This window comes from Pseudochaenichthys georgianus, chromosome 14, assembly GCF_902827115.2.
Source record: "Pseudochaenichthys georgianus chromosome 14, fPseGeo1.2, whole genome shotgun sequence".
Taxonomy (NCBI): domain Eukaryota; kingdom Metazoa; phylum Chordata; class Actinopteri; order Perciformes; family Channichthyidae; genus Pseudochaenichthys; species Pseudochaenichthys georgianus.
This window is the reverse complement of record NC_047516.1, coordinates 13,901,461-14,045,639: the sequence shown is the minus strand read 5'-3', so window position 1 is coordinate 14,045,639 and position 144,179 is coordinate 13,901,461. Positions and strand designations below refer to the sequence as shown.

At 40.7% G+C, this 144,179-nt stretch overlaps 5 protein-coding genes across 11 annotated transcripts; 3 read left to right on the top strand and 2 right to left on the bottom strand.

Annotated features, from left to right (window-relative positions):
* The first annotated feature begins 29,187 nt into the window (after positions 1–29,187).
* On the top strand, positions 29,188–56,356 carry rad50 (RAD50 homolog, double strand break repair protein). 3 transcript variants are annotated; one of them, XM_034099548.2, is made up of 29 exons: positions 29,237–29,281; positions 29,359–29,371; positions 29,866–30,003; positions 30,108–30,191; positions 30,958–31,109; positions 31,223–31,408; positions 33,511–33,715; positions 34,176–34,304; positions 35,841–36,006; positions 36,242–36,300; positions 36,640–36,774; positions 36,931–37,137; positions 37,273–37,455; positions 37,625–37,782; positions 37,883–38,058; positions 39,834–40,071; positions 41,645–41,834; positions 42,076–42,202; positions 42,708–42,901; positions 43,266–43,376; positions 43,468–43,560; positions 43,814–43,927; positions 44,033–44,160; positions 44,316–44,417; positions 46,062–46,184; positions 50,882–50,967; positions 51,266–51,408; positions 52,267–52,400; positions 56,113–56,356. In XM_034099548.2, exons 3-29 carry the CDS (start codon positions 29,875–29,877, stop codon positions 56,297–56,299), a joined length of 3,939 nt encoding a protein of 1,312 aa, XP_033955439.1. In that variant the 5' UTR covers positions 29,237–29,281; positions 29,359–29,371; positions 29,866–29,874; the 3' UTR covers positions 56,300–56,356. The 3 variants fall into 3 exon arrangements, with proteins under 3 accessions (XP_033955438.1, XP_033955439.1, XP_033955440.1); XM_034099547.2 differs by lacking the exon at positions 29,359–29,371 and having other exon boundaries at positions 29,188–29,281; XM_034099549.2 differs by lacking the exon at positions 29,237–29,281 and having other exon boundaries at positions 29,291–29,371; positions 52,267–52,410; positions 56,113–56,204.
* Positions 56,357–70,178: 13,822 nt separating this feature from the next.
* pou4f3 (POU class 4 homeobox 3) lies at positions 70,179–71,610 on the bottom strand. The gene is made up of 2 exons (XM_034099829.1): positions 71,491–71,610; positions 70,179–71,120 (listed from the first exon to the last, which is right to left on the bottom strand). Exons 1-2 carry the CDS (start codon positions 71,608–71,610, stop codon positions 70,179–70,181), a joined length of 1,062 nt encoding a protein of 353 aa, XP_033955720.1.
* An 8,557-nt stretch (positions 71,611–80,167) lies between these two features.
* rbm27 (RNA binding motif protein 27) lies at positions 80,168–102,567 on the bottom strand. Of its 3 annotated transcripts, none has more exons than XM_034098892.1 (21): positions 102,380–102,567; positions 101,007–101,125; positions 99,017–99,144; positions 98,692–98,759; positions 95,331–95,542; positions 94,612–94,926; positions 93,709–93,939; positions 92,890–93,069; positions 91,928–92,074; positions 91,647–91,800; positions 89,700–89,853; positions 89,351–89,584; positions 88,872–89,009; positions 88,136–88,261; positions 87,965–88,039; positions 87,687–87,863; positions 87,428–87,532; positions 85,852–86,079; positions 85,653–85,736; positions 85,412–85,531; positions 80,168–82,835 (listed from the first exon to the last, which is right to left on the bottom strand). In XM_034098892.1, the coding sequence occupies exons 1-21, from the start codon at positions 102,436–102,438 to the stop codon at positions 82,740–82,742; spliced, it is 3,150 nt and encodes a 1,049-aa protein (XP_033954783.1). In that variant the 5' UTR covers positions 102,439–102,567; the 3' UTR covers positions 80,168–82,739. The 3 variants fall into 3 exon arrangements, with proteins under 3 accessions (XP_033954783.1, XP_033954784.1, XP_033954785.1); XM_034098893.1 differs by having other exon boundaries at positions 87,735–87,863; XM_034098894.1 differs by lacking the exon at positions 92,890–93,069.
* Positions 102,568–102,825: 258 nt separating this feature from the next.
* Positions 102,826–126,150, top strand: LOC117458413 (leucine--tRNA ligase, cytoplasmic-like). Its single transcript, XM_034098864.1, has 32 exons — positions 102,826–102,939; positions 103,284–103,405; positions 103,804–103,891; positions 104,042–104,122; positions 104,450–104,587; positions 104,705–104,866; positions 105,154–105,266; positions 105,907–105,970; positions 106,341–106,429; positions 106,597–106,822; positions 107,042–107,129; positions 107,925–108,001; positions 108,301–108,354; positions 108,475–108,615; positions 109,225–109,302; positions 109,520–109,605; positions 109,820–109,885; positions 110,064–110,146; positions 111,671–111,809; positions 112,397–112,609; positions 113,199–113,256; positions 113,669–113,732; positions 115,042–115,225; positions 116,068–116,158; positions 116,397–116,537; positions 117,287–117,427; positions 119,006–119,116; positions 119,334–119,444; positions 122,316–122,420; positions 123,143–123,238; positions 123,621–123,753; positions 125,015–126,150. Exons 1-32 carry the CDS (start codon positions 102,934–102,936, stop codon positions 125,218–125,220), a joined length of 3,555 nt encoding a protein of 1,184 aa, XP_033954755.1. The 5' UTR covers positions 102,826–102,933; the 3' UTR covers positions 125,221–126,150.
* A 7,228-nt stretch (positions 126,151–133,378) lies between these two features.
* On the top strand, positions 133,379–137,081 carry plac8l1 (PLAC8 like 1). 3 transcript variants are annotated; one of them, XR_004553454.1, is made up of 6 exons: positions 133,379–133,454; positions 133,869–134,065; positions 134,568–134,800; positions 135,270–135,406; positions 136,289–136,473; positions 136,642–137,081. XR_004553454.1 is itself a non-coding variant. In XM_034099498.1 (5 exons), the coding sequence occupies exons 2-5, from the start codon at positions 134,040–134,042 to the stop codon at positions 136,418–136,420; spliced, it is 528 nt and encodes a 175-aa protein (XP_033955389.1). In that variant the 5' UTR covers positions 133,379–133,454; positions 133,869–134,039; the 3' UTR covers positions 136,421–137,081. The 3 variants fall into 3 exon arrangements, 2 of the variants coding, with proteins under 2 accessions (XP_033955389.1, XP_033955390.1); XM_034099498.1 differs by having other exon boundaries at positions 136,289–137,081; XM_034099499.2 differs by having other exon boundaries at positions 133,399–133,454; positions 133,799–134,065; positions 136,289–137,081.
* Positions 137,082–144,179: the final 7,098 nt, after the last annotated feature.

The following is a 144,179-nucleotide window of genomic DNA, read 5'->3' as shown; positions in this document are numbered from 1 at the left end:
CAACATTTTTTAGAACATTAAGAAAAAAAATGTAAGTAACCTTTCATCAATCATTAATAATTAACATTAATATAACGTCATATTGATGATGTATTCACTAAATTTATGATTAATTTAACTTATTTTCTTCCAAAAGTTAATTATCCAAAGCATCGAACACCCCCCTCTATTTACATGTAATGGTTTGGTCCTGCCTCCAAACGCTGTGCAGCACCGGCACTTTCTAGCAGAGAGACTAGTGGGACCATGTGAGGAGGGATGCTAGTACTTATGTGTGTACGATGTCTCAACGACTAACAAAGTCAGGCTTTCAAGAAAGAAAAGAAAGAAGAGAAAGACAAGCGAGAGGGACTAAAGGGCGACAGTATGTCACCCAGTTTTTCCAAAGAAAAGGTGGGTGTGGTCCATGAGTGGTGGAAATTAGTCTGTTAGCTAAGCGTAGTCCATTGTAAATAATAATTGTAATGTTTTGCTGACATTAAAGGTGGGGTAGGTAAGTTTGAGAAACCGGCTCGAGATACACTTTTTGTTATATTCCATGGAATGCTCTTAACATCCCGATAGCAATGAATATCTTAAGTGCTTTGACAAAAAATCCATTAAAAAAAAAATCATCTGTGGAAGCCGTGGCGCTGTAAAAATGTTACTTAAAAGGCATGTACACCATAAAAGATGACTATTGAGGTCTATTGTCAGGAATGTTAGTGTTATATAAAATAGTGAATTCTGTAGAAGTTGTCAATACTTCTTAATACATGCATGTGTGTATGTACAAGGAATACACAATGCATAGGCAAGTGGTGGCTTTATTTATGACCACAGCATGTACAGTGAACATGTACGTTGCATGCCGACTAACAACTGAATGCCTATTACCTTAACACGTCACCGTGTGGCGCACCAGCTACGGTGGCCTGCAAAGGACAAACTTAATCATATGAGAATGATCTACATCCCTTCTCTTTAGCTGATGTTTCTATCTGAAAGTAAATAACATTTAAGGCAGATGATATTGAACATTCCTTTAGCATTTGGTGACACAAACAATACACCATTACTAAATACCTTACCAGGTAACAGGAAAAGGAAATGACTAAACATATCACTTTAACAAGATTGTCCAACAGTGTTACTGCACATATTTAGGGTTTGGTTTGCATGTGCGACCTGATCGTGTTATGTATGGTGTGTCACTGTTGTTGCAAGGGAAATGTGATGTGTGTCTTGGTAGTGTTGACAGCTTCATAGTATGTTGAATACTTAAAACGAAAGTTAGTTATAATACAATATAATCAATCATATTCTTGTATGAACCCATAATGAAAATACTTCTTGATGGTTGATGAATATGTATGTATGCTTACAATTTGAGTTGTTGCTGTTTGATAACTTTGCGTTTTGAAAAGAGGATGTTGAGATCTCCATAACAGGTTGAATACTTAAAACGAATGTTAGTTATAATCAAATATAATCCATTATATTCTTATATAACTCTAAAGAAAATGTTTCATATGTTATGTTTTTCTATATTTACAGTATAAACCAAGTGGTTTGTTAAATGGAATGTAAGACTTATAATGATTTATGGGTGTCACTGATAAGAGAGTAGGCAGTTTCTTCCCTCTCCTCTCACAGCAGGGAGGGGGGCTCCGGACTTAAGCAGAAACACATTGAGGCCTCAAAAAGGTGGTTATGTCATAGTCATAGAATATGTCTAGTCATGTTTTGTTTTACACAAACTTGGGAAGGTGTGTCTTATGCCAGAGCCAATAGAATATGTTGGTTGGGTATAGAGGAGGTGTTTGTGGGTTTCCTATCCGGTTTTTTGAGCATATAAAGACTGGCTTTTTTGGATTTTCGGGGGGGAGAGAGGGGGAAACCCCTGGTATACTCTCTCCCGGTAAGCTCTGTCCTTCAGAGCTGGGTTAATAGCTCTCGGTAAGGTTCTCTCAAACTTGGTAAATATCTCTTGAATTTCTTGGTTGGAATGCTGAGTGAATTGCTTTGAATGAGGGAATTTCTTTGAATGCTTAATGGAATGATTTTATGGAAGATGCGTTTGTGAGTATTAGTACCTACCTACGTGAGGAACTGCCTCCGAAAAACTTTGGGAAGATGCGTTTGTGAGTATTAGTACCTACCTACGTGAGGAACTGCCTCCGAAAAACTGTGGGAAGATGCGTTTGTGAGTGTTTGTGAGTATTAGTACCTACCTACGTGAGGAAATGTTAGTCCCCGCCATCTGTGACGGAAAATAAAAAGGTATGGAATCGATGTGAATCGATTTCGTGAATGAAAGGCTGAATGTGCTTTTTATTATCACCGGTCTTTTTATGAGGAAATGCCTCTAAATTCTATCGGGAGATTTTAAATGTCACAACTGAATTGGGCAGTTGAAATGAAACATTTTGGTAATAAATGTAAGACTGTGAATTAAAGTTTCATATTTGAACATGATCATAGCATCATTTTTTTTTGTTTAGTATGATTATAATGTTGTAAAGAGAGAAGGTAAAAACCCTGTATTAGTTTGGACCTATTTTTCTTCAAATAAACTGATCCCACCTTTTGGACTGGGACAATTTAAAGGACATCTGTGCTCTCCTCTCCTGCTTCAAAGGTAAGACTGCACCCTGCCACACACACGTTTAGGTAGGAACACACCCCATTTACTGATACCAAAATCCTTCGGGATCGCTTAAACAGATTAAAAAGAGTTGTCTGAATAGAAACAGCAGTTAATTGAACCTGGTTCTTCGGGGAGTTAATAGAGGTGAGATCTTGCTGACGTTTGGTGGATCTGAGCCAAGCAGTAAACTTACATAGACTCAGTAACTTCGGTCAGGTCAATTAGTGAGGTCAGAGTAATTTACCGGAATAAATTATCATGACCTCACCTATACTCTAAACATGGCGCCCAACGTGGGGCTCTGTGAAAAGTAATACTTTTACAGAGTCAAAATACAAGAACCAAAACGACCTAGTGAAAAAAGTCGATGAGTACAAATCAGCGAAATACAGGCTGAAAGTCTTGTTAAAATACCTACCCGAATCCTAGAATATATATTTTAACTTAAAGTGTAGTAATTTAAGTTGATACTATTGCACCGGACTGAGGGTTATATTATATCGGATATTGCTGTCTGTTAAAGAAGCTAAAGTAGGTTCTTCTTCCCCTAGCCAAATTGAGAAGCCCCTGTGGTCCCTTTAATCACAGGTTTGGTGGCTAGTGAAGTCAGCCGTAGGAGCACTGCTCAGTATCTGTCCAAATTGCTTTGAAACTTATAGGTAGGACTTGTCAAAGAGCTGCGTTTTGAACTTTTGCGTTAAAACATAACGTGGGGATGAGTTAATAGGAGATTTAATAAAGATAAACATAGGTCTAAAGGTACCTATGCTGTTGAAACAGCTCGAAGCTCGATACATAACACTCTTAACTGAGGTGTCCGCATGCACTAGCTGAATCCAGAAGGGAACCTAGAACCAAGTGACGGTATAGTCGGACTGATCCTCTGGCGTGAGTAATAGCCTAGAAACTTGCATGTGTATAAAAGAGTGAACTAAAACCCTTGAATAAAATAAAAAATAAAATAAAAAGAATGGCTGATGAGGTTAAAACGCAATTTAATGACTCAGAGCCAACCACACAGGGAGGGATACACAGAAGCAACATCCGGAGCTTCTGCTCGCCCTGGTCCGCTTAGCCCAGACCCATGGGCGTACCGCGACCTAAATACTTTCCTGTCAGACTACCGTTTGGACAGAGAGCCACAAACAGGTGGTATAATGTCTGAGACCCTACCTCCACCCTACAGGGATAAAAGCTAGAACATGTCATTTATGAGTATCTACTAATCCTAGAAGAAAATACATTGTTAGACATGATATTCAGGGGAAAGGAATGTTGGAAATAATAAATATCAATTATTGAAAATCTTAAACTAGTCAACAAACCATGTTAGTGAACCCTGCTAATAGGAAGCTAAAACATGCAGGAGGAATAGCAGCAGCTCTGGCAAAGAGAATAGGTCCTAGCACAGAGTGATAATATGATAAGGACTATTAAACTGTCAGAAGGCAAGGTGGTGATCAGATGACCCACAAATACTGGTTGTTTTGCATGTACTTTGAAGAGAAAACCTAAGTGGGAACTATCAGCAGATATCAAACCCCAACAATATCTTCAAAACTAATATGAGGAAGTTTTTTTTGCGAAGCTAAAGCTCAAATACTTTACCAAAATCAACTAAACTATTTTGCTCAATGAAGGAGCTTGCACTTTTGGAGAAAAAAAAAATCTCCCCCTTTCTCTGCTCCCGAGGTGCTGCAGAAAAACCCAACACACAGGGTCAGAGACAGGGTCAGAAAATCTGAGCAGACCACGGAGCGACCCATTAAAACTTTTTATGGCCTCAGCACAGAGAGGAAGATGGAGATAAGAAACTCTCCCAAAGCACACCCCCACCCTCACCCAGCACAAGGGAAATAGTGTTCCTCTCACCAAAGAACAAATCACCTCTTAACCAAGTCAGATCTAAAATAGACATAGTTCCAGTTGTTAAGAAAAGAGGGAGATTCAAACAATTATCTTAACACCAGAACAAAAATATCAATATAAAAAAACTGAGAGAATAAGAATGGAAAATGGCAGAGGATGATGTCTGATCCAGATGTGGAGTTTAGGACCACAGGTAGTAAGCCACACAGGGACACATTGAAACCCTTAAAGAAAAACCGCTGCTCCAAAGATAGCACTGTTTACAGGGGGGAGTTTGCGAAAAGGTGAAAAGGTGACCAAGCAGCCACTTGGGCCTTTATAATGAAAACTAATTCAGGTGAAGTACTTTGCAAGCAAAAGGGTGCAATACCAGGTACAGCACAAACTGCTGAGGCAAAGGCCATTTGTTGAGGGACTTCTTGTTGCTAAACAACGTAAAATAACACACATCCGTATTGTTACTGATTATTGTTACAAAGCAGGTAAAGAAGAGCTTAATAACTGGGAACAAAGGCAGTTCAATGTGAAAGGTGAAGCGCTTACACATGCCCTTCAAGTGAGGGTCTTATTGCAGAGTTAAGAGCAGGCATGTACCTGGAGTGGAATCATGTCCGTAGCCATACAGATAAGATCGAATTTGACTATCAGGGTAATAGAGAAGTTTTACCTTGCTTAAAGCCGGGGAAGAGTTAACCACCTGACTGCCATATTCCCTAGAATATGGAAAAAGGGTGGAAACATTCACGTACCCCCTGAAGAAGCTCCTCAGGTTGTGCGTGAACTACACAGCAGTTTAGGCCATGTGGGGCCTATTTCGGATGAGAAAATATTGTCTCCACAATAAAATCCTCATACCGAAACCTCATACACTTACAACACACGGTCAACATGTCTTCAATGTGTAGAGGTGGATGGGTTCAAGAAAATTCATCCTGAGCATCTTAAAATAATAGAGGAAGAACCACTAATCAGTTTTAGGGCTGACATAGCAGGTCCTTTTCTGACCCGCACTCCCAGTAGGAACAAGTATTTCCTTGTGACCTTTGATAATGGAGGGAGTCATAAACATGTCTATCCTCTGACCAGAGCAACTGGAACACAGTGTCTGCTAAACTGGCAGAGCATATCAGTAATTTTTCCAAAACTAAGAGAATAAGAATGGATAATGCGACTCACTTTAAAAATGAGAAAGTTTTGTCACTCTTGCAAGATAATGGAATCACACCTATCTGGTCGTTACCATATAAGTCTCAAACCAATGGGGTAGCAGAAAGAGGTGTTAGAGCAGCCACAGAGTGGAGTATACAAACTGTAAAACAAATTGGGACATTCCAATCAATTTGACAAGGCTGAATATATTCCTATATGTATGGAAAAGCTACCTAGGGCAAAGGTCAGGTCATATCTAACTATCACACCTTTTCCGTTTAAGTTCAGAAATCGTGTATGGGTGACCAGAAAGGGGCGAAGTCCAGAGAAGGGTTAGCTTAAAACTAAATCAGAAGGTTTGGATACAGTGAAGTCAGTCTCTGGGAACGTAGTTTCACTCCAGAAGAGAGGACCGGTTCACCCGAGCTAACTGAGTTTAGAAACCAGATAGGAATATGACTGCGGCCTACCCATCCACTGTTGATGCTATCAGTCTCACATCACATGACATGTTTTGCACACACCCGTGGCAGTTAATGTGCTTTCTTCCACAGGAGAGGATGGCTTTTTGTGGGATCTTCCCGCAAGAATTTAGAATTTGTCTTGGGAAATTCGGTACCAAGGGATATTTTATAGAGCAAAAGAGGGAATTTAAGTCTGAGTAACAAGTAATAGCTCAAATGCAAAGGATTTAGCAGTAGAACTGTTAGAATCTTTAGTATTATGCAAAGAAAGATGGCAAGACGAAACTCTGTCTATTAGCATATGGATCATTGGAGCTTGAATGGAGAATACCTCAGTATCAAAGAGGAAATGGGAAATAACCTTTGTATTATTTTTCTCATTGTTTTTTAATTTTACACTATTAGTTTTCTTTTCAGTTATTTTAATTGTTATATGCCTACACCCTACAACAGTATTCATTTAAATTAGATTTTTTTTAGCACATCTTCCTCCTTCTTTTTTGCTGGTTTTCACACAGCATGGAGGTGCAGGGCTGTCAGGTCGTTAAACTGATAAGAGTAAATTATGGCCCAGTGCTTGAGAAAACCCTTGGGGAAGTTTTTAAACTGAAAACAACTTTTTATGAATCAGAGAAATGATTTAAACTTGATTTTAGCTATATTGTTGAGATTAATACCTCAGCAATCTACCAAGAGGATTTGAACCTCCCTAGCGGGGAAACTATGCCTCAAGTGAAGCCAAGTCCTGGACCCAGGAAACCTGTGCAGCATGGAGCCAGCGGCTGAGTCACCTGTACCCCTGCCAGTGGAGGATGATGTTTCTTCCAGCTCTGAGGGACAGGTTGCATCTCTACCCGCTGAGCCACTCTGATCGCAGTGGATTTCCCAAAAAAGGACGACGACTACCTGATAACTGCAAGGTCAGATATCAGACGCCAGGTAGCAGCAGCCCTACCTACCCCTGACACTGGTCCACTTCACCATCTCCAACGACTTCGTGCTGGTCAAGGACTTCCGGAGAAAGAGCTGGAAATCCAACCGTTGGCAAGTGCCCTACCAGATGCTCCTCGTCACCCAGACAGCGGTCAAGGTCACCGAGAGAGCTACGTGGGTCCACGTCAGCCACTGCAAGGTCGTAGTCACAGGCCGGGAGAGACGGTAGAAACAGACGACAACAAGTGACGTGCCAAGTCACCACCAGCACCACACTCATACTGCACACACAGGATGCCATGAGCGAGTGCCAGCTAAGCTGTTTCATATGCCTCTGGTTTCTCGTTTGTGCTATCATTGTGTGGGGCCTCATTGACCTTGTCACAAAGTCATGAGCGATTATTGATGAGGTCTAAAAAATCCATAATAACTGTCGGCCGAGTTATCTGGCTTTCGTTTGGAGGTGTCATCCAGGGAGGAACCTCAACCCCTCCATGGTCAGGGTCAAGGATTTACATCAGATAGCAACATGGATTTAGGAGTCTACACTGGAACAACAGATACTGTAGGCCCCCCGCTCCTGCAAGTGCCAGGCCGAGTGGGGGTGCGTACAAATCTATGATCATCATGACTCTTTTTACTCGGGTGCCTGACCTGTGATGACGAGAACATTACAGTGAGGTACTATGTTTTCGGCGTTCTCCACACCAGGTTCATCAAAAGGTCGTCCTGATTACACATGCTGAAGAACTTTTCATGATATTGATGCTTGAAGTTTTACGTATGTAATATGTATGTGTTTTTACGATTTTATCTGTTGCTGTTTGATAACTTTGCGTTTTAAAAAGAGGCTGTTGAGAGCTTCATAGAATGAAGTAAATACTTAAAACGACAGTTAATTATAAATCATATATGATCAATCATATTCTTGTATGAACCCATAATGAGAATGCTTCTTGATGGTTTTTGAATATGTAGGTATGCTTACAATTTTAGTTGTTGCTGTTTGATAACTTTGCGTTTTAAAAAGAGGGTGTTGACAGCTTCATAGTATGTTGAATACTTAAAACGAAAGTTAGTTATAATACAATATAATCAATCATATTCTTGTATGAACCCATAATGAAAATACTTCTTGATGGTTGATGAATATGTATGTATGCTTACAATTTTAGTTGTTGCTGTTTGATAACTTTGCGTTTTGAAAAGAGGATGTTGAGATCTCCATAACAGGTTGAATACTTAAAACGAAAGTTAGTTATAATGAAATATAATCAAATATAATCCATTATATTCTTATATAACTCTAAAGAAAATGTTTCATATGTTATGTTTTTCTATATTTACAGTATAAACCAAGTGGTTTGTTAAATGGAGTGTAAGACTTAGGCTGCGGCCCCACGAGGACGAATTTGGTCGTTTGCGTTACTGTTTAGTGTCATATAGACCGTTCGGCCACACGAGGACGACCGAATATGGCACTAAATGACTGAGGAAACGACAACGGGTCCCAAGGTGGATAGAAATGCATACGCCACTCTCTGGGGGGTCAAACAGCTCCGTGTGTGCGCCCTATACGGACATTTTCAGATCACTGATAGTGATTGCGCAATAGCCCCGCCTCTCCCCACCTCTTCTGCTCACCTCCGCTTACCCCGCGCCAGTGCTGAAGTGTTTCGCCACCAACAACAACAACAATGGCGGATCGCAGAGTTGCTATCGTGCTCCGGACGCTATTGACCATGCTACAGTTGTTTGTGCAACATCTACAGCAATAATGATGAGGCAATAGCCCCGCCTCTCCCCACCTCTGCTGCTCACCCCCACGTCAAAGTAAACTGCATCCTGAATTCAGATTATTTATCTTTCTCTCGCGAGTGAAGTCTAATCTGACAGGACGGAGACACGCAGCTCTGCCCACCTACAGCTCCTCCCGCTGCAGCAAAACACACACTTCAAGTCAGATCATCACCCTTAGCTATTTTAATTACCTCTCAAACTCCCTAAACTAGTTATAAATATGTTTATTTTTTACTGTCGGCCGGGTCACTCATTACTGGATCAGCTGCTGCATGAGACAGACACTGACGCTGTCCGACGAGAAGGAGGAAAAAGAGAGGCTCCGTGTATTTTATCATTATATTATATAGAGTCGTTATTCATTTGTTTTAAAGCTCAATAAATAACAAAGAAGACCTTTGACCGGCACTTTTATAATTTTGTCCGGAAGATTTCAACTTTAATACACGCTGACTGGTGAAAAACTCTGCCCGGTTCCCTCGGCCCCCACCGCGGAGAATAAACAGAAGGGCAACCATGACAACCATGCTTCTTCGCTGCTTTTGTGGAGGAAGTTACAGCGCCACATAGAGGCTCCTGCATATGTACTGCAGCTTCTCCAGCGGTTGGAGCTAAACGGAGCGGTCTCGTGTGGGCAGACACTATCCGGATAATTATTGCATGTGGACGGAAGCCGTTTGCGATTGCGTTTGCGTTAATCCTATGCGTTTAGCCGTTTTCGTCCTCGTGGGGCCGCAGCCTTATAATGATGTATGGGTGTCACTGATAAGAGAGTAGGCAGTTTCTTCCCTCTCCTCTCACAGCAGGGAGGGGGGCTCCGGACTTAAGCAGAAACACATTGAGGCCTCAAAAAGGTGGTTATGTCATAGTCATAGAATATGTCTAGTCATGTTTTGTTTTACACAAACTTGGGAAGGTGTGTCTTATGCCAGAGCCAATAGAATATGTTGGTTGGGTATAGAGGAGGTGTTTGTGGGTTTTCTATCCGGTTTTTTGAGCATATAAAGACTGGCTTTTTTGGATTTTCGGGGGGGAGAGAGGGGGAAACCCCTGGTATACTCTCTCCCGGTAAGCTCTGTTCTTCAGAGCTGGGTTAATAGCTCTCGGTAAGGTTCTCTCAAACTTGGTAAATATCTCTTGAATTTCTTGGTTGGAATGCTGAGTGAATTGCTTTGAATGAGGGAATTTCTTTGAATGCTGAATGCAATGATTTTATGGAAGATGCGTTTGTGAGTATTAGTACCTACCTACGTGAGGAACTGCCTCCGAAAAACTGTGGGAAGATGCGTTTGTGAGTATTAGTACCTACCTACGTGAGGAACTGCCTCCGAAAAACTGTGGGAAGATGCGTTTGTGAGTATTAGTACCTACCTACGTGAGGAACTGCCTCCGAAAAACTGTGGGATTTTGAATGTTAGTCCCCGCCATCTGTGACGGAAAATAAAAAGGTATGGAATCGATGTGAATCGATTTCGTGAATGAAAGGTTGAATGTGCTTTTTATTATCACCGGTCTTTTTATGAGGAAATGCCTCTAAATTCTATCGGGAGATTTTAAATGTCACAACTGAATTGGGCAGTTGAAGTGAAACATTTTGGTAATAAATGTAAGACTGTGAATTAAAGTTTCATATTTGAACATGATCACAGCATCATTTTTTTTTGTTTAGTATGATTATAATGTTGTAAAGAGAGAAGGTAAAAACCCTGTATTAGTTTGGACCTATTTTTCTTCAAATAAACTGATCCCACCTTTTGGACTGGGACAATTTAAAGGACATCTGTGCTCTCCTCTCCTGCTTCAAAGGTAAGACTGCACCCTGCCACACACACGTTTAGGTAGGAACACACCCCATTTACTGATACCAAAATCCTTCGGGATCGCTTAAACAGATTAAAAAGAGTTGTCTGAATAGAAACAGCAGTTAATTGAACCTGGTTCTTCGGGGAGTTAATAGAGGTGAGATCTTGCTGACGTTTGGTGGATCTGAGCCAAGCAGTAAACTTACATAGACTCAGTAACTTCGGTCAGGTCAATTAGTGAGGTCAGAGTAATTTACCGGAATAAATTATCAGGACCTCACCTATACTCTAAACAGTAGTGAAGGGGAACTGTTCTGTGTCAGCCTGCTGTTTCTCTCAGGTGTTTGTGGTGTGTGGGGTACATAGTCCATCATAGAGGGGTCGGTGTTGTGAGGGTCGAAATCTTGAGGCTGCTGTTGCTGGGGCGACGGCTCGGGAACAGGAATGATGTGACGATGATTCCGTCTGTATGAAGTCCTGTTGGCTTGGATTATGTAAGAGCATGGTTTCTCTCTCACTTCCTTGACAACGCCAAGCCGATCGTATCCTTTTGGGGTCTGCATGCTGATCACTTGTCCCTCTGCCAGGGGTTTCAGAGGAGAACTTGAGATGTCATAGTGGCGCTTTAGGATGAGCCGCTTGTTGAGGAGTTGTGTTCTGATTAGTTGTGCATCTTTTGGGTTTGGCTGTAACAGTTTGGTGCTCACAGGGATGGCTGCACGTGTTTGTCGCAACATCAGGCGTTCAGCAGGAGAGCCTAACGTCAGATCACGGGGAATGTTTCTGAGATTTACCAGGTTGAGGAAGACATCTGTGCCATCTCTGTGTGAACATTCCATCAACTGTTTTGCACTGCGAACTGCTCTCTCTGCTAGTCCGTTTGACTGTGGGTATTCAGGACTGCTGGTGATGTAAACAAAGTCCCACTGTTTTGCAAAGTCCTTGAAATGCTGACTGGCGTACTGTCCAGCATTATCAGAGATGAGTGTGTGTGGTGTGCCGAAAACAGAGAAATGTCTCTTCAATTTAGTTATCACAGTTGATGAGGTCACATCGCGGAGAAGGTTGATCTCAAACCAGCCAGAGTATGAGTCAACCAGCACCTGATACCGTTTTCCATGCCACTCGAAGATGTCTGTTGCCACTGTGGACCATGGGAGATCTGGCACAAGATGAAGCTGGAGGGACTCATTTTGATGATGGGATCTGGTGCTGTTGCACACTGCACATGAAAGCAACTCCTCAGTGATGTCTCTAGACATTTCTGGCCAAAAGATGATGCTTCTTGCTCTGCGTTTGGTTGCTTCAATGCCGGGGTGTCCTCTATGCACTATTTTGATGTACTCTCTGTGCAGGGACTGAGGAATGACAATTTTGTGGCCTTTCATGACAATTCCCTCTTCTACTGTCATTTCATCTCTGTAGGGAAAGAAGAGACGGACAGCAGGTTGGAGCTGATTCTGTCAGATGGGCCATCCTCTATTAATGACTGCACTGAGGGCTTGCAGATCTTCGTCCTCTGCTGTGTGCTTTCTGAGTTCTTCCAGGCGGGCTGTGGAGATGTAGCTCACAGACATAACTTCATAAGCATCATTTTCAGCAGGGCTTGTGTGGTTGGGGCACGTGAAAGAGTGTCTGCTACATACATATACTTGCCCTTTTTGTACACCAAACTGATGTCGTAGCTCTGCAGCCGGAGCAACATTCTCTGCAGACGGGCAGGGGCTGTGTGGATGGGCTTCTTTAAGATAGTCACTAAAGGTTGGTGGTCAGTCTCCACCACTACAGGCTTTCCATACACATAGACTTTGAATTTTGTACAGGCAAACACGACAGCTAGCAATTCTTTTTCAATTTCTGCATACCTCGTCTCTGTGTCAGTGAGGGTGCGTGATGCAAACGCTACTGGCCTGCCATCTTGCATGCACGCTGCTCCAAGTCCGTAGCATGACGCATCACAGGTGAGCATGACTGGTCTTTTGACATCATAGTATGACAGAACAGGTGGACTTGATAAGCATGATCTAAGAAGGTCAAATGCATCCTGATGCTGCTGGAACCAACACCATGAGTTTTCTCAGTGGTGCTGCGATGTCGCTGAAGTTCGGGATGAACTTGCCGAGGTAGTTAACCATACCGAGGAAACGCTGTAGTGAGACAACGTCTGTGGGGACTAGCATGTTAGTGATTGCATCTGTCTTAGAATGGTCTGCCTTTAGGCCTTCACTTGTGAAAATATAACCTACATATCCTACATGATCCAGGCGAAACTTGCACTTGGCTGGATTCAGCTTCAGGTTGACTTCTCTCACTCATTCCAGCACCTTCTTGAGGTTGGCATCATGCTCAGCAACTCCGCGGCCACCAATGATGATGTCGTCAACGATGACAGAACATGGGTAACCTGCAAACAGCTGTTCCATCGAGCGTTGAAATACCTCACTAGCAGAGCTAATGCCGAAGGGCATCCGTAGGAATCTGTACCGCCCAAATGGAGTACTGAAGGTTGTCAACATGGAGGATTTCTTGTCGAGACGTATCTGCCAGAAAGAGCTTTTAGCATCTAGTACAGAAAACACTTTTGCTCCTGATGAGAATGATCTACAAATTCTACTGCAGTAGAATGTTGCATGTCTGCACAGTGTTATATGTTCACCCCTCAGCAGGGTGGGATTTTCACGGCGGCCATGACGGCCATGGCCGTCGTAGCCCCTCGGTCTGGCCGTTATGCCCCACAAATAATTGTACATCCTACGGCCACCATGGCCTTTGGGCCCCTCGCACTGTTAAAAGTTGCTTTAAAAGCGTCAGAACGGTGGTTTCTGAACTGCATTATGCTGCGTTCACAACGGACGAGATGCGAATACTCGCATTGCTCTAACCGCTGGAGTTTCACGCGGCTGTCAGCTGTGTTTACTCCTGTCATTCAAACGGGACGCGCTGGAGAGGGGGCGGGGCGTATCTCCATGTAAATACTCTGGTGGAAACCAACTACGACCAAATTAACCTATTTTATCGTGATTTCATTGTAATACATGTTTCAAAATGATGCCGAAGTAACTAAATACTGATAACGGTTAGTAAAAACCATGCTTCAATGCTTTGACAAGTGTGCAGACAAGACGGCATGCGAAAACATTTTAAAATGCGTGTTTTGTGAATGGAGATTGGATCGATCAGGCTAAACTAACATTGTAGCTGCTCCGTCCAAACTCACAACAACGTCCTAAAGACAGAATTAAAGCAGCGACCGTATTCGTCATGACACAGTCTGTGGTTTGTACATCTTTAACTTTTGTCCAGTTTCTGAACAGATATGAGGAGCTGTGAGGAGTTGATTAAAGAGACACACGCACGCACGCACACGCACGCACACACACGCACGCACGCACACACACACACACACACACTTTTGCATTTCAAAGTATTGCTTGTTCATACAGTTGGATGTTGGAGCTTCACTGTACACTGTGTTATGGAAATCTAGGACCCAACACGGCTGGAGAGTACAAGTCAAAGTGATCAAAACAAATAAATGGTGAATCGAGCAGAGCTGTCTTTTGGGTTATTTATTTGAAGCTTCAAATACATGATACAGATATAATATAGACACAGGTCTGACAGAGTATAGGATAGTCTGCCAGAGTGTGCGTAGTACAATGAAAAAGCAAAGGTTATATAGGAAATGAGTGGGAACGTGAGAAATCTGTCTTCACACAGTCACATTGTTATTAGACATCTGGCCTTGAGCGGGAAATAGCATAACGGTTCTCAGAGTGTGAGTCTCCCAGTAGCCAAAACAGCTCTGTGGCCTTGAAGAAGAAGAAGAAGAAGAAGAAAGAAAACAGCACATGACATTTATGAGAAGCATTTGGTTTAAGCATATAAGGATATAAATAAAAATGTCCACTACAACTGCTGAATGGTGTATGTGCAGAGTTTGACCCTTGAAGGCTGTTTCTTCTGCTCTGAAATGGAATATATTTGTTACATATTAATATAATTTTTGATTTTTTTTTTCGGATTTGTGAATGGGAGTAGTAGTAGGTGGAAAACATACCAAACACTAATTATTCAAAGTAAAGTATTTCATTTTATATACGGTAATACTAAGGAGGCATAGGCCTATATGATGATACGATTATTGATATTAAAAAAGTGATTTGTTTTTTGTCATTAGAAAGTTATTTATTTGTAAGCTCCAAATCCTAATTTTTCCCTCAATGGCCTTTGTGCCCTGGCATGTGGCCTTTCCGCCCTGAAAAAATGTGTGACACCAAAGGCCAAATGGCCTTGCCCCTAAAATGACGAAAATCCAAGCCTGCCGCTCAGTATCAGTAAATATTGTGCAGTTAGTATTGGACTATAAGATAGATGCAAGCCTGTACAGGTAGTTATTTCAAGCATAAATGAGTCGGTTGGGTTCTGGAGCTGTGGTTACAGCATTATGGGGCCCAATGTGATATATTTTCATGTGGCCCAAAATCCCTGGCGGCGCCCCTGCATGGACATCATTTTTCATGAAAAACGTAGGAAGATTTCAGCAATCAAATTTAACAAAATGCCTCTTGAGGGCATGAAGTGATAAAAACGTTCAACATGTCTCCATTAAGGCCCATTGTAAATTCAGCCTGATCTTTCCTCACAGCAGCAGCTGCACACTTTTAGTAAATCTGCCAAAAAGGCCACATTATTGACCCGAAAGTGCACAAAAAGCAGACTCCGAAGCTCCTCACGGTCCTGAGATGCCTCACACGTTGACATTTTACCGAAAGCTGCTACGGTTCTTCAAGAAAACGTTCAAATGTAAGAGGTTTATCTCTCATTCAGATCAATGGAAAGGCTCTCCTCTCACAGATCACTGCACATCACCATGGAAATCTTTGATCTCTGCACACAGGTGTTTGATAACGTCGTCACCATGGACACCTTTGATCTCTGGGCTCACACACAGGTGTTATGATTAGGTGTTATGATTAGGTGCTCAGCACAGAAACAAACAATGACAAACAGACTCTCTCAGCCTAATCTGTTCTGTCTGATGGAGACTTCATACTGACTTAAACATGTTCCACATATTTATACATTATTGGTGACGTTTGGTTTTAGTTCAAACGTTTGCAGTTAAAATATTCTGCTGCTTTTCAAAGCGTTTTTACTTTCTTTTCTTGTTAATACACATTCATTCACTACTACTTACATTTAATATCTAACTCCAGCCTACTTTCAGCTACAGAAACCATTCAACTATTAAATTATTCAGCTACTTCAGGACATTGAGGCTATACATTTTGTTGTTTATACCTTTTATAAACCTTTTCTTTTAAATATTAAGCTTATTCACTATTTTTCCTACTCTTCCAGTTTAACATTCACTTTCAAGTTTTCAACAAAGTCATTGCAATGCATTTGAGCTGTAATAATTTTTGATTCAAATCATTTAACTTATCTTAATTTCTCCGCTAAGTTCAGCGACACACTTACTTGGTTTTTGTAGCTAAAAGCAGCTACAGAGACCATTCAGCTAATAAAATATTCAGCTTTTTCTGCATTTTTAGCTAAATTCAGCAACAAATGTACACAGTTTACAGCATTCGCACGCATTTTCAGCAGGAAATGCATTTTCTAGTTTAATCAGTGATCCTTTGCCGCATATATAATATATTCCAATATATTAAAGGGTTTAGTGTAGCCAAAGGGTACAAATTGTATCAACAGAGTTTATGTTTTGGTCAAATATTTTAAAATCCTCAATCAGGACACTACTGTAGCGAGTTTTGGATTTGATTATGGATTACTTTACACAGGCATATTGAAGTCTTTATAAATCCATTTGACAATGCACTGAAATACATGAAGTCCAGCAGATACCTGAAAAACTGTAAACCAGTGAGATACTTTGTACAAAATTGTACTATTGTGAAATGTTTTACAAAACGAAGATAAGAAGGGCTTCTTGTATGTACTGATGCTGAAGAATGTAATTGAAAGTAAAAGTCTCCAGAGTAGATTCATTGAAAGCAGATTACATTTATTTGCCATCTTACTTTCCCTCCCTCCTTCCGACCTTTTTCTTTGTGGCCGTGGTGTGGTTGCTCACTGTTGTGCCACCGATGCTGTGTATCTCCTGACACAACTACGCCTCAGCAGAGGGAGGTTCATTTATCTCCCATTACCAGGTCCGGCACATGCTCCCCACATGAAAAAGGCCTTTTGTGCATGCTGAACATAAAACCGGGTCACTTTAAATATCCTTAGATACCCCTGTGCTCAGACAGAATACATACACTTTGTGTTTTGGTGTTTAGTGTGCAGCAATTTAATAACGTTTACTTTCCTTCTAGCAGCTACTTCTGTCATCTCCAAATATTCTGTTATTAGAGATAACGTGGGGGAAGTTATCTATAACCCCACTGCACAGTGGTGCTTTTGGTGTCTCTGTTCAACACATCCTCACTCCCAGGTCGGCCTATGTTGACGTTATGTCAAGTCCCCTGTGTCAGCTTTTTCCAACGCAAGGGGGGGGGCCTTAGCGTCCATTTTCAACGCAAGGGGGGGGCCCTTAGCGTCCATTTTCAGCTTTCCGGGATGTCCATGCTTCTATGGATGCTCATGGAAGCACGGCATTCGTTTGTGTCGGCTGCCCTTAAAGGCAATGTGAGCGTCCATTCTCATTGGATAACGGAGAATTGTACACCCGGAAGTAAGTATTCCCCTTACTGTCGATTTATTTTACAGTGATATCTGCACTACTAAAAAACACCAGATTATCCTTGTTAATTACACAACATTGATTGGTTTAAATTGTGTGCAATGCTTTTGTATTTTTCCCCTTCGATTCGGAGAAACAAATATTTTTTCGGAGTAAAGGATGGCAGCTGGTCTTATGTTTGTGACCCCTGTTGTTAATTGATAACATTACATTACATTAATTGATAAGCCTGAAACATGCACTTGTCAAGGTTCAGAGGCACATTTTGCAAATATGGCAGTAGCCATCGATCAGCTTAAGATAAGATATACTTTATTGATCCCAAGTTGGAACATTTGCGTTACATCAGCATGTGTAACAGTTAAATATGCAGTGGTGTTTATTTGTAAATCATTTAGTATAATCACACAAATTCTGTGTTTTATATTCAACAATTCTGTGTTCTTTATTTATTGATTGTTGAAATGAAATATGCTGACATTGTAGATGAAATATCTACATACATACCTCTTGGATACAAACAGAAATTGACTAGATTGGAGATCACTATGATTCCCCATGTGTCCTTGTTCTTGTGTAGAATGAATATCACAGGAACTCAATAATGAATATGCTAATTATTAGATTACACACAAATGTTTAATAGGTAAATGATAAGGTGATGACATTATGCATGTAGATGTTTGTAAACTAGAATGTGACTGGTTGGCTTGGGCCTACTATCGCTTGGCGGCTATTGTAGTGTTGATACGGTCTTTTAGAATATTTGATTGGTACTACAATCTGGTTTACAGGTAGATTGACTAATACATTATGTACTATCAAGTTAATAGAAAAATAACACACCGAACTGTAGAGGGTGACACGCATTCAAGACACTTCATCAGATTAAACTTCATCTGCAGCAGTAATGAGGCATTGGATGAGTGGTGAAGTGTCCTCAACTCAACAGCTACTACCCAGTGCCTCAAATCTAATAATATATCACATATAGACATGTGGTCTTGGCAGAAAAGCAGGTACTTTGAGTCTTTATGGTTAGAGTTAGTTAGTTAGTTAGTTAGTTAGTTAGTTAGTTAGTTAGTTAGTTAGTTAGTTAGTTAGTTAGTTAGTTATTTAGTTAGTTAGTTAGTTAGTTAGTTAGTTAGTTAGTGTTGGAGTAGATATCTCTGCTCCGCGCCGATCCTATATGAGTTTGCTTTAAAAGAAAGAAAACTCAAAACAACCAGGACGAGGGTTAAACAATAATCTGTTTTAATAATAAACGGTAATAATACAATACACTTCTCAAAGGGGTCAGGCCTCCCCCTGCTCTGGTCCTAATGCCGGGAGAACTTATCATCTTGACGGCAGCAGGAAAGAGAGCGAACCCAAGGCCGAACACGCTTACATACAAGAATAAAACAGGAGGGGTTGGGTCAGCTGGTCATCTTTTCAGGTCATCTCATTGGGAGATGCAAAAGATGCTGTGTCGCAGCGAATCAGCGCGTGCCAGCAGAGGACCCGCAAAAACAAGAGTCTTTTACCATTTAAGGTAAAACAGACGCATTGGGTGTACTTTCACACACCCACACATTTTGCAGAGACTTCCCTCTCTGTGGCCCCCCTCTCCCCTTAGTTCAATGTACACACAGTTTCACATACTTTTGTTATAGTTGACTAATACAAACAATATATATAATATACTACTTTAATATCAATAATAACGAGGAAAACATTACCTCTGCTCTCAAGCAGTAAAATAGTAGAATATCAGCTTCTATAGAGAACGCACACTCATTTTTCCTTAGGTTGTGTCACGCATCCTCATTTCCCCTTAGGTTATGTCACGCACACTCATTTTCCTTCTTTTACCATTTAAGGTAACACAAACACATTGGGTGTCTTGCACGGACCCTACATAACATATACAGAGACAACCCTGTCTCCTAAAAATTACGTTCCCACAGAACTAAACTGCATTCTCAATTACGTTTAGCTAGAAACGTATTTTCTCCTACGTTACGTTCGTTATGAACGTATCTCAAATACGTTTATTTTCTACATATCTTCTAGAAGCATATTTTCTCCCATGTTACATTTTGTTATGAACGTATCTTCCATCCATCCATCTTCCATCCATCTTCTCCCGCTTATCCGTGGTCGGGTCGCGGGGGTAGCAGTTCCAGCAGAGAGCCCCAAACTTTCTTTTCCCTGGCGACATCAACCAGCTCTGACTGGGGGATCCCAAGGCGCTCCCAGGCCAGCGAAGAGATATAATCCCTCCACCTGGTCCTAGGTCTACCCCTTGGTCTCTTCCCAGCTGGACGTGCCTGGAACACCTCCCTAGGGAGGCGCCCAGGTGCCCGAACCACCTCAACTGGCTACTTTCGACGCGAAGGAGGAGCGGCTCAACTCCGAGTCCCTCCCTAATGACCGAACTTCTCACCTTATCCCTAAGGGAGACACCAGCCACCCTGCGGAGAAAACCCATCTTGGCCGCTTGTATCCGCGATCTCGTTCTTTCGGTCATGACCCATCCTTATCTTAAATACGTTTATTTTCTACATATCTTCGAGAAGCATATTTTCTCCCACGTTACGTTTGTTATGAACGTATCTTAAATACGTTTATTTTCTACATATCTTTGCCATTTATTGTCTTGCTTATAATAATGATAATAGTCATTTATAAATATCATTTTAGAGCACACATTTGAAATCAGTAGGCGAGGCTGTAATTTCTCCAGCTGTTACTCTCATGAGCGAGGCAGACAATAATAGTTTTAACATGCCAAAAAGCTGCTGTGTTTTTTATTGCACCTCAAACATTAAAACAAATCCAGAGTTACGTGTTTCTGTACTTCCTCTAAGAAGAAAGGACAGTAACAGAAGATCTCTGTGGCTTCAGGCTTGATCGCCGTTCAAATGACAGCGTTGGTTTCCCCAAAAGTGGGCGGGGCTGTAAAGTGACGTAGATTTTACTCTCATCTATTATTCAAAACCATTCTATTTATTCTAACGTAAATTACATGCCAGTGTTTTATGTTTTTATTTTAAATCGTATAATGTCGGACTTTTTTTCCCGTCTGTGAGGAAAAGAAATGGGGCTTAGAGCCTCAAAATACTGAAATCTGTATTTTTGAAAATCTTTTTTTCCTTATTTACTTAACAATAACACACAATTATCCTTGTTTTTATTTATTCGTTTAATTCTATAATCTTGGGCTTTTTAGCCGTAAATAAAGTCACCGGAAACAGACGTAGGCCTATAAGGGACATTTTGAGGATACACACAAACCCACTGAACAGGTTACCCAAGATCCTCAGCTTGATGCTCGTTGATTGGATGTTTAGCCGCAATGCATGTTGGGATATGATGTTAATGCGATATGATATTCGAAAAAAAAGAAAAAAATAATAATACTTTATTCCGAGTGTTCTTGCTTTTCTCTTTGGAAGTCATCACATAACGGCATTGTAATACACAGTTCGGCTGCATTACATATTACACATCTGCTGTAGTTCTTTATTTATAGAACCCTGATGAGAAGACTTCTGGACAAACAGGAGAACTGCCGCCAAAACTGAATATGTGACGTGAATCATAAATATATCAACAATTAAACAACACCTTGCATTTCTTTTCACAAAATACGTCTCCTTGCAGTATCAACACTAATTCGGCTGTCTTTTATATTTGATCCAATTGGTAGATAGGTTACATTTACACCATAACGGTGCACAACTGATAGAAAAGGACTGATTTTCTTTGAATATAAGAATGTAAATACTGAGTTGAGAGAATAGTCAGAGAATTTGGGTGATGGGAGACACATCTATGGAATCACAATTTCAATAGCTTACCATTAAATGACGGATATGCCTTTCTGTCTGTGATGTTTTACAAATCAGATATTAATGTGTAGAAGTAAAGCATGAGAAATAGTATAGCAATATCCTGTAAAATTATGTAAAAACATGAATAAAACTACACATCTTCAGATGTTATACATACATAAGTGTCCTAATACAAAGTTATTATTAGTATGCTGTGTGTACCTTGTGTGCACCGCCTAGTGGTTAAAGCACGTTATTGAATTATTTTTGTTGAATAATGTTATTTTTGTTGAATAATGTTATTTGATGAAAAAAATATAAAGAGTACATACTTTCATAGGGGGAAAGTAGAAGGTCTGTGATAGAAATATAGAATATAAAAAATCAAGAAGATACTGTAAGTGATCTCTACAATAAAACAGTTTAGTGCACGATGTACAAAGATATTAATAGGAGGATGTGCAAAACAGACAAACTAATTAACCTCTATTTAAACATTAAATAATACTTTAGGTTAAGGTCTTCTTTCAAATAAGAGAAAAGCTTTGGGGTTATCTATCTACAGATAAATATTAAGCCTGAGAAAGTACTTAACGTCTAATGTATTGCTTTCCTGCAATGTTAACTATGTTGAAGCACTTATTTTGACTGATATTATACACATTAATTATACTCGTATGTAGATAGTATGAGAAATGTGCAGAATTTGACAGTTTAATGGTGGAGGTACACACACATATTGATAGATGTCTTATAATGAACTATTAGTAGAGAATAACGAGTAATTAATATACATTATAGAGATCTGCAGATAAATGTTTAGTCTTCTCAAGCACCAACTATCAAATATCTCGCCTGATTGTTGGCACTTGACAATCACCTTTCCCTGAATTTTACTCAGGTGTAACTAAAGTCTGCTTTAAAGGTTGTTTATATTTCACATCATTAATCAGAATCTGCAGAGTTACTAAAGTAAATGTAGTGGAGTAAAAATACCAGGTTAACCTCTGAATTGTAGTGGAGTAGAATATATATTAATGCTGCCCATTATGGATACAAGCGATTTTCACCCATGTAGTAATGACATGTTTTAAATGTGTACACACCAATGTGTTTCCTATCGCCTAAAGCTCCAGGGCTGTACACAGTTTAATACTGTCAACTTCTAATTTTTGGAAAAACGAAAACGTCTTTTAAAACTACAATTCCCAGTAGAGACGTGCCATAGAGAACATGTTGCGAAACACGCCAGCATGTGTAGTTCTCGGGGGGCCTTCGAGTCCAGTTTTGAATAGTCTGCCGTGGTTTCGTTCTATTTCAAAGAGCTCGGCGTAACCTTGGCGCACTGCCACTCCAACATCCAATCACAGAGCTTGAAGATTAATCACGGGGTTTGTCAACGGGACTGTAGTCTCAAACGATAGCTGGGGATTATGGGTAGTGTAGTGTCTTCGGCCATCCTAAACTGAAATGTTTTTCGGATATCATATCGCATTAACAATACCACATCTGGCGTCACAGAGATCTTCTGTTACTGTCCTTTCTTCTTTGAGGAAGTACAGAAACACGTAACTGGATTTGTTTTAATGTTTGAGGTGCAATAAACGACAGAGCAGCTTTTTGGCATGTTAAAACTATTATTTTCTGCCTCGCTCATGAGAGTAACAGCTGGCAAAATTACAGCCTCGCCTACTGATTTCAAATGTGTGCTCTAAAATGATATTTATAAATGACTATTATCATTATTATAAGCAAGACAATAAATAGCAAAGATATGTAGAAAATAAACGTATTTAAGATACGTTCATAACAAACGTAACGTGGGAGAAAATATGTTTCTAGAAGATATGCAGAAAATAAACGTATTTGAGATACGTTCATAACGAACGTAACGTGGGAGAAAATACGTTTCTTGCTAAACGTAATTGAGAATGCAGTTTAGTTCTGTGGGAACGTAATTTTTAGGAGACAGGGTTGACAGAGAACGCACACTCATTTCAGAGATCTGAGCTATCTTCAAATAAGGGCATTCTCCTGCTCACATTTTACTCTAAATAATGGTTTTACTCCTCATATTTCCAACTCCCTATTATTATTGATACAAAGTAATTAAACACACACATATATTTTAGACATGTATGTTCTAGCTACTTGGCATTCTGTGTTTAGATAAGAATATGTCCTCTCCCCACATCCCCAGTCTCCTGTCATGCCAACCTGCTCATTATTTCACATACGTAATTTAAACACATTTAAGCCAACTACTGCACAAAGTTGTGGCAATTTAGTACTCACAACATGAAAGAATGAAACAGAAAGAAATCAATAAAAACACAAGCACCAGTATAATTGAGCAGTTATTACACAGACCATGGCTTACTGCAACACACACACCCTTCTCTCTGCTGCCTATAGCATATGTCTATATAAGGGTATTTCCTCTCTGTCCCTTTCTCCTGACAGGGAAGTTTTAACTTCTCATCTCTCCAGCTTTTTGTTCATATAAACTGCTACTATTAAATACAAAGTAATTAAGTACACACATGAATATATAAAAACACACTTCTTATATATCAGGAGACATTACAATGAATATACCAAAAATTACACTGTATTAAACTTCCTGCTATAATATGTTAATTTAATTATCTTCATTAGTTAGTTAGCTGAATGTGTAATGTGCATCTATTCACACTACTCTTAATCACAAAGGCCTACATGTTTGTATTCTACGTATTAATCTAGCCAGCTAGGTAAGTTAAGCATAAAGACCAGATGCCTGAGGAAAAAGCTTCCCGGCTATATATAACATGTTCATTAGTGAGGAGATTTTCACACCTTTGGATAGAGCCAGACTGTTATTGCTTCCAATTTGTTATGTTAAGGTAAGCCAACTGTCTGCACGGTCAAGGTTTATATTTAGTATGCACACATGTGGCATGGAGCATCTTATCCTTTGGCAGTAAAGCAAATAAGCGTAATTCCCAAAATGTCAAACCATTTTTAGAGAGTAAAATAGTGTCTCACCTGACACAAACCCACACAACAGATATTGGCTTGTGTATCCAACAGCTAATGTTTTTCTAAATGAATTCGGAATAACATTTGAGAGTTAATGCATGCAAAGCAAACAAGAGTGACAGAAAAGAAAATAGCTTTGGCACCAGGGTCATACTCAAAACCTGCTGCATGATCACAAAATGGCTCAGTAAAAGAAAATTGTAACAGAAATGTCCTAAGCACAGCTGCAGATAATATGATGAATAATGGGTCCATGTGATTCAGGTGTGCCTAAACACTGACAATAGTTGGTTATCAAGCAAATATTGGTAATTGGATCCCCTGAATCAAATATATCCCTCATTAATTATATTGCTTGCAGCTGCCTTTTATTTTAGTGCATGTGGCTTTTGGATTGCATTGTTATATGTTGTTATCTAGCACACAGCCACTTACACAGAGAGAAGAATACAAACAGACTGGCAGATGGATAATGCAGAGAGGACACTTCAGTGACCTCATTACCGACATTGACATGCAGGATTCGTTCATTATTTCCATTGACCTCTTTAACCATTTCACTTGCTTATATATCCATCAAACTGTCTTTCTCTTCACCTTCCCATGATAATTGCATGGTTACAAAACAATAGCGTCACCTTCTGCTTAATTAGAAAGTCACCAGGAGTGGAATCACACCCAAGGGCATGGAAGCAAGAGTGCAAGCTTTGCTATCTGATAAGCCGTTGCCAAAGCCACACTCGAAGGCAAGGTCCTGCAGCTACCGAGATATATTAAACGAGAGATAATCTTGAAGATGGGGACAGCAGCACACAGTTTCCGACGAACCTTGCTCAAAAAGTATCCACAGTGTTTGTCTCTTCCTGAAAAGACAAAAAGTGTGTTTGGCTTCTTTCTCACCAATAACGTTACATTACCATTATAACATTATCCAGCGTGATCTACTGTCCCAGCAAGCCATTCTAGATGTTTCCTGTCATTATCTTACATAATATGAAATACTGTCATCTGTCATGTCCTCGATTGCCTTTATGACCCAAAATGTGAGAAAAAATATGTGGCCCTGCATGACGACAAAGAGCAGAGTCTTTATTGAAGAGAAAACTGAAAGTGGCTAAAAATACTGCCTGCTATAAGCCAAGGGAGTATTTCTGGTCATATTAGCTGATGGGAGTAAAGTGGGGTCAAAGTAAGTCTACAGAGGAGGGAAAGCTGAAACAGAAACTATATATCAGAGCATCTAAGATGTATCCTCTTAGTATATGGTTATTTTAGTTTCAAAACATACAAATATTTGATCCTTTTAGTATTATTATACCTTTTAGTATTATTATACATATTTTCCCTCCAAAATGAATGAGACAGCTTCCTTTACTTCAAAGTCAAAACACATTTTGACAAATCCTCACTGAGAGGTGCTGTGCAAGATTAGTCTATGCACAAGAGTTTTAAAATCAAATAGGAAAAAAAGACATGTCAGTCTTACAAAGCCCTGAGCACAAGTCAAATAGATGAAAATGTCACTGACAGGGTAAAATCACAGAGCCACACCAAAAAAAACAGATTTCCTCATGAAAGCACTAGAATGTAGTGTAGATATCCTAAACCAAATATCTATGCACATGTTTAACAGTTATTGCACCAGTGAGGTAACATTGAAACGCAGCAATGCTTTTTTGTTTTGTTTCAGTGTTGTTAAATATGTTTTGCCTTATTGTTCTATGACATGGATGTAAAACGAAACAGTAGACAAAGCAGAGCTGAGGTTTACAAGAGAGAACAAGTCACTGTTCTTTGGATGCTGAGGAGATGAGGGAAATGTTGCTTTTCTGAACTCAATCTGTCTCTATTTTTGGCTTTGAACCATTTTAAGGCCACTGTCCAATATGGGCACTCCTCAGAGCACTCAGTGGGGAGAAACTAAGTTCAGGAATTTGCTGAATCAGAAAAGATTGTTTTGAAAAAGAGTTGCTTGTGAAAAAAGAATTACTTAAATCAATCAGCTTGTCTTGCTCTTCGATTCAGATGTTTTTCAATCCATGTTCCAATTCCCATCAAAACAGTCCTTCAGGATTTGATAGAATATTGGTTTTATGAAAGGAGTTTATGAAAAGTAATTCTGTCAGTCCTGTCTCGTCAGTAAGACATTTCATTTCTTTTTAAGAAGTAAAATAGAGCTTTTTCTAACATCCACTTTCTCTGCTGTTATTTTGTGTTATTCTATTTATATTGCTTCCCATCTTACTTTCCCCCTTGGTCTTTTGACCCTCTTATCTTTTCTCTCCTCCAATCCGTATTTCAATGATAAGAAGGAGAGAAGCAGCTGGTTCCTTATTCATCCATGAGATGATCAAAACCGCTGCGTAAGCCAATTCCATTAGCCATTTAGACAGGGAGGGTGACCGAAGGCATGTGGAATTAGGCTTTCACACTCAAACACGTAAACATAATAACACACGTACACATATACCTCCAGTGGTTCAACACATGACACAGGGTCATGGCATTTTCATGTAGGGACAGGATGAAAATAGAAAGAGGGCCATGAGCTGGACAGACTGAGGCACAATGAGTCAGTGGGCTGATAAGACTGAATCAGTGTGTGTGTGTGTGTGTGTGTGTGTGTGTGTGTGTGTGTGTGTGTGTGTGTGTGTGTGTGTGTGTGTGTGTGTGTGTGTGTGTGTGTGTGTGTGTGTGTGTGTGTGTGTGTGTGTGTGTGTGTGTGTGTGTGTGTGTGTGTGTGTGTGTGTGTGTGTGTGTGTGTGTGTGTGTGTGTGTGTGTGTGTGTTTGTGTGTGTGTGTGTGTGTGTGTGTGTGTGTGTGTGTTCTTTCAAGGAGGAAAGAACAGAGATGAAGTCAGAGAGAGGTTTTTAGGGGGTTAGCTGCAGGTGGTGTTCACCAGTCCTGCAGGTCCCTGTGGACGTCCACAAACTGTTCTTCATATACCCCAAACACAGGCTCAAAATAACTCATGCCCCTGTATCCCAATTAGATTTAACCTCTCAGTTTCTAAGCCGTATTCTTTCACAGCATATGTTTTTGATCAGTGTAGCTTGAGTACTGGATTGTGTTAGAAAGCCTCAGGGAAAATGTTTGTTTGAATAGGGATTTTTCCTTTTCTTTGTTTATTATTTCAAGAAAATGTATTACAGTTTTACATTTACGTTTGCCTTTTGTTGCCATTTATAATGAAAATTATTCAAATGTCTGATCAAGTAAACACAATAGGCATCTAAATCGTATCTAACTGGATTCAAATCAATGAGATGCTACAATGGCCAACAGCCTTACACGAACTGTCACAGCAATACTTAAAGCCATATGATTATACGTTTCTGGCTCGCAAAATGAGGAGAGGAGTTGACAGAGGAGAAAGACTTCAGTGTGTGATCTGTGAGACTTGGCAGCAATGGCTTTTCCACAAGGGAAACACTGTCCTCTTGTGGTAAATGTACTGAGATGCAAGATTATCAGGAATATGTACACAAATAGGTCCACTTGAGAGATAACAAATGAATACAGGGAAGACTGGTCATGATCAGTTTTTGAATATGCTAATTTATCCTTACTGTAGCAATTGACAAATGAAGGGGCACGTACGAACACACGCCACCACTATCAATTGTATGCAGTTAAACAACAAGCGTCCAAAGGCAAAACAAGTTTAAACAGTTTTGTAATCCTGACTTTCATATTGCAACCAAATCTTGGTGAAACAAACCAACGCTTTCTTTCAAACACTCTCCATAACTCAGGCAGGGATCAAACCTGCAATTTAAATGTATTCAACAGCAGGTGTCCTTCTCATGCCAACCAGCACAAATAACCAGAGGGAAAGAATAATTTTCTTCAACAAGCCATTTAGGACAGAGAGTGAATTACATGCTGTATGAGAAACCAATGTGATTTTGGAACATTGAACAATGTAAATCTATTCTAGTAGACCTCAACAATGGAATTATGATCAGTAGAAATGGCCATGTCATGGGACCTTTAAACCATCCAGTTAAATACATGACACAACTCTTAATATGACAGGTAGGTAAACTCAGTTCTAAAAACAACAAAAAAAACTATTGTTTCTTAGGATTTTTAAAGAAACCCTTAAGAGATAACCAATCCAAACTTTTTTTAATATTTTGTAATGCATCTATCCATTAAATAATGTTAAACCTGCTTGGAAGCTAAACAAATGTGGAGCAACCTTTATAAACAGTCTTTGGGAGCAACCACTTGAATTTGCATCTGAATCAAAAGGTTTCATAAGAGGAAGTGAGTCCCAATCTGACCCAAATTGTCTGTGACACGTTTGGTCTTGGTTTAGGACGTCGAGTAACATATTTTATCAAATGTTTTGTAATTTGTGAAGTGACTCATATCTCAGATAAAATGTCTCATGGGCCCAGAGATGTTTAAACTGTCAACAGCCAGCAGTGCACTAAAACAGTTTGCACAACAGTTCTATATATTTGGATTCTATGCACAACCTTAAACCCTGCTTAAACCATAGACAGTATTTATAAACCTTGTCTGCAGCCCAACAAATAAGATCAACCATAGTGAGCAATTTATTATATTCGCACCTGAATTCTCCTGTGTCCTGGGAGTTCAGCTGGTTGGGAAACGCTCTGTAACCTAAATGTTGTGAATTCAAATCCCAACTGCAGGCCCTATCTTCTGTCAACTCATAAAGCACTTTTTCATGTAAGACTAATCTAATTGTGAAAAGCCCGAGTCTAGGGCCCTGACCAAACTTCTGTTTTTGACTCGCAGGGAGTGTGGGACTGTGTTGGTTTACTCTTCATTCAGGAGGTCGAGTAAAACACTTTATCAACTGTTTCCTAACTTGTCAAGCTACTCATATCTCAGCTCAAATGTCTCACAGGCCCAGGGATGTTTTAAACCTGTCAGCAGAGCAGTACTGTACACGTAAGTCCCTACAACAGTTTGCATTGCATTACCGTTCTATATGTTTTGATTCTATGTGCAAGTTCCCTCTCCCGGAAGTCGTCAGAAGTCGACGCTGTTCACATTCTCTCACAGCGCGAAAACGTTCAGGTCTGCTGCAACACAACAGAACTCAGGTAATTTAATTCACAACAAATGAACAACTGTATAACGCTGCAACAGGCTAACATCATTCTTGTTTTACTGCACCCAGGGGGACTCTTTTGGTAAGTGAGACGCTAATTGTCAAACACCGCAACTTAGCATATAGCCGAACTTACTAAGTTGTAAGCTAGCCTGCTGACATTTGTTAGCTTTCCACACATGTTAGCTAACGTTACACAGGTAAACATTAAACAATCAACACATGCACACTATGATACCGCCTTATGACATTAACCAATTAAAAAGGTATTCTAGTAGCTTTGTTAAACCTCATACTTACGTCTAAAAAACATTAACTTGGCATTACAGAGCTTTTCTATGTTTTTATTATTTTATTTACACTGTATGTATTACTCTACTGTTGAAAACCGAAACCAACTAGAAAACCAAATGCCAAAGTCAGCAAATCAACAGATACCTATGTAACAGGGCTTAACTTTTTCATTAGTTTTAGGTGGCATTCTGAATTAAAAGTCGCTCACAGTGAAGTGATTTGGCTTGGCATTCCCTGTTTTTATGACTGCTACTGATGTATGTCATTCTCTTTCTCTTTCAGAAAGCAAACATGTCAAAGATAGACAAGATGAGCATCTTAGGGGTGAGGAGTTTTGGGATAGAGGATAAAGACAAACAAGTCATTACTTTCTTCACTCCACTGACTGTGCTAGTTGGACCCAATGGAGCAGGGAAAACGGTACGAGAACATATTTTGAGAGAGCAAAGGTCGACTGTGAAGCATGACATGTAGAGATTGGGAGAAAAACAAAATTATACAACTTGACCTTTTTGTTTTTCCAGACTATTATTGAGTGCCTTAAGTATGCAACAGCAGGAGAGCTTCCGCCTGGATCTAAAGGAGGGGCATTTGTTCATGATCCAAAGGTAAGTGATTGTACTTATCGGCTTAAATCTCCACCAGCCCACGATGCTCTATTCTCACACATTTCTCAAACTATTGTGTATTCTCATTTGTTAAGGTAATATATTCAATATACCAAATATGTTACTTATTATTATTTGAGTCAAACAAGCTACCCTATCATTGAATATCCAGATTATAAATTCTGATATTTTATCTGATTAATGACTTTTGCTATTTCAACGATAGTCCGCACACCATAAACAGAATACCTACTTAAAATGAAGCAATTACAGACTTCAAAGTATGATTGTGACCTGGGATGGATAAGATGGCAGTTACATTTATAAACAAGAAATAACTTTACCACTAATTTGGTTCTCTTGTTGTGGTATAGTCTCAATCATCACAAGACAGTCTATTTTTGTATCTGCTGCTGATGTTTGTGTCATTTTTATTTTATTACATTACGAGACTTTCAGACCTTTTTATTTTCACCCTTGCCTTATTCAATATTTACATGTTCGATAAGAGTTCAATTTCTGCCTCAATTCATTTTCTTATTAAAATATAACAAGCTATTTGTTAAATGGAGTGAAAACTGATTTTTTTAGATCGGTTTTATCATTTAATTTGTTTCAACATGCAGAAATATACCAATAACTTCAAATGTAACTTCATATAACCTCAAAAACATGTTTTACACCGTTATTTGACTCGCTTAAGCTTCAGAGTAGTCACTTCAATGAAAAGCTATCAACATCACAGTTCATGCTTTTTGAATTCCAGGACGCCCATGAGACAGACGTGCGAGCACAGATCCGACTGTTATTCTCAGACGTCAACGGAGAGAAAGTGACTATCCATCGCTCCATGTCCTGCACTCAGAAGGCGAAGAACTACTCCTTCAAAAGCTTGGAGCAAGTCATTACCCGAATAAAGTAAGACACAATTAAGTGGTTTCTTTACTTTTTTGAATTGTATCTCCCATTGACATTGTGTCTCTTAACATGACCTCTTACTCAACATGTGACCTCCATCCTCGTTCATCCAGAGACGGTGAGAAGGTGAGCTTGTCATCAAAGTGTGGCGAACTGGATCGGGAGATGATTTCTTCACTGGGAGTGTCGAAGGCTGTGCTGAATAATGTCATCTTTTGTCACCAAGAAGAGTCCAACTGGCCACTTTGTGAGGGCAAAGCACTCAAAGACAAGTTTGACTCCATCTTCGCTGCAACCAAGTAAAGACCTCATTCTTACGTTTTCATGTGATGTTTTTTTTACATGAAGAATCACATTTGCTAAAAATAATTCCAAGGAATACAGTGTGAGAAAAAGTTTTTAGAGAGTACTTGTCCGTGGACAAGTGAGTTTGGCAATGTACTTGTCCGAATACATTTTTCACTTGTTCAGAATTGACAAATTGGGGCCACTGGAATCTTCTTCTTCGTCATCGTATTTTTTACATTTTCCCACGGTTTTTACAACACCGCTAACGTAAGTGAGCGGTAAGATTTTACTGCATCACACAAAGGGTTGGGTATCGTTTGGATTTTAACGATTCCGGTTCTGCTTTTCGATTCTGGTTATTTTCGGTTCTCGATTCCGGTTCTTTGAGAGGGTAAAAATAAGTCCCATGACAAACTGGGAGAAAAATATATTTATGAAAACATTAAGTCAAATCTGTATTCCTATTTACAAATCACTTCATACTGTTGAATTTCTTACGGTTATTGAATACAATTATATAAAAATAATCTGCATTGTTTAGTTAGTTCTAAGTGGTGCAGTTTGAGGATGTACAAAGACTCCAGCTCATTAAAAACTCTGCAGCTAGACTACTAACGAATACCAAAAGGAGGGAACACGTTAGTCCTGTCTTAGCTACTCTACACTAGCTTCCTGTAACTTTCAGAATTGATTTGAAGGTGCTTCTCCTCACATACAAAGCTCTAAATGGACAAGGACCCAGCTACATTGCTGACTCTCTAATAAACTACACACCCGCCAGAACACTGAGATCATCAGATGCAGGTCTATTAGAGGTCACCAGAAAGAGTCCTAAGAAGATCGGTGATGCAGCCTTTGTAAACTACGCCCCAAAACTGTGGAACATGTTACCCAACAATATTAGGGAAGCCAATACATTAGGCATTTTTAAAAAGCTTAATCTCTTTACCAAAGCATTTTACTGATTTTACACTATTATACTGCACTATTCTCTGTGATTGACATTGCACTATTTCTCTGTTTTATTCCCCATGTTTTTATTTTTAATAATTTTATCCCACTTTATGCTTTGCTCTTGCTGCTTGTTTTACACTGATTTTATGTCTTATTTTTTACTGATGTAAAGCACATTGAACTGCAATCCCCTGTATCAAAGGTGCTATACAAATAAAGTTATTATTATTATTATTATATTTATAGCCTATAGGCCTAGCGCTTTTCTACAACTCAAAGACAATTGCACGCTTACACATGTCCTGCAATACACATGCTGGCAGCTGCCCAGCTGCTCACCATTTGTAAAAGTTAATAAATAGTATAAATAGCATTTCAATAATGTACTTTCTATACCCTGCTTCATAAACAATACTGACATCCCTGCTCCTCCGAGTCTGGGGGTCCGGGGATGTGAGGACAGCGCGAGGACACAGACAGGGAGGCTGCTTCACTTCATAAAGGAAATGGTGGTCAATATTAACAACACAGGAGCTAAAACGCTTAATAACCTTCATTACGTGTTAGAGAAAGAACATAAGAACGTTTGACAAAGATGAGGCTGTTAAACGGGCAGCGGATCCGCTGTGTGTAGAAAGAGAGAGAGACGCTGAGCTGCACCGTGCAGCGATCAGCTGATACGGAGCATAGAGAGAGCTGCAGTCCGCGGGGCTCGGCCTCGTCTCCTGTCCTCACAACTCTTATTAATCCCGGGACCGGACAATTGTTATTTGTTCCTACTCGGAACCGAGTTTTGCTTCCCAACCCTGCCACTGTGCTACACTTCCCGCTCCGCCCCCATCTAACTGTACAGAAAGCGGCGAGATGCATTTCCTTATGAATCGACCAGCAGAACCGAAACTAACATTTCTAAACGAACAATGGCGGACACGGACAATTTGCGAATAAGTTCTGCCTTTTGTAAACTGAATTTATCAATAATTTGTCAATAAATCGGGGCGAAAAACGTCACTTGTCCACCGGACAAGTCAATTGAAAGATCTACTTGTCCGATATTGTAAATAACACGTCCCGGACGGTGGGACGTGTACTTTTTCGCACACTGGAATATATATTAACTTGCACACGCCATTCACATATTGCCTCTTGTTTTCCATAGGTACATCAAAGCTCTGGAAACAATGCGTCAGTTGCGTCTCAAACAGAGTCACACAGTGAAGGAGTGTCAGGTGGAGCTGCGCTACCTGAAGCAGAACAAGGAGAAAGCCCAGCAGATTAAAGAGACTGTGGATACCAAAGAGGCTCAGCTGGTGGCCTCTAAAGACAACATCCAGCAAGTAGAGAGCCAGATTGATCCACTGGAGGTTTGTTTATGATAATGTGCGTTTCGTTAGCTTTCTAACATCGAACTTATAGTTTGCCCTGCTCTTTGATATTGAGAGATTCCAGATTACTCAAGAAGTCTATGTAAAGTTCTGTAAGCAATGTTTCTAAATATGAAATATGAAGAGGGATCCATTGTTAAATCACCACCACTTGCTTTTATATAATGTTTTTACTGCAAACACTTTATTACATAGTAAACTCTTAAAAATTGGAAGGATGGCCAGACCTGACAATAAAGCTAGCTTATTTGCACACAACCCTTGTTTTCAGGGAGATTCTACAACAAAGAATATAATAAAATAAAAACTGACATATGTAGAGTTGTAACTAACTTGGTTTGTATTCTTTTATTTATGAATTAAAATTAAAATGTTGAAAGAATGGTGGATTACCCGTAGTACTCCTCAAGTAACGATTAACTTTTAAAATAACTTTCAGAATCGACTGACGGATATTGACACGAAACTGGGGAAAGTGATGAAGCTGGACAACGACATCAAGGCTTTAGACAGCAGGAAGAAACAGATGGAGGAGGACAACAAGGAGCTGGAGGAAACTATGGAACAGGTAACATATAAAACATGTAATACATACACCCACACACACCAAACACAAGTTATTTATTTTTAGAATGTTAAAAAGGTTGTCGGATGGAGAGCTTTGTTTCATCTTAACACCTGCTTAATCATACCCCGGACTCCACTTTATAAGTATCATTAACCTTTATTGGAAACTAACAGAGAGACTGCGGATGGAGAATGAGGTTGTTGTCATGCTGTAATCACAAACCAGTCCGTCACTGTCCTTTATTCATATTCCTATTTTGTGTGTTTCTGCCAGGAACCTTTTCCTCCATCTGGCTGTTGCTCCTCAGCTCAGGGTTTCCGCTAGGATTATTTCTCACCGGTCAAATGTCCGGAAATAATTTATTTTACCGGACTCAAATTCGAAACTTACCGGTCATGTTTCAATAATAATAATAAGAAGAAGAATTGTGTAGCAGAGTTTCAGTGAGCAGGTAATTACCGGACTATGACCGGATATGCTGATCCCCATTATCTCAGTTAATGGGGATCATTTTTATATTGCTTCAGTTTATAATCGTAAAAGATCGAAAAGTTCAGATTCATTTTTCAAAAAATGATACGCTTCCCCAAACAACAAACAACATAATTATTACATTCAAACAAACGACTTATAGTAGATGAAGTACATTATTCAAAAGTTTACATTTAACTTTGAATAAAAACACGGGAGAAACGGAGCCTCTCTTTTCCCCTCTCCCTCCCTCTCTCCTGCAGCCCGTCAGTATCTAATGCAGCTCGCTAAACAGTGGGCGGGGCTTCAGGTGATCAGAGCTGCGTGCCTCGGTCAGACTCAGCAGCTGATCTGATCTCTCTCGCGTCCGGTTACACTTCACTCGTGTTTATGTCCATATCGATCAGATGCATCTCTCCTGATCGGCCTCTATAGAGAGCACCGATCAAACTATTAAGAGTGAATATCTGTCGATAATGATTGGCGGCCGATCGATCGGAGCATCCCTAATTATTACCGCACATTTTGACCGGCAGGTTTTGAATTTACCTGTTTTTAATACATTTTACCAGCTAAAAAACGCTAATTACCGGCTAACGGAAACCCTGCCTCAGCTGTGTATGAGTCTGTGTTTAAAGACTGTCTATTTATATTTTGGTCAGGGGACGTGTCACTATCCGATTGCACTTTTGTGTTTGTTTTAATAGACAGGTGAATTGTCAGTGTGATAACATGAGTTTGTTGGAAGTCTTGGGTGCTTGCCAAAATTATGACCACCGTTTCCTCCTAGCCAATATTGCAAAGGTATCAGAAAGCTTGAACCAGTCTTGCTTGATCACTATGCTATGTAGTAATGAAACTAATGAACTGCTTTTGCTCTATGCAGCCATTGCACACCTCGATTATGTGTATGCCGTGTCCTTTATCCAGATCATATCCAAAGAGCCATAATGCAAATCTTTTTATCACAGAGGGATTTCATCCACTAAACCCTGACCGTTTGCTACGCTGTACTCGTTGAGCTCCAGAACCGCTCTAAGCCAGTGAAGTGTGTGTGTTCGGCAGGTTTTCCAGGGTTCAGATGAGCAGCTGCAGGAGATTTACCAGAACCACCAGAGGACGGTGAGGGAGAAGGAGCGCAGGCTGACAGATTGCCAGAAGGAGCTGGACAGAGCTGGGCGAGAGTGTCAGAGACTCAACAGGGTCAAGGCCGACCTCCTGGTAGAACAAGGTACACACACTCATTAATAGCGTTTTCCTGAAGTTTCAAGCAGCCCTTACAGCCATATGTATTATTGAATTAGAGTGAACTGGCAGAATTGATTTTTAGAAAGTTACCCCAAAACCTTCAAATATGCTGTTCTTTAAATCAGTGATAGATACAAGAAAGGACGGACACACAGGTGGATAAAGAGATATCCCCTGAAGACTTAATAAGCTTTTGAAATCCTGCTACCTTTGCACAGGTCGTCTACAACTAGAGGCTGACCGCCACACTCAAAACATCAAGAACCGAGACACTCAGGTAAGAGAGAAACATCTAAATCTGTGGGGCACTCCAACTCTTGTTCCCATGGAGGTGGACCGCACCCAGTTTAAGTTACCTTGGTCAAAAGCTCCTGCCAAATAAATGTGGTTTTATGTAAGGAGCAAGTGCACTTCATTACAATCAGCCAACACCAAAGCTCTAACCATGTACACTACCCTAATGATCTTCAACATGTAAAAATAATGCTAAGTTTGTATTTAGTGCATGTATTTGACCTAAAGATAAAAACATCTGTAAAACATGTATTATACTATAATACAAAATAATACACTGTACATCATTTTGATGCATGTTTGATTAACATCTCTTTCTTAGGTTCGCTCTTTGTCGTCCTCTCTGGAGATGGAGGGTTACGACAGACCTCCCTTCAGCAGTCTTCAACTTGAAAGCTTTAATCGTCAAGTCACACAGAGACTGGATCAGGAGAAAAAGACGGCCAATCAGGTTATGGTAAGAAATGTTCCGTTTAATTTCCTAAAAACAAAAAATGTCACAGCATTGCTTCTCTTCCTGCTGTACATATTTGTTCATACCAGAGACACAATTATAGTGTTTATAGTCATTATAGTCATGCCTGATATCTCTCCTATCGTTCTGTTCACTCAGGCTGACCTGCAGGAAAAGGATCAGCAGAAGCAGCAGTCCATTGATGAAATGAGAGATAAGAAGACCGGCCTGGAGAGAACGGTGGAGTTGAAGAGAGACATGCAGGGAAAGAAGCAACAGGAAATGAGGAACGTCCGGACAGAGCTGCTGAAGCTCGAGGGTTCGTCCAGCCGGCTGCAAGAACTGGAGAATGAACTGGCTAAAGTGGTAGGCACACAAACAATTCATTCATGCTGTTATTACAGTATTTTTCTCACAATATACAGTTCCCTTTTACCCTAAAGTGCCCCTTCAGGATCACTGCTCTGATCACTTTGTGTGTGTGTATTCTTTTCCCTTCAGGAGCGCGAGCTGCAGAGCGTGGTTCAGAGCTCCAACGTGGAGGAGCTGAAGGCCGAGGTGCTGGAGCTCCAGGGAGAGAAGGCTGAACTCGACCGCTTACAGAGACAACTCGACCAAGAGATGGGGATGCTCAACACACACACCACCGCTCGCACACAGATGGACATGCTAAAAAAGGACAAGGTAATGTGCAACCTACACTCATTGAAATGCAACTGGTGTGAACATTCTCCTCTTTGGTCTCAGGCTAGAGCCTTTTACATTTTAAAATGAGAGAAAATGTTCCTCTCTTCATCTTTTCCCTTCTTCATTACCTGTCACTCCTCTCATCTTTTCTCTTTGGTTCCTCCAGACAGAGAAGGACGAGCAGGTTCGTAAGATCAAGTCTCGTCACAATGAGGAACTGGTGTCGTTGCTCGGCCACTTTCCCAACAAGAGAGAGCTGGAGGACTGGATCTATTCCAAGTCGAAGGAAATCAACAGCACCAGGGACCGACTTGCCAAATTCAAGTTAATACGATTATTTTACATTTACAGCCGATACATTATGAGGGAACTTATTATTCTGTGTCACTGACTAGTTCTATGTCATGGTTTTAAATATTCTCAGTAAGGACCTGGCTTCAAATGAGCAGAACAAAAGCCACATCGCTGCTGAGGTACGGAAGAAGGAGCAGCAGTTGGCCAGCGACGAAGAGAAGTTTTTCAATGTGTGTGGCAGTCAAGATCTGGAGCAGGACCTGGGCAAACTGCGAGAAGATCTGGAAAAGATCTCCAAACAAAGAGGTGAATGCTTTATAATAGAAGTGAGCATGCACTTTTTGACATAGAGAGGTCTAAACCTCGAAAAGAACTACATTTAGAGACGAAATGTCTCATGTTTCATTTGTTGTGCTCCTTACCTTATCATGGATACATACATTCCTAAACCTTCACAATGCATCAAACAGTTCCCACACAAAGTTCCCAAAATGGATTGAAAAAGGTATTCGCCATAGCATGTACACCCCTTTTTACTCAACACACAACTTTCCATTTTAAAGAAATGTGAATGACATGTATGTGACATATCACTTTCACTGATGAATGTACAGTAGGGTGGTCCTTAGTGCCATGTACATTTTCAAATTCATTTATTTTAAGCTCCAACCACCGGAATTTGTTATGATAGTCAAGAAAACTCTCCTGGTGAATTTTATTCAAATTCCAACAACATTTACCCCTCCCTCATCAACCTTGAAGTTTAGCCTCAGTAGGGTGGTCCTTAAAATTGAAAGTCTAAGCTCCAACCCCCAGAATTCATTCTATTAGTCAAGAAAACTCTCCTGGTGAATTTTGTCCTCAATCTGACAACATGTACCCCTCCCTCATCGACCTGGGCTGCCTCACCAGCAGCCACGGTGCTGTAACTGAGGCTAAACTTCAAGGTCGATGAGGGAGGGGTACATGTTGTCAGATTGAGGAAAAGATTCACCAATGGAAAGAATTCTGGGGGTTGGAGCTTAGACTTTCCGACTTTCAATTTTAAGGACCACCCTAATGTACAGCCATTACAATCCCATAATAAAACATTGGAATGGCTTTACAAGTACAAGTGTCAGTTTTAAGATGTGCATGCACCAGAGTTCCCGTTAGCCGGTAATTACCGGACTATGACTGGAAAAATATGCTGAAGACCGGCAAATCTAAATCTCTCCGGTCAAAATAGTTTCCCCTTAGCGCAATACCGCATCACTTGCGCCACTTATGTGACAGACAAGAATAGTCAATTCTAATGTCTAACACTTAATGTGGAGAAAGAGATGTCCTGTGTGGGTTGATTGTGCGTTGATCTGTTGGTAATGCCTCGGGGTTCCGGTGGGCATGTAAACAAATGCATAATGCTGCGCTATACTTTGTGGCCTCACCCGGTTGCATAGCGACGCTTATCGTTTAGGTGTCTTTTAATAAGCAGGTAGTCATATCATTGGCTAGAACTAGCTAGATCTGATCGATATGGACATAAACGCGGAGAGAGAGATCAGCTGCTGCTGACGAGCGGAGCAAAACACACACTTCATGTTAATCAGCTGCTGCTGACGAGCGGAGCAAAACACACACTTCAGGTTAGAATGTCACACGTAGCTATTTTAATTACCTCTCAAACTACCTAAACTAGTTAAAGATATGTTTAGTTTTACTGGCGGTCACTCTGGATCCGCGAGCTGCATGATACTGGCGTGCTGTCAGGAGAAGGAGAGAGCGCTCCGTTTATTATTCCCGTGTTATTGTAAGTTACTGTACACTTTTGAATAATGTAGTTAATCTACTATATTAGTTTGTTTAATATCGAATCATATCAATTTTCTTTAAAGCTCAATAAATAACAAAGAAGACCTTTGACCGGCACTTTTCTAATTTTGTCCCGAAGATTTAAACTTTAACGGACATTTTGACCGGCGAAAGAATATTCGGGAACTCTGGCATGCACAAATGATTTTCCTCATACTACTTGTGATAAAGGTATTACAGAGGAATAAACAATATGTTTCTTCTTTCTTTCTACCCCTGTACTTTCATAGCCATGCTATCCGGAGCAACAGCGGTGTACACCCAGTTCATCAGCCAGCTGACGGAGGAGAGAGAGCCCTGCTGCCCCGTGTGCCAGCGGACATTCCCTTCAGACTCTGATCTGCAGGAAGTCATCAGCGACATGCAGTCCAAGCTGCGCCTGGTGCCAGACAAGCTGAAGAACACAGAGACGGATCTGAAGAGGAAGGAGAGGAAGAGGGAGGAGATGATGGCTCTCAGACCTGTCAGGTACGCACAAAGCCAAAGACAGAGTTTGCGTTGGGGTGCAGCAAGTGTACTGGGGCTAGTCATTTTAGCCTTAGTGAAAAAACACTGCGAAAATGTAAGCCATTATTTTAGCAATTATGAAATGGCTCCCTTCTCTATGACTGCAGGCTTTTTGTCCTGTAGTTTGAATATCAGTTAATCTGCTACTTCTCACACTTAATCCATTTCAATTGCCTTTTAAATATAAAAAAATGCACAATTTCACAAGGTGGCATCGTGAAATGTATAGTTTTGCCTACACTCAAAGTTATTCCATTGTCAATCGGAAAATCCTCAACTTTTGATGTGTGGCAATTGTGATTGATTAATGAATTGAATAATTGCAGCCTCGAATGAATTAAGGCTTCGACGTGTCAGGTGTTTTCAAAATTGCTTTCATTCTGTTGTTTCCATAAACACATTTTAAATCATCCCATTTGAGAGTATTGCACCAGCACACATGAACTACTCATGGCAAAGAAAATTTAAAAAGAGTACAACACAAATCTGTGATGTATTCATCCAGTCCCCCAATAGCAAACAACAACTTGTCACTCTAAAAATAGATATTCAGCCGTGTTCATTCAGGCAGTATGGCGCGTGGAGAAAGGAGGAGGAAATCTTACCGGCCCACTGATGATTTGTACAACATGATATTATTTTACACCAAATTTAAGTTATACAATCGATAAAGTACTTAACAATAAATGATGGACAAATATAGAGCTACAATTGTCCTTTTCCCCTCCCCTTTGATTTTTAAAGAGGGTGGAGCACAGGTTTTATGTTCCCCACTAGGTGGAGCAAGATTCTCATAGGATGGAGATTTGTCTCCGGTTCTCTCCACTGTCCTTTCAGGACCTGAGCAGAACCCTGGAGAGCATGATCTCCAAGCAGCCACTCCCTTTATTTCAAAATATAATAAGAGCTTTATATATCTTACCTTTCAACACATTTTAATGCTATTAGAGCTGTTGTCATTGCTCCGTCAGAACAAATATACAAAGAACAAAGCATACACATTGGTTTATTTGATAGTCTTCTTATAAATACAACACAAATCTTATCACAAGATCCACTTGGGTTTTTCAAGTGTATACTTCTTCTGGCTGACATTAGAAAATGCCCTTTGTTGGTTATAGGTTTCTGTTTACCTGAAACACCAAGTACGATTACGGATCATCGTGTACGAATTCAGCAGGGACCTACTGTATCTAGTGACCTTTATTGTTAATGTAGATGGGCCATGAAATACGTTTTGTGAAACTATTATTGCACTCTTGATCTTAGCTATCAGGCCATATACTAGACCTTCTCTTTGCCCTTTAGTTTGGCAAACTCTTAGGACATTTAATCCTAGAAATGTTTCAGACTATATGGGTTGTTGAAACTAATGTCAAATTGATGTAATTTAATCAGGAGTTTTCAATGAAAACTTCTCCCTGAATAACAGCAGCGTGAGAAGGGATAATGTTGGCTAACATGATTAAAACATGTAACATGCACCTTTTAGCTCTGCTCAAAGTATACTTCTATTTTCTCTCATGCCTCCCAGGCAGTCCATTGTGCAGTTTCAGGAAAAGGAGCTGCCTGAGTTGAGAAACCGCCTGCAGACTGTGAATAGAGAAATCGAGCGGCTGAAGGGGGACGTGGAGGAGCAGGAGACTCTGCTGGGTGTCTTCATGACAGAGGAGGAAACCGCCAAGGCCTGCCTGCAGGACATTTCTCTGATGGACAGATACCTGGTACCCTCCTTGTGCCTCTCTGTTTCTGAACACTCTAACCAGCTGACCACTTTTGTTCTTTCCACCATCCCATCTTTCTCCAAATAGATAACTTTCTGATGTCAAATGTACAAATAACAGCAATCAAAGCAAAACAAGTGACAACATCAAAATCATCACTGTTAGACTTCCTGTAAATATCTTGACATCCCCCTTCTCCCTATTCTCCCTTTTCACCTTACTACATATTTGTTCTCTCCAGATGGACCTTAAAGAGTTGGAGAGGAAAATCGCTCAGCAGGCAGCCAAACTCCAGGGAGTAGACCTGACCAGAACCATCCAGCAAGTCAGTCAGGAGAAACAAGAAACTCAGCACAAGCTGGACACAAGTAAGATGGCGTGATGCACAAACACCCACTTAGGGGGAATGTGTTTTTCTACTAAGGTCCTTTGTAGAGGAGTTGCTATACTTGTTGTGTTTGAGGTCCAAATGTATCAGACAGCTTGCATTCATACAAACATATACAATCAAAAACAATACATTTGAAGGGAGAATAAAGACTTAACATCAAATATTCATAATAATCATGTATTTGATTTGTTCTCAAGGAAAACGCACACTATATATTCAATTATTTTCATTTTCTCCTTGAGTTAAGGCTGAATATCTCAATGATGTAATTTTACTCTTCATCCCAAAGTCAGAACAGGAAATGGGTTCAGAATTTGAGAAAAAAACTCTCTTGACGCAATCTTTAAAGAGATAATGTATCAAAGTTATCAGTGAAAAATATGTAATTAGATGTTACCATCTTTAAAACTAATATGGATCTAAAACCCTGTTGACGACGAGTTTTCTTTTTAATGCATATTGTCTTTTTCGTGACCCTGCAGCTTCCAGCAAGATGGAGCTGAAACGCAAGCTGATCCAGGACCAGCAGGATCAGATTCAGATGCTGAGAAGTTCGGCGAACGAGACGAGGGCAGAGAAGCTCCAGCTGAGCAGTGACATGCAGAAACAGCAGCAGCTGGAGGAGCAGTGTGTCGAGTGCACCACGGAAATACAGACCCTCACCCGAGACATCAGGGTACATTTCACTGTTTCTGTATATCAAAGATACTTCTTGGAAGACGTTGATGTAGAGGCACTAGTGAATTACTGTAGCTCATACACAAATCTAGGAAAATGGAAAAAAATGTGTAGGTTTCTAGGATGGCTCTGTAATATTGTTATAACTTTATTAAGGATATTGTTCATTTTGGCTCTCAATAACAGTTGAAGTGCTAAATAATCATAATGTTTACAAATTAAATACAAAAATATATATGGAAATATATATCATTTTCATATAGCTATGACAATGATACTGTCCAGCAGCCATAGTGAATTGTAAGAAAAGAGAATCTCTAAATGCCATGTTGTCCCTTCTCATCTCCCTTCATGTCTCACAGGAAGCAAAGGAGCAGCTGTCCCCTCTGTCTGCGTCTCTGGAGAAGCTGCAGCAGGAGAAGCAGGAGCTGGTGGAGCGCAGGAGGCAGAGGCAGGAGGAGGGGCAGGAGAAGGTGGGTACTTTCTCACTTTGTCTCTCTGTCACTGCCCCCTTTTTTTCTCTACTGAAAATCAAGCAGAAATGAACACATTTTCCTCCGACAGATCAATGCCATTAAAGAAAAGGTGAAGTCAATCGGCAACTTGGAAAAAGACATCAAGAAATATGTCGAAGACCGCAAACACGAATACAAAGAGGCAAGTTGTGTGCCACTGTCATATTTGATACATCAGTTTTTCTGATTCCTCCAGGGGTTATTTAGTGATGGACATCGATACAAACAATCATCATGAAAAGTCATCATATGTCTCTTTATTCACTTTGAAAAATCAGCATTGCTTTTCTTTGAATAGGGTTTATTAGTTAAAGGACCTTGGCTCAAACTGTGCAGAAGTATTCACTTTTGGAAGTACTGAACTACTTTATTGACATTGTCTGTTGTTGCTGCAGCAAAAAGAGTCTGAGCTTCAAGAAACCAACACTCAGCTCCACGAGGCTGAGAAGAATAAAGACAAGATCAACAAGGAGATGGGAAACATCCGCCAGGACATTGACACTCAAAAGGTACGACTTCCTGAGTCATGGTGGGACTTTGTGTTATACACCATTGTACAGGTCAATGCTGAGTTTCAGCGAAGCGAAGCAAAGACACATTTTTATATCTCTTAGGTCCAGGAGCGCTGGTTGCAGGACAACCTGACGTTGAGGAAACGTGTCGAGGAGTTAAAGGAGGTTGTGGCTAGACGTGAGGTTCTTCTGAAAGACATGGGCAACATGCAAGTCCAGCAGCTACGCCAGTAAGAGCACTACACTCTTATTTAAGATCAATCAATGTTATTATAACTGAACCGAGCTGCACAAAAGCCATGTGTTCTAGTCATCCTAAATCTCTTTTGCCTCAGCGGTATCACACTTATTAGAAGTTCACTTATCCTTTCGTGTCATTGTCCAGAGAACGACGTGATGCCGACCGCAAGTTGGAAGAGTTGAAGAAGAACCGCAGTATTGCAATGGGTCGTCAAAAAGGCTTTGAGGAGGAGATACTGCATTACAGGTGAGATATGCACGTCTATTGTTTACACATCACATAGGGCTGTACCCGAATATTCGTTCGTTGGAGTACTATTCGTGTTTCAATTTCGTTATTCGGATTTTTTTTTGGCAGCCGCAGTGCCAAATAGAATGTATTGAAATCTCCAATATCAACGTAAGCGCTTGTGCCTCTTCGGGGGGTGCTAACACTAACAACCATAAACGTTATCATTTACTTTCTCCGTCTTTATATGTAGATATGGCTTTTCTCCGTGAATCTCCATCACGTTGTTTCCATAGCAACAACAACTTCCTGTCAACAGCGCTAACTCTCCTTAAAAATAAAAGCATGTCCATACAAAATAGGAAGCCAAGCCAAATTACACTTGCGACATATACAACTGCAACGAAAGTAACAAACACAATATCCTTTTCAATTTCAAAGAACACAAATTGGGTTATATACATTAACAAATAACTATAAAACAACAATACTGTAGAATAACAAAATGAATGCCGTGAATAAACCGAAATACATGTGTTGAAGCGGTTCGCTGCTGATTATTACGCACTAGGGATGCCAGCGATTATTCGATTTTTCGAATATTCGTTACAGTCTCCATAATCGAAAATTGTATTTATATATTTTTTTATTATTATTTATGTTTTTCTTTTTTTTCCTGGCTTAGTTTCAACCAAAATATAGACTAATGCTAATAATAGTAATATTATTAATAATTGTAAATGGCCATTGGTCACACCACCAGTTAGTTTTACTGTAAACTTGGAGGAAGCCTGCTACACACCGACCCCCCCCCCCCCCTCCGTCACACGTGCGATTGATTTATTGGCGATATACAGAACAGTGAGAACAACACAACTAAAGTTGAACAAAGCGGCACGTTCAAAGAAGAGTTCCTCGTGGAACTACTTCGAACTGACAAGTGCAAATGAAGTAAAATGCAAGCTCTGCGAAAAGACTTTGGTCTACCACAGCTCAACATCAACAATGCGTTCGCATTTGAGTGCGAAGCATGCCAAAGAAGTGCCTACAGAGAAAGACGCAGCACAGCCGGCCATTACTAACTTCACTTCAAGGCCACGTCGTTGTGATGACAGGTCAAACTGATCAGGTTTGACCTGGTCAGATGGTCAGGTTAAAACAACGGAATTCCATTTGTCTGTGTTTTTTTAATCTCCCGCAAGGGGGGGGGGGGGCAAATAATCGATTAATATCCGCCAGGGCTGTCCGATTTTTGAATTTGGTCATGGTCAGTTTCTGGTATCCCTATTACGCACCCCCCGCCCTGCACGGGCCGAATATTCGCTGCTGATTACTACCGAATATCCGGAGCCCGAAAAATGGTATTCGGGACAGCCCTAACATCACAGAGCTAAACCAAATTCAGATGCACTAACCCCACGACCATTTGTGTTCACACTCATTGTGTAAGAGCTGCGTTTCTCATGATGTAAATGATCTGATCCCTAAAAACAAAAGGAGCATCCATTGCTTGCCAACACTTCCACGTTCCTCCCATCATTCCCTGCAGTTTTCTCCATTTCCTGTCCCCCGATTCTGAACCCAATACTCATGAATGACTGCTTTATATTAATAATGAGTTATTTCTTGAATTAAACTTTGCCTTTGACCTGTTCTTTGCAGGAAAGAGCTTCGAGAAGATCAGTATAACAAAGCTGATGAGCGCTACAAGAACAAGATGATCACAATGAGGACAACCGAGCTGGTTATTAAAGATCTGGATCTCTACTACAAGGCCCTGGATCAGTAAGTGTTGCCTGGAATTGCATCAAGTATATGGATTATAATCAACACATTTGTTTTGTGAACTAACAAACTTAAAGTAAAGTCACAGATTTCTCCCAGAATCTTGAAACTTGAGAAAGCCAGCTGGATATAGCAGTACGGTATTAGTATACAGTAAATGCCTTTAATATAAAAAATACATCAAATTCTAGAAGATGTCATTGTGATATCCACAAATATCAGATGACTGCAGTAGTCAAATCCATCTTCTTAAAAGGTTTACTCGTAGTGGGAAAATGACATGCATGTATACAATGACTTGAACTGGAGCAGATCTGACTGATGATTTCAGTGTGAAACCACAGAGAACAAAGAAACCACCACATGTTAAAAGGCTTTAAACGTATAGAAGGAAATAACACGACAGACATTGTTTGAGATTGATTTAAGTACGAAAAACTGCTTTTAAAAATAAATTCCTTCAATTTCAGACCTAAAGAAAAACCCTGCAAAATAATAGTTCACAGAGAAAATGTATATAAGCAATAACATAGACACTCAGCATTTATTTATGAAGGGCTTGGAGCTTACAGTAGGTCGTATTGTTGGTAAGAGTTAGTGTCGACATCAGCACCTTTGTCTTTCCGTCTCTCGTAGTTTTCCTGTTATGAGACATGAGTCCATGCCCTCCTTCTCAGGCCTTTTGAAGTTCGCCCACCTCAACGTTTAGGTTGTTATTTATAAAGTAATTTAGCTCATGTTGGTGATGTCACTTTTCTTTAGAAATGTCTCCGGTAATGTCAGTGTCAATGCAAAAACAAAGTAGCTAGGGCGTTCAGAAAAAAAATTATTACTTTTCTTTCACATCCCCAATTTTTTTTTTCATGTGGCCCTAATCCTCTTCCGTTCACGTTACCTTGAATTTGTGAAGACATTTTTCTCCTCCAACAGAGACTCAACAAACAAGGTAAAGTCTGTCATTAAAGTAAATGGGTGCCATGTTTAGCAACAGCAACACCATATCAAATCTTCATTTTACACACACACTTTGAAGAGTCTATTCTTATAGGGAGAGAATAAGTCTCATTTATTAAGTTGTATTCTCTTTCACGGTGTTGAGGCGCTTCAAGACCGCCTCCTCCCCCCAAACAAATGGCCTGGCTTTTTCGGAAACAATCCAAACCACAAACGTATCAAAGCAGTGACGAGCTTTGTGGCGAAGAGATATGTGTGACATCATGACCTTCCTCTGCGAGGGTGGACACAGTCTGTGCAGTGAGATACGTCAAGAGGCAATCGTTTGACCTTATTTGACTTTTTGTATCGTTTCTCATCGTAATTCCCTATGAGTTTGAAAAGTGTAGCTGGTGTGTTAGTCATCATTTTTTTTATATACAACTCTACAAGAAATGTCTCATTCAACAAGTATATATTTAATACATTCAGAGCTGAAAAAATAAAGCAATCAAGAAATGTACATTTAAAATGGACTAATGGATTATAAGGTTGTAGCTTCACATTAAACTGAACATGTTTGGGCTTCGGACTGTTGGTCAGATAAAACTCACTTGGGGAAATTATAATGACATATAGTGATAGATATCACTTCTCTCTATTCACTGAAAATGAGTTCAGCAAGGCTCCGTATGCTTTTTATAATGGCTTTCCTTCATAGAAAGCATTATTTTATTACAATCTGAAATATAATGTGTAGTTGATCAGGGTGCAATCCTATTTATTTTGTTGTTGGATTGACATACAAGTCAAGTGAGGATGAAAGGCCAGTGCTCGTCTCAGTGAAGAAGCCGTGAGCAGATAGCATCTGAGCAGAGAGCAGAGCATCATTTACCAGTATGTGTGGGTTAAGACTTCAGTGTCTGTTATCAAGATTGAAAGCAAGCCTCCCAGCAGAGCATAATGCCGGGTCACAGTTTCTATCTGAATACACAGAAAATGGTTTTCATGGTGAGATGCTTTGATTTGGCTCTGGAAAAAATAACTTTGCAACTAATTGTTGTCAGCATAATAGGTTGAGACCATCAAGACAATGATGTTTCATGTTCGTTTAAATCACTTGCAGTCAGAACTGAATATGTGTCTGTTGAATTTGTTTTCAAAAAACTTCCCTGTATCTCATTCATTTGTACCGGCTGTCTCTAATAGTTTATGTACAACATTTGTTAAATAACTGGCCGTGGCAGTTGGACAACATTTCACATAGAATTGTAGAAGATTTATATAATGTTATATATAATAAAATAATTATACGTTTTGAACTAAATCTTTTCTCAGCTATATTTTCCACTGAAGTCCCCAGCTGTCTTGTATTTAATTTAAAACAAAAATGTGTATGTTTTATTAGAATCATTTCAGTCGGAACCTTTTAGTTTGATTCGTCAAGGGTACAGCTTTCTCTGTTTCTGTGTGATACACCTACACGGCATCCCTGACGCTACAAATACAAAAACATTCATCTGAGCTCCTGATCACTGAGCTCTTTAACCTTGGCGAGGTCAACACTAAACATTCAGCGATCACATTATAAAGTAACTACAAGAAATGTGGGTGCATGTATTTGTTTAGCAGGGTCCTGTCTACAGACATGGTTTTTGGTAAAAAGTTCCCACTTGGTCTAACTACCCCTCCAACTTGGCTCAGCAAGGGAACATGGTGTAAAGAAAAACAGCACAACTTTTACTTAACAGGTGGTAACTTTGGAAGATACACACTTGATTTGATCAACTCAGAATTCTGAGGCATTGTATTCACTTCTGATAAACTTTGGAAATGTGTTTGCAAATAGCAACAAAAGTGGGGATTGTTCCACATGTCTTACATTGGAGAAGATGGTTTGGATGGGTTATTTTAACAGTATGAATACTCAAAGGATTAAATCCTATTTCACCCTCATTCAATATTCTAAATTCAAAAAACCATGAAAAGTGTTTTAAATAAACCTCATCAGCAGGTGATTTATGTATGTATAACAGGGGGTCCGCGGGGTCTTAAAAAAGTATTAAAATCAAATCAATTTAGCGAAAATGAAGGCTATTAAACTGCATTTTCCAAGGTATTACATTTTGTAGCTTGTTTTCAATAAGTATATAAATTGTCCAAAGAGGTTGTATTCTAAAGTTTGCCTGAATGTAATCATTGCGTAGGTGTGTAGTGTGATTCTGTAGTTTATTTATGGCATCCCGTTGGATTTGACGTCATCTGAACAGGACATCGCTCACTGACTGACTGCGGCTTGATAGCGCGCGAAGGTCCGTTTACGCCGGTTGTTAAACAACATCGTTATGGGGATGCTTTAAGTCCCGACTCTCCCGATGGCCAATCCGTGCCTCTAATAATAAACCTTGCATTGGGTTGGTCACACAATTCATTCTCTTGTGCTTTGTTCTATCTGAATTATGATAAGGAGTTATCACAAACTGTTTAGCTATGCTATCTTACAATCAATACTGTATATAGTAAACGTGAGTTAAAGTGTGTCGCCAATGTAACTGGTTAGAACTCGAAGTGGCGATGAGGTTAAAATGTATGGAAAGGGTCTTAAAAGGTATTATTTGACTTCAGCATTCCTGCATATACCCTGTATAAATAACAGAAATTATTTGATTTTGACCAAGTCACTATTTTTCATGCCATCAACGTTAACATGTCAATACTCGGGATTTGTCTGAAAATCTTAAGACATAAAAAAAACCGCAAATTAATAAAATGTACAAGTCTTTTCCCCAGAGATGGCGGATAAGCTCACCACTGTAAAAGAAAGTGCTTGCAATGAGATGGCGGCAGAGCGGCCCTGTTTTGCGCAGATTTCGCTGAGGGGGAATCACAGCGGCTCTCCGAGACAACGGAAATCTATCCATGATATAACAAAGTAAAACGCCAGTGTGTCATGTCACAAGTTGTTTGTTTTACCTCCGTCTAAAATGCAAGAAAGTACTAGTATAATAAACTGTATTCATGATTAATCACTGATTTATTATTGTGACATACAAAACTACATTTATTTTGTTTGTTGCAAGTCAAATACACTTGCAGAAGGGAGTCATGCCCAATGACTTCCTTCTGCTGCATAAGCGTATGCATACAGCGGGCCACATGGATTGATAAGGACTGCGCTACTTCCTCTCTCTTTTCTTCCTTGCTTCATGGTTTGTCAATTCATCGACCATATATGGGCTTCAGAAAAGATGTTGATATAATGTGATCACCGGTGTTTTCAGACCACATAGGAGTTTCGGGTCAAATTACTAGATTAACGACAAAATGATTCTTAGTATGCCGGAAAGCAACATCCAGTTGCCTGGCTTCAAATCTTTTATATCTACTTATATTCAGTATTTCTCATGTTTCAATATCACTGGATTTAATTTGAAAAATGCTGTCGCTATCATTTTGTTAACCAAATCATCCTAAAATAGTAAAGGTTTACAAATGTGTTGGAGTTGATTCTTTGTATCTTCTACATTGTGTGCAAAGCAGGGGTTGTCAATGTGAACAGTAACATATATTATACTGTTTGACATTGGTATTTATAAATCACATACATGTGTCTGCTTCTGTCTTGAGTTTTTTTCACTTGATTGTCAAATCATAAAAGTGAGATGTCCAACAAAGCAATGTCTATTTGATGGTTTGATTTAGGGAAGGTCAAATATCTTGTCTGCTTTAGGGTTTGATCTTAGTTTACTTTTTGTTTTCCTCAGAACCATCATGAAATTCCACAGCATGAAGATGGATGAGATCAACAAGATCATCAGAGACCTCTGGCGCAGCACCTACAGGGGTCAAGGTGCATTTCAATCCTACTCTATGATTGTTATGTATTATTTATATGTAAATCATTCACCCTAATTCCTCTCTCCGTTAGGCTACATCCACACTTACTTTTTTGCCATTTTAAAACAACACTTATCTCCGTGCAGAGTATTTTAACCCCGTTACAGAAATAATCGGTCTTTTCTAACACCTTAAACAGCGGCTAGTGAAGACAACCAAACCAGCAACAACATTTGATGATGTATTTTCAAAAACATACTGATGTGGATGTATCCTCAGTGTTTCCTCACCTCCTCTTGCCCCCTCTCCAGACATTGAGTACGTGGAGATCCGCTCTGATGTGGACGAAAACTCGTCTGCTGGAGTGCGGCGGAGGGTTTACAACTACAGAGTGGTCATGGTGAAAGGAGACACCGCTCTGGACATGAGGGGGCGCTGCAGTGCCGGGCAGAAGGTATCACAATAAATGTTCTCTATAAGCACATACATTACATTAAACTAGGGCTGTCAAGTTAACGCGTTAATAACAATAAAAAAATTAACGCCACTAATTATTTTAACGCGATTAACGCATGTGTGTTTTTTTTTTCTCGGCCGCCCCGTAGTTTCAGAGCGCATCGAGTTTAAAATACCATCTACAAGCTGATGCTGACAGCCTCGCTCCTGCCGCCCGCTTTTGGTTGTTTAAATGAAAACAGAGGAGCGACATTTCTCCACAACTGCGCCGAGCACTTGACTTTATGCAGGAAGCAGACAGTGGGACATTGTACGAACAGTCAGCACACTCGGATAGTGCGCAACATGATTGCAGCGTCCAGGCAGCTCCCGTTCGAGCATATGCCTTGAGTTGCACATAGCTCCAACGATCCATCACACACACACACACACACACACACACACACACACACACACACACACACACACACACACACACACACACACACTGTATTGTATGAGAGGTTCCAGGTTGAATTGAGGCGAATATTTGTAATGTTCAGAGGTTGTTGTGTTTAATATTCATGAGAATATTTGTCATTGTTCAAATGATAATAAACATTAGCATAAAGCATATATGTCCACTCATGTTGATAAGAGTATTAAAAACTTGAAAAATATTCCTCTAAGGTACATTTAGAACAGATCAAAAATGTGCGATTAATTTGCGATTAATCGCGATTAACTATAGACAATCATGCGATTAATCGTGATTAAATATTTTAATCGACTGACAGCCCTAATTAAAACATAATGTATCATGCTGTTTTTGTGTTCCAACATATTACCACATGCTTAAATGTGGCTGTTTGACCAGGTGTTGGCGTCCCTGATCATCCGTCTCGCTCTGGCAGAGACCTTCTGTCTGAACTGTGGGATCCTGGCCCTGGACGAGCCCACCACCAACCTGGACCGAGACAACATCGAGTCTCTGGCACACGCCCTCGTAGAGTCAGTACACGTGTACACACACACACACACACACACACACACACACACACACACACACACACACACAGATACACTGTGTTTTAACTTTAAGGCACTTTTCAAACCAAGGCAATTCAAAGTGCTTTATAAAAATGAAAGACATTGAGAGCATACAGGGCCGCCCCTGGCCAACTTGGTTCCCCAAGCGACATTGTGAGATGATAGAACTAGTTAGTTAGATAGTTATGATAGGTAGTTCCCTCTGTCAGCAATGTATCAACAACCACACACACATTTCTATCAGTATTTCTCTGTGTTGTGGTTGACATGATGATGACTGTTAGGAGTTAAGGGGAGAGGCTGAGCATCACCATGATGATGACTGTTAGGAGTTAAGGGGAGAGGCTGAGCATCACCATGATGATGACTGTTAGGAGTTAAGGGGAGAGGCTGAGCGTCACCATGATGATGACTGTTAGGAGTTAAGGGGAGAGGCTGAGCATCACCATGATGATGACTGTTAGGAGTTAAGGGGAGAGGCTGAGCGTCACCATGATGATGACTGTTAGGAGTTAAGGGGAGAGGCTGAGCGTCACCATGATGATGACTGTTAGGAGTTAAGGGGAGAGGCTGAGCGTCACCATGATGACTGTTACGGTACGTCCACACAGCAGCTTTTCAAAAATCTTGAACATCTTGGAGCTGGGCGTGACTGACAACTTGGGGATTTTTTGCGAGCAACGCGACCAACAACCAACCACATGAATCTCCCGCCCCCGACATACAAAGCAAAAAACCCCGGGGATTTTATGCGAGCAATATATATATATATATAAACTCCCCAAACAGGCGAAAACCTACCAGTTTCACCCACTGTCTCTGCCACCTCCCTCCATGCCTGGTTCCTCCGGTTTGTATCCCGGTAAATAGTCTGGTCGTAAAGAACCGGGTGTTTTGCTACCGTAGTTTCTCGTTTGGAATATGAGGAAATGAACTGCGGTCTGGCTCTCCCAGCTTACACGTAGTTTGATTGGCTAGCGCTTGTACTGGCAGATTTGCATAAACGGGATTTAATAGGCTGACGCTTCCAGCTCAGCTTCAAAAGTTGAACATTGCTCAACTTTTGAATCCTGGAAATCCTGGAAATCTTCGCTTCGCTCCCCCACAATGCAGTTCGGCGAAAAGCGAGGCAAAGTGACGTCACCCCCATTCAAAGTCAATGGGCAGAGAAGCGTTGGAAGCGGTGGAAGATTCGTCTAAAGCTGCTGTGTGGACGTACCGTTAGGAGTTAAGGGGAGAGGCTGAGCGTCACCATGATGATGACTGTTAGGAGTTAAGGGGAGAGGCTGAGCATCACCATGATGATGACTGTTAGGAGTTAAGGGGAGAGGCTGAGCATCACCATGATGATGACTGTTAGGAGTTAAGGGGAGAGGCTGAGCGTCACCATGATGATGACTGTTAGGAGTTAAGGGGAGAGGCTGAGCATCACCATGATGATGACTGTTAGGAGTTAAGGGGAGAGGCTGAGCATCACCATGATGATGACTGTTAGGAGTTAAGGGGAGAGGCTGAGCATCACCATGATGATGACCGTTAGGAGTTAAGGGGAGAGGCTGAGCGTCACCATGATGATGACTGTTAGGAGTTAAGGGGAGAGGCTGAGCATCACCATGATGATGACTGTTAGGAGTTAAGGGGAGAGGCTGAGCGTCACCATGATGATGACTGTTAGGAGTTAAGGGGAGAGGCTGAGCGTCACCATGATGATGACTGTTAGGAGTTAAGGGGAGAGGCTGAGCATCACCATGATGATGACTGTTAGGAGTTAAGGGGAGAGGCTGAGCATCACCATGATGATGACTGTTAGGAGTTAAGGGGAGAGGCTGAGCATCACCATGATGATGACCGTTAGGAGTTAAGGGGAGAGGCTGAGCGTCACCATGATGATTACTGTTAGGAGTTAAGGGGAGAGGCTGAGCATCACCATGATGATGACTGTTAGGAGTTAAGGGGAGAGGCTGAGCGTCACCATGATGATGACTGTTAGGAGTTAAGGGGAGAGGCTGAGCATCACCATGATGATGACTGTTAGGAGTTAAGGGGAGAGGCTGAGCGTCACCATGATGATGACTGTTAGGAGTTAAGGGGAGAGGCTGAGCGTCACCATGAAATGTGCAAATTGACATAAAAATGAATAAAAGGGGGGGGAAATGCTCCATGTTTTTTAGGCTGTAAACTTGAACTGTTATGTAAGCCAACTAGACAGACAGTTTATCACTCTTCCTCCTGTACATTAGCAGATAAAAGGCATCACATACTTGAATGAATAAAGAATGCTGGAAATAACTGCATCTCCATTAGCCTATATGCTCTGCAGAGACTGCCTTCTTCATGTTGTGAATTGCAGCAGATGTTTTAATATGGCAATTGGCAATTTGAATTATACAACATTCGCAAGTTGTACATTTGACTCATACAATAACCCACCTTCGAGTGATGCTCTAGTTTCTTCATGTTTTGTTTTTTGCGCCGGACTGAAACTGTCTTTTCACCGACATCTCTTCACCTGCACTCATGGCCGTATCAAAGCCGTGATTCATTGCAACGGTGTCGGGTTACAGACGTGCTCCGCTTGTCACCTCTCACTCTCGCGTGTCTGCGGGGGGTGTGTGGAGAACTGCGCACAGCAGCTGAGGCCCTCTGGGCGGGGCCCCCTGCGCAAGGTGGGGCCCCGTGCAGCCTGCGTGATTGGCCTGTAGGGGGGGGCGGCCCTGAGAGCATAACACACATTATAAACATTAAAAAGCAAAGTAGTACTAGGATAGGTTAAATGCAGAGAACACATTTCACTGTGTGAGCTGTGTGCTCCGCATGTGTGACCATTTAAAGCGGGTTTCATCCCTCCAATTCTATCTATCTATATTTAAACACAGAATCACACGGGTACATGAATAAAGGTTACAGTGCAGTGTAAGATATGAATAGTTCAATTAAAAGCAGCGGCAAAAAGAAAAGTCTTCAGCCTGGATTTAAAAGCAGTAAGAGTTGCAGCGGACCTGCAGGTTTCTGGTAGTTTGTTCCAGATATTTGGTAATATCCCTGACCAAATTCTCACATTCCTCTACCCCTAGTCTTCCCGTGAAATGATAGTTATTTTTGACACTTTTCTAACCTTTTGATATCCCTTTCATCCTTCTCTTTCACCCATTTGCATCCACAGACAACACATTTTCCCCTGTTTTACTTTGACCTTTAAACCACTTTTCTTTTCAATTCCCACAATTAGGATATTTAAACCTTGATTATTTTAGAGGACACTCTTGGCGTAACTCAAAAGTCTTAATGTGTGGATCCACGTAAATATAATCACTCCCAAGGTTAAAAAATAGGTCTTTAGCTCATGAAGGACCTAACAAGGATAGAACCAAAAAAAGAAAACACCCACAGTGACGGCACATCATGCCAGCTCTAATCATCAAGCCTCCAGCTTTGTTTTGCTTCAGAAAGGTTTAAATCCTTTAATTATCCTTCTAGCATTTAGAAGGGACAGCAAACAATCAGTAGACTAACCTATTAAACAAAAAAAATATCAAAATCATTCATCAAATTGCTGATAATGCTTAATTACTAAGCTCTGCATGAACACAATTGAAAAGTTAGCTTTGATTTGGAGTGTCCTGCTGCTGTGTGAACTGTGAGTTGATGTACCCTTCTCGCTCGCTCTCCTCAGGATCATTAAGAGTCGCTCTCGCCAGCGTAACTTCCAGCTGCTCATCATCACCCACGACGAGGACTTTGTGGAGCTGCTGGGCCGCTCCAGCTACATCGAGCACTTCTACCGCATCCGTAAGAACCAGGACCAGAACTCTGAGATCACAAAGTGCAGCATCACCTCCCTCTCGACCTATCTCCACTGACCAAAGACTCTTCCCTGGAAATGCACAGTAAACCTCGATGTTCTTGTTTTCATTTCAGTTGGGCAAATTCAGCGTTGATTTAGTTGAAAAAAGGGAACGAGTTAATTGATCTTAACCCGCCGAAGACACTGACTGGCAAATATCCATGATTCAAAATATTGTGTTGATAATGTGCCTTTAAAACGTCACTGTTTCATAACAGAAAATATGCTTATGCTTTACGTAATGCTTTATTAAATCCTCCATTCCAGTAAGAAATGACCAGATAAAGTACTAACTAAAAGATCAAAGTTCTGATTCTAATCTAAAGCAGGAACAGCTTCCGTGTTAAGCATCATGAAGTTTGCATGGTCTTGGCATTGTGTCTTTAAAACGTTTCCTGTAGCCATCTGTTGTCCATGTATCTGTTCTGCTTAAACATTTGAAAAGTTCACAGTTATGTTTTCCTGTTTTCCTCTCATTACGTTCTGTCATTAAATCTTGGAATAGTTTGCTATTTACGAATATCTCTTGAACGGTTGTTGAAAGGTATAGATTAGCTTCGGAGAATCGTTGCTTCTTTTGGGTGAAGTTTGTCACAAACCACAGCTTAATCAAAAAATCTTATCTCACACAAACTGCAGACTCATTGCAGTTTGTTTTTTCTAATGAGGGGAAAACGTTGCGAAGGCGGCGGCAAAGCAAGTATAAATCTTTCGTTCTCAGCCAAGTATTCAGAACAAGCGTCAGCTGACATTTGAGTGATCAAGTCAAAGAAAACTTGAAATAACTTCAACCAGAGGTCGACAGCCAACTAGCTATGATGATGATGAAGATGATGGTGATGATGTTTCTGTCCGCCGCGACACTGATGCTCGGCCCAGCTGTTGCCAAGCCTACTCCTTATGTTCCTCTAGATAACCTAAACGTCATCATTAATAAAATAGGTAATAGTGCTAAATCGTCCGGGAAGGTAAGAGCTCATTTTATAACCGTTTACTTGCTTGTGACTTTTTTGCAACAAATGATTTGTTCCTGAAATATTAAATTAACTTTTTGTATTATGTTCTGAAGGAGACCTGGGTGGAGAACTTGACCGGTCTGACTGAAAAATGCAACGTAAGAAGAGTTTGGTTGCTTATAGTTGAAGTACTTTGATGGTAAACAAAATGTATGCAATTGGTCATTAGCACAAACTGTAGCTTACGGAGACAATGGCCATGTTGATTAATTGAATATAATTGTGTTTGCCTTGTTTATTTAAGTCCTAATGTATTCCTGCTTATGTTCCTTACAGGATAAGTTCTTCTGTAAATCGTTTGCGATCCTGAAGAAACCTGAGAACCACAGGCAGGGGGAGGAAGTCCTTTTGAGAAACTTGAAGGCTTACATCGTGGGCACTCATGTAAGAATTCCCTCTGACATCACATTTGTAAAATGAGAAGACCAAATCTGTGAAACCCCCCCCCCCCACTTTATTTTTAGATGGTTAAAGCAAATGCAGAATTTAGAGTGACACTTGACCAATTTTTGTCTTTCAGGCAAACTGTACTGAGAAACCAGAAAGGAAGAATACTACTCAGGAACGTGATGACATGGAACCTATTTCCCATCTCTGGTCCAAAATCCTCAAATGTGCCCGGCAAGTTAACTTGCGCCCAGCAACTGCTCCCACACCCGAGGCCCAGCCGCCAGTGGATCAGCCGAGTGCCTGAGTGTTTCATTTTTATTTTACTATAGTTCAATATTTAAGATAACATTTTAAATATGTTTTCAAAATGTCATTTTTACCAAAAATCTACAAAATATTGGGGGAAGAAATTTGAGATATTGAATGATTTATGTGACATGGTTTGTTTCTTGTAACACTGTTAAAACAAGATTTTTTTTTTTATGATGGCAATTGTTTGTTTTTTAGAAGCGATCATTACAAAGAATGGTTTTTGAGTTATCTTGAAGGAAATGTTTATCTGCATCCTCAGGCACAGCTAAAACATTGGATTATTTATGACAGAGATCTCTATCAAATACACCTGCATATTTATTTTTCATTGTATTTAATCTAAATTAATAAGTTAATTATCTTTATTTGAATGATATATTTATTGTAGTATAACACAGTGTTTTCAATAGTTGTTTACAGAACAAATAAATGGTGTTGCCCATGATTGGAATGTGTGTATGGGAATGCTTTGTACCGGTCGGCATGGTGATCTGTTGACAGCAAGAAGCTTTTTATCAGGTTTATATGTATCTTTTTCATAGCAACGATGCTATACTTTCTTCAGTCATTTAGTTAATCAAACAACTTACTTAAGATATAGTTTAACCTGGATCTGAAGTACAATTTCAGTTATGTCTGTTTTTGTTTCTGCTGGGAACTTACTTATTATTTTAAATTATTAAATCTATTATATTTGCAACACAGCTATTCATAATAATAATAACAATAAGCTTTATTTGTAAAGTTTGCTTTACCAAGGCACACATCACAATTTAAAACACAACCAGAGTTTTACATGCAGCAAGAAACAAAGCAAAAAACATGATATAACAGTTTAAAACTTTAAGAGACACAGCAGTACAAAGTATGATAATAAAAAGTAAACCACAATGAAATGGTGATCCCTCTCGGTAAAATAAAGGAAGACATAATCAATCAATTGGATAACACATAAATACACATTAAATAAAATAATGCAAATAAAATCCAAATAAGACATTTATAATGTAAATGTAATAATGAATAAGATTAATTAAAGTCAAATGAATAAAACAATATGAAAATAACCAAATATTAAAATAATAATAGTCCATTTAAAAGTGGGGCTAATTTGATTTTGACCTCATATTGATCTTGTGTTCTACAAGATGATTCTCAAATATAGCAAAACATCTGTTTATTTAAACGGGGATCAGTCAAGTTGTTTATAACCCGTATACAAAGCATTGCATAATTCAACAAGAAAAGTAGAACATATTGTAGAGCGGCGCTGGCTTGTTCAACTTTTGATCATGAGCCTTCTGGTTTAATCACTTTTCTGTCTGATGTCGTATTCAGGAATTCTTTGTAGCGGGAAAAATAGTGTTATGGTATCTGGGGAATACAGGCTAAATACATTGAGGCTGCCATGAAAGCATGAGTACACACACCAGGAAGAGAGTGTGAGGGTAGGGGGTCATGGCGCCCCCTGCTGGGTTAATCCTGCTATTGGTGGCAAATTGAAGCCTGTGTTTACCTGTATGGCATGCCAATTTAGCTTTTGTTCATTTCTGGAGGATATCAACACATTAATTCTTACTAGTAAGAACTAGTTCAAATGCCAATTTCTGATATCAGTCATTCAAATGTTACTAGTTCAAATTACATTTGAACTAGTAAAAATACAAATTTCTGATAACAAGAATTACATTTCAACTAGTCACAATGCCAATTCTTGATATCAGAAATACATGTTGAACTAGTTCAAAATCCTTTTTTTATATCAGGAATTCAATTCTAACTAGTTATAAATAAAAATGTAATTATAACTAGTAAGAATTGATATCCTCCAGAAATGAATAAAAGCTAAATCGGCTTGCCATACCCTTGAACTTGTGGGATAACCTCCATTAAGAGGAAATTATGCGGTCCAATCATTTTGCTTTAATGTTTTACTTTAGGGGTCCCAACAAAAATGTGATTTGGAAACCATGTTTGGAAGTAGACTTTTTAGAAGTTGAGGATTTTTCTCTTATGTTTGTATTGCATTGAAGTGTTGTATATGATTACTTTAAATAAGTAATTTGAGCATCCGTTAGCCGTAGCTTCCTAACTTCTCTTAAATACCTTGAACAATTAATAAATTGGCTTATTTAATAGCAACACATTACCATCTATGCATCACATATTTTAAACACATGGGATTTGTAAAAATGAACCTATATGGCAAAACATGTCTTGAACAAACTTACATTTTATTTAATTCATAGTGGATTATGCCAAGATGGCTATAAACAGTAAGCAAAAATAAAAAAAAGAAAGCAGTCAAATGAAACTTCAAATATGAATCAGCTGATCCTTTTCAATCGGACCAGGGGGAACCACACAATCAAAGTGTTATGTTATTAATGTGTGTGCAGAAATGGCAAGGCAGAAACGTTTAGAAGTTCAAATGATTGCTCAAATATTAATGATTCAGCCCCCAAATAACTTCTTTAAGACCCTGTCTTCGTGGAGTGCACTCAACCAATGGGTGCGCCCCACGTGCATGTGTGTGTAGAGTAGACACTGGCTGTGGTGAGCAGCTCTCTGAGAGGAACATCTTCACCACTCTTTTCCCCCTTGCCTTGGACAATGTAGCCGTCAGTCAGTGACTTGATGCAATGTGAGAGCTGTGGGGGGGAGGTTGGCTCTGGGTGCTGCCGGGGTCTCTGTGTGGCGCTCGCTGTGTGTCTGTGGGCTGCTGAACCGTGGCTCCCTCATTACTTAATAAAGAGAATCACTCTCTTTTCCAACAGTGCTTTTTATAGAACTGTTGCAATATTTCCAATACGTTGAATAACCTTACCTTGTAAGCTTTAAGACTTCAGAGGACAAATATACTAAGATGAGTTTAAAATGGCATAATGAGAATCTATTTGTGCCGACCACACTGCATTGAGTTGTATCTGTTGAATGATAAACAATGGCGGAACAAAGTGTAAGAAGCATTTTAATATAACAGAAAGTCAAAAGGAAGTTTAATTTAACAACAGTATAATATTAGGTAAAAATGCATCATGTTTTTTTTCTAAAAGATCTTACATTTGAGATAATGCAATACTTAAGTACAGTACCTATCGCCTGAATACATGTGTATACATTGCCAGTGGTGATAAATGTAAGAACACAAAAATAGAATACCTTAGAACTAAATTGCTGAATTATTGTTTCCTTAAAAAAAACCTTACTCTACCATTCATCTCTTTGATTAAATCATGTAATTTAGTAGCAACCCCTGTACGATCTTTGCTGTTGCATTCTTGTAATTCATAACACATCAGTCATATATTTTTGTTTAATATTAATAGAAGTTAAACCCGCTCAATCGCTCTGGTTTTGTTGCTTTTTGAATCAGAAGATCAACTGCTCCTCTGTTTTTACATAACTCAAAGGAAGCTGTTTTGCCAGTGGTATCTTGTGGCCTCATTATAAGATAAAATAAGATTTGTTTTAGATTAATTTAGACCCGTTATCATGGCTATTAATCCAAACCCCATGTGGGAATGTTGGAAAGTATGCAAATAAGCTTGAATCACCCTAAGGCAATATAACCTGACCTGCTATTCAACCATATCTCACCATCTTTGTTCTTCTACCTGATGTGATGGGATGCAGCAGGTATGATGTCAGGGATAGTCGATGCTTCAACCATTCACAACAAGAGGGGAAGCATCATGTAGACATAAATCTCTTGAGGTGTGTAAAAGGCCACGGCTGATGAGGATCATTATTTGTATTTACAGTGGCTTGATAAACATCCTCACGCTCTTTCTCTTGATCTGTACGTACGCAGGCTGCCGTTGCTGCTTCTGTATTGTGTTCCTGTTCGATTAGCCTCGGGGCTGTCTTCAGGGCCTGGGGCCAGTGGGAGCAGAGGGGGGGTGGGGCTGCGTCTGCTAAGGGACCTCCTTCAGGGGCCCCACTGTGGCCTGGCTTGGTTTTCATGTCTGCCTTCAGAGAGAGAGAGAGAGAGAGAGAGAGAGAGAGAGCGAGAGAGAGAGAGAGACACAGACAGACAGACAGACACACACACACACACACACACACACACACACACACACACACACACACACACACACACACACACACACACAGAGAGACACACACACACACACACGCACAGAGACACACAAAGAAACACACACACAGAGATACACACACACAGAGAAACACACACACACAGAGACACACACACACACAGACAGAGACTCCCTCCCTCCGTGGGTATTCGGGTCTGAGGTGGCGGAGCATGTCAACGCGGAGCTGCTTCTCACATCCTTGTTTACATGTGTATCACCCGGAAGGCAATCAGAAAAACAGAATGTACACGGTACTATCAAAAGATATGATTCCCCCAATTAAAAAATAAGCTACTTAATTGCTGATGAGCACTTTATTAGCATGAGGACTATTACAAAAAATGTCATCTTGGTCTAATATTACAAAAATTAATTAAATTGCCATTTAGACAAAATACAGAAATGATATGTCTCCATCGCCCACTGTGCTATTGTATTCTGATGCGGGCCTTATATTGTATTCATTTAATAATTTGTACCAATCTTCCACCATTTTTAAATGCTAAACTGCTATGCTGAAATGTAATGTGTAAGAAAGTGAATCATTTAGATTGAAATGATACATTAATGTGTTATGAGAGAAGAAAAGAAAGTAAAAAGGCTTGGAAAAACAGCAGCATATTTGAACTGCAAACTTTTGAACTAACTTGATGGCGAATGATCTGTCGCACACATGTGAAGTTTGTGCACTTTTTGCACATTTTCATAGGAGTTATAGCGACATCGTCTTTTATGACGAAGGATGCGTTTCCATGGAAACGGCATATGATGAAACCCCATAATTGACGTAGAGCTGTTGAGGGCTGGACCGTTAACCATTATCTGAAGTGTGGTGCTGTTTTGAGCCTTTTCATAGGCGTTACGACAACATCGTGTTTTATGGCGAGGGATGCGTTTCCATGGAAACGGCATATGGTGAGATGTCAGATTTGACGTAGAGCTGTTGAGGCATGGAGAGGTGATATACAGGTGAAGATTGTGGGACGACCGGACCGTGTCCATTGGAGCTACAGCGACATCGTGTTTTATGGCTATGGATGGACGTAGAGCTGTTGAGGCATGGAGAGGTGATATACAGGTGAAGATTGTGGGACGACCGGACCGTGTCCATTGGAGCTACAGCGACATCGTGTTTTATGGCTATGGATGCGTTTCCATGGCAACAGCCTATGGTGAGATCTCAGATTTGGCGTAAAGCTGTTGAGGCATGGACCGGTGATATACAAGCGAAGTTTTTAGGGGACGATCGGACCGTGTCCATTGGAGTTACAGCGACATCGTGTTTTACGGCGAGGGATGGAAACGGCATGATGACACCCCATAATTGACGTTGAGCTGTTGAGGGCAGGACCATTAACCATTATCTGAAGTCTGCTGCTCTGAGCATGTCAGTTGGAGTGATGACATCATCGTGTTCCATTCATAGACTGATTCCATGACACAGGTGTTTATATTTGAGCTAACGAGGTGTAGATCACAGGTTTCCATTGTTCTGAATGAGAGATAAACCTCTTACATGTGAACGTTTTGTTGAAGAACCATAACAGATATCGTGAAATTTCAAAGCGTGAAGCATGTCAAGGAAATTGAGCATCTGAAGTGTACTTTTTCTGTACTTTCGGATTAATAATGTGGCCTTTTTGGCAGAGTAACTAAAGGTGTGCGGCTGCTGTGGTGGGGAAAGATGAGGCTGAATTTACAATGGGGTATAATGGAGACATGTTGAAAGTTTTTGTCACTTCATGCCCTCAAGAGGCATTTTGTTTAATAATTTTGCTTAATTTTTTTTTATTTTTCAAGCTAGGAGATGTTTTCCTACGTTTCTCGTGAACAATGATGTCTCAGGAATGTAGGGTTTGGGAATTATAGCAGGTTTAAAAGAAAATATGAAGGCAAAATTAAATCTGTCCTCCACTCTGTGACATCACGCACTCTAAAATCTGAAGAAGGCCTCTTTACCAATGTCTGAACAATGTTTAATATTTCTAAAAGTACGAATCAGATTTAAAAGTTGTGTTACACGAATAATGTCAGAAGGATGTGTAACATTTTAAAGTTGGAATGAAGTTTCTGAGTGAAAGTATGAAGGAGCAGTTAGCAGTTGAAGTTGCATGAAGATTGCTCAAGTCTGAAGAGTTTCTCCATTGACTTCCATGTTAAACATTTGATGTATTATGGGATGTATCTCTGGAATTATGAAAGTTATGAATAAGAAAAGTAATAGCCATCGATTCCCGACCGAGCTGAACGTTCTGATGTTAGAACGGAGTTTCTGCGATGTGGAATGTGGGAGAAGAAGAGGTGCAAAATAACCCGGCTGTATAATAAAGAATTTCGTGCGTATAGCATAACAAGTAGTTGGAATGCTGTATCAGCATTCCCACTAAACGAGGTGATTCAATGACACTTTCTTACATGATTGCAATAAAATAAAACTACAATAACTGATATTTATATTCTCTCTTTCTCTCATGCACCCATTGGCTCTCATGCACCCATTGGAAAGAACTTCAAACGGGGGAAGAGCCAATTAAAAAGCTGTGGAAACGGACCCGACTCTGGGTTGGATGTGCAGGGGGGGGGTCCTCCGGGTGCTCCTGCTGTCACAGAAGTTTAGTGTTAGACTGTTCGGGCCGACAGGGACGCACTCACCTTGACATGATCACCTTAGAAACGAAGAGAACCAAATCCAGACGGTCACAATGACAGACATGTCGGCCATTAGGGATTTAGTTTTCCTTGCTTTATTTCTTTTCTAAACTCCATTCACATGCAATTTATCTCTGGCTTCCCTTTCTTTTACCCATCTAACTGCTTCCATTCCTTCTTCAGTTCATGTTTTATTAATGTCTTTCAAGTATCCTCCCTTTATTAAGTTCCTATTTTATTGTCTGTATTCCCTTCTGTCTCTCGTGTTTCCCTTCTTCTTATTGTCTTTGTATTTCTTCTCTTCCCTCTTCAACTTCAACTCATACCTCCCTCGAACAATTCTTTCCGTTCTTTTTTCACTGCTCTCATCTTTCCATTCCCTTCGTCTCTCTTCACTACAGCAACATTTTCTTGGAGAGGATTATTGTGTTCAGCAGACTGTTAGGGTGATTATATGTTCATATACTCGTGTGCAGACCTCCATAAGACCAGCTAAGTGCTTTGTAGAAAAAAAAATCACGCCACAGTGAGTTATTTCTGGCTGGGTTAATCTTATTTCTCTGGGCACTTTGATAATGGAGAGCACTTGAATAATGAATGGGGTGTATAATACTGTTCTTCGGGCCCGCTGAATGAATTAAGCAAGTGCCTATAAGTGAGTTTCTCTGAGTGTCTCTAATATAGCGCCCTGTTCCCACACTTCGTCCATTGCATTCAATGCTCCCATTTTGTTTTTTTGAAAGTGGAACTAAAATATACACTTAATGCTATTAATGTATGCTGAAATATTGAGTTGTCTCATTTATTATCTAGGCTAAAAGAAGGATCTCCCTCTTCGTGCTGTCATCTTTTCATGTGTGCACGTCACTTTAGTCAAATGCAGGGTTAGTATGTTGACCTCACTCTGTTTCTCTGTCACAGAAGTGCACTGCTCTCTCTCCACAGTTGATGCTTTATGAAACTTCAGAACTGTGCAAAAATAATTAAGTTCATTTTTTTTAAATGAAGGCCATGCATGTTCAAATTCTCTTTCAGAAATTAGTGAGGAAAAGTCTCCAAATGATTCCTATTGTTGAATTACTGTGGCACTATTTTATTGACTTATTTTTCTTCCCATTACATTTTGATAATGTATTATTATTAATTACTTATTTAATTGTTTAAGGCTGTGAGCAAAAGTTTTAAAAAAATGCAGCTCACAAAAACGTCCTTAGAAAGTCTATCTTCCAGTCTTCAAATGTCTAAAATATGCATTTACAGTACGTGACGGAGGAGAAAGCAGGAATATCTTTGAATTTAATATAAATGTGGCTGATACTAAATACTTAAGAAGTACAAACGTTCCTATATGTTTGTTAGTTCAATCTGCATTGTATTTTATGTGTTTGTTATACGTTTTAAATATCTGCAAAGTCATAAGTAAAAAACGGAGTGCCCCCTTAAAATGTTGTACAGTAGAAATATAAAGTAGCACATATTAAAATAGGCTACCTCACTGTACTCAAGTGTAATTGGTTATCTCCCCCGCTCATTAACAGCCTCAATAAGCATGCTGTTTTCTATTATCTGAACACTCTTACTGTGCATTCACACGCCGCAGGGGGGAACAGGAGCTACAGATGGACAGCATCTCCTGCTATACCTTTTTAAAAGACATCCATCACCCTGTCCTCAAGTTTCCAGAGAGTAACACAATCTGTGTGTGTGTGTGTGTGTGTGTGTGTGTGTGTGTGTGTGTGTGTGTGTGTGTGTGTGTGTGTGTGTGTGTGTGTGTGTGTGTGTGTGTGTGTGTGTGTGTGTGTGTGTGTGTGTGTGTGTGTGTGTGTGTGTGTGTGTGTGTGTGTGTGTGTGTGTGTGTGTGTGTGTGTGTGTGTGTGTGTGTGTGTGTGTGTGTGTGTGTGTGACTTCAGCCGCAGGTCGGCCCAGAGCTGGTTTGGCGTGTGATGATAATAGGAGGTGACTAATAGAGAGCGCAGAGGTAGCTGTCTCCCTTTGCTCTGGTCACATTCTCATGTGTTGCTACTGGCAGTGGATGAATTATTGAGTTTGGGTGTCTTGGCTCTCGCCCCCCTACCCCCTCTTCACATTCCCTCACTCTGCTCCCAAGGATGACAGCCACCCTGTCTGTGTGTGTGTCTGTGTGCTTGTGTGTGCGTGTCTAAGATTGTATGTATGTGTGTGCATTCTTGAGCATTTAAACATCACTTTCATCCTCATTCTGTCAAAAAAGGTATTTCCTGCATGAAAACATATCAAGCAAACTCTCTCTCCCCCCTCACTCTGTCTCTCCCCCCTCACTCTGTCTCTCCCTCACTCTCCCTCTCTCTCTTGTTTTATAATATATTGTTTGTTTGATATCCTTTTTTAATTTCCACTCTTGGAAAACACAGTGGTGGAAAGTAACAAAGTACATTTACTCAAGTACCATAAGTGCTATTTTGACATACAGTATTACAGTAAGTGCACTTCTCTTGAGTATTTCCATTGTATGCTAAACTTGTTTAACTTCTACTCCACTACATTTTGGAAGCAAATATATACTTTACTAGATGTATTTAACACTCATAGTTACTATCTATTTTATACATGCAGTTCTGCACAACCAATATACAAAAATACCAACCCAGTATTTGAAGAAGTATTACTCCACATAGAAGATCTACAACATTTAAACGCCCTGCATGACATGTAAATGTTAGTGATAAAAACAGGATAATATAATATTACGTACAAATATAATATTGTAAAAGGAGACAATGTGCATATTCAGCCGCTACTTTTACTTTTGATAATGTAGGTACATTTAGCTGGTATTACTTTTATACTTTTGCATTTTACTTAGTAGTATTATTGGAGTATTTTAAGACCGTATTTATACGTTTACTTAAGATAACTTCTCCCACCTCTGCTCAAACAGTCTTTCTTTAATTATCTTGCTGTTTTGATGAATTAACTTGCTTAAGGTTTAATTCCAAACGTTTTTTCCCATTAAGCATTTTTGCACAAATTGGAGCACACCTCAAATTATTGCATGAGAAAATGCAATATACCTTTCAGCTGCTGCTGAATAATTCAGCTGCCCTCAGTCCCCACATGCCGCTGACGAGCCTTCAGCTCAGTTTACCACGGAGCAGCCTACGTTATGATATCAATCAATCAATTATTTACACGGCGACGCTCCTGCTTTAACCTTTACATTTACGTCAGAAACACACGAGAATGTGGGTTTTCTATAGGCCTAATTATTATCATTCTTAAATGGTTTGAGAATTTGTAGCCAAAAAATCTTCGGAAACATGCTTAATATTTTCCAAAAAATAGGCCGGTTTAGGAAAGAGCATCTATGACAACAATTAACATGTGCATTCTCCTTTTAAAAAATGGTGTTTAACACCATAAATTACAGACAGAGAATAATCAGCTCCTACCATCAAAGAGAATATTAATATTAGCCACAATCATTTCCACGCAATAACGAGGGAAGGGTCCTCGGGCTGTGAAAATCCGCCGACAGTCTCCCTGGGAAAATCACACAACCACAGGCCATGTTGGCGGAGAGAGGATCCGGTTGACGCTTTTAATTATGATGATGGGGATTATTATTAGAATATTAATATAATTATTATTTTTTAAATGTTTTTTTAATAGGAGAAAACCTTTTTTTTAGCCGCAGATAATAAATCAGGAGTACAATTAATTCAAGCAAATTGAATTAAATCGGCCGAATAAATACGCTGTAAAATATGTTAAATAAATTGTTGCATTTTGGCCTAGGCCAACTTTTAATCGAAAAATAACATTACAAATATAGCTTTGCTGGCCTGTGTATATGGATAGTAAAACATAATTTTGCTTCTTATCCTATCATCCCAAGTAAAACTGAGAACAATTGAACATAAAGTGGAAAATACTTACTTAGTCGAACGCGTAAAGAGGCTAATTCCGTGTTTCCTCGGCCAACCTGTTGTGGAGCCACTTTGTGTCTCCCTAGAGTTCCCAGTCAGACTTCTACTAACAACTCCTCCACATTACTTCGCTGTATACCAATATATAATTAATATTGCATCGTCATTACTTAATAATTTCGAGCCCCATGCACGACATAACCCGGTGACACGAGGGCATCCATAATTAACAGCGCACTAATCAGAGGAGGCCATTAGCAGCGCGAAGAGACGCACATTTCCTGCTCCGCGGTGTGAAAACTACTGTGAAAATAAGCCGCTATATTTTTATGTGTTGCTTATATCATGTACGACAATACATATTTAATCCCAGCAGAGGTTAAGGGAGTCATAAATAAAACAGCGTCGAGCTCCCACAAAACAAACCAAGATTGTATCTGATGTTAAAACCAAGTTTGTTACTCCATAATCTCTTTAAATAATATCTTTTAAAAATTCAAATGTCGTATACAAAAAGAAAAAATCGCTTCCCTTTTTATTTATTTTTTACAAAATAACCAATAATTTATTAAGTTTAAACTTCACACATTTTTTTTCAAGTGAAATCAAGAGTGAGGAAAAATGAAATGGGTGATACTGTATATATCTGCTACATAAATAACATATAGCTCACCTGTAATGTTCAAAAACATGTTCACATCAAAATACTAAAATATAGCAGCAGCCAAAGCCACACGGAGGTGCCTCGTATGACAGTGTAATTTCAATTTCTAAATAATTGAAGATAAACAGACAGTGTGTGAAATTACATTACTGTAATTATTCATATTTGTTCGTATATGACAATCAAACAGTTCACAAACAGAGATTTGTTTGCAAAATAAAATTCGTGGTGTTAAAAGGGTGAATTTTTAGAAAACCTTAATCATTAAACTCACATTAGTATGAATTCGTAGATAAAATAAAATAATTGAGAACACAGATATGATATGATGACACATATATATGATGGTGTACTATTGCACTTGTGAGCCCGTGATGTTGAGAATAAACTCAACTAACATTACAAAAAAATCCATTATTTTTTAACGAAATAAACATATCTTTCTCTTTTTCTAAATTGTCCCTTTAACACTGCTGACAGTTTATCAGCCCATACATGTACAATGCCTATACACTCGATCCCATGGTCTAAAAAAGTGAGTTAATATCCCTGAATGTGACAAACTGTCAGGGTGTATTTGCTGAAAGTTCATATTCAGTGTGTGCAAGATATACATGATCAACAACATCAAAATCACCCTCCTCACAGATCGACACATGTATGATTCCCATATCAAAATCGAACAAAAGTGCAACAACGAAGAGTGGGTGACACGGAAAGAAAAATGGAAGTCTTTTTTTGGAAATAATCCGATGAGACGTGAGGAGCTGTTGATAAATCCGTTAGTGAGGCTACTTAGGCTATTATTAATCACTCGATCAAAAATGTAGTAGGCTATTTTATTCATGATGTGTGAGACTCAGTGCACCGCAGAGTATTTCATTCGTTTCTGTTTTTGCCGCTGGTTGCAAAACCACACTCGAACCACATTCTTTTTCAGGTCCAGTTTCTCAGCGATCGCTGCAATTTTTTCCGAGGAGGGCCGAGGCTGGATGGCAAAGTAAGCCTCCAACGAGCGCTTCTCCGGCGCCGCGATGGAGGTGCGCTTTCTTTTCCTCTCGTTCCCATTGAAAAGGTCCGGCTTGTTGCTTTTCTCCCGGAACGCAGCCTCTGCTTCCTCCAACCAAGCTTGGAGAACTGGCTTGAGCGCGATCATGTTGTTGTGTGACAAAGTGAGGGACTCGAACCTGCAGATGGTGCTCTGGCTCAGTGACCCAACTCCGGGGATCTTCAGGTTGGCCAGCGCCGACCCCACGTCCGCCTGGGTCACTCCGAGTTTGATCCTCCTCTGCTTGAACCGCTCGGCGAAGGCTTCCAGCTCCCGGGGATCCGACTCCACGTCGTTGATGCACGCCATGCCTCCGTGCACTGACAGGGAGTGGGGGTGCGCCATGTTGGCCATCGCCTGGTGCAGCTGCCCCATGGTCTGCAGGTGGTGGTGGGGGTGCTGGTGGTGGTGCGCCGACGCGGTCATCCCGGAAGGCTCCGGAGCACCCATCCCGGTCACGGCCAGGCTGGAGGAGAGGTGATCCAGGAGGTCCCCGGCCTCCAGGCTCTGTCCGAGGTGGTGGTGATGGAGGTGGTGGTGTGAGGCGATGGTGGAGGGGACGTGGGAGATGGGCCCGGTGGTGGAGGAAGAAGAGGAGGCTGAGGTGCAGGGGACACTGCTCATGGTATGGTAAGTCACGTCTGGTTTGAACGGATGACTCTTGCCGTGAGAGATAATGCTGTCAGCAGCCGCCAGAGCCTCTGCCCGTGCCAGCAGGCTCTCATCAAAGCCTCCGAATATATTGCCCTGCAGCTGCAAGCAAGAGTGCGCATACTGGAGTCAGTGGGGAATTGTGTCAGGCAGCTCTCAGAATCTCAAAAACATTTTTCCAAACGCAAGCAGCAAGCGCCGAGGAGAGGGGAGAACTCTCCTCAAAGCAGAGGTCATAAAAATTAATATGAAAGCAAGAGCATTGCTTGAAAAGACATGTGGATGAGAGAGGGGGGGAGGAGGGTTTTTTTTGGAGAGGGGGGGGGGGGGGGAGAGAGAGAGAGAGAGAGAGAGAGAGAGATAGAAGATAGAACAAAGTCCTGTCAAATCAACTTTTACAGACATTTCCACTGTGATATTTTCCCCTCCTCATTACTCTCCACAGCTATATTCTCCCCCGACCTGAACGTACCTGCGGGGCGGGCAGACAGACTCTGCGCATGCCCTCCGAGCCTGAGTGCAGGCCGGGATACTTGGGCTCGTGCAGGGCCGGGTGCATGGAGAAATGCTGCTTTCCGTTCATGGTCATCATCCTCCTCCCTGCAAGCACCTCTCGAGCAGTGTGGCCCCTGACATGAACGCCGGGTGATTGGACGGCTGCAGAGCTCCTCTTGCTCTCCTTCACTAGACTGAGCTGTTAACATCGACAGCGCCTCCCGGCATCCCTCGCTCCCCCCACTCCCCCTCCTCTTCTTTCAGCCTCCCTCCTCCTCCTCCTTCCCTCCCACCTGCTCAACTTACAAGTTGAACAATGTTGGCCTCTGTGCGCAAGCGTCAAGTACAAATAATCATAAATAATATTTATATTAAACGTTGTTTATTGATGAGATCGTTGTTGTGAATTTATATGATATTTTAGAAAGTTTTACTGGTATTAAAATTGAAGTTTGAACCATGGATTTATCCACTCGAATTGTTTCAGCACCATGGACAGCACCGCTGAGGTTAGTGCAGCAGGTTGCTCCAGCGCTGTCCATGCTCACTGTCAGTGGTATAAAGTAACTGAATAGATTTACTCAAGTACTGTACTTAATGTTGACAGACTTGTACTTTACTTGAGTATTTCAATGTTTTTCTACTTTGTACCCCACTACAGTTCAGAGGTAAATAGTGTGCTTTTACTACACGTATATAACATATTAAGTTGCTTAGAAGATTTGGATTAATAATGTCAAATATAAAAAACACTAAAATATCCTTTAAGTTACATGAGTAACATTCACAAGCAACCCTGCAGTAATTACAAAGTAATTAAAATGAGTTAAACACATTAATACATCAATAATTATAATCAAAACACATTATACAATGATTAGAAAATTGTCCAATCTGCATAATGAGTACTTTTAATTTCGGTACTTTAAGTACATTTTGTTGCTAATACTTTTGTACTTTTATTTCAGTTTATATCATTTTTGAATGCTGGTAACAGAGACTCTGGTACTTCTACTTTTGCTCAAGATCTGAGTACTTCTCCGAACTCTGCTTACTGTGTATAGATGTAATAATATGTTAAAAGGATGGATACAGGTTAGATTTTGTACTACATATACATCACGTTTAGTCGAAGACCTGCAGGTTTCTGACCAGTTGACTCGGGTCAACTGGTCAGGGGGCCTTGGCCTGCTCTCCTCACGCTCAACCTCGGGGCTTCTTTAGCCTTCTCATGTGGCTTCAAACCTAGGAAGCCGGGGTGCACGGGCCGAAAGAGGAGCCAGGCGTGCGGAGGCGGACCGATGACACTTTGGGTCCATCCGATCCTGCCGGCCGGCTCTCTGGTTCCCCAGACTCTGAATAATTTAGCTGCGTGGTGGCAGGCATCCATTACCACGCTGGCATGTTCTTATTCATTACACAGATTAAAACAGCCGAGGATTTTTTTCTCACGATGCAAACCTGTTGCAGGCTGAGGAGCATAAGGTTTAGAGCCGTAGGGAAGAGAAAGATACCTTTTTTTAATTAGTGCTGTGTGTGGCTGCAGATACCCTGAAGATGTTCAACAAGAGGATTGAACATATTCATTGATACCATTTATTAATATTTAGTAGATTAGTAGAATATGCAATAGAATAGTGGGCAAACATAAAAAAGTCACATGCATATAACATGTAAGAGAGTGTCCATCACATTGAATTGATAAGACGTTAGCCTGAAAAAAGCCCGAATCCCTTTTCTCACCCTCGCATCACCCTTAGCCTTGTTATAAAGCCGGGACCATTCATAATTTAGTGTCCAGTGTTTACAGCGCTGTCATCTCTGTGCCTTTTCACATTCTGAAGATTGCATCTATCATGTTTTATGAAGAGTGTTGTGATGTTTAGGCCAAATGTGACAGTGGCTCTTTTCTTCTCACCCCCCATCAAGCCTGAATTAACACTAACTGTGCCAGCATGCATTTTCTTTCCCCCACTATGGTGAGAAGTTTCAGTACACTGCAGCTGGCCACAGGCCCGGACTGGCCATCGGGAGGACCGGGAGGTTTCCCGATGGCCTGGCCTGTTAAGCAGTAGCGTAGGCAGAAATGTACTTTAGGGTGGGCCTGTAAAAAATAGGGTGGGCCAGATTTTTCTTCTGCGCATCAGAAGCTAACAACAATCCCTGCCGGTACCGGTGGCAGATTACTTTTAGAATACTTTTGGAATACTTTCCATCACCCGGACTGCATTCTTTGTACTGTCTTAAAACCTTTCCTTAAAATATGTTATGAATTGTAAGGTGTCCTTGGGTGCTTTGAAAGGCGCCCCTAAATAGAATGAATTATCATTATTATTATTATTATTATTATTATTATTATTACTTACTTTTACAACTTTTTCCAGTCACTTGCCCCATGCCTTCAGCAGCAGCAGGCTATTCACTTTGATTTTATCCCGTTATAAATGTCATAATTTCGACAATAAAGAAATGCTACATAAACGTTATCTTGCACATTTTATCTAACCATCTCCGTTTCTAACTGTCAATATATTTTAATAATAGAGATCTCTCTCTCTCTCTCTCTCTCCTCTCTGAAGAACCAGCACCTTACCGTGGTAGAGAGGTTTGTGTGCCCTGATGAACCTGGGGGCTGTGTTGTCTGGAACCTTGTGTTCCTGGTAGGGTCTCCCATGGCAAATTGGTCTCAGGCAAGGGGCCAGACTAAGATTGGTTCAAAAGACCTCATGAAAGGAAAAACAAGAAGTGAGGATACCCGGCCCGGAGGAAGCCCGGGGTCCCCTTCTGGAGCCAGGCCCAGAAGGAGGACTCGTCGGCGAGCGTCTGGTGGCCGGGCTTGCCACTGAGCCCGGCCGGGCCCAGCCCGAAAAGGCAACGTGGGCAACACCTCCGCTTCTCTGTCCCGCGGGCCCACCACCTACGGGAAACATCGATGGGGTCGGGTGCGCTGCCAGACGGGTGGCAGTGAAAGCGGAGGGTCTCGACGGACCAGACCCGGGCGGCAGAAGCTGGCTTTGGGGACGTGGAACGTCACCTCTCTGGGGGGGAAGGAGCCGGAGCTTGTGCGGGAGGTGGAGCGGTACCAGTTGGATCTGGTTGGGCTCACCTCTACGCACAGCGTCGGCTCTGGAACCTTACTTCTGGATAGGGGTTGGACTCTATTCTTCTCCGGAGTTGCTCAAGGTGTGAGGCGCCGGGCGGGTGTGGGGATACTCACAAGTCCCCGGTTAGGTGCTTCGTTGTTGGAGTTTACCCCAGTGGACGAGAGGGTCGCCTCCCTACGCCTGCGGGTTATGGGGGGGAAAACTCTGACTGTTGTGTGTGCTTATGCACCCAACAGCAGTTCAGAGTATTCGGCCTTCTTGGAGACCCTGGAAAGAGTCCTGTATGGGGCTCCTGAAGGGGACTCCTTAGTCTTGCTGGGAGACTTCAACGCACATGTGGGCAATGATGGAGACACTTGGAGGGGCGTGATTGGGAGGAACGGCCCCCCTGATCTGAACCGGAGTGGTGGTTTGTTACAGGACTTCTGTGCTAGTCATGGATTGGCCATAACAAACACCATGTTCGAACATAAGGATGCTCATAAGTGTACGTGGTACCAGAGCACCCTAGGCAGAAGGTCCATGATCGATTTCGTTATCGTATCATTGGACCTGAGGCCGTATGTTTTGGACACTCGGGTAAAGAGAGGGGCGGAGTTGTCAACTGATCACCATCTGGTGGTGAGTTGGGTCGAGTGGCGGGGGAAGCCCCTGGATAGACCTGGTAAGCCCAAACGTGTAGTTCGGGTGAACTGGGAACGTCTGGAGGAGGCCCAAGTTCAGGAGGCCTTCAACTCACACCTCCGGCGGAGCTTTTCGGGCATTCCTGTGGAGGTTGGGGACATTGAACCAGAGTGGTCGGTGTTCAAAGCCTCTATTGCCGAAGCCGCGGTGGGGAGCTGTGGTCTCAAGGTCTTAGGTGCCTCAAGGGGCGGTAACCCTCGAACCTCCTGGTGGACACCGGTGGTCAGGGAAGCCGTCCGACTGAAGAAGGAGGCCTTCAGGGATTTGTTATCTCGGGGGACTCCCGAAGCAGTTGCAAGGTACCGACAGGCCCGAAGGGCAGCAGCCTCATCCGTGGCCGAGGCAAAGCAGCGGGTGTGGGAGAAGTTCGGAGAAGAAATGGAGAAGGACTTTCGGGCGGCACCAAAGTTGTTCTGGAAAACTGTCCGACACCTCAGGAGGGGGAAGCAGGGAACCATCCAAGCTGTGTACAGTAAGGATGGGACGTTGTTGACCTCAACTGATGGAGTGTTGGGACGTTGGAAGGAACACTTTGAGGAACTCTTGAACCCGACAACTCCGCCCTCTATGTTAGAGGCAGAGCTGGAGTATGACGGGGGATCAACGCCAATCTCCCGGGGGGAGGTCACTGAGGTCGTCAAACAACTCCACAGTGGCAAAGCCCCGGGGGTGGATGAGATCCGCCCGGAAATGCTGAAGGCTCTGGGTGTTGAGGGACTGTCATGGTTGACACGTCTCATCAACGTTGCGTGGAAGTCGGAAACGGTACCGAAGGAGTGGCAGACCGGGGTGGTGGTCCCCCTTTTCAAAAAGGGGGATCAGAGGGTGTGTGCCAATTACAGAGGCATCACACTACTCAGCCTCCCCGGGAAAGTTTACTCCAAGGTACTCGAAAGGAGGGTCAGGCCGATTGTCGAACCTCAGATTGAGGAGGAACAATGCGGATTCCGTCCTGGTCGTGGAACGACGGATCAGCTTTTTACTCTCGCAAGGATCCTGGAGGGGGCCTGGGAGTACGCTTATCCGGTCTACATGTGTTTTGTAGACTTGGAGAAGGCGTATGACCGGGTTCCCAGGGAGTTACTGTGGGAGGTGCTGCGGGAGTATGGGGTGAGGGGGTCTCTACTCAGGGCCATCCAATCTCTGTACTCCCAAAGCGAGAGCTGTGTCCGGGTCCTCGGCAGTAAGTCGGACCCATTTCCGGTGAGGGTTGGCCTCCGCCAGGGCTGCGCTTTGTCACCAATCCTGTTTGTAATATACATGGATCGGATTTCGAGGCGTAGTCGTGGGGGGGGGGTCTGCAGTTCGGTGGACTAAGGATTGCACCACTGCTTTTTGCAGATGATGTGGTTCTGATGGCTTCATCGGTCTGCGACCTTCAGCACTCACTGGATCGGTTCGCAACCGAGTGTGAAGCGGCTGGGATGAGGATCAGCACCTCCAAATCTGAGGCCATGGTTCTCAGCAGGAAACCGATGGACTGTCCACTCCAAGTAGGGAATGAGTCCTTACCCCAAGTGAAGGAGTTCAAGTATCTCGGGGTCTTGTTCTCGAGTGAGGGATCAATGGAGCGTGAGATGGGCCGGAGAATCGGAGCAGCGGGAGCGGTATTGCAGTCGCTTTACCGCACCGTTGTGACGAAAAGGGAGCTGAGCCGGAAGGCAAAGCTCTCTGTCTACCGGGCCATTTTCGTTCCTACCCTCACCTATGGTCATGAAGGATGGGTCATGACCGAAAGAACGAGATCGCGGATACAAGCGGCCGAGATGGGTTTCCTCCGCCGGGTGGCTGGTGTCTCCCTTAGAGATAAGGTGAGAAGTTCGGTCATCAGGGAGGGACTCGGAGTTGAGCCGCTCCTCCTTCGCGTCGAAAGAAGCCAGTTGAGGTGGTTCGGGCACCTAGTTAGGATGCCACCTGGGCGCCTCCCTAGGGAGGTGTTCCAGGCACGTCCAGCTGGGAAGAGACCAAGGGGTAGACCTAGGACCAGGTGGAGGGATTATATCTCTTCGCTGGCCTGGGAGCGCCTTGGGATCCCCCAGTCAGAGCTGGTTGATGTCGCCAGGGAAAAGAAAGTTTGGGGCTCTCTGCTGGAACTGCTACCCCCGCGACCCGACCACGGATAAGCGGGAGAAGATGGATGGATGGATGGATGGATCTCTCTCTCTCATCTGCGTGCGGGGGCGGGGCCTCACAGACACGCTGCATCTCTCTCTCCCTCACGGCCCGTCTACACTACAGGCATCGAAAAATGCTTTCAACGCTTCGCCCATTCATTTGAATGGGGTGACGTAGAAGATTTTTAAACTTCGCCCAACTGCATTGTGGGGAGCATGGCATGGCTTTGCAAGCATCACCAGCATCTATCGGCATCAAAAGTTGAACAATGTTCAACTTTTGAGGCTCGATGCTTGGCATCAGCCAATCAAATCCCGCGTATGCAAATCTGACAGTACAAGCACTAGCCAATCAAACCGCGTGTATGCTGGGAGAGACTACGCAGGTCATTTCCTCATATTAAAAAAAATGGAGCGGTAGTGAATCACCCGGTGCTGTATGATCAGTCTCTGTTGTGTTCATCTACCGAGATACAAACCGGAGGAGCCAGGCATGGAGGGAGGTGGCAGAGACAGTGGATGAAACTGGTAGGTTTTCGCCTGTTTGGGGATTTTATATCCAGTTTACTTCGTTTTAACATTGCTATTGCTTTGTATGCCGGGGGCGGGCGGGAGATTCCTGATTGGTTGTTGGTCGCCTTGGGCGAGAAATCGCCAAGCCTCAGACACATCCAGCTTCAAGATTTTTTGATGCCTGTAGTGTAGACGGGCCGTCACAGACATGCTGCAGCGCCGTGCGCACACAGCAGTGTTGTAGTCAAGTCACCAATTCACGAGTCCAAGTCACCCTCGAGTCACCACTCTTCGAGTCCGAGTCCAAGTCCGAGTCACCAAGGGAGAGTCGTCGACATATTTCCATTTGAGGGGGGAGTGAGATTAGTTAAATATGCATGAATAATAAAAAAAAAAACGTTAACTAGGTGAAAAAAGGTAAGATAAACTTTTAAAACTTGTTGAGAGCTAAAACTAGTCTTTGCTTCTGCCTCAAAGAGGAGCAGGGGGAGAGGAGGGAGACAGGAGAGGCTGATTCAGGAGCACAGACACACTCACAACTATAAATGAACCAAAAACAAATAAATAAACAAGTTCAAATGTTTTTAAATATTGGATATGGTCTGTTATTGGTTATGGCCATATTCTTATGATTTTATGATTATTGAAATGTATACAGTTCTGTTTCATATGGGTGTTTCCATAGATCTAGTCTCTTTATTTCCCCCTCAAAGTGCACCAAATTGATGCATTTAACTCCAACATTTAACACATGTCCATATGTTTATTTTTGGGTAGTAGATTTAAACTATAGGGCTATCACTATGGGCAGCAACGCTGTAAATATTGACAAATAAATCCAGCAAAATGGCACAAAAAAAAAACTGGTAGTGGCCTGGCTGGATGTATAACTCCCGGCCTGACTTATTGTCCCAGTCCGGCCCTGGCTGGTCACCATTCAAAAACGCTGTGTTCCTTATAACAAATGTCTGTCCAGATTTAAACATTAAAAACATTTTGTATCAATATATTGCAAACCCTAACTGTATTTGTTCGATTACATGAGAGATACTGAGTATGCTAATGTACATAAAACTAAATAGTTTATAATAAGTATCACATAACTTGACTTACTAAGGCATTAAAGGCCTGACAGGTGCTGTTTTGTAAAACGTTGTGTAATCTTGTCATGTTATATTTAGAAAAAAAGTTGAATGATTCTATAATAATATGTTAGAAAAAAAATCCTCTTTTTATACATTTAATTTTTGATTAAAGAAATTGACTTCTTTAGTGACACATTTCACCGGTGTTGGGTTCCTTCACAGCATGTCAGCGGGCCGCGGAAGGATCTGACTGGAGCAGAGCGTCACTCAGGCCCCAGTTTGGAATCCCTCCTCTCGGGGAGAGCGGAAAGCAACTGCAAACTGAACAGACCCTGAGTGTTTCTCCTTTACGTCCTAAACTGTAAAAAACGCTCTTTCATTATTCAGGGATCTTTCAATAGTGGCTTGCTGCGGTAATTAAACGTAAGTGTCATAGAGGTCGGACGCTGTACTGTGACGTGTGGGATTTGGTTGGGGGCGTGATGTGATCAAAGAGCGTCTGTTTAATTGGAAATAACGGGCTGCAGTGCAGGATTTCGTGTAATTATGGTGATTTAAATCACCGCTGGGTCAAGTCCATAGGTCAAGTCGCATTGTCCGTGTTCAGATAAAACAAACGTTTGTGCCAATATTTTTTCTTGAAAAATGAAACGAAAGCTATTGAACTATATTAACAGTTCAGTTATCCATACGCAATGTGTCTCGTGTGCAACAAAAATAAATCATGATTAAACCTACTGCAGGAGTTTTAAATAATCTGGTGGATTAGGACAGTGTGGGTTTGCATTGACGAATGAACATCTTCCTGAGTTTTCTGTCGTTGCACCTGATAGGGCGGGACTAATGACACCTTTATTCTCCTATTGGTAGATGACGATTGAGACCTCATACATTCCCATTAAAGCTCTGGCCCACCTTCAGCCTAGGCAGAAGCCTTGTCAGTCAAAATAGAAGAAAATAAATTAAAACAGGCTAATTGTATCTGAAGTCACATAACCACAATAAGATCTCCTATTCTAGAAAATTAGATATTAATGCTTTGTTCTATATCCAAGGACACTTTCTCACTGAGTGGTTTATACCTGTCATGTGTAATTCCTAACATCTGTAAATAATTATAAGATGACGTAACAATGAATGAGTCCACACAAGAGTTTAAGATAATATGTTCTGGAATGCTTTTGCTTGCACTTTTTTCGCTCCATTTTTTTCTTTTTAAATCTCCAACCTTTCTTTTTTTTTTCTATGTCCAATTCAAATTGTATTTTTTCTTTTTTTGTATCATCTTCCAAGCACCCCATTCCTCCATCTTTATTGGCAAAAGCAAACATGCTAGTAAATTAGAAATAATTTTTTTACAAACAAAATACATGAAGAAAATACATCCACATCCTGCAAATATAAACAGTAACAAATCCAAAACTATTATCCAATAAACATTTTACATTTTTTACACACCATTGTGATAGTAGCATACAGAAGATATTACAAAAAGTGGGGGAGAGACTTTTGTCTGAATCCTCGCTCCACTAGTGTAGGTTTGTCCTATTCAACTGCCAGTGACTTCAATAAAAACAAATCACAAGCAAATCATATTAAGTGCCAAAGAGAGAAGCTTTAGCTTTCCATCGCACACCTGAACCTAGTTTTGGGCGGCTCGAATGGTTTTAATGGGACACCGAGGTCACTGGCAGGAGTTTTTTGGGTTGTCAGTCAACGGAGAGATATGCAAATCAAACAGAGCGCTACCAACATAGGTGGGAGGAAATCCTAATGTGTTTCCAACAGTTCTGAACCGCAAGTTAATGATAGGGAACAAAGGAGAAATTAGAAATTCTGTTATCGACTGTATTCCAATGCAGGCAGGCAGAAATCAGCATGTGTATTTACATCCAGATTTCTATACGCATGCAGATCTCCACCTGCATGTCTGTGTAAAGCACACTGCTTCAGTTAACACATCATTTACTTTGGTGCTCCCCTCTGATTGCTTGTCAGTTGGATATGATCAGTTTATGAGAGTTATGATACGCATTCCCATCCAACAATACTTCATTAGGCTGCATGTAAACATAGTTGTCTGTCTCAGGGAAGCACCAAAAGCAAAAATGTCTCAAGTATGAATCTAAAAAAAAGTTTGGTCTAGCATTGAGCATATTTCCAAATCAACTAAGATGAATTTGATTCCTCCCACCCTGAGGATTTTTAAAATACAGTATTTTCAAAAAAGGCCAAACACCAAATAAAAACATTGTCATGAAAGGTGCACATTGTGGTTGCACGTAGAGTGCATTTAGGGTTCCGTCTGACACTATTCAGGGACAGGAGAAGCTGCACTGATGATGAAATTATATGGAGCGATGCGTGACTGCCACTGCCTTTCAGCTGAGCCTTCTTCACAGCTCAGAAAGGGCTTTTCAAATAAATTGTGCTCCTCATGTGACCAATTTAGTGAAATACCAACGTGCACTGGTTTCTTTAAAAATTAAAATGATTGAGAATAAACCGGGACGCTAAGCACTCTTGCTCTACCTTTTCTACCTGACTGAACCTTGCCATTTGTTTAAAATGACAGAAAAAGAAACAACAAAAAGTACAACTAATTTCTCGTTCAAACATTTACAAAATTTACAAAAGTAAATCACACATCTTGTAAAATGTCAGCCATCTGCTGATTGTGTAAGGCAAATAAATGATATATATATAGATATATATATATTAAAATCCACTGTTCAGTTTTACATTCAAACACCGGTCTTCAGATCGCCCATTTTTTAAATGGGCGATCTGATCCTCTTCCTGCCATGCTCTTCAGACGACCAGGAGTCAGAATAAAACAAGTGAAAGATGTTACACACTCTGAGGAAATGTAGAACACCCGTGTGGGTGTTTATATTTACAAAGAGTGGCACGGGACATTTAGTGAACACAAGCAGGGAAAATTTGAATATTTACTACCAGACTGTATCTGACGTGCATGGCACGGCAATTTGTAAACATAGTTTAGACTTTTCTATTGCACTGGTATCCTTCTGTACCTGCACTGGCTCAAATATGGTTATGGTACAGTGTCTGCACCTTTGGGTGCTGGGCAAGAGTGGCTCTGTTATTTTGAGTACAACATGCGCAAACTAGCATGTATTCAGGCCAGCAGCCACTGCCTGAAAGATCGGGTTCCTTTAACATTTTGGGCATTCCATCGCAAAACAAACTGAGCAAATGGGAAACCATACCGCACTGTGCCAATCTGGGTACGGCACAGCGCATTTATGCAGTGGAAAAATAAATATCTCTCTGCTAGCAACAGAGAACGTTCTCTCTGTGAAGGAATGGCTGTCCCTGAATCGAGGACAAGATCTTTCAAAAAACTGGTGAGAAAAGAGCTTAAATACAGTATGTATAAAAATACCTATTCACAGTAGACACAAATGTTGTGCATTACTGATATTAACCATCTGGTATGCACACTGAAACTTACATAGGTTTTCCTATCTATGAGAACAACTTAACATTTATCTTTCTCAACAAAAGTGAGATGTTTTAAATAATTGTTCAGTCGAGGGATACAAAAGCTATCGGCCCTCTAAACTTCCTCCGATGTAAAGTTAAGTAAAGTTGTTTTTACTTTGATTAGAGTCTAAAAATTACTTGTTTCAAAATACTGGAAAGGAAAAGAAATGGAGTTCCGTTGAATTGATTTCAACGATTGGGATGAATCACACGCCTTCATCGTCTCCAGGATCGACTCTCGTACTCGTCATCTTCATCGTCATCCTCCTCCTCCTCTTCCTCCTCACCAGGCAAATAAGAGTTAACTTTTTTCTGTTTGAAAGTAGAAAAAGACATCTCCAGTTAAGATTTGAACACTTAAACGGATAAGATGAAGTTCTTTACACGCAGTCACATATTTGCTTTACACAGTGAGGGGATGTTAGTCAAACTAAAGCAGGACTCATCCAGGTCCTGTTTGTGTCAATGCTACATCGGTTAAGTTTCAACATTTTAAATGATGCAATGATTTCACACATGAACCTAGAAGCGCTAGTGAACTGTCAAATTATTTTGATTGAATTAATACTTAATAAATGTTGAGTAATACACTTTTGTTTGATCTATCATTTTTTTAATATAGATTATTACACCTACTCATGTAACAATTGTTTTATTTATTTTATTGCTTGCATGAGCAACACACACCAACTGGAAAAACTAGATTGAATATACTTGTCTTCTCTATAGTAGTACCACCTCTTGCTCTTGCCCTGCACTTGTATGTGCCAGTTGAGCTGGTTCTTCCACCAGCTCAACTCTCTGTCCCTCATCATGAACGCAGGCTGGCTGTATATCTGAACTCAGACTCACGCCCTCATCATTCTCTTCATCATCTTGCACTTCTAAGCTGCTGATAGTGCTAGTAGCACTAGCAGCGCTGCTGCCAAAAAGTTCTGTCAATTTGCGACATTTAGATGCTTCACCTGCTAGCAGAGGTGGGGACTCGAGTCACATGACTCCAGTCGCATATTTTTAGACTTGAGACTTGCTTGACTAACATTGATAAAAGACTTGACTTTGACTTGGTATTCATGACTTGAGACTTGACTTAAGCTTGAGACAGATGACTGGAAAGGACTTGACTGTTTAAAATTAAATATTTGCATTTGTTTTTGTAGTGAGATATTACATTTAGTTTTTTCAAAACACGTGATTATAGCGCCATGCGCGCAAACCTGGCAACCCACTAGAAGGCAGGAGTCTCAGTTTACATGGCAGCAGCTAACTTTACTAGAAAAATAGTGAAGTTTGGATTCAAGGATTATTTTGTCGATGACGGTAATAAGAAGAGAACAGCGGTATGCAGGGTATGCAGCATAAAGATCAGTGACACGACAACCACAACATCCAACTTCATTTGTCACTACAAAAAACCCCACAGAGAAAGGTGCGTGCATGTGTTGTGTTAGCTAGAAAGCTAACGTTAGGTTTAAGCTACGTTAGACTTGGTTTCAAATCGATTAAGCATTGCAAAGAGAAGACAAGACAGTAAATGAACACTAGAACCGCCAAGGGATTCATTTTGACTAACCCTGATACTGACGGGCTGTCAGGAGAGAGAGAGAGAGAGAGAGAGAGAGAGAGAGAGAGAGAGAGAGAGAGAGAGAGAGAGAGAGATCTGCTTAGTTGCAATACTGTAGCATATGCAATTTAGGCCTATAAATTGTTTATGTAACTTATGTGCCAGTGTGTCCATGGTTTTGAGTCTGTGTGTGTGTTGAGCGCAGCGCCGTCGGAGAGAGAGAGTTATTATCAGAAGTTACTGTAAACCTTTGAATAATGTAGTTCATCTACTTTTAGTAGTTTGTTTAAATGTTTTAATTATGTTGTTTTTGTTTGTAGAAGTGCATCATTCCTTGATTTATTGTAAAATGAATCTGAACGTTTTGATCTGTTATGATGATAAACTGAAGCAATTTCTAAATCAACCCAATTAAGTGAGTTTTAAATCGTCCTACTTAGTTTATAAGGACATTATGAAGAGGAACAAATTAAATGATTTGAAAATGATGTCTATGTAGGTGCTGACGCTGTTGGCGGTTCTAGTGTTAACAGAAATTTTAATTAAATATGTGTAATGACAAATGCCATATACAATTGTCTTACCTGGAATTCTGCCTTTTTGAACAGACTTTTTGATTGAGTCCTAGCTATATTGTCTGCAGTTCTAGGGTTAATATGAATCTAATATGATTGTCATCGGTCTAAATTAGATTTCAAATGATTAACTGTGTATGTAATGAAGATCATAGAGTGGGTTAAATCCATTTTCATAACCACTGTCTGATTTAAATGCGGAAACTGGGCTTATTCATCAGAATTTCGTATGACTTGACTTGCTTGACCTGAGCAATGACTTGCTTGACTCTCACCACAGTGACTTGGGACTTGCTTGATACTTGTAGGTCAAGACTTGAGACTTGCTCATGACTTGCACATGTACGACTTACTCCCACCTCTGCCTGCTAGTGACCCTTTTTTCCTCTTTCTCTGCCCCACCCTTTTCTTTTTGTTTTCTTTAATTTTTATCCATGTTTTTTCATATTCCCTGTCTGCCGTCTAATCCCTTCTCTTCGTATTATGCACCAATGTATTCAGCTCTCTGACCGGTCTTTTTTCTTCTTCGTGTGTGATTATTGACAGATAAGAACCACACAACTGCATTAGCGGCCGCTGTCGCCCTCTGTCGGCCGTCAGCGCAACTTAAATTATGACGTTAAACCATTTATTTTTAAAGGTCGTCAACGGCTTTTGACGACCGGCCGTTCTGTGGTTCTCCAGATTCTACAGATGGCCAGTCCGCCCCTGCACGTTCCCCTTTAAGTGCCTGAGTTAGTGTGTCGTACCGTATTTTCATCATCTTTAGCCTCTTCCTCCTCTGGCTCAGTTGTAACGGAGGGCGTCTTGGGCTTGTACCAGGATATCTGCAGCACACGACCTTTGAACTTAGCTCCCTGGTTAGCTGCCTGGAAAACAATACGGGAACACAGTGGCCAAGTTTTACTAAAAGCTTTACTGTTTTTGTGCCACTCAAAAAACAAAAACACTTGAAAGAAGCAAAGACAGACGGGCAGTAATGGGACTTACATTCTCTGCTTCACTTCGGGACTTAAAGGTCATGACAACAGTGTTGGCATCTTGATCTCGGACCTCTTCAATCTCACCAAATTTCTAAGTAAAAAAAGAAAAAACAGTATTAATTTCAGTTGAATTCTTCAATCATCAAATCAGAAACTAAATAAAAATAAATGATACAAAAAAAGTGTGTGAGTAGCTCAGTCCTCACCACAAAGTGCGGCATTAGCTCCTCCTTCTCCTCCTGAGTGACCCCCAAAATAGCCAGGGCTCTGGGTCTGTGGTCCACCGACATGCGGTTCACAGTCCCCCCCCTCCCCATCATGTCCCGGCTCCGCCCCCTGCCCCGGCCCACGTGTCCCGCACCGGGCTCCATCGCCATCTTCCCTCGGCCGCGCCCTCGGCCCGTTGGAGGCCGAATCAGACCCAGCCTGGTGGCCTGAAACAGGACAGAGGGGGGGGTTAATGTTATGAAATGACTGACTGTTTTTGCTTTTCTTTCAACCAACATGGACAAGATTAAAAGAGTGAAAGCTGGCTGTGTTAAAATAATCATTCGGAACAGATGTGGAAAACCTGCGCCTTGAAGCGGCTTTTCAAAGTGAAAACAAACATGTCAAGAAACGACAGTGTGTTTAAAATAAATAATTAAATTTGGCATCCCTATTCAGCCTTCACACAATTTCCTTTTTCTTAGAGCTTATATATTCTCCAACTCCCCTTCTGTCACTCTGCACCCTTTACCATTAGTTGTCACTCCTCCATATTTAAAGCAGCATCTACTCGCTTCCTAACCACTCCACACTCTCACAACCACTCTCATCCATTTGTCCCTCGCTCACTTCTCCCACTAATTGTCATCCCGCAATTTTCTAACAAGGCATGGCGGCTCAAACTTTAATGTGACGGGCTCCGTCAGCGGAGGGCGGGTGTGATTTGGCTTCGTTAGCGGCCACCCCTCTGGGCTTGCTTAAGTGGCTGCAGTTTAAAGTGCAGGAGGAGGGCTGGGTTTGGATGGATATGCATTTTTAATATCTAGCTAATTTAGGACCCATGCTAACAAAAGCCATGTTCTTGTTGGGCTGCTCTTGTGACACAGGCGATCTGGTCTGCACGCGGCTGGTTTAAAGGAGAGAGGAAATGTGGGCCAAGTCTAAACTCAATAACAGCCTTGGAATCATATTAGAGCTATTTCTAATCTCATATATAAATATTGTCATGATGTTAGAAAAGTATATCAACTAATTTGCTTCAGTCAAGGTGTTTTCATAGGATTTGAATGTCAACCATTGGCATTCAAATTAGCATAAGTGCTAACAACAGTAGAACACATTTTCTTCAGCTGAATGTTTTTTATTTTTTCCTAGATCTGAGTGAAGAAAAGTTCCCGCTACTAGCTTTTTTATCAAATAAACTTGATCATGTGAATTTGAATACACAACTGAAAACCTTTCAGAATATTGTTTTATTTATTCCTTTCTGGGAATCAAATGTTGCTTTATAGATGTATTTTGTAACAATTCAGCCAGTGTGCAAACACTACTAGTATCCTCTCTTTTCACCCATCACCTGTGAATCCATGCTAGTTAGTCTTCTCCTTCTTACATCTTATTTAATCTAGCCTGATAACATCTTCTAAAGCATTTCTTTGTATGGCATGCTCAAATTTCAGCACTCAAGAAAAGCGCTGCTAATGTAAGGTGATGACTGTCTATGTTTTTGTGTGTGTCTTTATAGGCCTTTGTGAAGCAGTGTTATGTACTGTGTGTGTGTTTGTGTGTCATTACCTCGACCTGTAGCTGTCCTAGTTTCCTCTTGAGGTCTGTTGTGTCCTCTCCAGAGCTCATCTTCTTGTGAAAGTCCAACTCAGCATCCAGCAACTCCTTCTGGGCCTGGACAAAGAGAAAACCTTGTTTACCAAACACTTAAGAGCAAAGAAAATGTACAGTTTCTAAAGTGGCTAGTCAAAACTCCACTTGGCTGTGTGTGTATAAAAAGGAGATGAAGCACTCCACCATGCTCCCGACCAAAGTGACTTCGACTCACATCAGTCTTGGTCTTGGACTGGGCGTGGTTTGGTTTGGCGCTGGATACCTGGGAGGCGGGGTTCATTTCATTCTGCAACTGCGCGATCTTCTCCGTCAGCTCCTTCAGGGTCTTCATGATGTTGGCTCGCTCCTCGGGTCTCATCCCTCGGTTCTTATCCAGGCGGTTTATCAAGGCCTGGAGGAAGAAGATAACCAGTGAGAGACGAAGGTGTAAAAGAATGGACGGGAATAAAAGTGAAGGGACAGTTGAAGGAAGGAATATTGAGCCCCTCTTACCTTCTGACACTCCATCTGTGTCTTCAACATCTCTTGCTTCTTCTTTCTCATGTCCTGCTGGAGTTTAAATGCCTCCTAAAAAATAAAAATAAATTGAATACAAATTAATTCCCTGGGGTTGAAACACGTTTGTTCATGCTGGTGTACATTCTCAAAAGTGAAGCCACATGCCTGTTTCTTCTTGTGGACTTCCTGTGCTTCTAGTGCTTTTCCTGTTCTCCCATAGCTCTTTGAGGAGGACTTGAGGGTTGTTGAATTGTAAGGGCTCTTCTGGGTGTTTGTCAGTGCAGGTATCACCTAAGCACCAGAGAGAGAGAGAGAGAGAGAGAGAAACACTGATCAGTTCATCAGAATTACTTTTATACATTTGCAATTTAAAAGGAGCAAGAATGCATTGATATATAACATCAAATTATTATTTATAATGCTATTTTTGCTTATATTCTTATATCCCTGAGGCTGTAAGAATGGCTGGTCTGCATCACTGGACGGGAATATTCTCTAGTTTCAGGGCGGTAATAGAGTTCCCCTTTTTGCAAGAGCACACAACGCAGTGTTTTTACTGTTCAACCGACATGTTCAACCTTGCGATATTTTTTAGCCTGTGACAGAAAATCAAGAGTCTGGACCCACTGATTTCAGGTCAGTATTTTATACCGAGCAAGCAAATACACTTATCTAAGATAGTTAACGTAGCCGCTTAAACATGTGCACGTTAGCTTTAAGATGAAAAGTACAGCCGCCCACAGCTGTGTTATTTGTTTAACTTAAGCGGCCCCTAACAGACACACATGGTGCCTGACATTATGTATTCTGCTGAAGACATTAAGAAGTGTGGTATTCCAAAATCATTTGAAATTGGAAAATGAACCAGGTCATAGGGCATAACTTCAAGACATGAACATACGGTGACAGCATCTGTGTTTGGGTTCAGGCTGTCTGCTTTGGTTGGAGCTGGGACCTCCGGCAGGGCTGGCACGCGGTGCTTGGGCACGGTCTTATTCAACACATACGCAGCTGGATTGTGCTGATGGATCACCTGCATCTAAAAGAAAAGGGAGAAACGGTATATCTCATGAAAGGTTGCGGTAGCAGGGCAAGAGATAATCAGCATGAAAAGGTTAAAAACGTCTTTCCGAGTAAATTTCACCTCAGCGAAAAACTCACCTCTTTGCACTGGCTTTTAATACTAGTTAAACGTAACATTTTGACATTTGAAAGTGCTTTTTATAAGTTTCTAGTTATTGTGCTTTTTAATTATTGTTGTTTTACTCCTATTGTGTTATTTTTGTATTGTGTTTGTTCCCAGTACAGCACTTTGGTCAACTGAGGTGGTTTTAAATGGACTATATAAATAAAGATTGAGATCAAGCTGTTGATGCCAACCTTATGCATGTTGCTGTGCTGCAGCCCATGGATGGGCGCGGACCCCACCGCCTGGCCCCCACAGCTCTGCTCCTGCTGCTGCAGTCCTGTGGGGTTGGTGCCAGGCTCGCGGTGCCAGTACACACGGATGAAGCGGTTTTGGAGGACCGCCTCGGTGCTGGAGATGGCTCGCCTGGCCTCTTCATTCTTTGTGTACTGGATCAACGCCGCCTCTGGGTCACCACCAAACACAACCTGCATTGAGAGTGGAGCAAGCAGATTAGGAATGCGTTTAGGATGAAGCTTGTAAACAATGTAGCCTCGAACTTTAGCCCTTAGTCGGTTTGCTTGTTTCAAAGCAGCATTTTACCTGGATGTTGACGATGGTTCCGAACTTGCTGAAGTGTTCGTTGAGCTGGGTGATGTTGTTGAGCTCACGTGGAATCTTGCGCACTTCCAACTTGGTGTTCACATAGTGATACCTCTTGGGAAAAGTGTTCTTGTGTTGGATGTTAAAGCTTGGCCTAAAACGAGAAGAACACTGTGATTACATCTGAAGTTTAACACGGTCATGATTTTAAGGAGAAATAAAAGAAAAAAAACAGACGACATTTTGATGATAGGCAGAGAAAGGGAGCAAAGATAGTGGACCTAAGGTTTGAGTTTCTGCCATTATGTTGAAGATCCTACAAGCCATACTTTAAAAAGAGGAACACATGAACCTGGTTGACACTCGAGATGAATTTCAAATGGAGCCGTTGCAGGCCTTTGTGTGATACTGCCTCCAACACCTCTTCTAGTCTAGTCTCGTCACCAGAGATGGGGTCGTTACTAAAAAAAAGTAATATATTACATATTACTTTAAAAAAAAGTAATATATTACACTACTTCGTTACTCTCTACATAAAGTAATTCGTTACTTTACTCGCAGGGCCAGCCCGCCCCTCCCTGCAGGCAGATCACGCAGACTGCTAAAGTTTCAAATGTTCTCTTTAGTTCAGTTTCCATTGTCGCATAAGACTGATCCAGATCCTGAATGTTTTCCTATCTGACCATGGCTGTCCTCTGTCTCCTGCTATCTGTATATTTTGCGCCGTCCATCTCTGCTCACGCTGTTGCGTCAGCCATGTGTTGCACTGGAGCCAGACTGGAGCACACCAAGACTTCAGCCGAGCACGTACGAACTGCGCATGCGTGAGTGGCAATAACTCTCCTTACCAGCAGGCGGCGGTAGTGTGTATTCGTCATTCAAAACAGGCAACAACCGGAAAACAGAGAAGAAGAACAGACTACGCGTGTGATATAAATAAACAACAGCTATGTGCGTTAGCTTCACCTTAGCATGTGTTCTTTGCAGGTGTTTATTGAGGTTTGATTATGACTGATTTTAGAAAGTAACGAAGTAACGCGTGTCGGGGCAATGTTAGTAACTGTAGTGTGATTACTGAATTATAAAAGTAGCGCGTTACACTACTCCGTTACCGACAAAGTAGTAATATTATTACAGTACAGTTACACCCAACTCTGCTCGTCACCTAAGACTAGACTAGCTACATCAGGCCATCTCCTGGCACCTAAACCCAGGACAAATCTTTTGAAATCTTCTGTGTCTTATAGAGCTATAAAGGAATGGAACTCATTGCCAAACTACCTTGCTGAAATAGAGTCCAGAGCCTCTTTCAAGAAGAGATTGAAGGGCCATCTACTAATGACCATGTACCATTGTGAGCCCTAATTTAAATTTGATCTCATGCTTTGTACTGGTGGGTGTCTCTGTGCACTCATCCTTGGCTGAGATTGATATTGAAAGTGGATGAGATTGTTGATGATGTTGGAAATTGTTGATGATATTGGTGATGTTGTTAATGACGTCAGGAATTATGTCTTGAATGTTATTGTATTATTGTTGTATTGTTTTAAGTGTCGGACCCCAGGAAGAGTAGCTTTTGTCAAGAGAAAAAGCTAATGGGGATAAACATAAACACCTCAAGAGATAGGCTACTGGTCTAGGAGTCACCTTGGTTTGAAACAAGGCTCTTACTGCAGGAACAGGAAATGGGGGTAAGGCACAGAATTGTTTGATCAAATTTCACCTGGTCCACTTTTTTTCTTTACATTTATGAGGAAAACCAGATCCTGTTCAGTGAGAGTGTCTATGATCAGGTCCCCCCCTTCCTTTCTTGGTATGTGAGGAAACTTTACTTATTTTGTGTTGTTTCACCCTGATGCAGTACAGTTTACATGGGTTCCAGGCATCTCCCTTTCAAATCTTCTCATCTTATGCCAGGGGAAACTTTTTAAATGTTTCTGTTCTTACTTATCAACCCAAGGTTGCTTAGGCGCTGGTCCCTCTGCTATGCTGGGCCCCATGCTCCTCTTCCTGTTGTCCTGCTCTAAGTTGAAACGGGACACGTTGCTTCCAGGAGTGCTGGCTGCAGTGGCAGGCTCTGTCTGGATCACTATGTTGGCAGCTGGAAGACAATCACACAGACACATCACTGAGAAACAATCATAAACACTAGCTGTCCGTCATTGTGCACAACCTTTCCGTTTGGTTTGGGGAAGAGTGCGAGTACTAAGAAGGCTAACACTTGTTACCTCTGGAGCCTTGTCCTTCGTTGGAGGTGAGGCCGATGAGGTTGGAGCGCTGCGTGTGCACCCGGGGAATGAACTGACTGTACGGGTTACGACCGGCGGCAGTCAGGGCAGGGGATTCTGGGTTATAGCCCTCTGGGTCATAGTTATCTAATGTGTAACAAATGAAAAAACACATTTAAGTTTAGAGGGAATACAAAACACTCTTAACAGCCTTAAAATGTGAAAAATAAACCGCACAATGAGCTTATGCAGTCCTGTATACATAAGTACGTACTACCTGACATTTAGTGACTTATCTAGCACACAACAGTCATGTAATTTTTTTTCAATGTAAACATGTCAGTGACAGCAACCTGCGACTGTACAAAAATACATCTCCGAGTACATTATAAGATACATATATTGTATCAATAAGAAAAAGGAACTAATTCAAAGATTAAAATAAAAGTACGACAATACTGCTAGATACATATATATTATAGGATGATGAAACGGCATAAGAGAATAACTCTTATCTGCAGCAAAAAGGCACCTCACATGACAGTTACGATTTTGACTATCCGAGTCTTTATTTAAATTTAAAAACCTGAGTTTGTAAGTATCTATAAATAGACCGACTCCATTTTGAACTCAGGCTTAGCTTTCTATTCAACCTGATTTATTTATGAGTTGAATTATGGGAAAAGCACTCAACATAACAAATGAGGCATGTTAATTGCTCATAGCTCATTTGTCTTTGGTTAATAAACAGTGCCTCCCTGTGGCCAACAGCTGTTACTGCAGCCTGAAGGAACACGTGCTTCACATTCTGCATTCACATAGTCATAACCCAATTTATAATGACAGGAAACTGAATACTAGCTTAGTCTTTAACTTTAGGAATGGTATTGTAATTAAACATGAAAGCAGGACAAAAAAGAATGTCATTTCCAAATCTGAATAGGAAAAGCATCGCTGCTTACATTCAGACTGGACATATTGGGGACGAAGAGACACAGATGAAGACGAGGAGGGAGGAGGTGGAGGAGGAGGAGGAAGAGTAGGCGGCAGCCCCACACCGGGCGGTCCGATGGGAGGGGAAGCAGTGATTGCCGTTGGGTGGTTGGGGGTTTCAATCCCACTAGTTGCTATCAGTGGGGGTCCTGAGGGAGACACAAGCCCAAGCTATTGTCTCAGGTTTATGAGGACAGTGAGTCTTTGGTTTGTGCCACTAACACTTTTTACATGCCCCACCAGTTGCTTTATAAAGACAGTATGATGTTGGCAGAAACTGATAACATCTGTCAAATGTAATGCTTCAACAATGTGATCAAATATATTTTTGGATCTGATCTATAGCAAAAAATAATAGCAAATTAGATCCAAAATTTAAACTAATAGCTAATTTTCAAGAACCATTATAATTAAGGCTGGAATGGGCCCAATAGACAGGATGGTGTGTAAGAGCAGCCTTATGAAAGCTTTTTCCTAGGGCTGCTTCTACATCCAAGAAAGAAGTCAAATTTGGTCACAAAAACAACCAAGTTTTGTTTTGTTATGTCAGATGCTACCTGATTCAGCTATACACGGTCAGGTATACAATGCAGTACGTAAAGTAAAGAGATAACCAATCAGTCCAAGTTAGCGAATTACCAGCAAATGAGGAAAATGTGTCTAGCGGCGACTTATGGAATAACTAGCTGCAGTGGTTTGTACTAACCAAAAGTCACCAGTTGCCGTCACAATACTTTTTGTGTTTTATAGTGGTTGACATTTCTGCTCGCTGTGGCGGTGCTACTTACCGGTCATGGGGAAGACCCCCGGTGGTGGCGGCTGGCCGTAAAGTGGCATCGCAGGCATCCTGAGGGGAGGGGGTGGCTCGGTCATCGGAGGCATGGGCAGGCCACCGGGAGGGGGCATAACAGGCGGGGGAGGGAACGGAATAATGTTCGGTAGATTCACATCATCAACGATGAGAGGGTCGTTGCCGTGGTCGAATAAACAAAGGTCACCACGGACACAAAATCCCTTTTCTGTGACAGAGAGGGAGACAAAGATCAAATGTTATCCTTTTTATATTAAATAGTTATGTATTTCTGAAGTTTAGGAAAGCATAAACAACTATCATCTAGGCAAAACCTAAAATCTCCTTATTACTTTCTCCTTAGATGCCATTAAATACCTATTTGTACCCTTATCTATCCAATAGGGTTGGGGCCCTGAAAGTCCAATTAATTTACAAATAAATGACGACTGGAATGAAAGAAGCAATAGGACTAAATAAACAAGATGAAAGTTTCTCCAAGTTAAAAGCAGCTAGGACATGATCACAGTGCATGTATTTACCCCACAGTCTCATTAAGAAACTGGGTCCCTAATGGCTGTGTTTAAGCAATGTGACAGATAGCAGTGAGCTTCAGGGACAGTGGGTAAGTTTAAACCCTATGCATGTCTCTGGGGAGGGGGGGTGGGTCTGCTGCCTTTCACTGGGGAGAACAGAGAGGAGTGCTAAACAGTGGTCATTAGTGATGAGACTAAACAAGGCAATAATAACCCTCATGGGAAGATAATGGTAGAGTTTACACAGGAAACCTCACAATGACCTCGTCCTTTTCTGGAAAACAATTGTAAAAATCAATAGGCTCTTATCTTTTGATAGAAAGAAGAAATGAAAAGACAAGGAGAAAAAATTAGAATGTTCCTACCGTCGTAATCCCTGCAGCGCTGTTTGAGCGAAACATTCTTGTTGCAGAACGGCTTGCCGACACCATCTTGCCTCTGGGCGCTGTAGTAGCCCGACCAGCTGTCTGTGGTGCTATCGGGCAGGTGGGCCGCTGTAACCACGGAAACACCGCCAGCTCCCGGGACTCCTGCGGACGATGTTGAAGGAAAGGGGTGCTGGGGTGTGGGCAGGGGCAGCGGCAGCAGAGGAGACTGGTGCTGCTGCTGGGAGACGGACGTGTTGGAAGAGTTGTAGCAGTCTGTATCCTTCCTTTCCAACTCAAACTTGGACTTGTAGTCTGGCAAAGACAAGCAGGAAGAGGTATTTAAACACAACATATATAAAGTATTACAGTAGAGCAGTGGACAAAACCCTGTAAACTTAAAAACAGCTACTTCTCCCACTATTTAAAACACAGATGTAAATTACCGTAACCCTGCAGGTGATAAGGCCAATTCCAGGCCATGTTATTGAATCCCCACTGATGTGACTGCAAAGCTGTCCACATAATTTCTTATTGATAAAAACTCCCAGCAACACTGACCAACAGAAAACAATACAAATAGCTAGATCCAGTCTCCAGCAGCACTTCTGCATCAGTGAGGACAGTTCGACTGTGCCGACAGAAGCTTCAGGAGCTTCTGCACTCCTGGGTCTGGTCCCTTGGGCTGTTGTTATTGGTTGTTGTGGACGTTTTCTCACCTCTGCCTCCTCTGTGCTCTCTGTCTCTGCTCTTTCCTCGGCTGCCACTCGTGCTCCTGCTCCGGCTCCTGCTCCGGCTGTAGCTCCTCCCCCGGGGGCTGCCCCTGCGCCGCTCGTGACGCTCCCGCTCGCGGTGCGAGTCGCTGAGGCTTTTCCCGTGCCGATCGAAGTCGCGCCGCTTTCGCTCATCTCGCCTTCTGTCGTCGCGGGCCCTGTGTGGTTGATAAGTTAGAGGAAAAATTAAATATTCATCTTAAACCAGCTAAGGCAAATGTAGGTCTGAAAAACTAGTTACACATATTTTTTAATTGGTTCTAGTGGCCTTTATTTTACAGTACTGAAGAGAGAACCGGGCTTTTTTTAGACAAGTTGTTTTTAGAACGTTTTTCAAATATACAGGAAGTGTGAAGTACAATTAACTTCACACAGCGATAGTACAGGAATAGGAATCGTAAGTGATAAGTTAGAACATTTCTGTCATAAAAACACTGATTAAATGCTTTCAGGGTTCTTACACCTTTTCCAAAGTAAAATTCAAGCATTTTCAAGCATCGTATAGCTGTTGTAAATTACATATTTATATACACATACTCAAATGATTATTTCCCTACCTCACATTAAATCAGATGTTCTTTATGCTATAAACAACCAAATGTGTGTTTCGTAATAGCATTCTAAATGAGGATGAACAATTAAAGAAAAGAAAACTAAGTTTAATATTTCAAAATGAGTGACCCATCTGTAAGTAGACTGGGCCTCCCATATAACCTGGCTGAGCCAAATAACTTTTCGATACATTATTGATTACTATTTTGTTGGCAGTAAACATAAGTCGGAGGTAAATGGTGTACTTTTACTTCACTACATGTATTTAATACCTTTAGTTACTTCACAGATGTGGATGAATGAAATATAACCAAGTGTTAAATCAGACTTTAGTTCCACCTGGAGTAAATCCACAAGCTACCCTGCAGTATATAAAGTCATTCAAACTAGCTGCACCTTTACCAGCTTTGAGAACACTTTCATGATCAATCATTATAAAACATATCATATATATTATTCTGAAATGGACCAATCTGCACAATGACTACTTTTACTGTCGCTACTTTCACTATATTTTGATGATAATACTTTTCTACTTTCACTTGAGGAACATTTTGAATGCAGGACTTTTACTGTAACAGAGTATTCCTACACTCTGGTACTTCTACTTTTACTCAAGTACAAGATCTGAGTACTTCTACTTTTACTCAAGTACAAGATCTGAGTACTTCTACTTTCACTACAAGATCTGAGTACTTCTACTTTCACTACAAGATCTGAGTACTTCTACTTTTACTCAAGTACAATATCTGAGTACTTATTCCACCTCTGGTAGCGTATTAGCCTAAATTGTAGCCACAAAATCACACAGAGCTGCATAAAAATAGACTCACAAAGGTAACTAATATTTACAAATGTGTACAATGATTTGTAGGTAATGTTGACTACTCAAGACACCTGACTTATACATCTTCAAAGGAAGACTGTGTTCATTCTACAATTACATGGGATTAAAGCAAAATGTAGTTTTACTTGTGTAATACTTCAAGATTTTATATAAAAGCCTGTCTCGAAAAGTATCAACCATAGCGACGAGGTCAAATCCTCTGTATAATTTATAACAACATACTAACAAGCTAAGGTCTAATTACGCAACCAAGTCTCGCGGCATTTCCTGTTATAGTCACGAAATAAATGTAATCTATTGATTCGTGTTCGTTTTCAAATAAACAAAGTATTGGCTTTCAGAATATTAAACTTGTTTCGGAAAATTCAGATGATAAATATAACTTTGAAGCTTTTAACGGCATAATTACAAGCGGAGAACGGACTAATGTAACATCACAGCAAGCATAACAACAGCCAGTGTTTATTGCGCAAAAACACACACACACACACACACACACACACACACACACACACACACACACACACACACACACACACACACACACACACACACACACACACACACACACACACACACACACACACACACACACACACACACACACACACACACACACACACACACACACACACACACACACACACACACACACACACACACACACACACACACACACACACACACACACACACACACACACACACACACACACACACACACACACACACACACACACACACACACACACACACACACACACACACACACACACACACACACACACACACACACACACACACACACACGAAAATGTGTCTTCGGGTCAATGTGACTGATTTCGATAGAGCAAGTCACATTTGGTTTAGGCACGAAACATACAAGTAGAAATACATTGCTTTTAAAATCGCTCTGTGTCGAATCAATAGATTATATTTCGTGACTATAACACGAAATGCCGTGAGAGCTTCATCCTCTGAACACCACACGATGGCGACTGTAACGCACATAATATAGCTACGCTCCTCTGAAATGATTGTCCCCTGCCATTATTATTATCCCTCATGGAGTTTGCTATTCAGCTCGCTAACGTTAGCTTAAACAAACGTAACATGCAACTTTAGCCTAATCTAAAATGCTCTACTACGGCGTACCTTTCATGTGGCTCGTCAGCGCACTCTCGCATCGTTATTTTTGCAAACTTTGCAGGAGGCTACTCGTGGGCTTGACCCTCGTCTTAGCCATGGCTTGTATTTGTCTTCTGCTAGCCAACGCTCGTTGAAACTGCAACCTCCTGGCACACATCTCTCACTCATCAGAATGCCCAGGTCACACGTAACACAAACACTTGCAGGTCGCGCGCATATCGCGGGAAGGCTGCAGCGGAGCTGTTTTATGTAAAAGCGAAGCAATTAAGCGTGCTCCGTCTTCTTTATTTTTATTTTAATCTAAAAAGCGAAGTAAAGCATTTACAATTTAAGCACTTTATCCCAAATTCAAGCACTTTTCAAACCTTGAAAACACCTCGTACAATTTCAAGCATTTTCAAGGATTTCCAGCACCTGTACGAACCCTGTGCTTTAGAATACAAATAATGCATTATCAAAGCTCATTGAACACTTAATCTGTTGTTCTGAATGTATGACAGGTTATTTTGACTAGCTGTGTTACACACACGGGACAGGCTACTGGACACCAGGGCCTCATCAAGCTAAGAGCAGGACTCATGGGATATGAAACTAGCTGTCACCCTGCAACCATAAGTTCCCTACACAACTACACACCATGGTATTGGTAGTGTCAGCATGAGACTAGGACTGCATGTGTGACGTGTCAGAATAGTATCTGGAGAACTTTATGCTTTTTCATTCAGCTGACATGAAACACACCCTGAAGCCACAGCCATACCTGGACTCGTTGTTTCTCAGAGGACTTCTCCTCCGCCTATTTTCTCGGTCCTCCTCCGGAGTTTCAGCCTTTTGGGAAACAAAACAGTTCGTTTTTTTAAATCTACATTTTATGTTTTAAAACCCAGAATGAGATTTGGGAATACAAATATAGTTCCGAGTCTGGTGAGAATGGATTCAAAGCCCCATTTAGAAACATCGTAAACTATATATTGTTTTTGTCTGGTTATCATCTACAAAAGCATTTTTGTAAAAAAAAAAGTTTGTAACAGGGCTCTTTACATTAATTTCAGTAATTTTCTTATAAACTCACAAACTTTTCTTACCTCCACAACATCAGTTTTGACTGCAGGTGGTTTGACCTCTTCTTTAGGAACTTCCTTGGCAACAGGGTTTCCCAGGTAGTTCTTTGTTGTCAGACATTCAAAAAGTTTATCGACAAATCCTGTCGTCTCTGCAAAGACAAGATGAATCATGGCATTAGATGTCTAGTGAATACTAAATAAATAACAGCACAGAAACCGAAAAGAGATTAAATCATTTCAAACATTCAAGAAATAAAGCACCACGCAAGCTAAACAGCGATGTTTCATGTAATAAAGGTTATTCCCAGAGTCATCCGAGGGGGAATAAAACACATTCAAATGACGTAAGACAACCTCTTATTGCTATATTGGGGATCCACAAGTAGAGGATGAGGAAAATGTATATGTGCAGTGTGCGAAAAAGTACACGTCCCACCGTCTGGGACGTTTTATTTACAATATCGGACAAGTAGATCTTTCAATTGACTTGTCCGGCGGACAAGTGATGTTTTTCGCCCTGATTTATTGACAAATTATTGATAAATTCAGTTTACAAAAGGCAGAACTCATTCGCAAATTGTACGTGTCCGCCATTGTTCGTTTAGAAATGTTAGTTTTGGTTCTGCTTGTCGATTCATAAGGAAATGTATCTCGCCGCTTTCTGTACAGTTAGACGGGGGCGGGGCGGGAAATGTAGCACAGTGGCAGGGTTGGGAAGCAAAACTCGGTTCCGAGTAGGAACAACTAACCATTGTCCGGTACCGGGATGAATAAGAGTTGTGAGGACAGGAGGCGAGGCCGAGCCCCGCGGACTGCACAGCTCTCTCTCTCTCTCTCTCTCTCTATGCTCCGTATCAGCTGATCGCTGCATGGTGCAGCTCAGCGTCTCTCTCTCTCTCTCTTTCTACACACAGCGGATCCGCTGCCCGTTTAACAGCCTCATCTTTGTCAAACTTTCTTATGTTCTTTCTCTAACACGTAATGAAGGTTATTAAGCGTTTTAGCTCCTGTGTTGTTAATATTGACCACCATTTCCTTTATGAAGTGAAGCAGCCTCCCTGTCTGTGTCCTCGCGCTGTCCTCACATCCCCGGACCCCCAGACTCGGAGGAGCATAGGGATGTCAGTATTGTTTATGAAGCAGGGTATAGAAAGTACATTATTGAAATGAAAATACTATACTATATTTATTTACTTTTACAAACAGTGAGCAGCTGCAGCATGTGTATTGCAGGACATGTGTAAGCGTGCAAGCGTCTTTAAGTTGTAGAAAAGCGCTAGGCATATAGGCTATAAATATAATGTATTATTATTATTAGGTTATGTCCTATGTGTTGGACATGTGTGGTTGGACTCTGTCTCACAGGCAGGTTGCAGTGTAACATCAGAGGAGACTGGGCCAATTGTACATTCTCAAACTGCACCACTTAGAACTAACTAATTATTTTTATATAATTGTATTCAATAACCGTAAGAGATTCAACTGTATGAAGTGATTTGTAAATAGGAATACAGATTTGACTTAATGTTTTCATAAATATATTTTTCTCCCAGTTTGTCATGGGACTTATTTTTACCCTCTCAAAGAACCGGAATCGAGAACCGAAAATAACCGGAATCGAAAAGCAGAACCGGAATCGTTAAAATCCAAACGATACCCAACCCTATGTGTGATGCAGTAAAATCTTACCGCTCACTTGTCGTAAAAACCGTGGGAAAATGTAAAATACGATGGCGAAGAAGAAGATTCCAGTGGCCTCAATTTTTGTCCATTCTGGACAAGTGAAACATGTATTCGGACAAGTAAATTGCCAAACTCACTTGTCCATGGACAAGTACTCTCTAAAAACCTTTTCTCACACTGATGTGACTGTAGAATAACTTAAATAAAATAAAGTTAGCTTGTTAGCTGAATGATGTAAATCTCTGCTGGACAACCTGAGCTAGAAACAATAGAAAAACTGTTTGATGCGTTCACTCATATCAGCAGTAGTTTTGCATTGCACTCCTACCTTTTTGTAGGAAGACATCAAGCTGATCAGCACAAAGTGCTTTCAGCTCTTTCTCCGGTTTGTCCTTTTTCACAAGAGCCACCACATAGTTGGCTAATGCAGAGGGGTCAGCATCACATCTGTAGATTAAAATAGATACATGTTTAATGTCTGCTATCAGCTACCTTGATTTACCAATACAAAAGAAAAGAAACATACCAAAAAGGTTATAAAGGGAAGACAAGTAGAAGACAAAACCGAGACAGTGAACTAAATATGGTTTATAATTAAACCAACTGCAACAAATTGTATATCATTGGCAACATAAGACTAATAATAGTAGGTACCAAGTGAGACTTTAAAAATACCTGCAGAGCAAAACATTGCTACAAAAACTTTAGAAAATACCAACCAAACGTTTAAACCAAATGACGCACCATATCATCTAAATGGTATATATTTTACAAAATCTTTAAATGCTAAAAACCATGCTTAAAATGCTAGTCCAGTTTCTGAATTAATATCACAAAGTCACTCACAACTCAAAGCTAATGTATAACTAAAAGACATAACTAGATGGGTTATGTATTAGTACACAAATAACATCCTAAAACTACCATCACTTCTATTTGACCTCAGAGAACCATAAAGGGTCATAATGTTAATAATGTGTCTAAAAATAAGCTAATGTCAGTGAGAATGACTTGTGTTAAGTTGATACAGTGTTTTAAGAGCATGCCTTAATATATGAGTGAGGAGGTGACTCATACTGCTTCACCTAACCAGTGCATGTGTGCATAACACCATCGAATCCTCCTCTTTTACACATGTAAATCATTACATTTATTTATGTGCCTCCTTTTATAACAACTATGTCCTGTTATTATTCCAATGTAGTTTACACATTTACATTTGAAAGAGGCAGACATAGTAACTATGCGTAACTATGGAAACTCAAGAGAGCAAACAATTCTTTATCTTTAAAACATATATATAACTTATAATGCTGGATATATTTAAATAGATTCAACACATGGTTTAATAATAATTTACAATAGCAACCTTAGCAGCATACAAGTTCATATATGTTGCAGCTTACTAACTTGCTACATAGCTGTGATTAAGTTACATTTTTGTGGGCTAACATCGTGCCTTATTAATAAAAAATAAAAGTGCAACACACGCTGTACATTCATACATGATTTCCTAAGCCTAAGCCTTGAATATAGACTCTCAATTAGCTGTGAAAAGCCAGCTAGCGGCAACGGGGTTGCTAACTCGTGCAAGAAATTGCCATCATATTCGTCCCAGTGATGCCAGGCAAAACCAGCTGCTAGCTAGCTAACGTAGCTATGTAGCTTGCGAGCTAAATGTCATTTCAATTCAACACTCACATTGGCTCCAGGAGTTTTGCCAGCCACGACTTCAATGCTTCCACATTCTCTATGATCATCGTGAGAAAGACTATAATGCTGTTTATAAAATGAAAGTGCGTTTCAATAACCCTGCTTTCATCGTCTATACATTTAAAAGCTTTAAGGCCTTCTTCTGTCTCTCTTCACAAGCAGGTCGGGGAAAAGTGTTTTACGGCATGGCAACACAAGAGGAGTTGTCGTAACGCAGGCCGGATGACGGACGGGTATAATAATTCCGTGTCCAAATTAAACTGCTATAGGTAAATAGGTAGCAGTGGCCCTACCGTATGTGTATACAAATATACAAAATTAATCGAATAATTTATACATGAAAATATATGCATAGTTCACTAGATATCTAACGACACGACTACTGAAACTTCTTCGAACTTCATTTCCCAGAAAACCATGCGAGAAGCCTGTGTGTCATCAGCCAGGCACCGGTGGCGTGGGTTTCCCTTGTCAAACTACACACTCTCTTATTTCTTCTGTTTAAACAATAGAGTTATCAGTTGCTCTCAATTTGATTCAAAATGACGGTATGTTTAATGTTCAATTCATTTCAATATCAGGAATGTTTCCTGTGGTTTATAGGCAATGGTTACGCTTTGTCTCAATAACTTACCGTAGCTGTTAGCTAAGTTAGCTAACATAAGCTAGTTGACGAGCCAACTGCAGAAATAGACTTGAGAGAAATCTGACACAGCTGGACCAGAGATAACAGCTGTTTTCTTGTTAAACACTTCTCGAACAGACTTTCTATTATTATTATTATTATTATTATTATTTTCAATTATTATCTATTATGTTATATTGTCAGGTAAGTAATAGTTTTACTGCTCTGCCTTTTCGCTAATGAACTATCAATTGTGTTCGTTTCCAGGAGCGAAAAGGAAGAGCAAAGTTGGACTTCTTGAGAAAGATTGAGATAGAGATCCAGGAGAAATGGGAGAGGGAGAAGGCATTTGAGAATGATGCACCGACAACAATTGGGGAAAGCACAAAGTGAGTATCTGTTGTTATGAGGAGGTACCATATGACTAATTCCCTACTATACTTCACATTATACTTGATCAGCAATAGCTCAATATGCAATTGTTATACTCTCTGTTAATAAAGCAATTCACATAGATTACCATACCCAGGAATGTCAGAGCAGTTTTTGCTGGTTACTTCCTTCAACTGATCTCTTCCTGATACAATATGAACACCTATTGTTCTTAAATGTGTTTGGAAGTAGTTATGACATGTTTGTTGTTGCTGTTGGAAAAACAAGCCATGCAAGTATTGATGAAGCTCTTCTGTGGAACAGTTAACGTATCAAGGATGAGCCTTCATTGCTCCGCTTTATTCCCCAGTTCATGGCAATTTGTACATAACACCCTTTTTTTCATTTATTACAGCAAAACCAAGTACTTTGTCACCTTCCCCTACCCCTACATGAATGGCAGATTGCACCTTGGACACACGTTCAGCTTGTCAAAGTGTGAGGTAAGTTTGTATACAATGACAGACGAAGATAAACACTAAGAAATGTACTTCTTGAGTTGGCATCCATGAAAGATACTTGATATGCATACAGTATGTTCAACTTATGATCACTAGTCTCTCACTCATTGATGCTCTACTTTGTTCTCTTAGTTTGCTGTTGGATACCAGTCCATGAAAGGGAAGAAATGCCTCTTCCCATTCGGGCTGCACTGCACAGGAATGCCAATCAAAGTTAGTGGCTTTTTTCCTGTCTAATAAATAAGTCCTGTGTGTGTGGCATTGACCTGCAGTTATGGAATGTTTTCATTTTTAGCATTGCCTACCATATACTGTACATCCCACCTTTCATAAGTTGTTGCCAAATACACTCTTCTGTCTGTACTTCCCTTCATAATTGTAGAAAACTAAATGACATGGTCTTCAGTACTAGTACCAGTTCGGCTTTTTAGGTTTTTCCACTTTATTAATTTATCAATTCATACCTGCCTTTAACCCCCTCACACAGACACTAACGTTTCCTTTCTCCCGGTATTCACACATCTATATTGTATCCACCAGGCCTGTGCAGACAAGCTGAAGAGAGAGATGGAGGTGTATGGAAACCCTCCACAGTTTCCAGACGAGGAGGAAGAGGAGATGGTGAAGCCAGAGGTGTCCGATGAATTCATCATCAAGGACAAATCAAAGGGCAAGAAGGTCAGGATCGGATGCAGATTGATGACAGTTTTCACATATGAAGGAACACATACAGTGTTTTAGTAAATGACAACCATAACTCTTTTTCATTATTATAATGTTTTATTCCTCTTTTAGAGTAAAGCAGTGGCCAAAACCGGAACTGCCACTTTCCAATGGGACATCATGAGGTCTTTGGGCCTGAGTGACCAGGAGATTATCAAGTTTGCCCATGCCGAACACTGGCTGGAGTACTTCCCTCCTTTGGCTATCAAAGATCTCAAACAGATGGGAGTCAAGGTGACTAATTGTAATAACGTAACTCTAGCTAACAACTGTGTAATGCAATAAAATACGACAAGCACATCTGCTTTCATTTGACTTTTTTTTACTTTAAAGCCTTCTTGCAAAGTCATATGGTTAAATAATCTGTTTGTATGTGTTAAGAGGTAAACACTGGAGTGACATGTCTGTAGTCTGATTTTTGTTTGAGAATTCACCAAAAGATATATATGCCATGGGGATGTTTAAATCGGGTTATTTATTCAACTGTGCTTAAATCTCTGTTTCATGTTATCACTTCACAGGTGGACTGGAGGCGTTCATTCATCACTACCGATGTGAACCCCTTTTACGACTCCTTCGTCAGGTGGCAGTTCACCACACTCAAGGAGAGAAAAAAGATCAAATTTGGCAAAAGGTGAGATTGTTAAGAGTGTTGTTCCTCAAACTTTTTCAGACCAAGGACCATTCACCACATAGAGAGACAAAAGTGCATTTTGCATGATAGGTCCCCTTTAAGCTGAGTGTCCAAATAGTTTTATTTCTGATCACCAGCATTTTTTGAAGAGCTCCTCCTTTTTGTGCAGCTCTTACAAGCAGTCTTTTTTGAAAACCTCTGAACAGCTCTGCGTCTCTATCTCCCTATTCTGCTCCAATCCATGTTTATTGTCTTTACAATTTGGATATTTTTTTAAAGAAATATTTTACCAAATCTACTCCTGAGAAAGTCTGGTTCAGTGTTGTGTCTGTAACTGTGTTACTTGTGTGTAGCACTTTCCTTTCAGTAATATAAAGACAAGTAAGGAAGTGCCATGTAAAATGATAATGTCTCACACTTTATCTTTTTTGCTATATAAGTTGGACTCTCTTGCCTGAAACAATGTCATATACCAAAGTCATATCTTTCCATGGGGTAGAAGCATGTTTCATATTTAAAGTGAAGACATCAGCTAATTTTAAAGTTTGGATTTAGGCTCAGGCAGTCTCGTTGTTTTTGGCATTCTGTGTTTTTATTGTTGTTGTAATATATAATGTGACTTTCCTCGACTCCTCTGCAGGTATACCGTTTACTCCCCGAAGGATGGACAGCCCTGCATGGACCATGACAGGCAGACCGGAGAGGTAAACCTTCCTGGATATGTGGAATAATGTATTGGTTGTGACAAACAATAACACAGGAAACATTACAAAGAAATGGTTTCTCAAAAAGAAATACATTTTTAAATGATTCTTGTTTTGATGCCAAGTCACATACCTCACATCAAAAACATAGAGTTGGTTTGATTTACCATTTGTTACAATTGAGCAGTTTCATAGTGATGTAAAACAAATTCCACATAGTCTATTTAAAAAAAAAAAAATCTGTTTTATAATGTCAGCACCAAAAGTAAAAACAAACAAATCCTTTAAAAGGGTCTCTTGATTTGAACTGACATTATCTGAGAGCTGTCATTTGTTTTTCCCCCCAAGTAACATTTGTCTTCGCCTGCAGGGAGTTGGACCTCAAGAGTACACTCTCATCAAGATGAAAATAGTAGAACCATACACGGCAAAGTTCAAGGCCAAAGTCTTCTATAGCAGGTAAAGAAATACATACACTGAACACACCAACATTTTGTAAAGGATGGTCACTACACCACAGATAGTTTTGCATATACACTTAAGTGTATTTCTCATCTTGATAAACACTGTACTACTAACTTTTAAATTGAGACACAACTAAAGGGCTCAAGCCGTCTTTCTCACAGCGCCATGAAAGGCAAAAACATCTTTCTGGTGGCCGCCACTCTGAGACCAGAGACCATGTTCGGTCAGACCAACTGCTGGGTGAGGCCCGACATGAAGTACGTCGCCTTCGAGACAACCAACGGAGACATCTTCATCGGCACCAGTAGATCTGCCAGGAACATGTCCTACCAGGGCTTCACCAAAGAGAATGGAGTGGTGCCAGTGGCCATGGAAATCCTGGGACAGGTACGAACGTTGTCTGTGTTTTTCTTCAGCTAAAGATACAGTCAGTTCTATTTCATATCAGGGATTGAACCCATCAAGTCTTGGAGGTCAATTAGAAGTGTAAAGACAGTTTGATTATCAAGGTTTCTTAGCTATGGTGCAATCAACAGGATCAAGTAGGTGCCTATGTGACTAAAGAGCAGATCAAATCAGGTTCTGCATCGTTTTGTTTCTTTCTAGGATGTCCTTGGCTGTGCCCTGAGCGCTCCTCTGACCTCCTATAAGATCATCTACGCTCTGCCAATGCTCACCATCAAGGAGGACAAAGGTATGAGTCAAACACTTTGAAAAAGTCGCAGTGATACATGCAGACATTTCTCACATTGGTTTAAGCGTCATCGTTTTCAAAAGGTTTCTTTCTGTGGATGTCTTTTTATCCGTGTGTTTCAAATAAAGATAAATGATGTGGCCCTTATGCATCAGGTATTACTTCCTGCGATGAGCTTTATCCCTTTTCCTCCTTCCTCTTGTGGAAGTTTGTGCAGAAATACTGGGAATCCTCTAAACAGCAGGCCAAGGTCACCCTATCATCTACAAAGTGATGTACTGTGATGTCGATGAATAGAAATAATGGCTGTTTATTTTTGCCTGAGGCAGATCATTTGTTAATGTAGAAAATGTTGTAATTGCTCCCAGTGCCTTTTGTTCTTTTAGAAGTCTGTCCTATCTATTTTCTGGCCTGTTGCTCGAGGGGAGTAGTTCATCAGCGTGTTCCTGTGTGTCCTGTTGAGGATTTCTTTCTCAACAGCCTTAATTAGAAAGTCAAATGTCAGAATTTCAATAAAAACAAATCTCTTGTGTCGAGTGTGTCATCGCGGTTTTGAAGCGTTGTGGAGAGCATTGAGAGAGGGGGAATCAAACCCGACCTGTGACATTTATCAGTTTCCAGATCACGCATATTTGTGCTCGCCCTTTTCACAGTTAGTTAGTTACTCCAGTATGATAGCATGGAAACAATAGCATTGAATGTATATAATGCACATTTCAATGAGAAACACATGATATGTGTGTGCATGAATACATTTCATGTGTTGACCTTTTGGCTGCTCTGTGTTTTCCTCAGGTACGGGGATAGTTACCAGTGTGCCTTCTGATGCTCCTGATGACATCGCTGCTCTCAGAGACCTCAAGAAAAAACAGGTAAAGGTTACAGATAGTTAACATGAATGCTGCTATTCAGGAAGCCTTTTCTCCTCAAATAAAGTCTTCCGGGAAATAAAGGAAATCTCTGAAACTTAAAGTGTAGTTTTGAAATTAAGTTTTAGAAATATTTTTCTGCCTTTTTTATTGGGCTTTTAAATAAATCGTCTGTGTTATTTGCTTGAGTGCAGGTTTACTAAACCCACAGTTGTTAAGAGAGAAATTTGATTAGTGACACATCTGTTGTCACTGACTTTTGCATTTTTATAATGTGTCTCTTAATGTTTAATTTCCAACAGGCTCTACGGGAGAAGTATGGAATTGAGGACAAGATGGTGTTGCCTTTTGAGCCGGTAAGCTGACCCGCTAGTCTGTTTGAATCGAGTCAGAATTGAACACACCAATTTAAGTAAAAGTTAAATTCAGTCCAAGTTTCAGAATGGAGTCTTAATGTGTGTCTGTGCAAATGTTAGGTCCCCATCATTGATATCCCAGGCTATGGGAACCTCTCCGCTCCTCTGGTGTGTGATGAGCTGAAGATCCAGAGCCAGAATGACAAGGAGAAGCTGGCTGAGGCCAAAGAGAAAGTCTACCTGAAGGGATTCTACGAAGGGGTGAGTCGGTTCGGTTTCTAATAAATGAAAAAACAAGTGCACAGGTCAGCAAAACGCAACCCCTTAGTGGATTAAAGTTTAGTTTTGAAGCTTGTTCGATTTATCTCCGAGACACAAGCCAATTGAGTTACACCTTAAGGCTAGACTAAATTATGAATGCACTGGCTATTGCTCTGTGTGGTTTGATTCTGTCTACTATTGGAAAAATCGGTTCGTAACGGAAAGCTGGATGTGTACAACATGACTCGCTTACAGAGACGAGGAATAGCATTCACATTTTTTTTAAGCTTTTTATTTCCCCCCGTCACAACATTATGACATGAGTCTTGTAAAATTGTTCACATTCAGCTCCCTTCACTGTCAACTGATTGCACTTTGAAAAGAAATAAGAATTCAAATGAAAGCACTGCATGGAGCCACTCCATAGCACATCTAGCAGAACACATTTCATATTATGTGTAAAGTGAATATGTGTCATCGCACTGAGCAGTTTAGGATTGTTTGTGACTGTCGAATGCACTGCAGGAGACGTGACCTACTTATTGTTGTCAGAATTGTGAAAGAATTCAGTGTGAATGAAACGTTTTGATGAATGACTTCCTGTCTCAGATCATGCTGGTTGATGGCTACAAGGGGCAGAAGGTCCAGGATGTCAAAAAACCCATTCAGAAGATGATGGTTGAGAGGGTAAGACATTATTTGATTCTAATACATAAAGGACAAGTTAAAAATAAAGTATATCCAAAGTAGATGTGGTACAAGAACTTCAAACTATTTCTGTTTGGTGTTCTCTTTGTCCGTGAACTGCTACAGACTATGTTAGAGTTCACTATATGCCATGTGTGATAGATGTTTCATCTATATTAGCCAGTAATGATGTTGGCTCTCTATCAATGTATCACAGGGTGAGGCCATGATCTACATGGAGCCGGAAAAACAGGTCATGTCGCGTTCAGCTGATGTGTGCGTGGTGGCTCACTGCGACCAGTGGTGAGTGGATTCTGCTCACTAAATATTATACTATAAATCTAGTGTGTGTTTGATTTGTAACAATAAGGACTTTGGACATAAATGACAGTGTTATAGAACCCAGGGAATATAAATGGATATAAAGATTGTTTTTCTTGTGAGGTTGAATGGATTCATTCTGGAAGACAAACTTGTAATAACTTATGTGCATGCTAATGTTATATGTGTGTCTCAGGTATTTGGACTATGGGGATGCAGAGTGGAAGCAGCAGGCAAATGAAGCCCTCAAGTCTCTGGAGACGTAAGACACATCTAGCTTTCTGCAGTGCTTTCCTGTTCTCTCGTCTAAATTATCTAGTAGAATTGTTTGAGATATTATTGACTATGACCTTAAGCTGGAAACAAATGTTATCATGCCAAAGTTTGCATCATCATCTTCCTCTGATTTAATGATCTGTTTTTTGCACAAATATTTACAGATTTTGTGATGAGACCAGGAGAAACTTTGAGGCGACGCTGGCCTGGCTGCAGGAGCACGCCTGCTCTCGTACCTACGGACTTGGTGTGTGTGTGTGTGTGTGTGTGTGTGTGTGTGTGTGTGTGTGTGTGTGTGTGTGTGTGTGTGTGTGTGTGTGTGTGTGTGTGTGTGTGTGTGTGTGTGTGTGTGTGTGTGTGTGTGTGTGTGTGTGTGTGTGTGTGTGTGTGTGTGTGTGTGTGTGTGTGTGTGTGTGTGTGTGTGTGTGTGTGTGTGTGTGTGTGTGTGTGTGTGTGTGTGTGTGTGTGTGTGTGTGTGTGTGTTTTGTTTCAGGTCTGCAGTAACTGTTAATATAGGAGACTTATAGAACTCTATGAATGCTAATATTGCTTAGTCTTGTTTTGAGATTTAAAGACACTCCGCCAGAGATGAACAACATTTAAAGATGTTTTCTCATTTACGACTGACATTTGTGGTCTATAGATGGAGACAGAGGACTGATGATAACGCACCTAGCAACAGCCTCCCTCTCTGTTCAGACAGGAATAAATGCAGGTTTAAATGATTAAGAGCCATCTGGCATACGGTACATGCCAGCGTAGCACAGTCTAGGCCTGTGGTTGACTTTTACTTTACAAATCTCCACTAATAATTTAAGAATATGAAGCACAACGTTTCACCAACAAGAATACCTGACCAAGGTGGTGGTTGTGGAGACTTTGTTCACCTCTTTGTGGAAGCATAATATACTTTAGGTTTTTTGCTGTTGTCCTCAACAAAGATAATTGAAACACTTTAAGCTCAAAAGTGAGGATGTAAATGAAGTCGGTTTTCAAGTAGGAAATCACAGAAAAAGCATAGGTAGATTAAGTTTTCATGAAAATAAACCCATGAGCCATAGTCACACCGTATCCCAGTCACAGTTTATAAACTGTGTAAATCGACTCTTGATGCCTACCAATATCTGTTTATTAATGTGTGTTAATACTATGAATTATGTTATACATTTCTGAAATCATATTCAAATTAATGAAAAATGTCAAAAGTAAACAAATGAACATGTTATAATTAATGATCTTGATTTAGTAGTTACTGTTTGTGGACAGTAATTAATAGAATGCAACTAAAACATACCAATAAGAACTCACTGTCTGATTTTAGTGAGAGCTTACTACATTTGAGGCTAATTGAGTATTTTACCCTCCCCACCCCGCACACACGCCTAACAATGACCAAAATTAGAATTTGAGGAAAATCCACAAACAATGAGTTGCTTGAGTCTGTCAAAGCAGCAGGTCAGACACTTGTGGTCCGGCTGAGTTTTTGACAATAAAATATGTACAACTCGACTTGTTTGCCAAGGATTACACAATGAAGCCCAGGACTTATTCCTTTGTGTTTGTGTTGTTCTTGGCACCAGAATGGAGCGAGCTTGACAAGATGGCAAACGCAACAAAAGATTGTTTCAGCTCAGAGGAGACAACAATTGTCTTTCTTAATACTTATTGTTTCTGTCTTTTTGCTTTCTCTCCCATGTTTGTGTGCATGTATTTCTTTGTTTTTGGATTGATGCTTGCGCGTGTATGTGTGCCTGCCTCCTGGTTACCATAGGAACGCGGCTGCCTTGGGACAAGCAGTGGCTGATTGAGTCACTATCAGACTCCACCATCTACATGGCTTACTACACTGTAGCCCACCTCCTCCAGGGAGGCGTGCTCAACGGACAAGGAGCCTCACCACTGGGCATCAAGTACGGACACACACACACACACACACACACACACACACACACACACACACACACACACACACACACACACACACACACACACACACACACACACACACACACACACACACACACACACACACACACACACACACACACACACACACACACACACACACACACCTGCACACTTGAGTAAACACAGATTAAGCCTTAACTGATTCACTCTGTCTCCTCTCCTTCTCCCGTCCTTGCTTTTCTGCCTCCAAACAAGCATGGATTTTGTTCACCTGAGGGAAAAACGACTGCAATTTAATAACTAAATGTAATCTTTTCAAATTTAGACAAAGTCAATTTGTCGCCCGGTATTCATCCATGAAATTAAATAAATAGATTTGCTCTATTACAGACACAGTTTTAGAAAAATCAATTCGTAGCTTAATGTTTAATTTAAGTGTCCTCAAATCTCGTTCCTAGGTCTAAGATAAAACTGCAAAGAGAACTGAAACACTGCATTTAATGACTTCTCTTCGCCTTGTTTCAACCCGATACAGCCCTTGCTCTACCCTGGCTTAATCATTATTTTCTCCTTTCTTTCTCTTTTACAGGCCGGGGCAGATGACCAGAGAGGTGTGGGACTTTATCTTCTTCAAGACATCTCCTTTCCCAAAGACAGACATCCCTAAAGAGTGTCTGCAGAAGCTGAGGAGGGAGTTTGAGTATTGGTACCCTGTGGATGTCCGTGTGTCCGGCAAAGACTTGGTGCCCAACCACCTGTCCTACTACCTGTACAACCACGTGGCCATGTGGCCCAAAGACAGGTGCGGTCGCCCACTTGATCGTCCAGTACTGAGAGATTATGGGCAAGATTCACTGCATGTAATAACATTTATAGAATTCAGATGGTATAAGATCTTGAAGTGAAATTGTACATGTTTTTTCCAGCAGGATTGTGATTTCATGAGTTTTAAAAAAAAACAGTACACTTAGCTGAGATTTGCTACAAATGTTATGGACTGTTTAAATCCGGTCATTTTACATTCATTTGTTAAAAAAAAAAAATGTAGTTTAAACTTCTGAGAAGTATTATTTGATGGATCAACCATTTATTTGAACATCGTATATGCATTTTTGCATATGGTTGTATAGGTTGTGTGTGTATATATAATGGAAAATGTGTCCTTAATTAATAATAATAGTAATTCATTGATATCATAATAAGGATTTTAAACGTATTGCCTGCCTGAATGTGCATTTGTTAAGCTGTGGAAACGGTATAAGATTATTATTAAGAGAATTTCTCTATTCAAGTATTACATGCATTTTTTTAAGTAAGTCATGAAGTAGGGTTAACTTGATTGTATTGATGGTGATGATGGTGAAGATGAGCACATTTCCTCCTGTCTACAGTGGGAAGTGGCCACAGGCGGTCAGAGCCAACGGACATCTCCTCCTCAACTCTGAAAAGGTGTGTCAAATATTCATGTTGGGAAATATTCATCTCTATAAATTGATATGACTCTCTAACATTTATATCTTAGTTTCTCAGGAGGAAAGCTCTGGTTTCATCTGATGTGTCATTTTGTCTGGGTTGTTAAAACATGAAATAACAATGTTTCCATCATTACAATTTGCCGTAAACCTTTGTATTTAAACACTTTTCTTCCTACACGCCAGTAATTAACTAGTGTTTGATGCTGTTTATGTATTTTAATTACTGTATGTGCCGTTGATTTGCACTTGATTTTTCTCTTTTGTTGATTTAAATACAGGCAGACTGTGACTCGTCGGATTTATTCCACCTAGCTTTGTAATGAACTTGTGTGGGCGGACGCGCCTGAAAGATTCTGTCTGCTAACATCCGTTTTCCTTTTCGCCAGATGTCCAAATCAACTGGAAACTTCCTCACACTCTGCCAAGCCATTGACAAGTTCTCAGCAGATGGTACACACACTTTCTTTTTGATTTATCTTCCTCCTGTCTGCTCTTTGGGATTGTTTACTCTTTTATCTCCGTCATGTTTCATTGCAACACTGCAGCCCAAACACATCAGTGTACGTTTTAAAAAGGATTATTAAGCATCTTCATAATACACGGGCCATTACACTTGATTATACTAAGCATATTTTATCTCGCGTTGAAGATGATTACAAAATAAAAGTTAGCTGAGGTGTTGTTATTGAGTGCTTTGAGGTTTCCAATACATCAGATCACTTCCATGCACTGTAAGTAATGAGTTTGTTTATGTATGTATAATGTATGTTTAAATCTAAGTGTAATCAGTAAAGCAGTGAATATTCAACCTGGTCTTCCCATCAGTTGTGTTGCCCTGCAGCTTTTCGACAAGTTTGCACTAGAAATTCTCCAATCAATCATGAGTTTTTATTCCATAATCGCCATTCCAGATAGTTCGTACCCCCGATCGTCTCTCCACAGACAACTGGAAACATAACAAAGAAGAAAAGTATAGACTCTAAATGAAATATGTATAGGAACATGAGGGCAAGACAGATTCTCACAAAGGAGTCGTGAGACCAACAATGTCTATGAAAATGTGTTTCATATCAAAAGTCTTATGTGTTGTCAGTCCTGTAAGGCATACATAATAATAATAATAATAATAATGATACACATAAGAGATGTTTTTGTGGTTCATCTCTAAAGGTTTGTTCTGTTTGAGTCTATATTTGTAAGTTAAAGTTATCTGAACCCTGGCACACCTCCTGCCCTTAGTTTACCTCAGGGTTGGTACTTTTTTTGGATTGGATGTTTATTTAATATTTCTGGCCACAGTTTGTTGTGTTTTGAACAAGCTGAATAATATATAGATGTGTCTGCTGCGTCTCTAGAAGCCGCCCCTGCTGTGGGAGTAAAAGAAAGTTCTGACAGCAGATAGTTGAATTAGGTAGACTTCCTGTCTTAGAGCTCTGTGTGATGTCTGCTGGGTATTTCAAGTTTTCTCAGACTATAGAATTTTCCACAAATGTTCTGAACTTCACCTTATTGTCAAGGTATTTTTGGAGGAAAAGAAAGCCGGTGCTCTGTTCAGTGTTTTATTATGCAACCTAAGATTAAGGGGACTCATATAGTTGAATATTTAATATGAGCAAATTACACAGGCGGTGGTGAGACAGAGGCATTAATCATACCGTTTGTTTAGCTCTGAAACATAGGGGGGAAAAAGCCACGTCACTGATTATATTGCATGTGTTCTGTCTGCTATTTAAACACACCTATGCATTTCCTCTCCCAGGTATGCGTCTGGCTCTAGCTGATGCCGGGGACACGGTGGAGGACGCCAACTTCGTGGAGACCATGGCTGACGCCGGCATCCTGCGCCTCTACACCTGGGTGGAGTGGGTGAAGGAGATGATCGTCAACCAGAACAACCTGAGGACAGGACCCGCAGACACCTTCAACGACCGGGTCTTTGCCAGGTACAGGCAGAGAGTCATTTAGATAGGGTTGGATTGCATGTACCGAGATATTCAGTATAGCTTTTAAATTACTATTATTATTATCACTTTCAGCAAGGCCTTATACATTGGAATTGACATCAAGGAGATAGGAAATAGAATTCATCTTTAAAAATGAATCTCAGCAACAATGGGGTCTTTGCCATGTCCGTAGATTTAGGACTAGAAATTAGAAGCTTGGGTTGGTAGTGAAATTAAGTTTGATCATGAAAGAATTATTTATTTTTACTTGTCCTATTAATACATTTATTGTTGAGACAGTGGGTTTTCCTTAAGGAAAATGCAAATGTTCACATTGATTAAACCAAAACCTTAAAATTCATGTCTGGAATTAGAACCATAAAGAGACTAATACCTCGTTTAAATAGTTGTGACAATTAGAGCTAAATTATTATGATTATTATTATTTTATGAATTCATACATTTTGTGGATATAATGACAGAGTGGCAAATAATGGGCAGCTATACAGTATTTTGAGTTTACTGTAATGTAGTCTTTAAAACAAGAAAAGAGAAAACACTGCAATATTACTGTATCTAACATCTAAGCTAATATCTAGTGTCATAGTTACATCGTGCATCTCTAATTTAGATAAATGTTGCATTGCAGTGTGATTTTGTGATCATTGTCAAAGTGATTTTCTTCTAAAACGAGGTATGCAGCGAGCAAAGTGAGCCAGTCCTTCAGAGTTTCTATGGTTCCCTCGTAAAACCCTGGCCTTTCTGACCGTGTTCCTTCTGGTGCTGCCAAGTGAACTGGCTTTGCAGACTGATTGCAATGATTTTGTGTCCTGTGTGTCCAGCGAGATGAATGCAGGCATCCTGAAGACAGAGCAGCACTACGACAGGATGATGTACAAGGAGGCTCTGAAGTGTGGCTTCTTTGAGTACCAGGTGAATAAAATGTCCATTATGAAACGACACTTAATCATCTTTATGTCTTTAAAGACGAGGATGATTTTAATCCTCCGTAAGCCTTTTATGACGTTATTATGAATACCGCAGGAGATGGAGCGTAACATGCGTGAGGATTCAAATGTCATTCTGAGGGGAATTCACTGGATTGAAGATTGTGTCTGGGAGAGTTTGGAGATCCCATAATAACATGAACTGTTTTTGTGAATGTTTACAGGCTGCCAAAGATAAGTATCGTGAGCTGGCTATCGAAGGCATGCACAGAGACCTTGTCTTCCAGTTCATAGAGAAACAAACTCTGCTGCTGGCCCCCATCTGCCCCCACCTGTGTGAATACACTTGGGGTCTGCTTGGCAAGGTGAGGAAAAACTGGATTTGACATTATAACGTGGGTTTCGGCTGACTACGGGTTCAAATGTGCCCTTCATCCTCAAGTCCCCAAGTCTTTTATGTTTATATCCCTTTTATACGCGGAGGTAAAACAGAACTACTCTATGAGAGAAACATTTGATCTTCCCGTGTTTTTTTATTTTCCTCAATACACCTGGGATCAACGGGCTAAGATAATATTCATGTAGGTCTGCGGAAGTGCTTTTCCCGCTGCTCTTTACTCGTGTGAAATTGCTGCTCTCTCTCACACACACACACACACACACACACACACACACACACACACACACACACACACACACACACACACACACACACACACACACACACACACACACACACACACACACACACACACACACACATTCCTTCTGTTGGTGGCACACAAACTGCTGTACGATCCCAACAGCACAGAGAGTAGAGAATATTTTTAACATTCAAATGTATGAACATAAAAGAGTGCTGCTGCTCTGGAGATGTTTTTTTTTGGTTGTCGCTTAGCAACAAAAGCCCTACAACCAGTGTACACTCCAATCATGTATTCAGCCCCGCTTTCTAAAGAGCTAAGAGCCGAGGCAATCAGTGGACATGGTGTCACGAAACAGTCGGGCATTTCTACACATGTGTCTGGTTTTGTTATTTTATGTGACACTAATGCACTTGTTATCCCTTTTCTCATCCTCATCCCTTCTTTTTTCTCTCCGTTTCCCTTTATAGACGGGTTCTCTGATGAAGGCGTCATGGCCCGCGGCGGGTCCAGTAGACGAGGTTCTGATCCGCTCCTCTCAGTACCTGATGGAGACCGCACACGACCTCCGACTGAGACTCAAAGCATACCTTCAGCCGCCCAAAAGCAAAGTAAGAAACGTCTCTCTGTTGTTTCACACGCTTCACTGCCGCTGTATTCACTGCTAATAATGCCTTTTTAAGTCATTTGGGGAACTTAATATTGATTTCAGCATTGATTGCTTTTTTCTTTAATAGTTTTTATAAAATCTATTTCTTGTAGGAGTGTATCGAGTTTGATAATTAAATCGGAGGCAGCGTCGTAGCAAGAGTCTTTTCTCCCTTAGGTGTTGTTTAACAGATTCGTGGCTGTTTAATGAAGAGCACAATGAGGCAGAAAATAACAGAAAACAGCCCAATGAGAAGCTTAATAATATCAGGCATCCAAAAGTAGATTTAGGTTTAATAGCATTTCATCACCCCTAACTGTAAACAATTTGAGTATTGATTCTCAATCAATTCAAGCCATTTATCTCATCTGTTAAGGTTCAGAAATAATTAGACAATCTATTACCAAGAACTAAAGCTCAAGCTTTGTTGCAGTTTGAATACACAATTAACTGACTTAGTAATTATTTGCTTATAAAGAAAGAACACGGCACTATTTACTTTACTTGGATAATACAAATACTATGCATGTATCTGCTTGGAACTGGAATTTAAAAAAGCTACTATAAAAGAGTTACCTTCAGGGTTTCCCACAGATCTGAAATATACTTGTGGTGGTAGCCGAGAACGGGGGGGGGGGGGGGGGTGCTAGTGGAGCACGCTCATCAAAGGGGGGGGGGGGGGGTGCTGGTGGCGCATGCTCATCAACGGGGGGGGGGGGATACAAAAATATTAAACCTAGATGGATCGCGCTACATGCTTTGGCGGACGTTAGTATACCTGGGCGGCCCACCCAAATAAAGTCTATGTGTGGGAAACCCTGACCTTATTACAAACTGTGCCAAAAGAGGTCAACTTTAACTCTGCTAATATATATATATTTTTGTTCCCAATACAATTTCACTGCCCCTGTGTTAGTCATGCATACACAATATGTAGAAATCACATATGTATTGGTTTATGCTCCACAGTTCAGAAGTAGCATTTGTAGATTATCGATGTTGTCCCCATCTTTTTACGCGTCCTGCATCTCGATGCTTTAGTGATAAAACAATAATAATATTGACTTGACTATCCTTTAAAATACACTTGAAGACTCAAGTCTGTCTTTTGTTCACAGCAGGAAAGTCAATCTATTGTTTGATTACAGTTTTGAACTTGGATAAGTGGCTGTAGGCAGCTTGGAGAAAAGCAAAACATGTATTGACAAGCTATGAGAATTCGATATGTCTCGCTTCCAGATTGCTGTTATTGATTTGCTGTAAATGCTTTGTTGCCATGGAGGCAAGATTGAATGATAATCGGGGAAAGAGGCTGTCTTTTTATTATTCCGAAACCCTGTTTTTGTACCTATCTGTTAAGGAAGCAGACATTTATTTTGGAAAATGTTTCTATAACCTTGACCCCTCTGGCTGAAGCAGTCAGAGGTCATGTGACTATAATTCTCCAACAAAAATCATCTTATGTACCTTGCTGTATAGATACATGGATCATTCTAAAAATGTCCTCTTTTTTTCTGTTGCTGTTTTTTCCTCCCAACAGAAAGGTGACACAAAGCCTCCAGCCAAGCCCTCCCACTGCAACATCTACGTTGCCAAGAGCTACCCACCGTGGCAGCACAGCGCCTTATCCCTGCTTGGCAAGCATTACAAGGTGACACACTAATGCACGACATTCACACACAGCGGCAGTCTTTTACGTATGTTGTATGCAAAAGCACAGGGGTCCGTAGTGTAGTGATGCCCTGAAATACCCACCCGCCTCTTTAAATGATCATGGGGGTAATGCTGTGCAGTTTCCCAGTATACCTCTCCTGGCCTGTGTTCCTGTCTTACCTGTTTTTGTTTTTTCTTTCTTCGTGTCATTCCAGGACAACAAGGGGGCTCTTCCAGACAACAAAGTGATAGCGACCGAGTTGGGAGCCCTTCCTGAACTGAAGAAATACATGAAGAGAGCCATGCCTTTTGTAGCCATGATCAAGGTAAACCTGGAGGAAGTAGTGCAGACAGTTGAGAAGTATTTGTGTGTCTGTGTAAAGGCACATCCAGTCCCTTCTCTAACCTTCTATACCTCTTACATGGACAATAAATCACTGCATTTTGTATTTTGTTTTCTTTTGTTTCTATGGGTTATTCAAGTTGTACATAAGATGGCTTATTTGTTGTTTGGTGCACAGCTCTTCTTCTGATTGGTCCAAAGCCTGTTCTGGTAATTCGGTTGGAAGATTGGAGTCTGCATCTTTAAATATGTTTTGTTATTCTTCTTCTTTGTGCAAGACTGTAGCCAATGCTGTTTGAACAACAGTGTTATATTGCTTTTTCAAAGAAATATCTAGAATACTTGGTCTTCGTAGTCAATGTTTTTATTGATTGAAAGAGTACAAAAGACACATTTTACAGGGTGTCTCAGCTTTTTCCTTTTGTTTATTTGCCAGGTTCATCATTTGTTGTGTCAACAACAGCTAGGTAGAGCATCTGTAATTCTTTGTATCACTGTTCTTGTTCGCCATTTTACACATTGATTGATTTGACTTTGTTCCCATACAAATCATACAGATACAGATCATTGAAAAAGTTGTTTTTCAACAGTTGAGTAATTTCTTGCATTTAAATAACTGTTTCGATGTGTTCCAGTCAAGCTTTCGTCCAAACCACAGCACTGAGACTGCTCTTGTAAAGGTCTTTAATGACATCCACTTAAACACAGACAGTGGCAGAACTTCAGTGTTAGTATTATTAGATCTCAGTGCTGCGTTTGACACTGTTGACCACAGCATATTACTGGACCGACTAGAAAACTGGGTGGGACTTTCGGAAACAGTTCTAAATTGGTTTGAATCCTACCTAAAGGACAGAAATAACTTTGTTTCTATAGGTACATACACATCTGAGTTGACAAATATGACATGTGGGGTTCCTCAAGGCTCTATCTTGGGGCCTCTTCTCTTTAACATCTACATGCTACCACTGGCTCAGATAATGAAAAACAACAAAATAAGTTACCATAGCAGATGACACACAAATCTACGTAACAATTTCACCAGGAGACTATGCTCCAATTCAAACATTGAACAAATCAATGACTGGATGTGTCAGAACGTTCTCCAATTAAACGAAGATAAAACTGAGGTAATGGTTTTTGGAGCAAAGTCAGAACGTATAAAAGTGAGCGCTGAGGTTCAGTCTGCAATGTTCAAAACAACAGATAAAGCCAGAAATCTAGGTGTAGTCATGGACTCTGACCTGAGTTTCAACAGTCACATTAAAACAGTTACTAAATCAGCCTACTATCACCTAAAGAATATATCTAGGATTAAAAGACTAATGTCACAGCAGGATTTGGAAAAACTTGTCCATGCTTTTATCTTCAGTAGACTGGACTACTGCAATGGTGTCTTCACAGGTCTCACTAAAAAATCCATTAGGAAACTGCAGCTGATTCAGAACGCCGCTGCTCGAGTCCTCACTAACACTAAGAAAGTGGATCACATCACTCCTGTTCTGAAGTCTTTACACTGCCTTCCTGTGTGTCAAAGAATAGATTTCAAAATACTGCTGCTGGTTTATAAAGCACTGAATGGTTTAGGCCCAAATTACATTTCTGACCTCCTGCTAAATTATGAACCATCCAGATCTCTCAGGTCTTCAGGGACTGGTCAGCTTTCTGTCCCCAGAGTCAGAACTAAACATGGTAAAGCAGCGTTCAGTTATTATGCTCCAAATATCTGGAACAAACTCCCAGAAACCTGCAGGTCCGCTGCAACTCTGACTACTGTTAAATCCAGGCTGAAGACTTTTCTTTTTGTCGCTGCGTTTAATTGAACTATTCATATCTTAGACTGCACTGTAACTTTTATCCATGTATTTTTTCTTTTAATGTTTTAAATTTAAACGTAATTCATTTCTCCATGACATTTATGAGAGGGACTGCTCGAAAGTAGGATATTTGGGATATCCATCGTAGCCAGGGTTTACGATCAGTTTTTAGGTGAGTTGTACTGAGGAACAAGTATCACATCACCGACGGGTGAAAAATAGTGTTTTGGTAACACGGGGTGTTCAGGTAACACTTAAAGACTTTGTTATGGAACACAAAGCAGAGTAGGGGGCTAGTACACCCTCCTGAGGGTCCGATTGTGGATGTCATGCGAACAAAACATGGTGAAAACCGTCTAAAACTCCATGACATTTATGAGAGGGACTGCTCGAAAGTAGGATATTTGGGATATCCATCGTAGCCAGGGTTTACGATCAGTTTTTGGGTGATTTGTACTGAGGAACAAGTATCACATCACCGACACGTGAAAAATAGTGTTTTGGTAACACGGGGTGTTTAGGTAACACTTAAAGACTTTGTTATGGAAAGCAAAGCAGAGTAGGGGGCTAGTACACCCTCCTGAGGGTCCGATTGTGGATGTCATGCGAGCATAACATGGTGAAAACAATCAGTCTAAATTAACAATCGGGACGGAAATGTTCGGATTTCCAAAGGGAGGTTCTGTGAATAAATTAAAAATCAAGAACCGAAATAATTGAACTATTCATATCTTAGACTGCACTGTAACTTTTATCTTTTAATGTTTATTTTATTAGCTTTTCTTTTTAATGACTGATTTTAAATGCCATTTTCTTAATGTCTTTCATTTTTTGTTTTTCTTTTAATGTTTCTTTTATCTTTTACTGTTTTTAAATGCCTTTGTCTGAATGTCTTTCATTTTTGTAAAGCACCTTGAATTGCCTGGTGCTGAAAGGTGCTATATAAATAAACTTGCCTTGCCTTACAAACGGTCCATCAGTCATGCTTTTATTGTTGGGTTCATCTGATGATTTTGGTTCTGCTTTGTGTTCTTTAGGAGAACCTGGAGAAGAACGGGCCCAGGGTCTTGGATCTGGAGCTGGAGTTTGATGAGCGGACAGTTGTGATGGAAAATCTGGTCTACTTAACCAATTCTCTAGAGGTATGAATTGCTATCTGAAACTGCCCTTAAAAAAACGAATTTAGCTGAAGTCAGCCCTAGCGGTTTAATATATTTAACTATTCTCTCAAAACTGAGTAGTAAACAGAAGAAGTTCTCTTTAGCAGGTTTTGTTTGTGTTTACAATCTCAAGCTGTCACTTGCAGGTGCAGCATTTTGATTCCCTCAAAAATATCTCAGCTTTAAAGCCAAGTTTTACCACTTCTGCAAAAGTAGGTTGAGACAAATCTGAGCTCAGTTGTCAGTCAGGAAAGCCCTTTATACTTTTGTCTGCACAAACACTTTGGATGGTCGATAAGTAAAAGCCAAGTCTCTAGGATACTTTTGTGAAGCCAGATAACTGCTAAAGATAAGCTGCCACACAGAAAGACAAATATAGAGAAATCATGTAGGATGTAAAAGGGGGATGTTACTTACTACCACTGTGATAATTCATCTATAATTTCAGAAACAAATGGGTTTAAAAGTAGCTGTTGGATAACCAGTGGTTTGTGTTGTTTTGAAAGTTTTCTGGGCTATTTGTTTTTTTTTGCATCCCCAATACCGAAAATGCAACAATTCTTTTTAAAACCAGGTGTTACTTCTCTGATCTATGCAGGGGTCTGGCTAACAGCCCTCTCAGTGTGCATATCAAACACACCTGTATACACACTCTGGTGGTGGACTGATTAGCTGATAATCCCTCTTTTTCATATCCTCTAAAGTTGGAACAGATCGACGTCTTGTTTGCAACCGAGGGTGACGACAAAGTGAAGGAGGACTGTTGCCCAGGGAAACCATTCAGTGTTTTCAGATCAGAGGTAAATGCTATAAGCTGTGCTGGCGTTTCTCAAAGAAGGATGCAGTTGTGAGAACATGAACACATCCTTTTAGGTTTAGGTGTGTGTGTGTGTGTGTGTGTGTGTGTGTGTGTGTGTGTGTGTGTGTGTGTGTGTGTGTGTGTGTGTGTGTGTGTGTGTGTGTGTGTGTGTGTGTGTGTGTGTGTGTGTGTGTGTGTGTGTGTGGTGTGTGTGTGTGTGTGTGTGTGTGTGTGTGTGTGTGTGTGTGTGTGTTGTGTGTGTGTGTGTGTGTGTGTGTGTGTGTGTGTGTGTGTGTGTGTGTGTGTGTGAAACAAAATGTTTTCCTTTTGCCTCAAATCGACAATGTGTGTTTCATGAATACGTCTTGCCTCCATTTCCACAGCCTGGAGTGTGTGTGTCCCTGGTCAACCCTCAGCCATTCAACGGACAGTTTTCTACAAAGGTTGAAATCCGGCAGGGCGACAGTGGAGACAGCATCATCCGCAGGCTAGCCAAGATCAACAGACTCATCAAAGGTTAGTACGATGAAAGGATATACAGCAAGAAATTCATAGACGATGGTTTGGAACCATCTGCATAACAACTAAAGAGGGCCAGAAGAACACTATTAAATACATTGAATCAGTTCTTTTTGTGTCTGTACTAGTGTTGTCACGATACCAACATTTTGGTTTCGATACCGATACCAAGTCAAGAATTGCGATTCCAATTCTTTTTCGATACTTTTCTTAAAAAAAGGGAAACAGTCTTAAATGTAATTATTGTGCATTATTTCACACCAGAACCATAACACAAACTTTTAAACAATGAGAACAATAAATAAAATAAATGACTAGAATTTGTATTCAATACAATTAAGCATCATCTATAAACAACGTTTTTCGCTTCTGGCGTCTTTTTTGTCAACAAGCCGAGGCGCAGCAGCTGTTGCACTCCCACTTGCAGCCATCCTTCTCGTTTTCTCACATGCTCTGGCAGCTAGCGCGCACGAGAGAGGGGAGGGACTGCAGGCACAAAATGGAGATGGTGGAGGATCTGTAATACAATATTCATATCATTATTCATGTTTCTGTACTGTATCATTTGCTAGATGCACGTGGTGTTAGGTTTCACAGATACAAAGATGTTCATAGTTTGAACCATTTTCCTGCTGAATGTGACCTAAGGAATTATCCTAAACCCATGGGACCTTACAACTTCGCTTAACAAGAACACATACTGTTACTTTACATTCGGATGTGGGTTTGGTCTGCACAAAATGGAGATGGTGGAGGATCTGTAATACAATATTTCCCTGATAAATCCTCAGACTATCAGGTTTTCAGTAACTCAGGCACGGCTGCAGTGCAGGGAGTGGAAGCAGAGCGCTGAACACACACGGCTCTTATTAAAACGGCGCTTTCTCACCGGAGTGCTTTTCCCCGTCATTCTTAAAGTACCGATACTAATGAAACGGAGGAATCGTAACGTTTTTAACGGCAGGGTATCGCGGTACCTTTCAAGTATCGGTACACCGTGCAACACTAGTCTGTACTGCCTGATGAAGTGAAAGTGCCTCAGGCGAAAGTGGTGGCTGTAGGAATTATGATTTGGGGTTATCAGACCGTCTGTCCTTACATTCGTCACATTCTTGTAACGCAATATGATTCTGGCAAATTTGAAAAGAAAATCTCTCTGCTCTTATTATAAAATCAATTCCCCTGCTCAACTTCAACATTCTGCGAACTAATTTCCTCCCTCCCATGTGTCTCACTTTGGCCCTCTCCCCTCCAACAGACCTGTCCAGAGTCAAGTTAATGAGGTACGAGGATCCGGTGCAGGGTCCCCGCCAGGTGCCCATCCTGGGACGAGAGGAGCAGGGCAAGCTGCCCGTCTCCAACAAATCAGTGTTCAATGTCAATCTGCAGGAGAAAAAGGTCACTCTCACTGACAATAGCCTGACTGTTGACATCGGAGACTCTCTGATTTATCTGGTTAATTAAAGTCACATTCACTCTCTCCCAAACACATACAGGCACATTCAGCAGTGAATGATTTGTTAAAGGTTTAAAGGCATCAGGAAATGTTGCCACAAAATGGGTAAGCCATAAAACACTGACTCAAACATATAGTCTATGTATGTTTCATTATTCATGTTTCTGTACTGTATCATTTGCTAGATGCACATGGTGTTAGGTTTCACAGATACAAAGATGTTCATAGTTTGAACCTTTTTCCTGCTGAATGTGACCTACGGAATTATCCTAAACCACTGGGACCTTACAACTTCGCTTAACAAGAACACATACAGTTACTTTACATTCGGATGTGGGTTTGGTCTGCACAAAATGGAGATGGTGGAGGATCTGTAATACAATATTTCCCTGATAAATCCCCGAACTATCAGGTTTTCAGTAACTCAATAAGGTTATTTGGTGGGTTGAAGAAGCAAATATAATCTTAAAAATAGACTTATCTTTCCCTCAAGAATTTGATATGGGTGATTAACACCAGGATTTGTGTTCTGTTCTGTCTTTTCATTGTTGGTTCAAGGTACATTTTGTCATATTTCTCTCTGTAGGCCATTCTTTGTCATGTTTATATGATTGACAATAAGTGATCAACTATCTTTATAATGAAACACAATAGAGTTTTTTCTGAAGGTGTTGAGCAAACATACCACCGTGTACTATCATGCCATGGCCATCCACTTTTATTTTATTACATCGTGAGACTGCTCCCACATGCTCCTGAATGCCTGTTATTTTCATATAGATGGTAATGCGTCTGTGTTATTTTATAAATTGACATTGAGGCATATCATTCCCTAATGTTCTGTCAACCTGTCACACAGCTTTCCAATGTTCTAGTGGTGGATGGTGTTTATCTCACGCTTGCTTTCCAGAGAAATAATAAAACCTATGAAATATTCAGCCTCAGTGTTCATTGTTTATCTTCTTTGTGCTGTTTTATATCTTTCAAGAACATAATATTTCTGTTAGAATATGACATGTGTCATGCATCTGGTGAAGCCATTGGATCGTGGCCACGTGTAGAAAGTGTGAATAATCTTGTAGAATGCAGTATAAACAACCCCAACAAGCAATCTTAAACAGAGATGTGGCCAATAACTTCTCCAGTTGAATACAAATATTAGCAAAGCTGTTTAGCAAACTCAAGTACAGAGTACTTAAGTTAATGTAACAATCAACACGTTCTCACTCCCAACCCGTCACATGTTGACGGTCGGTCAGGGCCCCTCCCCTCCCCTCCCCTCCCCTCCCATAGCGTTGATCATAGACGCCATGAGAACGCTCCCCGGGAAATGCTACAGTACCCCGACGGTCGGTTGTTATTGTTAATATAATAATGATTTATTTTTTAATAGTCACACTCGATTTCGTCAATTTTCTTGTTGCCCCAGCTGGTTGACACCTCTTTTTTAGCAGAAACAAAGGCTACATTAATGTATTAAATCGATGTTAATCCATGTGTGTGGTTGTGCGAAGGCCTCACGGAATACTTTAATGTAAATTAAAAATGTAAATGTGAAGGGATGTGTGTAATGTGGTGATTGACATTATTCACCCACGGATCTATGGGTTGGGGTATTGTTCCGCACAGACATTTTAGTTAACCAGACTTCCTGTTGATGTGAAATCCGAAAACAGTTAAATAAAAATAATACTTTATTCCGAGTTTGCTTGCTTTTCTCTTTGGAAGTCATCAAATAACGGCATTGTAATACACGGTTCGGCTGCATTAAATATTACATATCTACCGTAGTTCGCTATTTATAGAGCCCTGATGAGAAGACTTCTAGACAAACAGGAAGAACTGCCGCCGAAACTGAATATGTGACGTGGATCATAAATATATCAGCAATTAAACACAATCTTCAATTTCTCTTCACAATATAAGTCTCCTTGCAGTATCAATACTAATTCGGCTGACTTTTATATTTGATCCAATCGGTATAGCCTATTGGTATATTTACACCATAAGGGTGCACAGCTGATAGAAAGGGACACCTGGTGGTTAAAGCACGTTATTGAAATGTATTGTTTTTATTATTAGATATTAATAGGAGACACAGACAGACAAATTAATAAGGCTTTATTTAAACATTAAAGAATACTTTAGGTTAAGGTCTTATTTTGAATAAGAAAAAAGCTTTGGGGGTATAATATTAAGCCTGACAAAGTACTAATATATTGCTTTCCTGCTATGTTAACTACTGTATGTTTAAGCACTTATTTTAACTGATATTATACATATGTATTATACTCTTATAAGTTGTATGTAGATAGTATACGAAATGTGCAGAATACGACAGTTTAATGGTGGAGGTATACACACATATTGATAGATGTCTTGTAATGGACTGTTGAGGAACCTGCGACCCAAGTTTTTCATCTCCGACCTTGTCAGGTATTGAATACTCAATAAATAAAGAACACAGAATTATTAAATATAAAACACAGAATTTGTGTGATTATACTAAATGATTTACAAATAAACACCACTGCATATTTACAACTGTTACACATGCTGATGTAACGCAAATGTTTCCAACTTGCGATCAATAAATTATATCTCATCTTAAGATGATCGATGGCTACTGCCATATTTGCAAAATGTGCCTCTGAACCTTGACAAGTGCATGTTTCAGGCTTATCAATGAACAACAGGAGGGGTCACAGACATAAGACTAGGGTTGGGTATTGTTTGAATTTCCACGATTCTGATTCCAATTCCGATTCCGGTACTTAACGGTTCTCAATTCCGATTCTTTGAGGAGCAGGGTAAAAAAAATGATACATGCTTCTTCCACCAAAAAAAATTACATTTATTAGAGAAACTTTAACACAGGTTAGTTTACAGTAATATTCACATTAATCAATCTGTTTATATTCACTGCTATGTAACTGTAACCTGAGAACCACTGAAGCTACAACAGTGCAACAGTCCCACTTTTAAAGGAAACCCCCCCCCCCCCCCCCCCCCCCCCCCCATTTAAAAACGGTTCTTGTTGAGAAAAACAAGCAGATCTGCCTTCTCAGGCATACCGGGAAGAAATGTTTGAACATTTTAAAGTAAAATGCTTCAATCTGGTGCACTTTAAGCAGAATTACTAGAGACTAGATCTAGGGGGTACAACTCTAAACACCCATATGAAAAAGATCGGTTTACATTTTAATAATTAAATAAGTATGTGAACATAACCAATAACCTACCATAGCCAATAACAAATACATGTAACGTATTTTATTTTTGTTGTTCATTCATATCTTATTTTACTATTTTATTTAAGCATATTTTTTTATCTCCAGTTTAAAACGATATGTCTGGTTTACTGTCCTATAGTATACATTGGAATTATTTCAAACCTGTTTTATCCCAATAATTAAAGGAGTGCCTTGGAAATATGTGTTTACATAAATTGTGATCAAAACGTTTGAGACCCACTGAGATAACTTAGACTAAAGTGAACTATCTAAACACTCAGAGTCCTTTACCTCACTGAGCTGAAGTTATCAGCCTCTCAGTCTGACTGGAGAGGATTCTCCCTCCACATTATTGTAGAAACATCTTCTTCTAATATCCGTTAGAGCAGCTAGCACCAGATGCTAATAACAACAGCGCTGGGACCAGTGCACCCTCCCTTTCTCCCTCTCTCGCTCCCACGCTCACTCGCACTTTGGCTGTGAGCTGCGGGTGCCAGATAAGCCAACATCCCCCATTTGCATCACTTACTGCTTCGTACAGGGCAAATGAAGTGTAACCGGGATGAAAAGGGTGTTACAATTACTTAATTATGAATGTTGTTACATCAAGGCCGAAAATTAGGATGAGCACCAACGGTCAAAACATTTTTTTTTTTCTCCCAGAGCTGTCAGCGCTGCGCCTCCACAGATCTGGCGCCCGGCCGGCCCTGGTCCCAGGTTACGCTGTAGGAAGTGTAGGTACAACCAGAGGCGCGGGAAGGTATTTTGAGTGGGGGTGCTGAGGTGCTGGACTCCAGTGAACACTATTACGGGCACTATAGAGCACGCACAAAAGCACTCCCCACACGCAAACACAAAGTACACCCGCGACTGTTACAATGAAGGCTCGATAATCAGCTCACGGCATATAGGCAGGGGTAAAGTGCTATTTTTTATGAGTGGGGAGTGGACCTCACATCCTCTAGGGGGTCCGGGGGGATGTTCCCCCGGGAAGATTTTTTTTAAATATTGAAGTTAAAAGCATCAATCTGGTGCACTTGAAGCAACATGAAGAGATCTATTCTTTCACACACAGTGACGTAGCTCGACCACAATGCAACACGCGCCATATATATATATATATATATATAAATACGCCATTTTCCTGGAGGTGCAAATATCCTGGAAGTGCAAATATAAACAGCTAGCTAACGTAGCCAGGCAGAGCGCACTAGGTTTTTTTTCTGAATTAACGACCGAAGAAATCGCTGCATGTCTTCGGATTACATCTCTGGACTTGAGGGGTGTGCTCTAGGTCGTTACCAGCATAAACTAGAGCTGTGTGGGTTGTCGGATTGCCCTTACAGACTGCCTGCAGATGTATGGAAAAACGACAGTGGCCTTCGTCGATTTTGACTGCATCTACGTCTAATTTTTGGAAACACCAGGGGAATACCCCACTTGTCACAATAATATTATCATGCCATTGCATATATGTGGTATTTTAGAGTTGACTAGATATTGATTAAGGCAATAGACTATGATATTCAGTACAGGAAGCTTAGCAACACCAAGACGGTGTACGGCTGCTTGCACCTCACGTAAAACGGCGGATACCGAAAGTACGGTGTCGCGCTCGGCCCAATACCCGTATGTGTGTGTGAAAGAATAGATACATCTCTCAACACCCAGATGAAACACAACTGTAAACAGATGTTCTTTTTCTTTATGGATATTTTACAAATCACTCCCCTTTCAAACTGTATTCTTGTTTTACTGCCATATAGTATTTCATAACTGTATTTCCTTTATTCTATTATTTGTTTTATAACTATAATGATCATATGAAGGTGTGCCGCGGAAATAATCTTTTGAATAATTTGTGACCAAACCGTTTGAGACCCACTGAGATAACTTAGACTAAAGTTAACTATCTAAATACTCAGAGAGTCCTTTAGCTCACCTGAGCCTCTCAGTCTGAGCGGAGAGCTCTCCTCCAGCTTGTTGTGGAACCAACAACAGCTCCGTATGTCCGTTAGTGCAGCTAGCTAACCAGATGCTAACAACACGGTCCCTGCTGCTGGCACCGGTCTCCCTCCCTCTCTCCCTCTCTCTCTCCCTCTCTCCCTCTAAATGCGCTATGTCCGCACATGCACATGTAACCCCGGTGTAATGTCCTCTCAGCAACAGACCACTCAGAGCTGGTGATTACTAAAGTTTATTCCATACATAGGATACCTGCATTGCAATGGACACATACAATGAACACGTGAGCTGCGTTCTGTTGGAGAGATAGCACCACGCTCACGTTAGCCTATTAGCTCAAATTAGCTATTGACGAACACATTAATAAATCATATAACACAAATAGCGAATCACACAAAAACATGTTGCTGTGAGCATTAAACGACTAACATTAAACTAAACAAACACAACAGAACGTTATTGTCCTAATAAAATAATAACATACATTTTGTCCACAGACATAATACAATAGCACCTTACTCTCAACAGATCCTCACGCGGTATGAGAACCTCCCACAATCCATTGCGGTAACAAAGCTACAGCAATGCAGGCACACGTTTGTAACACCAGATGGCGTAATTCTCCAATTTAACCTGGATTTTACACCAACCTTTATAACTCTGTCACACACACACACACACACACACACACACACACACACACACACACACACACACACACACACACACACACACACACACACACACACACACACACACACACACACACACACACACACACACACACACACACACACACACACACACACACACACACACACACACACAGAGCCAAGTTTGAATGACACAAGCACACTTTTATTTCCATGCAACTCTCTGATTGGTCTGTTGTCTTGCCTCTGTTGCATTCACTGAACACGGGAGATTACAGTCCTACCGTCCTCTCGAGTGTCATGATGAGGTTCACGTAAAACACGGTTAATGTATTATATTATTGAGGTAGAATTGTCCGGTGCTACAGAAAAAACATTCGGGGCAGGCCAAAATATTATTTTACCAACAATGTGGAATTTATTGGCTACATATTACACAGATTATGCACAGCGGGAGCAGCAATAACGGTCAAATAATAATTCAGACAGGGGAGCTCCGCACCCCCTGCCTGATGCTAGGGGGTGCTGCAGAGCCCTCAGCACCCCCCTTCCTGCTCCCATGGGTACAACGTACAACGCTACATTTCCCCCCCGCGCCGCAGTCATACAGTAGGCTACGGAGAGCGGCGAGAAACATTTCCTCAGTCATCGAAAAGCGGAACCGAAATTCACATTTCTAAATGATGCCGTTGGAATTGAAATGTTGGAACCGGTTCCGAACCGGTTCTCGGTACCCAACCCTACATAAGACCAGCTGTTAAATAAAGCTCCTCTGACCTTAGCTGTCACGTGGGTATATATTAATGCTGCCCATTATGGGCACAAGCAATTTTCACCCATTTATTAATTATATGTTTTGAATCTGAGTGTTTCCTATCCCCTAAACCTCCAGGGATGTACACAGTTTAATACGGGCAACTTCTTATTATGGGAAATACGAAAACGTCTTTTAAAACTACAATTCCCAGCAGAGACGTGCCATAGAACATGTTGCAAAACACACAATAGCCAGCATGTGTAGTTCTGGGGACGGGGTGGACCCGTTCAAATCCAGTTTTGGACAGTCTGCCGTGGTTCCATCCCATTTCAAAGTGCTGTTCGACGCTCGGCGTAACCCTCGGCGCACACTCAAACATCCAATCACAGAGCTTGAGGACTAATCACGGGGTTTGTCAAGCGAAGCGGAGAGAATACTTACTTCCGGGTGTAAAATTCTCTCAAGCAACTATGAGCTGCTCTGAGTCCGACCCTCGGATTCTGACGGACTCCAACTTGTGTTTATTAATCAAACAAATAAATAAACACAAGGATAATTATGTGTTATTGTTGAGTAAATAACAGTGTGTGGTTTAGAAAAGAATACAAAATTAGAAGGAAAAAACGATGAAACAATACAGATTTCAGTATTCTGAGCCCCTACTCTCCCCATAACTGACGGCAAAAAAAGTCCTACATTATTCAATTAAAATAAAGAAGCAAAAACAATAAGTGTGGCTTGATATTGAGTTAGAAAAAGGTTGATAAATGCTGTGAGAATGAATCTGCGGAGAGCATTTCGCCGCGATCCCAACTCGTCTATTACCAACGTTCAGGGAGCTCTATGCAAGTCAATGGGACGCCCTGCCCGTTGAAAACTGACTCTCAAGTGGTACCCTGTGCGTAATATGGTGACGGGGAGGGGCCCTGACCGCCCGTCAACATGTGACGGGTTGGGAGTGAGAACGTGCTGTATTCATCCACCACTGCAGTGCAGTTTGATGTGTGTAAATATGATCGTTCATTTTTGCATTTAAGTTACAAATCTGACTAGCTCAAAAGACTGATCATCAAATGGATCACTAAATAACTGCCAATAATAAAACATTTAAGAAAAGTTTCCCTTACATTCCAAAGAACCAATAACACTTTAATCATGTTTTGTTTATGGATGTTTACTTTCTGTGATGCATATACTCAAACATGTCACTCATACATTTTAAACTTTCTGAAATAGATAAGATAAAAGCATCCACATTTAATGTACTGAATGTTTCTCCTAAACCACTCAATATGTGAATAAACTCTCTGTGCCTCCTCAGACACCTATTTCTAGAAAATAGTTTCACTACGTGTCCTTACACCACGTAAATCTCCCCTCACTTCTCTCTTTATGTTTCACACACACACACACACACACACACACACACACACACACACACACACACACACACACACACACACACACACACACACACACACACACACACACACACACACACACACACACACACACACACACACACACACACACACACACACACACACACACACACACACACAAAATCACTTCTGCGTTCAACACGTCTTTCACTTCCCAGCTCTTCACTGCATGACTCTCTTTCTGACTTAAAGGTAAGTGTAACCGTACGCCTTTTTAGATATATTTAATTAAAACAATGTTTTTAAATCTATAGGTCAAACAAACAGTTTGAATTGTTTAATGAGTTTGAGATAATGTTGGACATCCATGACAAAATGTGTTTATGTCAAATTTCTTTTTATTTGTGTCCTTATTTTAGAAGTTAAATGTTTTTTTTAAGTTCTAAGTAATCATGGTACTTTTTTCAATGTTTTCGGCATATTCAGAGCTGCTTGTGTGTTTATTTTATGTTCATGAATGCATTTTACATCTGATAATATAATGCCACACGTGTATGTTCATGCACCCTGATATCTATCTGCCCTTTTGGCATTAGCTGCATTAGCAGGCGGGCGAGGTAAAGTCGCAGACGGGAGACAACTACAAGACTTATCTCTCTCACACAGCTTCTGGCCGACCCATCCGACAGCTGGTTTATCTGGAGCCACACACCCTCTCACTGGGGAAGTGTCACTCCGCAGCCCCCTCCTCCTCCTCATTCCTGCTGACTCCCTGCTCACCCTCTCCTTTCTCGCCTCCTCGCCTCACCCCTCTATGAATGCCAGGAGCTTTTAGTCATGGAGCAGACGACAGTCACACACCAGTAAGTGTATTTTTTTTTTGTTTCCCTTACCAGCACACTGTGTTGTCACCACTGACCGCAATGGAATTACAGCAAACAGCTCACTTACTCTGCTTTTACATGCTTCTAACTAAACAGGAACATTTCTTTAATCTATTATTTCCACAAACTTAAAAATGTGCAGTGATTGAAGTGTTGCTGAAGGCCTTAATCACTCAAATTCATGAATAAATGCTGTATCATATAAAGTGGTAATATCAGTGGCATTCGAGTAAAATTGTGGGGCCATTCTGCTGAACATTTTCAAAGAAAGCCAGCTGAATAAAAAAAAAAATTGCTCCTCTAAGAAAATTAAACTGGCTGAATGAGTGACATGACATTTCTGCTCACAGGTAAGTAAAAATGTTCTACTTTGGGACTAGTTTAACATTGAGCCTTTGGTTTAGCAACAGTTAAAGGCTTGATAAGCTGGGGGGACATTGTTCAAACATCTATCTAAAGACATGTAAAAATCGAATTTCAGACCGAGGCTCTCAGTCACAGACGCCTCAGCATCAGCGATTCAAGAGGAGGAAGTGGGGGGCTTCACCACAGGAAGTCAAGATGACTTGGAGTCAAGCAATATCTATGCATTTACAGACCCAATACTCACACAGCCCGGCCTCGGCATTACCACGACAACCATCACCACCATCACACAGACGGGTGGGGGCTGGAGCACCGGCCTGTTCAACGTCTGTGGAGACAAGACTACATGTAAAGTGAAAACACAGACAGAAGCTGTATTCTCATATATGCAGGGTCCTACACACGGATCAGAGCTTTACGACTTTCTCAGGAATTAGGAACCAACAAATCACAATTAATTCACTCTTAGTTTTGTCTCACATTTCTTTTAAAGGTCACCTATTATGCAAAATCCACTTTTTCGTTTATTTTATGCATAAATATGTGTCCCCTCTGTGTAAACAGATTCTGAAGGTTTAAGGGGAAAAAATTCTCTCTCTTTTTGTCCTGATTCATTTATATAAAAACCTGCCTGAAAATGAGCTGATCAGATTTTGGCCACTTCATGATTTTTTGTCTTGTGTAACCATTAGCCAATAACCAACCAAGGTACCACCCGCCCACCTTATCACCTGAATCTCTTCCTCGAGCACCATGGTGTTCTTTTTAACCAAATATCTCTCACTAACACACATATTGTGCTAATCTATGCTTGCAGGTGTCCTCGGGGCTCTGGTGCCGTGCTGTTTGGACCTGAGTTTAGCTCACCATTATGGCGAGTGTCTGTGTATTCCTCTGCTGCCAGGATCCACTTTTGCCATGCGAGTTGGGATCAGAGAGCGCTATAAGATACGGGTGAGTGTGTTCTTATATCAGCCTATTTAATAACCATTATCAGTTGTTATCACCTCTATTGCGAAACTGCACCTACCAGGCAAAAGATCAATATGAATGTTTGCATAGTAGGTGAAGTAGGCCCCTTCTTAACCATATCCATAACACTGATACCCACTGATAAATCCTATTTAAAGGTCCCTTATTATACTCTGTTTCATCAATATATTATAGGTCTCAGATATATAAAAAACATGTCTCTGAAGTGTTTGACTCGAAATACCAAACAGATCCTTGTAGCTAGCATCCCATAAACCCCTCTGTTTCAGCCCTGTTTCAAAAGCGCTGATTCTGGGTCTGTTACTTTAGATGAAATAAGGAGCCACTCCCCAAGCCCTTCTGCAAGATATTCGGTTAAAAAGAACACAATGGTGCTCTAGAAGGAGATTCAGGTGATAAGGTGGGAGGGGGTTACCTTGGTTGGTTATTGGCTAATGGTTACACAAGACAAAGAAATCGTTATGACATCATAAAGTGGCCAAAATCTGATCAGCTCATTTTCAGACAGGTTTTTATAAGGATAAGGAAAAAAAGCGAGCTAATCTTTTTGCCTGAAACGTTCAGAAACTCTCACAGACGGGACACATGTATGTATGTATAAAAGAGGGGATTTTGCATAATAGGTGACCTTTAATACTTCACAATAAATGGAAAACCAATACCTACCAGGAGAGTACAGAAAAGATTCAATAATATTACTACTTACTTTTTAATGTATTTTCATATATGCATCTCATGGTTCCGGGTGTTTTCCTGCTATGTTGTTGTCTCTGCATGTGTGCTTCCTGTGCTTCCTGTGTTTTTTGCATGCTTGTGTTTGCCTGTCTGCATGTTAATTCACAGGGCAGTGTGTGTGAGGACTGGACCGCAGTGTGTTGCTGTTACCCTCTGGCTGTATGTCAGATGATAAGAGAGATGAAGCGGAGGATGAAGACACAGACCTATCATGTGTCCACTGCCCTTGAATGCTCCTGAAGAAACTCTATACAGTAAACAAGGACTTTCCTTTTACAATGCAAGAACGACTGGTGAGGGTCTTATGATATTACTGTATGAATAGCACAACAAAATCAATAACGTTTTAGATGCCCCTGGAGATGCAGGAAAATTAGAACTGTAAAGTCTAAATGTAGTTTGTAGTGCTTAAAAAGGCCTCAGGGATTTTGAGATTGTAACCATATTCGTTTTTTTTGCAGAACAAGAACTCATCACCTTTTTTTGAGTTAGGTGAAGCAGGTAGCAGGACGCACGCTTATTTAGTTTCAGCAGCTGTCACTGTCAGCTAAACATCTGGTACAGTCAGTCAACAGAAAATAAACCAAAAACGAGCAACTTTCTTGAGTTCTGAATACGTTTTGAAGCATGCAAACTGAAGTGGCTTCCTGAGTAACTTGAGCAAGATACAGCCATAAAACCATTTTTAATATATATATTTTTTTATATGCAAAACACATGTTTGTACTTATTTCTATAGAAGTCAGTTTACCCATATGCCTTGGAATGTTTACCAGTCACCACTAATATCTGAAATATCAGCCTCAGAAAACCTCTGTGGCCGCCCGAATGGCAGTGAGAACATGTTAGCTTCATTACTGCTCAATGAAAAATGTAATAAAGAAAACTCAGTAACAACTTATATTTCCAGATATTCAATGAAGTATGCTGAGAAGAGTTTAACCAACGTTCTTTAACAGAAAGCGATACAGGTGAAGTCAAAAAGTGAATGAAGTGAACCGACTCTTTCATTTTGTCACGTATTCCAAAGGGCACCAGACATTGTGCTTTGTCCCTCTTAGACATAAAGGGAAGATGAAGTGTAGAAACTAGGGCTGTCAAACGATTACAATTTTTAATCAGATTAATCACAGCTTAAAAATTAATTAATCATGATTAATCACCATTCGAACTATGTCCAAAATATGCCATTTATTTATGTATATTGTAGATAAATGAAAGAAGGCGGATATATCAATTTAACATACAGTATCTATGTTTATTATAACATTTTTCTGCATGTCAAAATGAAAGACAACCCACACACCTATCAATCATCAAACTATGGGCTCAGAACAGTATCATAATACACACATGCGCACAGAAGGATTCACACTTGTATTTCATGATCCACACTTGTGTTTTTCAATGCACACACAAATATATTCCGTTTCATATACATGTAAATAAAATCCAAATACAGAAAAAAGTTTTACATATGTATTTTTGATCCTCACTTATTTGTTTTCCATTTAAAACCTCTGCACCTGCAAACACAACCCGCTTTCTATGCACGGATCGCTGTGCATTCGTGTGTGGGTTTTTTGAGACTCCCCTGACGGTCAGCCGATTCGTACTTGTGATTATTTCTATCTATAGCCAATCAGATGTCTCCTCAATTCTAAGCCAATCACATGAGCGCGCCCCCACAAGGGTAGATTTCTTGCGTTCATGACGTAGCTCTTCATATACGCATTTTGCGCAGTCCGGAGCTGACAGCTCCATGGAGCCTGCCTGCAGGCGCTAATCTCAGGAAACCCTCCACTCTCAGTACAGCTCCACTTTCCGAACAGGAAATGCACGCAAATACAAGCCTTTATATTATTAATTATTATTATGGGTAAACTCCCGTATTATATCTGCTCGCTGATAACACAGAGAGTTGCAAGCAGCTATTGTCTGAGGTCACATGATGTGGTCTTGTTAGATGTGCCAAGAGCAAGGACTGTCTCAGGTAAGACAGCTTTTATGTGCGCAGCTCCACTTGCTTGGAACAATCTTCAGCAAGAATTGAAACTGAGCAATCTCATTCCTCTGCATGCTTTTAAAGCTAGGCTAAATGAAATGCTTGCCGATACAATGGGCACTTGTAAATGTCTATAACTATGTATCCTGTAAATATAATGTATAATGTCCTTTATTGTTTTATGTTTCATGTGGAACCTATATGCTGCAGGTCTCCCTTGAAAAAGAGATCTATGATCTCAATGGGACCAATCTGGTTAAATAAAGGTTTGAAATGAAATGAAATGAAATTAAGGTACAGCGCCACTTTCCAAACCATTGATGAATGCTTGTGTGCACAAAAACGGCAGGCAAAACCGTTTTAAATGTGTGTTTCCTGTATGGCGAATACAGCTGCTTTATTTATGTCTGCATGAAGTTGTTGTGAGTGTGGAGGGAGCAGCTACAGGTTAGCTTAGCCTAATCGATCAGTGCACTACGAAGCCAGTGCTAGACAGTGACCTGTTAACGGGGGGGAGCCCCGCCGGTCATTATCGGCCGATATTCACTCTTAATAGCTTGATCGGTGCTCTCTATAAAGGCCGATCAGGAGAGCTGGATCTGATCGATATGGACATAAACGCGAGTGAAGTGTAACCGGACGCGAGAGAGATCAGATCAGCTGCTGAAGTCTGACGGAGACACGCAGCTCTGCATGATCACCTGAAGCTCCGCCCTCTGTTTAGCGAGCTGACCGGACTGCGCAAAATGCGTATATGAAGTAATCTTACCCTCGTGGGGGCGCGCTCATGTGATTGGCTTAGAATGAAGGAGACATCTGATTGGCTATAGATAGAAAAAATTACAAGTACGAATCGGCTGACCGTCAGGGGAGTCTCAAAAAACCCACACACGAATGCGCAGCGATCCGTGCACAGAAAGCTGGTTGTGTTTGCAGGTTCAGGGGATTTAAACGGGAAACTAATAAGTGAGGATCAAAAATACCTATGTAAAACTTTTTTCTGTATTTGGATTTTATTTACATGTATATGAAACGGAATACATTTGTGTGTGCATGGAAAAACACAAGTGTGGATCCGGAAATACAAGTTTGAATCCTTCTGTGTGCATGCGTGTATTATGAGACTGTTCTGAGCCCATAGAGAAGCAGAAAAGCCTTTTCAGCTTGATTTGATATAAGTGGTCATTTGGTTTCTTAAATAAGACTCAACAGTTGTAAGAGTTGTTTCATTGATCTCAGTGCGCCAGTCCATTTAGTATACAGAACAATTTTTCTGATTACCTGGAAAACAGGCCATAGCTCTGATTACAGTCACAGTTTGAGTATACAGCCTGATGATAGTAAAGATCATTTCCTTATTTCACTTCAAGCATTCAATGATATTATCAATCCAGTCCTGATTGCTCTGGTTCCCTGAGCCCAAAATGTCAACCAGCGAGAGAGGCAGTGGCGGTTCTACGAGGTGGCACGGAGTGGCAGCTGCCACCTCAGAAAAATGCCTTGCCACCCCAGCTGCCACCCCAGTTGGCAGCTTTGTTTTGAAAGAAAAGTTGTGGCTCATCAGACATGTATGAGAGAAAATCTCTAATGTCCGAGTGCAAGTGAATGCAGCACAAGACTCGAGCCTTGTAACCCCTCCCCCCCCTGGCTCGAGCTTGGAAATATGATTGGCGGCGATTTCCTTTGAACGGGGGGGACAGCGCAAAACGAGAAGCATTTCGGATCCAAGTGGAAGGAATGAGGTATTTACGGTCAGGGTATGGCTGGGGTAGGCTACAGCCATACCAAGAAATGGCTTAGCCCCACCATGAACAATGATGTTAAAGTAAGCAAAATAATGTACGCCAACTCGCGCGGAGTAAATTGCACAGACAGCAGTTAGTAAGATTGATTTCAGTAGCCACTTGTCTGGAAATACCGAAGACTAGAAACGGTTTTGAAAACTTTTGTCACGTAGTGATCGTCTTCTCAATAGAACATCTTTGATAATGTCTTCTGGCCAATCAGAATCAATATAACGGCGTGGTGTTGTTGCAGGAAGTCCCGACGGAGAATACTTTTGCTGTAGTACATCTCTATATACATCAGTGCTTCTCAAAGTGTGGTCCGCGGACCACTGGTGGTCCGTGAACGCCCCCTAGTGGTCCGTGAGTGGTACAATTTCACATTTGAAATAAATAAATACATTTAAGTTTTCCGCACTCTCGCGGGACTATCTCCGCAATGGAGTGAGGTTAAGTTTCACTTTCGATTGCATGATATAGCAACACCTTCATCACACATGTTGCCACTTGTTTGTACCATTTTCAGGCGATTTGTAATCTGTTCTAGAAAAACGATGTGTTTTTTGATATTTGTGGAGTTAGGAGGTCCGCGAGTGTTTTTTTATTGGTCAAGTGGTCCTTGGTATGAAAAAGTTTGAGAAACACTGATATACATCGATACAACAGTGTGTTGATAGAAATAAACACGTAAAGAAATAAGACCCCACGGTTTGATGATTGATAGGTGTGTGGGCTGTCTTTCATTTTGACACACAGAACAATGGGGGCTATCCACATCCACCCTTATCCACAATGTAAAGTAATTCACACAGCCTCTTCCCTCTTCTCTCTGTGAGGAGCAGCAGGTTCAGCTTTCAGAACAAAGTAACAAAAAACTAAAATGGCATTCATTTTTTTAAATATGTCGTGGAGTAATAGATTTATTTATTTTTCTTCTCAGGAGAGTACCAGAATGTGTATTTTATGTTAGTATTTAAAAAATCTCCTTGGGGAGAATCCCCCCAGACCCTCCTGCAGGGGTTGGGTTTTCAGCATGTCAACTCTTTCACTTGTGGGTAAATTGCAGGATTGGCTCCAGGTCGCCCTTTTTATTTACTAAGACAAATGTGCCGTTTTATTTCATACAGTTCAATTTGGATTGAGACAGGGAAATCATCTAAACCTCACGCGTGGCGTTTCACTGTCAAGGGGGGGCGGTATACCGTGTATGTAATTACATTGCAAATACTGACTTGAGTCAACCACTGTATGGGTTAGCCCAGGGGTTCCCAAACTTTGCCATGCCAAGGACCCCCATATAGCATTATCGTCTGGCGGGGACCCCCCTGTTGCAATTTTTTTTTTTTAAATGATGAGTACATTATGATGGAAAATATGACAAATTAATCATACGGCTTAATACATTTTCTTAATATATATTTGTATTAATAATTAATAATCAGTTAAAACAATTTTTGTATTTATCTTTTGTTTGTCATTCATTACATTGATTGTGTCTTCTGTTATAAACATTCTTAACACAAACAGTAATATCAACAGTAAACATATTTTAAAGCATTTTTAAAGTGATTTCTGTCTTTATAATATTATATAATTTTGAACAGTAATATGAACAATTAACATATATTTGTAGCATTTTTGAAAGCTATTTATATATAATATTCAACAGTAATATTAACAATAAACGTATTTATATTCATATATATAAACAACAGTATTTGCTACATCCGTGCTCTCATCCAGCTGCAGAGCGAAATATTCACTAGCTCTCACTTGCTCCAAAAGCTAAGCAGATACTCAGTTTCACTCTCAGTAGCGGCAGCTCAATTCTGATTGGCTTGAAGGGCGGTCGTGTAATTTAAAATATTAATAAATAAAAAATATTAAAAGATTGGCATCAAAGGACACATAGATTGATAGATATGCAGTTATTAATAACATCTAAAATAAAAAATAAATAAATAAATGTAACTTTAAAAAAATAAATTCCCCTTTCCCTCAAACTTTGCGTGACCCCCCTGGCGCCCCCTGGCGGCCCCCCGGGGGGTCGGGGCCCCCACTTTGAAAAACACTGGGTTAGCCCATATAGATTACCCAACACAAATACTCTGGCGCCGCCACTGTTACTGTCTACAATGACAGAGAAGAGAAGAGCCTGTCAAGTTTGGCTACTCAGCATTGAATCAAAACGCACCATATAGCTTTAAATCGTTTGTGAGGCGTTTTGCTGATCAAGATGGTAATCGCCACATTCAGCTGTTATAGGCATGCCAACTTGATGCTCTGCTCACTGATGAGTCGATGAGAATAATAAACTGTTAAGATGATGACCTTACGTGTGTAAATATATTTTTCTTCTTTGTGGGGGTCTGCCCCCAAAAAACACTTTCAAGTCCTGAGAAAGTCAAATAAGACGGTGTGTAAAACTTCACTGCCCAGCCAAAAGAAAGTAACCACTTTGATTTAACTAGGCCAGTAGGTAAGGACTTTCCACTGGATAATAACTGCAGCGATGTAGATGTTTTAGCTGAATACACGTTTTTTAACCCTAACTGATGCAGTTAGTCACTTCTTTAATGTTTGTTCTTTCTGATGTAAAGTCCAGGTTGTAACTGTTTGCAGTAAAGTTGTGGGGCGCTGAACTGTTCTTTTGATTCGTTTGATTTATGATAGTAATTACTTGTCTTTCAAATTTGAGGGAGGGTGAGCAAGCATCTTGAGGAACATTCATCATTAACTCCTCCAAAAAATATAGTTTATGTAATAATAACACTGAATATGTGAATCATAAAAGGGATTGACAGCTGATAGGAATTATATGATTGTTAATATTATCATATTCATTCAGACAATCATCGATGAGACAGTTAATTAATGTACTTATTGCAGCAGTCTGCATATATTTGGTACCCCTGCTGGTCTAAGAGTGAAACCAACTAATTCAGTTAAAATTCATTAAATTATGTCTGCCACCTTATATATTTATATTTAAGGCTTTACTGATGTGCCACAATAATGTCACCTATGTTATTGAGTTAAAATATCAATATTGTGGCTTTCCAAGTTAACATTGATTGATATGACTGCGATTAAATCAGCATATACTTCTGCCAGGGGATGCCACCCCTCAAATTCTCCTGCCACCCTCTTGCCACCCCATGAATATTTTTCTAGATCCGCCCCTGGAGAGCGGATACGGAAAATGTTATTTTGACACAAAGCAGACGGGTTCTCAAAGGGCAAATATGTAATTTGTTAACTCTTAAGCATATGGTGCCCTACCTTGCAACTGCTTCAAATGAACTGGGAGAAATAATAAAATGGGTTTAAGTGTGGAGAGATGTGAATAATGAATTATAATCTTATTTTACACACTAATCTGTTCAATCATTGCAGATTTTCACAACTGTAGATTTCCCTTTTATCTGATTATTTTGTTGTTGATTTTAAAGGAATGGTCCACTCATTAGATAATTAATCAAAACGTCAGTATTTAGTGAAACATTATGTTTAAACCATACCCTGAAGAAATCAGCGATATTCCCCGGTAAATAATGATTTTATAGCTCTTTTTTATCAAAACCTGTATATTCCTTCTGGCCGCCGCCATTTTTGCCATTTTCAGTAGTCACGTGATGGTTGTGACGTCATCCATGCGTTCACTTTGTCAACACACGGAAAGATGGCGGAGTATTTGAGTTCGGACTCGTCAGCAGAGGAAGACGTTTTGACCAATGTGAAGAGATTGGATGGGGGAATTCAGCCATACATATCAGTATGACAATACGACACCCTCTGTCCTTAGACCCTCTCATCGTACAAGGAAAAACTTCCGAAGAAAACCCACAGTTTAAAGGGAACATGGGAGAAACCTCAGGGAGAGCAGCAGAGGAGGGATCCCTCTCCCAGGACGGACAGACGTGCAATAGATGCCGTGTGTACATTGAAAAGATAATACATTTGCAACATAGGTAGTCCAAATGTTTGGAAATGCATGTGTGTGTATAATAGGAAGATGATATAAGTTATAAGTTGCTAGCGATTCCCTCTCTAGTTTAGCATCCTCAGCTTCGTTGTCCCTGGCCATAGAATCACGATTTTATGGGGCCGGAAAAAACTGGGGGAAAATACACACTAGCCGGTACTACGCTATATGGAAAGGCCACCAAAAACTGTCCTGGCCTGGACGCTAAAGGACGTTAAAACGGGG

Coding starts and splice junctions, on each gene's coding strand:
- pou4f3 (XM_034099829.1), bottom strand. CDS start 71,610: ATGATGACCATGAACGGAAAGCAGCATTTCTCCATGCACCCGGCCCTG. Junction 71,121..71,490: donor TCTGTCTGCCCGCCCCGCAG/GTACGTTCAGGT, acceptor TCTTGCTTGCAG/CTGCAGGGCAATATATTCGG.
- LOC117458413 (XM_034098864.1), top strand. Junction 109,886..110,063: donor GCCCTCAAGTCTCTGGAGAC/GTAAGACACATC, acceptor AAATATTTACAG/ATTTTGTGATGAGACCAGGA. Junction 112,610..113,198: donor GCCATGTGGCCCAAAGACAG/GTGCGGTCGCCC, acceptor TCCTGTCTACAG/TGGGAAGTGGCCACAGGCGG.
- rbm27 (XM_034098892.1), bottom strand. CDS start 102,438: ATGATCATAGAGAATGTGGAAGCATTGAAGTCGTGGCTGGCAAAACTC. Junction 89,585..89,699: donor GAACCATCGTCAACATCCAG/GTAAAATGCTGC, acceptor CTCTCAATGCAG/GTTGTGTTTGGTGGTGACCC. Junction 88,262..88,871: donor CAAACACAGATGCTGTCACC/GTATGTTCATGT, acceptor TCTGGTGCTTAG/GTGATACCTGCACTGACAAA.
- rad50 (XM_034099547.2), top strand. CDS start 29,875: ATGTCAAAGATAGACAAGATGAGCATCTTAGGGGTGAGGAGTTTTGGG. Junction 31,110..31,222: donor CAAGTCATTACCCGAATAAA/GTAAGACACAAT, acceptor TCGTTCATCCAG/AGACGGTGAGAAGGTGAGCT. Junction 33,716..34,175: donor GCCAGATTGATCCACTGGAG/GTTTGTTTATGA, acceptor AATAACTTTCAG/AATCGACTGACGGATATTGA.
- plac8l1 (XM_034099498.1), top strand. CDS start 134,040: ATGGAGCAGACGACAGTCACACACCA. Junction 134,801..135,269: donor CTGTGGAGACAAGACTACAT/GTAAAGTGAAAA, acceptor CTATGCTTGCAG/GTGTCCTCGGGGCTCTGGTG. Junction 135,407..136,288: donor GAGAGCGCTATAAGATACGG/GTGAGTGTGTTC, acceptor GTTAATTCACAG/GGCAGTGTGTGTGAGGACTG.